Below are 144,179 nucleotides of genomic sequence, written 5' to 3' on the forward strand. Positions count from 1 at the left end.
AAAATAGGCTCACAGGGCATCAAGCCCCCAACTTATAGAGCAAATAGGCTCACAGGGCATCAAGCCCTCAACTTTAATGAGTATGCATGGACTTAGCAACCAACAACTTAGACAACTTAGACGACTTCAACAACTTAGAACAACAACTTACAACTTGGCGACTTTGACAACAACTTGCAACTTAACGATATTAACAATCAACAACAACAAGGACAACAACAATAACAACCTGCAACATTAACCACAACAACTTGAATGATATGAACGACTATATTTCTATATTATACAATATTCGCATAATATATGTATCTCAAATCATCCAAAAACAACATTCATATTAATTCAGACTCACTGAACAACAATATAATTATAAACCACTTTCATTCCTACCTGAAAGACTAACTTAGAACGTCACGTGCGACAAGGATCACAAGAACACTAAACAAGGTTGACTGCCACTGAGTAACTCGCGAGGCGAGCCACTCTACTCGCTATGCCGAGCTAAAGCTGATGGCTCTCGGGAGTTTTGACATTTTTCACTCAAAAATCTCATTTTTAACTTCCCTATGCCCAAATTTGATCAAAAACTTTCCTAATCATTTCTAAACATGTTAATGCACTCAAAACCATATAAAACTTTACCCCTAACATTAATTCACAAAATCATAATTTTCTCACTGGGTAATTCGCGAGGCGAAAGAGGTTACTCGCAATGGCGAGCGATGAAGATGATCACTCGCGAGGCGGGAAGGATTACTCGCTATGGCGAGCGATGACGATCTGCTCTACGGACAGAACACAATTTCAGCAAAAATTTACCTAATTCCATAATTCTAACCTTAAAACTGATTTTAATCATTGCTGTTGTGATGAATATGATCTACTTTGATGATTAATGTGAGAATATTTATATATTGTGAAAGATGTTGATATGAAGTTGTAATGGTTGTATTAGATGATTATTGTTGATGTTGACTTGCTGTAAATTATTGAATGGCGTTGCCTTGCTGATGTGATGTATTAATATCATTAAGATGCTAATGTTTATTTAAGTTGTTTAAGTTGTAAGATGTTGATCCAAATTATTGGAGTCATAAGAGATGTCTAAGTTGTTAAGATGTTGAGTCCATTGCATACTCATTTACGATGGGCGAGGGCTTGATGCTCTGTGAGCCTATTTACGCTCAATAAGTTCGGGGCTTGATGTCCTAGTTGGTACCACATGCATGATTAAGAAGTTGAAGTTGCCTAAGTTGAATTAAGTTATGGAAGTTGTATTGTCGTTGTCGTCGAGTTGTCATTGTTAATGAGTTATTGATAAAGAACTAAGTGAAGTGTTAATATTTATTAAATGTTGTTGTTTATGTTGTTGTGATATTATTATAAGATGATGAATACGTTGTTGTTTATGTTGTTGTGATAGTATTATAAGATGATGAATATGTTGTTGTTTATGTTGTTGTGATATTAATATAAATGATGAATATGTTTCTGTTTATGTTATTGTGATATTATTATAAGATCATGAATACGTTGTTGTTTATGTTGTTGTGATATTATTATAAGATGATGGATAATGCTGTCGTCTATATGATTATGAAGTGATGATTATGTAGTCTATGTTGTTGTGATGTGAATATTATATTGTGTCTAATGAGATGATGACTATTCTGTGTGTTAAAGATGTTATTTATGATGTGATGATCTATGTTGGTTAAGATTTGGTTGTTATGTACTATATGATAATGTTTATAATGTGATGATTATGAAGTTATTTATGTCGTTAAAATTAATTAATGAATTATATGTTTGATATTATTGTTTTGCGAAATCTCACCCCTTCTGCTTGAAAATGTTGCTCTTCGTATGAGTAACTTGCAGGTGATCGAGTTAGGTTGCTGTGTTTTGCTGTCGTGAGTGGCTATCCCTCACTGAGTCGTTTAGGTGCTCTGATAGGTAATAGGATGTGATCTTTTGTGGCTATTTTCTATTCCTTTACGTATTTGATTATGATTTTATGATTAAGTTGTTTAAATGAATAATTATGAGATATTTGATGAGGCCTGCGTGCCAAGACTTATTTATGATGTTGAATTAAATACGCTGCAATGTTTTGAAATTGAATTATATTGAAGGATAATTAGTTAATTATCTCATTTATGATTTTTAGAAGTGTAGCATTCCGTTTCTATGCTGATTACTCTGATAATATGTTTGAAAATTTTAAGTTAGGAAAACGGGGTGTTACACGAGCGAGAGCATCTATCTAGGTTCAATCTCATTCTAATCATCTAAGGATCAACTCAAAAGTCAAAATCACGAAATTTGGATAGCTCTATGGTCATGCTCGCTATGGCGAGTTCATTTGCTCGCTATGGCGAGCTGCGACGTGCAACTCGCGAGGCGGGTAAGTTGCTCGTGTGGCGAGCGATGAAGTTCATCACTCGCTATGGCGAGGATCATAGCTCGGGAGGCGAGCGATGAATGTCGCTACGGGCAGAAGTGCGATTTTTCACAAAAATCACTAACTCTCATGGTTTTAAGCCTAATCTTGATTCCAGAATTCATCATAATCATTATCTAAGGTCTAGGGACAATTTCTACATCATTCTAACAAGTTTTCACCGTTTAATCATCAATTCCATCAGTTTTAACCTACTTTTCGATTTCTCTAAAACTCATTCTACTTCATGTTAAACCTAACCATTGATTCACATACTTAACAGAATTGCAAAGTTAGTCTCACCCTTACCTTAACAATGAAAATTGCAGCTCTCTAAGTGCTTCTCCCTTCTCTTAGCTTTTACTCCCTTTTCTTCAAAATTGATCGTACGTTATGTTTTTTCTAAACTAGGTCTCTCCTATTTATAAAAATCCTTAACGTACTTATTTTTCTCTTATATCTCAAATCTTAATATTCTATTATAATATATATATATATATATATATATATATATATATATATATATATATATATATATATATATTATTTCTATAACGAATAACAAATATATCTCTATAATCATATATATTTCTACATTAAATAACATATATTTCTACAACAAATCAACATATAACTTTACAAAATATCACTCATAAAAAATAAATCATATAAATCACACAAATCATATAAGTATATTCTAAACTCATTTAAATAATCAAATAATTAAAGAGAGCGTTACACCACATAACCATTTAAATCACATAAATCATATAAATAGACTATAAACCCAATAAAATAATTAAATAATCAAATAGGGCGTTACAATTGACCCCCTAAAGTCCGGAACGAAAATAAAAGGTGGCTGAAACTGGGCAAGTTCGCTTAAGCGACAACCTTGTTCGCTTAAGTGAACAAGTTCCAGAAGCTACAACAAAAGTTCGCTTCCGGTTCGCTTAAGCGACCCAGTCACAGAACCTATTGTGATTGTTCGCTTAAGCGATCAGTCATAGTTCTGCAGAAAAAAAAATTACAGGTTTCAACCCTTTTTCACCCAAAATTCCAAATTTTGATCTCCCCCAATGCCCAAATATGTTTCCAAAGTAGGTTTACAGGTCAAAACAACAAAAAGGGTTCCCAAGCAGACATCAAACATGAAAACAATTGCCATTTGAACACAATTCACCAAATCAACCTATTTTTACAAAACCAACGACAATAATTTATTTCTCAACATCAAATCATGATTTATGAACACCCAAGCCATGAATCATCAACAACAATATCTCTTAGCAACAACAACATCAGTTAAACATGATTCTCATCATAATTCAACAACAACATAACACAATTCAACATTTAGAGCATAATTCACAATATATCCTGTTCACATACTATGAACATGCAATTTCACCAACAACAATTCAATTATCATCAATTTCATGTATTCAAACATATCATCATAATTGGAGCACGAATTTCAACAACTATGAACAAAAAATCACTTATTCAATTAAGCATTTAATCATGCAATTAATGAAAAGTTACAACTAATTGATTATGGTTGAAATCTAACCCCCTTACCTTAGTTAGTGAACATCCTAGCCCAAACTTCAATTTAGCTCTTGGAAATCTCCACCACCTCTTAGGTCTTCAAGTCTTCTCTCTTCTAACCCTTTTCCTCTTCTCTTGCATTTTCTCTCTCTCTCTCTCTCTCTCTCTCTCTCTCTCTCTCTCTCTCTCTCTCTCTCTCTCTCTCTCTCTCTCTCTCTCTCTCTCTCTCTCTCTCTCTCTCTCTCTCTCTCTCTCTCTCTCCAAAAATCTCATGAAATGAAAAAATGAATGCTATTTTATCTTAAGACAAGGTTTATATAGGCTATTCTCAAATGGGCTTAACCCTAATGCCTTAGTGGGCTTAACCCACCCAATCACAATTCTAAAATGTTTCTACACACTTAACGGTAAAATACTAACAACGGTCACTTATCGGCTCACAACTATTTATCACACTAGTAACTTAGTAAAATAATGGCTCTCACTTGAAACACTAAAAATACTCCTCACCAAAAATTACTAATTTATCCTTACTCACAAAATGACCAAAATACCCACTGAAAGGGATGCGATTGGCGACGATGGAAGTGGTGGTGGGCGGCGATGGGAGGAGAAGAGAAGCTTCAGATCACGTTATTGGGGAAGAGGTGAATGAAGGAAGATAAATTGCATTTTTTTTTTTAAAGAAGTACTTTATAAAATTTTAAAATATGTTAAGACATTTGTTACCTTACCCAACTTGTAGCTTTTGGGAAAGTGACGAGGTCAAGAGATGAACTGAGTTTTGTACACCTCTAATCAACTTATACTCTACGATCTTAAATATTTTTTTTGCATTGTCATTCCATAAATTTCGGATTGTTTTTCCAAATTGAGTCTTAATTTCTAAGCAAACCATCTAAAAAGATACCAAATAATTCAGAACGATTATTCAATAAAGTGATCAAAGTACATCTTGAAAAACCATCAATAAAAGTCAAATGTGGTTGTTTTAGATAGAGACCAAATACATTTTCCATTTTTAACTAAGTAGTGTAAAAATAGTGTTTTTATTTAAATTTTTTTTTAATTTTTTTATAGAAGTCAAATGTATTTGTTCTAAATATGAACCAAATACATTTTACTTTTTACTTAAATTTAAGATGATAAAACAATGTTTTTTTTTAGGGGTAGTTGTGTTTTTGATAAGCAACTTCAAATAACATTTGAGCTTTTTATTTTTTTCTCTAAATTTTAGCCTAATTATCTTTTAAATAAGTAAATAATCCTTATAAATATCTAAAATTTTGTTTAGTCATACAGAAATTACACCTTTTAGTCCTCGTAAGCATTTTCATTTAGCAATTTTAAGGACAAAAAATATTGATGAATTTTTTTTCAGGAATTAAAAATGTTGATGGAAAATTTTACAAAGGTTATAAATGCTGACAAATTTTTCTATGAAGACTAAAACATACAATTTTGTTTTGAGGGATTAAAAACAAAAAAAATCTAAAATTTTGTTTTGAGGGATTAAAAACAAAAAAATCTAAATATTTACATGGATCAATTACTTGATTAACCCTTATCTTAATTGAAATATTAAATTTTTAATTAAAAATAGTTTTTTCTACGTCATTTCATATTCATTAACTAATTTAAGCACTTATTTTATCAAAAGCTACAAATTCATTTCACTATCTTATATCAACTACTTTGTCTACCCTAACTATGAGACCACCTTCTACTTTTTTTTTTTTTTAATATAAAGACTATTTTCAAAATTCACATGCACTTATGTTTTTCTTGCAAAAATACCCTTATTTAACTTTTTGATAAATATATAAAACTAACATAAATTTTTGATAAATTTTTCACAATTTTATTTTATTTTTTGCAGGAATTTTTCACTACAATTATTTTTCTTAATACCTATTAACATTGTTGGAGGATCTCTCTCAAAAATTTGTCAAAGGAGCTTTTTTTTTTCCTAATAAAAAAAATTAAATGATAATAAAAATTTGAGTTTTTCTACTAGCACCCTAGTTAATCATGGTTGCACCTCAAAATAACAAGATTACCCTTTCATAAAATTTCATCTTAAACTTAGTTGAAGTAGGTCATATAAATTGAGTTTAAGTGTATATACTTAATCTCAGTTTAAGTAGGTTCATGTAAACTGAGTTTAAGTAGGTCATGTAAACTGAGTTCATGTAAACTAAATTTAAGTAAGTGTACCAACTTAAACTCAGTTTAAGTAGGTTCATGTAAACTAAGTTTAAGTAGGTCATGTAAACTTAGTTTAAGTGCACATCTAAAAGTTCAATCTTATTCAATGATTATACGTCATCTCAGTTTAAGTATGCACATGTAAACTCAGTTTAAGTAGGTTCATGTAAACTTAATTTAAGTAGGTTCATGTAAACTCAGTTTATGTAAGTTAGGTCATGTACACCCAATTTAAATTTAAGTAGGTCATGTAAACTTAGTTTAAGTAGGTTCATGTAAACTCAGTTTAAGTATGTTCATGTAAACTCAGTTTAAGTTTAAGTAGGTTCATGTTAACTCAGTTTAAGTAGGTTCATGTAAACTTAGTTTAAGTAGGTTCATGTAAACTCAATTTAAGTAGGTTAATGTAAACTCAGTTTAAGTTAACCTTGCCAATGTAAATTAAAACCGTAATCGTACAGTGCATCAGTGCAGTTGAAGGAAAAAAATTGAAACTAGCAAATAGAAGAAAAAATTCACTTACTTATATCCAATTGAGTATGGATGAAAAATATGTTGATTCACTCTTTAATTTTCATGGGGATTGATATTGAACATCAAATTGTTTGATCGATCGCTTTGTGGGGTGAAAGAGGGTGAAACTCACTGGCAATGAATAAAATTAGGGTTTTAAGAAAATTTATATAAAAGGACAATTTTGGTATTATCAAAAACTTTTAAGAAAATTTGGATGATTTACTCCAAATTTATATGTAAAAAAAAAAAAGAAAAAAACACATTTTCCTTTTATTTTATTTTTTTCAAAATGATTCCTAGGCAAATCTCATGCTTTGCCACGTGAAAAATTCACACTTCCCATCATCACAACAAACACATACTTTTGTTCCTGTTTTTTTTAACATTAAAAAATGGGGCAATTGTTGAATTCATACAAATATTCCATTTGAAACAAATTTTCAGTTACAACAACTATCTTCATCTTCTTCAATCATTCTGCTTCCAATGGAAAACCTTAGAAACAACAATTCAATGACGGAAGAAGAAGACGATCCCGGAAGTGCATTATCCTTCGACTCAACCGAATCAAGATGGGTTTTTCAAGAAGACGAGGATCCATCTGAGATCGAGGATTACGATGCTTCTGATATGCGCCATCAATCTATGTTTGATTCTGAAGATGAAGATAATGCTGAAATGAAGCTTATTCGTACTGGTCCTAGAATTGATTCGTTTGATGTTGAAGCTCTTGAGGTTCCTGGTGCTCATACTCATCACTATGAGGTGTGTGGTTTTTTTTTTTGGTAGTTTTTTTAATGCTTGGTTTTTGTATTAATGGATTGATTTTTAGTAATTATTAGTGATTAGGTATTTAATTAAATTGTTTCTCAAGTTGTATTTGTACTATATTATGTTTGATTCCGCCTTTTGAGGAGTCGAAATTGATTCGAGTAATGTAGAATTGTTTTTGAGAGAAGACGTATAGATTCTAGAGGAGTAGAATTGATTTTGGAAGGGGAGAAATTGATTCTAGAGGAGTAGAATTGATTTTGCTTGTAGAATTGATTCTAGTTGAAGCTAGTAGCTTTAGGGTTCTTGTTGTCCGTTTTGATTGGCTTATTTTTGAGTTTATGAAAAATAGCTTATGCAAATAAATAAGCTTTTATATTAATTCATAAGCTCTCACTAAAAAAAATTGTATATGCATAAGCTGTGTTTTCATAAACTACCTTGACAAGCTTATGAATAATACATAAAAACTTATTTATTTGCATAAACTGTTTTGCATAAGCTCAAAAATAAACCATTTTACATCCAACTCACTTTTACTCAAAATCAATTTATTCAATATCAATTCTCACAACCGTAGAACCAAACACACCTAAGGAGAGTAGATCAAATGAAAGATAACCAAAGGTAGAGGAAGATCTAGAAAAACTATAAGAGAAACTATTAAGAAAGATTTAGAGATTAACAAGTTGGACTGAAACCTGGTTTACGATAGAACATTATGGCGTAATTTGATCCATGTAGCCAACCTCACTTGGTGGGATAAGCCTTGGTTGTTGTTGTTGTTGGTGTATTTTGACATGTTTGATTGTTCTCTAGTAGAATTGATTTTGCCTCAAGAATTGATTTTAACTTGAAGCCAGAATCTTTTGGCTTCCAGAATTGATTTTTTGCCTTGAATTTATTTTTCAACTCACTTTTGCATCAATGATGTATCCACACATAAACCACTTTACATTCAAAATTAATTTGTGTCACCGCGTAGAACCAAACATACTTTTAGTGTATGTTTACTTCCACTTTTTGAGGAGTCAAAATTGATTCTAGTAGTGTAGAATTGATTTTGACATGTTTGGTTGTTCTCGAGCAGAATTGATTTTGTCTCAAGAATTGATTTTAACTTGAAGCTAAAAATCGTAGCTTTTGGCTTCTAGAATTGATTTTTATCTTTGAATTTATTTTTTAACTCATTTTTGCATGAATGAATGTATCCAAACATAAATTACTTCACATTCAACTCACTTATAGTCAAAATCAATTTTACATAATCAATTCATTCAAAATCATTCAGAACTAAACACACACTGTGCTGATCATAAGATTCGTTATGCAGCTGTGATGTGAATTCTGCTAGTGTGTATGGTTTTACAGTAGTGAGAGCCAAAAGTGAGTCCAAACATATTAAATTGATTCAACATGTTTGGGTGATGTCTATTGGAATTGATTTTTCCCTAGAATTGATTCTAACTTGAAGCTAAGATTTGTCGTTTTTAACTCAAAACGTGATTTTTACACTCAAATTTAATGTTTAACTCACTTTACGCGAATGTATGTAAACATAAACCACTTCACATTCAATTCACTTTTAACTGAAATAAAGTTACAAAATCAATTTTTGTCAGTTTTAGTATTTTTTTGTATCTATTTTCTTCATTGTGTTTTGTTGTTGCAGGATATGACCACGGGAAAGAAAATTGTGTTGGCTTTTCAAACTCTTGGTGTTGTCTTTGGTGATGTTGGAACAAGCCCATTATATACCTTCAGTGTTATGTTTAGAAAGGCACCTATTAATGACAATGAAGACATTCTTGGAGCATTATCACTTGTCTTGTACACTTTAATCTTGATTCCTTTCCTCAAATATGTTCTTGTCGTTCTCTGGGCCAATGATGACGGCGAAGGTATGGTGGTGAATTTAGTCTTTTAAAGATAAAATATTTCTTTCTCATTTCCTCTTATATACTCTATCTTTGGTTTTGTTTATAGTTGTTTTGAAACCATTGCAGGTGGTACATTTGCATTGTATTCCTTGATTTGTCGAAATGCTAAGGTGAATCTTCTTCCCAATCAGTTGCCGTCAGATGCCCGTATATCAGGCTTTAGGCTAAAGGTTCCGTCTGCTGAGCTTGAAAGGTCTTTAAAACTCAAGGAAAGGCTGGAGTCTTCATTCACTCTGAAGAAGATTCTGCTATTATTAGTTCTTGCTGGTACTTCTATGGTGATAGCTAATGGGGTTGTTACACCAGCAATGTCAGGTTACTTACTGCTCTAGTATCATGTATTGTGTAACTTCTACACAAATGCTTTTGTCATAGTATGTTTAGAATTCAGATTGATAGATATATCATGCTTGTAAATTCTGATGACATCTTGCTGCTTGTGTTCATGGCCAGCTGTTGTTTTCAATAAGCTCTTGTTTACTTCATATTGATTCTTACTTTACAAAATTTTCTTCTTGCAGTACTATCATCTGTTAATGGCTTGAAGGTTGGGGTAGATGCAATTCAACAAGGTATTGTGTTAACCTATTAACAAGCTCTTGTGCGTTAATACCTGCATTTGATATTACCCACAGACACATTATGATCATAGCATATCTTTTGTCTTTCTTTCTACTTAGAAATTAATAATTTTTGCTTCTCCATTAATAGCACTAGCTTTCGAGGTATTATTTTGGTGTGTAAAGTTGCCTGAACTATGCTTTGGTCCATTGGTGAGAAAATTCAGTTATGTGTTGATAGGGTGCTTATGCTTTGTATATTAATTCAACCTAAGTGTGTACAGGATGCCGTTCCTATAGTTTAGGCAAATCTGGTGGAAACTGGGAAAAATTGGTTAAATATTTCAATTTTAGAATTACTTATGTAGCTGGATTAATTTTTTCTACTTTTTCATTGATTATGCAGATGAAGTGGTGATGATTTCTGTTGCTTGCCTTGTCGTTTTGTTCAGTTTACAGAAGTATGGAACAAGTAAAGTTGGGCTTGCTGTAGGACCTGCATTGTTTATATGGTTCTGTTCTCTTGCGGGCAATGGTGTATACAATCTTGTCAAATATGACAGCAGCGTTTTTAGGGCTTTTAATCCTATTCACATCTATTATTTCTTTGCAAGGAATTCAACTAAAGCATGGTATTCTCTTGGGGGCTGTCTTCTGTGTGCAACTGGTAAACACATATGCAGAATCATTGATATGGTAGATGTGATAATATATATTCTCTCTTGTCGTGTATATTTTGATTCTATTGATGTCTCTGTTTTTCTCTATTTTTAAACCAATGTGCTGGTAGCAATTACAATGGCTAATTTTGATTTTTCCATTTACTATCTGAAGTTTAATGAAATGCCTACTGGCATCTATCATGATTTTGAGATTCAATGGAGTTTGGGACCTGAGTCTTTCTTTTCTTTGGTGCTTGAAAAAAGATTCAGGTTTAAGTGCTTAAGTATTGATAGTTAAGAGTACCACTGATCAACTTGGTAACATGTCTTGCATGAATGATCAAGGAATATAGGCTTCAAACCATATATTGTCTTTGAATTTAAAACACGCAAGAAATCACCAGACCATACAACAAAAAGTTTGAAAGCAAAAAAATGAAATGTAGTTTTTTAGCTGGTTTACTGTTTTTTTTTTTTTAACGACAAATGTTTGTTTTGTTAATATTTATGTTGGGATGGATGGGTGGCAGCTGGTTTACTATATAGGAGGGACTGCATTTTTCTGTTATAGCAGTCTGAGTATGCAGAGACTAGCTGCTACCCAAAAATGGGATGCATATGAGCACCTGAGTGATGCAATGTGTAGCCGCTATAGTGTTGCTTTTGTGTGCCATAGATGATTCATTATTCTGAATAAAATACCCTGTCATAGTGGTGACATGCATCTAGTATAGAAAAGCAGGAGTATTGATTTGTGGGTTGGTTAGTTTTTTATTTGATTACCTGCTTGGGTAAACAGCTTACCCTGTTATCATAATAAACGCTTAAGTATATGCTTGCATAAGCTATTTTTATAGCAAAAGATAAAATAGCGTTAAATTGTTTCTGTATGTGCTATAAGTTGTTTACATAAGCTATATTGGAGAACTTATGAAAATAAGTTGAAAAAAACACATGAACATTGTCATAAGCTGTTTTCATAAGTTCTCCCAAACGGTCTCACAAAACTTTGCTAGTAGATAAGCCCAAATAAACCACAATCCAGACAGGCCTGTGAAATTCATGGAAAAATTATACTATTGTTTGAGAAACATGTATTATTCCCATTAGAGTTGGCTGAATTAGTATGATTAGATAGTGTCGATAAAATGGTAGTTTTGATTCTAGCCAGTGGTCTTTCGTTGATAGGTCATTTGTAAGTACCACTGTAAGCTTTTGATGAGGGATATGGGCATCCAGACCTTGTAGCAAGAGACAAACTCCCCTTAAGGCTGTATTTTGGATTGTTTGAAATAAGATGAACTGTAATAAAATCTTATGGGACATATTGCATTCTATTTCATAGGCCACCTCTATCTTTCTCTGCTCTTCTTGGGGTATGTAATTGAAAAAAAATAATATTTATTAATCTTGTTGTCTACCCGTCTACTTTTTATACAATGGTATGAAAATTTAAACCCGTTTATCATAAAAATATATCTAGACAATGGTGTGAAAAATTATTTCATTCAACTCCACTCTAATCTATTCCATTCTACCCCATCATTAAATATCCTAACACAGTCTGATTTTTGTACGCCAAACAAAAAAGCTATTACATTATCCTCCCCATCACGTTGATGTTGAGATGCGGTAAATATGTATTTTTGATTTAACTGTTGCTGGCATGCACAAATCCCATCCACTATGAATTAACATTGTTATTGGATCATGTTACAGGCTCTGAAGCCATGTTTGCAGATCTTTGCTACTTCTCTGTTCGATCAGTTCAGGTAATGAATCATGTCTATGTTTTATCTATCATGGCTTCTGGTTGGAATTCTTTCACATCTTTTGTCATATCAACTTATATATTGATGAAACTGATGGTGGTTTGTTTGCAGATTACATTTTTATTTCTTGTTTTGCCGTGCCTATTATTGGGTTATTTGGGTCAAGCTGCATACCTTATGGAACACCATGCTGATGCTGGTGAAGCCTTTTTTTCTTCTGTTCCAAGTAGGTGTCAGTATGTTTGCATGCTTTACAATGGCTCGTCTCTGCACTTCCCATAAACTTCGGTGTAATACTATTCTTTATTTGCAGGTGGTGCATTCTGGCCAACTTTTCTCATCGCCAACATTGCTGCACTAATTGCAAGTCGGACTATGACAACAGCTACATTTTCTTGCATAAAACAGTCAACTGCTCTTGGTTGTTTCCCTCGACTTAAAATAATTCACACCTCTCGTAAATTTATGGGTCAAATCTATATCCCTGTCATAAACTGGTTCCTGTTGGCTGTTTCTCTGGTGTTCGTCTGCACTATATCCAGCATTGATGAGATTGGAAATGCATATGGTAATTCTTTTATTTCAAAATATTTATTTTATCTTGATAAATTTTTCAAATTTATCAGCCGCATGCATTAAATACTTGTCAAATTGTAAGTTTAGTGGGATCGACTATGTAGAATAGATTGCTCGAGAAGCTTATGGGGCTGCAATTAACTGGAAAGGCACTGAGCTTCACTCTTGATATTTCTCTTTGGAAATTCTTGAATATAGTCCAAGAATACTAATAGTGTCGGTGGATCCTTGTTTAAGAGGACCCAATTAGCTTTTGCTGGTTGACCTGAATTTACACCAGTATCATAAATTTACCTAGCTTAGATACCATAGAAATCTGCTGAATGTGTGAAAATGTTCATTTAGCAGTTTTTCAAACACTGGCTGTATGCTCAGAAAATATGATGTCAGTATAGGTATACATGGTTTCATCCAACAATTCTATTCCAAATGGACGAGATCAAGCATTGCCTCCTCCCCAAGATTTCATAATGGTTCGGGTGGAAGAGAGGTTTCCCAGTTCCAAGGTTAAGACCATGGTTTCAAATTGTGGTCGGTATCAGCAATTGTGGCTGCAGTATTGCTGTTGTATCCTCCGCAACGGCTTCGCACCGCAATTGCAGTGGGATCTCCAGTCACATGTACAACCACATCGTAACCGCATCACATAAAGTTCAATAACTAATATATTTTGGCCATGTTTTTCCGAATCATCTGACTAAAAATTAAATTTTAGAACCCCGAATCCCAATCTGCTTTAGATCTAATGAAAATCTTACCTTAACAATTTCTCAACTGTGTATTTCAAGGACTTCCCAACCAGTATTTACAGAGAAAATTGAGTCTCTGCTATGGTGGGTAAGTAGTGTAGTGGGTGAAAATTTAAAATTATTTCACGCCACAAAGTGTCGCAGCAACAACAATGACTGCGATCGCAACGACCGCAGCCACAATTCAAAACCATGGTTAGAACATGCGGCATGCTTCAACAAGTGTTAGGCTCTGATACCAATCAAAACCCAAGACCTTTTATTTGTATGCTACTCGATCCTACTGGTTTAACCAATTCTCATTGGCAAAACATTTCTTATTTATCCAGGGAAAAGCTTTAACCTCGCGGTTTGAGCTTGTAAAATGAATATGTCGATAATAATTGGATCATGCAAGCTTAGATAGGGGAAGACAGTTTTTTCTTTGGTTCTAACTAAAACACTGAATTTCTTCAATATTGTTGTAATATATTATATATGAAAATGTATTTGTTTTCAGCCTGTTCCTTTGTCATCTTTCAGGCATTGCTGAGCTGGGGGTGATGATGATGACCACCATTTTAGTTACTCTTGTTATGCTTCTTATATGGCAGATGCACATCATCATAGTGATGAGTTTCCTGGGAGTCTTCTTGGGTTTAGAGTTGGTTTTCTTTTCATCGGTTTTGTGGAGCATAACAGATGGAAGTTGGATTATATTGGTCTTTGCTGCAATTATGTTTTTTATAATGTTCATATGGAACTATGGAAGCAAGCTCAAGTATGAAACTGAAGTCAAACAAAAGTTGTCACCGGATTTAATGCGAGAATTGGGCTGCAATCTTGGGACAATACGAGCTCCTGGAATTGGTCTACTTTATAATGAGTTAGTCAAAGGAATTCCAGGAATTTTTGGGCATTTTCTAACGACACTTCCAGCAATACATTCCATGATAATATTCGTGAGTATCAAGTACGTTCCAGTTGCTATGGTGCCTCAAAGTGAAAGGTTTCTATTTCGGCGTGTTTGCCAAAGAAGCTATCATTTATTTCGTTGTATTGCCAGGTAATAAGTGCTATAAGTGCATATTACTTTTTAGAAACATGCTAATAGTGCTATAGCTTCAAATCTCCCTCTCTCCCCCCCTCTCTCTGGAATAGGTTAGGAAACAATTTGGGAAAATTTAACAAAGATATTAGTAGCTCTTTGGGGTAGTTTGTTAGTTCATGAGGATGCAATATTTTCATCTGAGACACCGTGTCTTGTAGTTTTGTGCTGACCCCACTTAGTGGGATAAGGCTTGGTTGTTGTTGTTGTTGTACCGTGTTTTGTAATTTTGTCTTTGTCATTAAAATGTTTCTTTATCTTACGTGTCTGATCTGAACATTTATATCTCACAGGTATGGTTACAAAGATGCTCGCAAAGAAAATCACCAGGCTTTTGAACAGCTTCTAATGGAGAGCTTAGAGAAGTTTATACGTCGCGAGGCACAGGAGAGATCACTGGAAAGTGATGGGGATGAGGATACTGAATTGGAGGACGAGTACGCTGGTTCTAGAGTTCTCATAGCTCCAAATGGAAGTGTTTACTCACTTGGTGTTCCCCTTCTGGCTGATTTTAATGAATCATTCATGCCCAGTTTTGAACCCAGCACATCAGAAGAGGCAGGCCCTCCGTCTCCCAAACCCCTTGTGCTCGATGCAGAGCAACTTCTGGAAAGAGAGTTATCTTTTATACGCAATGCTAAAGAATCTGGATTGGTTTATCTTCTTGGTCATGGAGATATAAGGGCAAGGAAAGACTCTTGGTTTATTAAGAAGCTAGTTATAAACTATTTTTATGCCTTCCTGAGAAAGAACTGCAGAAGGGGGGTCACAAATTTAAGCGTACCGCATTCACATCTAATGCAGGTTGGAATGACTTACATGGTTTGACTTTGACCATCAATTTTGCAATCCAATAATATCCCCGCATTGAACATCGTTCCAGCTCTACCTTTGGAAATTGTTTCAACTTTCCTTATGAGCATGAGCATGTGCCGCGGATATATGGAATTGAAATAGGCCAAGAACAGAAATAGACAGATACATGTAGAATTTGGACAAAAAAAAGATATATGTAAAATTATATTATCAAAAGAAAAAAGAACCTGCAAATGGCTATGCACACATTTCCTTATGAGTATGAATATGTTTAACAGAGTTTTGTACATGGGAAGACCTATCTAGACTAATTTTATTTTCATTTGCATTAATTGTTTGCCTGATCTCTTTTGAAGAGACCTTCTGTTGATTGAAGCTTAATTGAGATTATATTTTCTTTTTGAAATATTACATCGTGCCTTTCCCTTGGCATTATAACTATAAATTTATGATTGACAAAAACTTTTCTGACACTAGTTTACTCATTGGAATTGAGAAAGGACAGGAGGAATCAAAACTTTTGGTGGGATGGAAGTATTGGTAGATCTAGAAATGTATGTAACTTTTTTTGTTCACTAGAATGTATCCAACTTGAAACTATTATTAACTAATCAATGAAAGAAAAATACAATCAGGCACAAGACAAGAGGTGCATATCTCAACACTAATATAGGGTCCGTTTGTTTCAGATTTTTTCCCTTAAAAAAAAATCACTTTTTTCATTTTTAAGTGTTTGTTTAGGATTTTTAGAAAAATCATTTTATCAAAAAAATCTATTTTGACCCTAAAATGAAAAGCTATTAGGATTAGCTTTTCTCAAAATCTATTTTTTTCAACAAGGAGATAACACATGTGCATGTTATAACTCATTTAAAAATAAAAATAAAAAGGATTTTTATGGATAGTAGGCAAACACAAATAACTTCAGATTTTTTTTAAAATCTCTAAAAAAAATCTCTAAATTCTTTTGATATAAAATCCATTTTTTTTTTTAAAACTGAAACAAACGCATCCATACTCCACTACCCCTATTTCGAATACAACAAATTAAGGCATTTCTGGTAACTGATTCCATTAATCTCTATCCAAGCCAAACTATTATCAAGTCCTTAACTCCATTCTGCCAAGCATCAATCCTGTTGATAGATGATAACAAACACCACCACCAACTCATTGATTTGATGAGATATTGTGTAATGAGTACTGGTAAACTTTCAGGATATAAAATGCAGATTGAAAGTACATTTTATTTATTGAAGAATTCCGACACGAATTGAAAGTTTAGACAACAAAGGCTAGCTAGAAAATAGAAATCACTATTTGATAAAAAAAATCGATAAAAACATGACTCAATGATAACCAATAGGAGCTGGAGCCTCTTTCAGTTCTTTTCCTTGATGGTGAATATCCTACAAAAAGATGAACACAACATTCAGAGCAAATGAAGAGGAAAGAAATTAAAATCAAGAGTGTTTTAAACAAATTATAATGACTTAAAAAAGTTTTTCATCCTTTTTTTAGACTAAGATAATATATTTATAGAGACGAAAAACACATTTAACAAAATTAAAATTGACAGATTAAAAAATAAATAATTACGATTGACACTCACCGAAGCAAAGTGATTGACATCCCTATGATGAGCCTCATCAGCACGAATAACAGTGATAACATCCTTAAGAGTTGCATCCTTAGGAAGTCTCCAATAATCAATTGCAATAGCAGGAGCAGGTACATTTTCAACTTTACCACTCTCAATTGCATTCAAATGTTGTGTATATGAAATCACAGCTTCCTCCTCTAAATAACCAACAAACCTGTGTGCAGTTTTTGGTGAGAGTATGTAAAAAACAAAGAATGCATTGAAGAAAACTCCTTGTGCAGTAATAACCAAAAGCCTTTCATGCCAACTTGGTTTTACAAGCTCTACCATTGTCATCAAATGCATCCTCTCATTCTCTGCTTCTTCAAGTAATGCTTTGATCCAACCACCAGTGTGTTGAAATTTTCTTAGAGACTTCAAGTGTAAAAGCATCCCTCCCACCATTGGCGGGACGGCTGCAATTGTTTCCAGCATCATTGCATGGCATCCGTACCGTTCCTGCAGCAGTTATATTTCAGATTAATCAAACCCATCAATCAAAATTCTTCTATGTATCAAGTTACACTTCACTACAACACATCGAATTACTAGGGAATTAAATTTTCTTTTGTTGTCTCAACACTCTCGTTCCTAGCGGGAATAGGCTATGGTAATTTAGTGTTCGGTCCAAAAGTAAGTAAATTCTAGTAAAAAGTTGTTCTAGTCAGAATCGAAACAAGTGAATCAATAAGTTACCACTAAGAATAAATTTTGTTATGGATAGAAATATATGTTATGTAGCAGTAGATAAGCCCACAAACCTTGAAATACAAATCAGAGAGAACCCTTAGAAACTTGACAGATCTGAAAGCAAACTTGTCCCCAAATGTTTTTGGTACATGATGCTTGGTCACATCTATTGACACATCTGAGCTGTAACTTTCCCATGGCTGCACCAGACATCATACATAGAGAACATATAGTATGAGACATTATCGAAATACAATACTGTTAGATCAACATTGAATTTCATTGATCTAATGCTTAAATCAAAAGTTTTTATCGAATAGCTCAGCTCGACAAATTTGAATAAAATTACTTGATGCTCTATTGAATAAATTCAAATCAACATATAATATAAATAAGTCTATCTACAAATTTTAGGTTCATAAGATTTTTTTTGTGTATGATCATTAACATAAATAAATTCAACATTTATAATGAATTATTAAGCAGAATAACTCAGTTCAGATTTACTTATGCATACATTAATTTTGATACCTCCTCTATATAGTATATATTCTTACCATGAAACAGTTCCATGGCCACTCAGTTCCATCCTCCCTTTTAACCTTGGGCCTAGTGATTCCCCAGTAACTCGAAACGACGGTGTTGCTGTCATTACTGTTCTTATTCTCCTCTGAATGCTGATCCTTTTTCTCTGGCAGAGTTGACATCTTCTGCCAGTAGAAGCTTCCACGAGTGCCACCGCCATTCTGGTGTCTCGGCTGAACTATCACCGCAGTTGAGAAGCTGCAGTGATAGTTGCGACTACTGTGGAACAGAGCTCGTGCCGTTGACCTTAGTAAAGAGTTTTTCATGTAGAATGTTTTTGAATGAGTTCTTGGATGAAAATAGTAGCTCAGAAGTCAGAAGTGGAGATTTATAACAAGGAGTGGAGAATATATTAATAATTTAATATATAGTTTTTGTATTAAATTTTGTATTCGTCACAAAGGGAAGAAGAAAGGTAGTGGAAGGTCTCAACAATGTGGTTTTGTTGCTTTCCATGTTTAATTATTCGTTAAATTAGTGATTGATTAGTACTTACTACAAAGTTGGAATTGAAAATGTTAGCAGCCACTAGCTTTTTGGAATTTTCTCTTCCTTGATCCCATTCTTAATTATAAGATTCTTTAAAAGATTTATTTATCCTTAAATATAAGATGATCCATTAGATTCATTTTTTAAATATATCTCGTAGGACTACATCAAACTAAGTTAACTCCAAAATACTCACTACCCTTATTTTGAATACAATAAATTAATTTTACTAATAATTGATTCCATTAATCTCTCTCCAAAGCCAAACTAATATTGATTTTACTAATTCCATTCTGTGAAGCATCAAACGTGTAGATACATGATCATCACCAAGACCACCAAACAATTCCTTGATTGGGTGAGATATTGTGTATTGATAAACTTTCAGGTTACAAAATGCACACTGAAAATACATTTTATTTATTGAACAATTCAAGCACAAATTGAAAGTTTAGAGACAAAAAAGGCTAGAAAAAAGAAATTACTATATTTTGATAATTTTTTTTTGACAAAAACAGTGACTCAATGATAACCAACAGGAGCTGGAGCCTCTTTCAATTCTTTTCCTTGATGGTGAATATCCTACAAAAAGAAGAACACAACATTCAGAACAATTTATAATGGGTCAAATATATTTATGAATTCAATTGCATGCAGTCAACAATCCTTTGCATTCACGCAGTTGACACATACTTGACCATTGAGTCGAGAAAGGATATGACGATCCATAATTCAATGCCCATTTTAATATTTATAAAATTTAAAATATCGATCTTAAAATTTGAATGGTCTAATCTCAATCCAACATCCACAAAAGGACCGACTGTGTGAACGCGGAGATTACCTATCGTAGTTAATTCAAATTCTATATTTATAGAGGGATATGAAAACATATTTATCACAATTATAATGAAAATATGGCAGACTTACAGAAGCAAAGTGATTGACATCCCTATGATGAGCCTCATCAGCACGAATAACAGTGACAACATCCTTAAGAGTTGCATCATTTGGAAGTCTCCAATAATCAATAGCAATAGCAGGAGCAGGTACATTTTCAACTTTACCACTTTCAATTGCATTCAGATATTGTGTGTATGAAATCACAGCTTCCTCCTCTAAATAACCAACAAACCTATGTGCTATTTTTGGTGAGAGGATGTAAAACACAAAGAATCCATTAAAGAAAACACCTTGTGCAGTAATAACCAAAAGCCTCTCATGCCAACTTGGTTTCACAAGCTCAACCATTGTCATCAAATGCATCCTTTCATTCTCTGCTTCTTCAAGTAATGCTTTGATCCAACCACCGGCATGTTGAAATTTTCTTAGAGATTTTAAGTGTAAAAGCATCCCTCCCACCATTCCAGGGACCGCTGCTATTGTTTCTAGCATCATTGCATGGCAACCATATCGTTCCTGCAATAATTATAATTCAAATTAATCAATAATTTAATTTTGATACATTGTGTCGCTGTAAAAAAGTTTCGTAGAGGCTGAACTTGGAATAACCAAGTCTCTTCTTCTCATGTAAACCAATCCGATTTACTACAACACATTACATTGTTTTTTGGTCTTGACAATCCGATTTTTTCACGGAAAAAGTCCTTACCTGGTAGTAATCCAAAGTCGGACAACGGATTTTTTGGTCTTCATGAAGCACCCTAAGTAATTTTTATGTTTCATTTATATTTTATATATATAGTTGATGGATAGAATTATATTTTATGTAGCAGTAGATATTCCACATACCTTGAAATACAAATCAGAGAGCACTCTTAGAAACTTGACAGATCTGAAAGCAAACTTGTCCCCAAATGTTTTTGGTACATGATGCTTGGTCACATCTATTGACACATCTGAACTGTAACTTTCCCACGGCTGCGAAAAAAGATCGTATGAGAAATCATCCAAATACAACAGCATGCAAGATCAAGTAACTCATGCCCTAGAATTAACTTTAAGATATTGTTTGAAAGAATTTATGAAAACAGTCAGTGATTTTGTTCAAAAGTTGTTCAACTTATTTTTATAAGTTCTTCAAAATAGTTAATAAAAATATTTACTAGCTTATACAAAAATAATTTAACTTTATTTTACTTTTTGCTAAAGAAATAGCTTAGTAAGTTGCAAATATCTAAATCAATTTAGAGTTAATACCTCTTTCTATATATGTATTCTTACCATGAAGCAGTTCCATGGCCACTCAGTTCCATCTTCCTTAAGAACCTTAGGCCTACTGATACCCCAGTAACTCGAAACGACGGCGTTGTGGTTGGCATCTTTTTTGCTCTCCTCTGTCTGCTGATCCTTTTTCTCTGGCAAAGTTGACATCCTCTGCCAGTACAAGTTTCCACAAGCACCGCCGCCATGCTGGTGGTGTCTCGGCTGAACTATCACCGCAGTTGAGAAGCTGCGGTGGTAGTTCCCACCATTGCGGAACAAAGCTCGTGCAGTTGACCTTAATAAAATGTTTCTCATGTTGAATGTAAATGTTTTATGACTATTTCGATGAAAACGAATTGAAGACTTATATTTATACAAGCAACAAATTTAGGAGTGTGTATTAATAATTTAACATATAGTTTTCGTATTCAACTTTGTATTTGCCACAAGGACAAGGTAACTCCAAGAAGAAAGGTCGTGGAAGGTTTCATGTGGTTTTGTTACTTTAGATGTTAAATTATTGAATTGAATTTGCATCAGTGGTTGTTGATTAGTTGCCACAAAGTTGGAATTGAATATGTTCAGTCAGCGTTGCCACTAAGGCTTTTGTGGACTTTTCACCTCCTTTGATTATTATTGTAACTATTTTCTTTTTGACTAGATTATTACTGCTTCTATTATTTTTGTTCAATTCAATTCAATGGTTACTTTCTTTAGCGTGATGCAAATGTAACGCAATATCCCCAAGGAAGAAGGAACTAGAATCTTGGGAATAGTCTAAATGCTGTTTTTTCTTTTGACTTTAGAGGAAAATTCATCAAAGGACGGTTTCAAGAGAATTATTACAATTTACAATCAATTTGAAACCACATTATTTGTTATTGCATTACTTTTTTTTTGAACAAGCATTATTGCAGTACTTAAATATGTGTTTGTATTTTTTATTTTTTTGCAAATACGTTTTTGTAATGTTTCTTTTACTGAATTTGTACATGTATTTTTCTTTATTTTTGTCTTTATCTACTTGATATTAAGTTCATTATAGATATCTGTTTCTAAAATGCTGTTGAAGTTTGGAGTGGCGTTGTATTTTTTAAAGATGAGACGAAGAATCATGGTACCGTGAAAGCTATGAAACAAAGGTTCTCTATTTTCACGAAAGTAGCTCTTTTAGACGTGAATTTGTCTTTTTCATCGTCAACTCTTACTATCCTTGGTGGATAAATCAGTTTTGGCAAAGATATTGCAATCGTTTGGAGTTTTAACCTAACCATAGATTGATTTACACAAATTTGAGAATTAGTGAGATTAATGATCACTAAGATTATAAATATTTGTTTAAATTAATCATTATGAGAGCATCCTATTCTTTATTATAAACTCATTTGTTATAATTAGGTTAGTTTATCGGTCAAATTATAGATATAAGTCGACTAAGTTGATTCACTTATGATGTAAAAGATTCAAATCTCATTGTCAGAATGAAAACTTCTTTAATGAATAACTTGTAAGTATATTTTTGAGTCTTAAAATTTGTTGTGACCCTGATTAACCCAAATTCTAATCCACGAAACGAAATGACAATCACCATTAAAAATTTACACACATAAATAGAAGACCCTAACTTTGATCCAATCACTTACATCTACTCTAACAATTTCAACATTTTTGTTAGTTGAATTAATTTTTTTGGACCGTGTATATTTATTTAAAGGGTCTTGTTAATGAATGCTCTCGAAACCTTATATAAAGATTTAAAAAAAAAAAATTATTTTATTAAAATGTCAAAACATTTCGATTTCTAATGCATTGGTTAAAAAAAAAATGTATTTCGTAAAAAATTATCATTTCCCTTATCTTATTTGAATAAATGGGAAAGTATTTTTTTGAGTGTATCTCCAAAACTGGAAAAACACCTCCCCAGGCTTAAAAATCAAAACCCTTTCTGCCCAAAACCCAGTGGCAGAGCATATCAGAGCTGAGCAGTGTCACTCTACAAATCTATATCTAACATACTCAACTGCCACCGTCGATTCTCGAACCTTCCAATTCTTCCCACCCCCGTCACAAACGATGTCGGAATCAATTTGCAGATCCTTACGCGACGGCGCGTTAGAAGGAGAACTCTCTCCCACTCTCACTATCAAAGACACTCTCTCTTCACCTTTCGCATTCAACGTTTTCTCTCACATTCTTCTTCAACTTTCCTCACCAAAATCTCACTCCAACACTGCTATTCTCATCGTTGCACTTTCTCGGAGTCCCTCATTTTATGCTCATTTGTTGAAAAACAAGGGAATCGAACTTTCTTCTTCTAACAAATGGTAATTATGTTCAATTTTTAACTTCCTTCTTGTTTTATATTTCTGGTTTTTACTGTTTACTCTCTATTAAAATTTTCAATTTTCATTTTTAATGTGGAGATTGAAATGACATTTAGGCTCTGTTTGTTAAAAAGTATAGATAGTTGATAGTGGATGAACTTATAAGTGAATTGAATTTGTAGTAATTGATTAAGATAGTTCAAACAAGCTGTTGAACTAGCTGTTAAATTTATTATTTTTTTATTAACGTTAGAAAAGATGCTGCTAGAGAGATAGTTGAGGTATATAATAGAAAAGATGGTGGAAAATAGGCTTAGGTGGTTTAAGCCTATAGAGAGAAGACCTGTAGATTCGGTGGTAAGGACAGTAGATTGGATGAAGGATAGTCAGATCACAAGAGGTAGAGGAAGACCTAGAAAAACTGAGAAACTATTAGGAATGATTTAATGATTAATGAGTTGGATTGAAATATGATTTATGTAGAACATTTTGGTGTAAGTTGGTCCATGTAGCCGACCCCACTCAGTTGGATAGTAATAATTGGTTGTTGTTGTATTAACGTTACTTGAAGTAGCCTAGAAAAACACATTATAAGCTCACAAGAAACCGCTGTTAACAAAGAGGTCTATTTTGGTCCTATGAGCTTTTAAGCTATAAGCTCAAACGTTCATCTTGCCAAACAGAACCTTAGTTGTAAAACAGTTTTACACTGACTTCCAACACGAATCCATTATTTTGTTATGTCACCCCACTTTTCATATGGTTGGATGCTGATTGTGTGACGTGGAAAAATGGTGGCTTCTCATTGGATGTCAGTGTAAAATTGTTTTACCCTGGCAGAATACAACCGTTAAACTCTTTTAGAGTTTCATTTTTGAAAACATGTATAATGTCTTCTCTAATGTGTTATGTTGCAGGATTCATGTTTTGGATTGTTATACAGATCCTCTTGGTTGGAAGGATAAGACAAGGAAATCTGGAAATGTTACGATTCCTTCTGACCAAATTTCACTTGCTACTACTTCTTACAAATCTGTCAAGGATATGGATAAGTTGTTTTTGGCGATTACTGAATTGGGAAGAGGTATTTTTTGCTGTTAGGTTGTGAATTGTGATCTTTTTTCGCTTCAAGAAACATATTTATGTCGCCTATTGATTTTTTTTTTCTTTTCAATTCATATACTTGCAGGTTTAGTTGGAGAAAATAAAGTCCGCTTTTGTGTTGCCATAGACTCGGTAAATACCGTTGACTTAACATAGCTCTGAGTGAAGTTGAATTTACTGTGTTGGTCTATTCTAGTCAATGTTTATGGCTTTGTAATGTATACGGTGATTGGTTTTTTTACATGCATTTAGCTGAAAATTTTATGATTATGTAACTTGTAAGAAGGATTTTTTTTTCTTTCATTTATTTTCAAGCTAAATCAAATAACCTTGATACAATAATCTTTTTATGATATTCTCCATCAGTTTCTGAGATTTTTACCTTATCTATGACTAGTAGCTTGAGTCACAAACTTGAACAATAGATTCTCATCATAAGAAGAGTCTGTGTGTTTACATTGTAGGGGATTCATGCTGCTTTAGTTGTTAATTTATTTTGTATTTTATAAAGTTGCTAAAAAGGTGATTGAGACTTGAGCTCTTTGATATTGTTCTATCTTTACACTTTTGAGCCCACTTCTGATCTGGCAGGTAACCCGACCCAATTTGTTGTTACTTAGTTGAAAATGATTAGGTTGAGTTGGTTAGACAGTTAGGATGGCAGTAGAGGTATGGTATCTTGTCATTTTTGAGAGAATTGGGGCCTTTGGCTAGGAAGATTAAGACTCTCGAAGTTCTACAATATCTTTGTTATTGGACAGTTTATCTCTATTCATTTTCTAATAAAAACCAATTTGTGATAAGCTTCAAAGAAACTTGAAAGTATGGATGGAATATGTCAGTTTGCCTCATCTCTTAAACTCCCCAGAAATAAACGAGCCATTGAGGCATTATAAAGATATCATGTTACAACTTAATGATGGAATTGGAAACTTTTTTTTGTGTATATATATGTATCTGACTATCTAACTTTCTTGTGCCCATTGTCAAAAAAGAAAAAGAATTTTTGTGCCTGCAAGTTTCCAAAATTCCTTTTACACTAGAATTCCTGAGCAAGAAGTTTTACAATTACTTTCAATTCCATTAATATTCTAATCAAGACTGTTCGGTTTCTATGTTTTTCTTGTATTATTTGTTTGTGTATATATATAATCCTAATGGATTCTTTTTGGATATTATCAGCTAAGTGAACTGTTGAGACATGCATCTTTGCAGTCAGTCGCAGGCCTTCTAAGCAATCTGCGTAGCCATGGTATTTTCTCTTGTACTATTTTGAATACAGTTTTTTGTACAGTATGTCTAATTTGTTTTTATTTGATTGAGTAAATATTTTAGAGTACCAGAAGTCTAGAATGTGAGTTAGTTGATTATTTCAGTAGATAATATTTATGGCACGGGTTGGCTTGACACTAACATTATCTTCTCTTAAATCATTGCTGTTGTATGATTGCAGATCAAATTTCAAGTATATTTGGATTATTGCATTCTGACCTTCATGAGGAGAGGGCTGCAACTGCTCTTGAGTACATGTCCTCGATGGTGGCTAGTGTAGAATCAGATCATCATTCTTCCGAGAACTCCTTATCGGAGAAAAACTTTACCCAAGGAAAATTTAATGTCAGACTCAAACGCAGAAATGGACGAGTTAGAGTGACGGTGATCTCTTTATTCCTTATTGCGAACATATTTGGAATTGCTAATCTTCAAAACCAGTGAACTGATGTAAGATCGCTTTTATTCAGTGTGAAAAGTTTAAAGTTGAAGCAGGAGGAATCAGCTTTACTTCTGTTTCAGCAGAAGATGGAACGACCGTTGCAGGCTTACTGCCAAAGGTCAGTCATTACTCTTTAGTTTCCTGTGAAGTCATGTCTCTTTCACTAGAAGCAATGGCCCAACTCCTAATAGCCTTGTTATTATTAGATATTTATTATTAGTTTTCAGATAAAATATATCCATTAAAGAGATCTTATTTTTGTTGTGTCCCCCTTTATAAAAGAGAGCATATCATTCAATGGTATTTTTTCTAAGGAAATGAAAATTTAGATGCTAGGTGTGCCTATTTGATGCTTTGATTGAAATGCTGAGTGCTTCTAACATTAAATTTAGGATTTTAAATTGTGGGCCGATTTAGATCATTACAGCAGATGTAATCTGCCCTCATAATCAGATGTAGTTGCTTAGAGCACCACAACCTAGTTGATTGTACAGGACAGTTTTTATGATAAAATCTATCAATGTGTTATATATAATTTGCAATTGGTATAATCTGTTTTGAAGAAACATCTCATGTGCTGATGCCATGCCTGCACATGCTAAGCACTTAGTTTGTTCACCTTCTCGTATACACATGACGGTACTTTTACAGAATATACACGTATATGCATCGTAAACACAGTCACAAACAGTTGTAACAGAGACCAAACAAGATATGGTGTGTGATATGAAGCTGAAAACTTTGCATTGACCGCAAATAAATAATAGGTTGAAACTTTATGTTTTTAACAGGTACAATTCAATCTCCAACTGTCAGAGAAGGAGCAAGTTGATAGGGCAAAGGTTGTGCTTCCTTTTGAACACCAAGGTATGATATAGATTTGTAATTGAGCCATTTCTTACGGTGTTTAAATCATATATGTCCTCTTATGCCTAAGCTCTTCTCTTTTAGGAAATGGTGCACCGATTCAAATTTATGATGGTAGAAGATCCCTTGAAGAGAGCAGCAGTGACGGGGCACCTCTTTCAAAGGGTAAAAAGGAGGACTCAGACCTAGGTGAGATTATATATTTTCGTGATTCAGATGATGAGATGCCAGATTCCGATGAAGACCCAGATGATGATTTAGATATATGAATGTGCTTTAGTTAGTGTCTTATGTATTTCTAGGTGACTTAGATTAGGATTGTGATCAAACAAAATTATTTAAAAAAAAATCTGCCCGATATTGTTTAGCCAATGTTGTCAAAATTGCGCGTTAAAACGTAAAATTGCCCTATTTTGAGCGACTTGACTTGCAGTGAAATCGAAATACAATCCGATTTTGAGCAATTTGAGTGAAATCAGAATACATTCTGATTTTGAGAGATTTGAGTGAAATCGGAACACAATCCGATATTGAGGGATTTGACTCGCAGTGAAATTGGGTAAAATCGAGGTACAATTGAGTTAATTTATTTTGATTTTACTCGTTTTTATTACCCAATATTGAAGAAATTAACTTTTTTTGGGGTTTGTTTTAACTTTTAACTGTTGACAACTTTAGAAACTTATTAAACTCTTCTCTTTTGGGTAGTTTTTTGTGTGGATGTTTTTATGATTTGGATTGATAATTTATGCTGTTTGATACAAGTTACGAGCTTGACACTTCATTATGGAGATTTGGTATGTTTATGATTTATAATTAAGTTGAAATTTTGGATTATTGATGCATTTATAGTTTTTTTAGTAATGCATTTATAATATTATATAAGTATGTGTAATTTATATAATAATTTTAATATTATTTTAGTTTACAATTCGATTCCATCTAGGCAAAACGAGTTCATATAAAAACTCGAGTTGACAACCTTATGTTTAACTCAACTGAATAATTCATCACATTCGTCATATTGTACAGCCTACATAGAAACCTGAAATTGATTTTATGATTTCGACAACATATCTATTTAGTGCTCAGTTTTTACTATTATCTCTCTGTCACTACGCTCTTCGTTCCCTCGTTTCTAATCTATCTTAGCGTGGTTATTGACCAAATTCCTCTACGTTTTTGTCGCCGTAGAAGTTTATGTCATCGACTGGTCTTCAACCAAACCAAACCTACTCATAAGTCACAACCAGGCAGAGATGCCAAACCTACTCACAACCAGGCAGAGAACTGAAAACATATGTATAACAGACCATTGTGCCACCATATTGACATGTAACAAACTGCAAAAACTGAATACAAATCTACAAACGATTATACCAAAATTGGACAGGTAGCAAAATAAAAACCTCAATTATGTTTTAATTTTTTGCAGTAAAGAAAGCCTGAATTATGTTGATATAAGATTCTGTTGAGGTATTTATATGCCATACAGCAGACTACAAAATTACTCCAGTTACAAAATTGCTCACAGTTACAATCTAAACACCGTAAACAACACCATAGAGCTCATCTAAACCCTTCATATGATGAAGATTGTTCTTTTGACACCGAAAAATTGCTCACAGGCACCTAAAACACGTCGAACGAAAGTTAATTGCAGTTCAGGCACTTTTTAAATCAGTTAAACTGATTTAAAAAGTGTTCTCAAAATATTGGTTTTCGGCATTCATCATTTTCAACTTGATTTGTACATAGCATTCATGTTTTTGAAAAATCTGTATGGTAAGCAAATGGCATTTATGAATGTCTAGTCTAATGTGAGAGATTTGGCCCCCTAATTGTTCGGTCGGTCCTAATAACATAATAACTTCTGTATGGTTAGTACCGTATATATCTCTTACACATCCACAAATCCATAATCAAACACATCACTAGTTTAGAGTCAGACAAAAAGGAGTTCTTGATAATCCTCAACCTTAGTACTTGATCCAAACCAAACCATTCATTGTAGAGATGTCTTCTGCAGCAATAACAACAGTACTTGCTTTCCTTATCTTCACTTTCACATATTTTTTATCCAAACTATTCTTGCATCCAAAACAAAAAACCATCAATCATAAAAAGCCACCAGGTCCACCATCACTACCAATAATCGGAAACCTCCACATATTAGGCACCCTTCCACATAGAACACTTCAATCACTCTCCAAACAATATGGTCCAATCATGTCCTTACAACTAGGTCAAGTCCCAGCTATTGTCATTTCATCTTCAAAAGCCGCAGAGTCATTCGTCAAAACCCATGACATCGTTTTCGCAAACCGACCGGAACTTGTAGGAGCACAGATCATGTCTTATGGTTGCAAAGGGTTGGCGTTTTCTAAGTACGACTCTTATTGGCGTAGTGTGAGAAAACTTTGTACTTCAAAACTTCTTAGTGCTTCGAAAGTTGAGATGTTTGGTCCTATTAGGAAGGAGAAGTTGGATGTTTTGGTTAAATCTTTGGAGAAAGCTGCTCTGGAGGGTGAGGTTGTGAATGTTAGTGAGGCTGTAGAGAATGTTATAGAGGATATTGTGTATAAGATGGTGTTGGGTCGGAGTAAGTATGATCATATTGACCTAAAGAGGTTGGTTCAAGACGTAATGGCTTTGATTGGAGCTTTTAATATGGCTGATTATGTTCCTTGGTTAGGCACATTTGATCTTCAGGTAATATTTTTTTTAAGTATTCAAAGTATCTGCATTGTAAAATCAGTATGATTAACATATTTGCATATGACCAAAATCAAAATGAACTATATGTTATAAAGACTAAAACCGAAACACCAAAAAAGAAAATATTTAATGTTTTCAGTTTTAAAAACAAATAAAACATTTATGGTTCCATTAAGTTCACTGAAAATATTCAATTAGAAATTAACGTTATCAATTTGACTATTTGTTAGGGCTTAACACGAGCCTGCAAAAGAACCAACAAAGCACTTGATGAGGTGTTGGAGATGATAATATCAGAGCATGAACAAACCACTAATACAGACAAAACTCGTCATGAAGACTTTGTAGACATACTTCTCACTTTTAAGCACCAAAACATTGATCATGGGAGTGAACAAAATCATGTCATTGATCGAACTAACATCAAAGCTATTTTACTAGACATGGTTGTGGCATCATTTAGTACATCTGCTACCACAATTGAGTGGGCTTTATCCGAACTTTTAAGGCATCCAAGAGTGATGAAAAATCTTCAAGATGAAATACAAAATGAAGTAGGAAATAAGAGAATGGTTGAAGAAAAGGATTTGAAGAATTTTAATTACTTAGATATGGTGGTTGATGAAACTTTAAGACTTCATCCAGTTTCACCCTTCTTACTCCCTCGTGAATGTAGAGAGAACATAACAATTGATGGTTATTTTGTAAAGGAAAAGACACGAGTTATAGTAAATGCATTTACAATAGCGAGAGATCCTAATGTTTGGTCAGAAAATGCTGAAGAATTTTGTCCAGAGAGGTTTATTAATAAGAAATTGAATTATGAAGGACAAGAGTTTGAAAGTATACCATTTGGATTTGGTCGTAGGCGTTGCCCTGGAATTCAATTGGCTTTGAGGACTGTTAGGTTAAGCATAGCTCAATTGGTGCATTGCTTTAATTGGAAACTTCCATATAATATTAGTCCTTCTAATTTGAACATGGATGAGAAATTTGGACAATCTATACATAGAGCTCAACACTTACACGCAATACCAAGTTATCGTTTGGCAGGTGATGGCAAGCTTGAATAGTAGTTCCAAGAGGGACAATATTATGTTTGCATTCAACAAGGTTATTACTAGTAAAGATGCTTTATTTTTAATTAGTCTAATGGTGTTTGTATAAAATATGTTAATGAATACTTTTGATGGCTGATTCTGCACACATATGTGAGCTAACTTATGAACTACAGTGTATTTGGGCTAAACAACCTAATAGTTAAATGTTTATGAACTAAAAGCTTATTATAGGAAAGGAAGAGATATTGCATTAAAACTATCTTTACATAAATGCCAATTATCGTGGTATATGTGTATGAATTACTTGTAGCCTTGTAGGGGAATTTTCTCCCCCCATCACTATCCAAATTTAGAAGTGGCAAAACAGATTTATCCTTTGAATTGGTCCGTTTAACCCACCATTTTAAGCAAATTGAGTTGACGTTTTAAGTTCATTCTCTAATTTGTCCGTCCCATCTAGCCTGATGAAAAAGTGGGTTTTGAGCTGCAGGCTTATGAAAAATTGTTTCTTTATTTTTATTGTACTATAGTCAATAAGAAAGTGGCCAAATTTTTAAAGATTGTTTTTACCCTTAAAAATAGTCGGAGGATTTTTGTTTTATTCATACAAGAGAATTTAAGACAAGAAGCATATTTTATCTAATTATGCTCCTTTAGTTTATAGTTAAATATTTACATATTTTCTTAAATAACTAAGAAGTTTTTTTTTGAAGGATTAAATAACTAAGAAGTTAGAGATTTCACGTACTTAAAAAAAAAAAAAGTTTGAGATTTCATTCTTTGACAAAAATTCTAACTCAATTTAAGTTCGAAAGAACACCAAGTCACCAACTGTACATGATTTATTAAAAATAAAATAAAAAGAGGCGACATAATATTCCTATCGTAGATGCATAATTTTTTTTAGATGTAATGTAATTGAATAACTACTATTTCTCTAATGTTTCTTTGGAGGGAACTAAATCGTCAATATCTTTGGAGCGGAGTTATTTGCATCGAATGGAATGTGTACTTTTTTTTGCAGCACAATATTTGTTTTTGTCAAAACAACAATAATAAAAGAATATTTAAACCAAAAATACAATTATTTTTTTCTTATGTGTTTTCAATAATTGATACTATTAATGTAACTCTCTGTTAGGGATTAACACGAGCCTGCAAGAAAACAAGTAAATCACTTGATGAGGTGCTGGAAGTGATAATAACAGAGCATGAACAAACAACTAATGTAGACAAAACTCATCATGAAGACTTCGTAGACATACTACTCTCAATTAAGAACCAAACCATAGATCAAAAGAATGAACAGAAACATGTTATTGATCGACCAAACATTAAGGCATATTACTAGACACGGTTATGGCAGCAATTGAAACATCTGCTACCGCGATTGAATGGGCTTTTATCTGAACTTTTAAGGAATCCAAGAGTGATGAAAACCCTTCAAGATGATATACAAAATGAAGTAGGAAATAAAAGAATGGTCGAAGAGAAAGATTTAGAGAAGTTAAGTTACTTAGATATGGTGGTTCATGAAACTTTAAGACTTTACCCTGTTGCACCCTTGTTACTCCCTCGTGAATGTAGAGAGAGTATAACAATTGATGGATATTTTATAATGGAAAAGACACGAGTTATAGTAAATGCATGGGCTATAGAGAGAGATTCTAGTGTTTGGTCAGAAAATTATGAAGAATTTCATCCAGAAAGATTTATTGACATGAAAATGAATTATGAAGGACATAAGTTTAAATCTATACCATTTGGTTCTGGTCGTAGACGTTGTCCTGGAATTGAAATGGGTTTGATCACAATTAAAATGGTTATAGCTCAATTGGTACATTGCTTTAATTGGGAACTTCCATGTAATATTAGTCCTTCCAATTTGAATATGGAGGAGAAATTTAGATCACTCTATTCCAAGGGCTCAACACTTGCACGCAATACCGAGTTATCACTTGACATGTGACAACAAGCATGATTAGGTTCAAGAAGGAAAATGCTATGTTTAATTTGTATTCGTCAAAATATTATTAATTACTAAATACATTAACTTTTTTTAAAATTTAGATCGATTAATAACTTGTCTTTGCGTCTGATTTGCAGTAGGGAAGAGGGGTATGTTATTCATATTATGCATAGTTGTCCAATGACAGTTTTGGCTTGGAACCACTTTGTAGATAATAAATGGAAGCTTGTTTCTAATAGGAATTTGTTTTACAGAATTGAGATGAACTTTTATATTGGGTAAGCTTCGGAGTGTGCGGTTATGGTGCTTAAGGAACCATTTCCATAGTAAAATGGTTTTGACATAATTGGGTTGAGATTTATACAGGGTGCTGGAAACCATTAAGTACATCTAATAGTTTTTGAGTATAACTCACAAAAACCATTTCTAAATTTATGCAGGATCGTAAGGATTTCTTTATGCACCATAACCACGCCAGCTTTAAAGTCATTTGTTATTTATTGTTGAGGTGAAGAGATAATTTAGTGCAGTCCTCTTCATGCTCTACTTGGGATTTGAATAAACTATCAATTAATTCTTAATTATGACTCCATCTTCAACTTAGTCTTTTTTTTTTCTTTTTTTTTGAGAGAGTCTTCAACTTGTTCTTAAACTATATAAATTTAGTCTTTAACATATACTCATTTCTGTCCTTATTATAAAAAGAAAAACACTTGATCAAAAAAATAAAAATAAAAAGAAAAACAAAAAAAATATCAAAACCAATGCAATCATTATTTAATGTAACTTTTTTGATATTTTTACAAATATACTCTAATAAAAAATTATAAAACATTAAATACACTCATTAATATTAAAAATATAAACATTAAATAAAGGAGTATTAAAACTTTTTAAACAATAAATACACCTTAAAATTTGCCAAAAAAAACTACATTTTAAAAGTTGTGACGTTTTCTTATAAATATAACCATTTAAAAAAAAATTATAATAAGAATAAGAGGGAGTATAAAATATATGTCAGTTTAGTCTTTACTCGTAGAATTTTCATTTACTTTAAGTATTGTTATGAAATTAATCTAAAGTATGGCAAGATATTGTGCAACATCGAAGAGTAGAGAGAAAATGATACAGGGAGAACAAAAGAGTATATTGTATTGCTTTTCAAGTGTGTTTTCACACTAAAATACGAGTATTATTTATAGGATACAATCTGAGCAAGTGAATGATCAAAGTAATTAAGGACCAGTAACCATCCCTTCACTTATAGGACTTATAGGAATGTGGAAGATTAAGGATGGACATCCACTAAGTTAATTATTCATAACACTCCCCCTTGGATGTCTATCATGATATGCATCGTTAAAACCTCACTAAACAAAACCCCGTTGAAAAAAAATTCTAGCAAAAGTTCTTAAATTCACTTGATAGTGAAATATGAAACTCCCTGAAGGATTTCATATGAAAGATGTGTTACAATTTATATATATGGCTCACTTGATAGTGAAATATGAAACTCCCTATAAGATTTCATATTTCACTATGAAAAAGTTCTTGAATTCACTTCTGGTGAATATATCTGTAAAGAATATATGTCTTTTAAAAATAAATGGTAGACATTTACCCATTCCTTCTTTGAACTTTCAAGATATCATTGGTATATTATTACCTAAAGTAATATTAAAAACACTCTCTTTTGAACACTCTCTAATACTTAGATTTAAATCATTGTGGGTGGGACATCCCAACAAAGTGGTGGGATATCCCGTCATCCATCTCAACCATCCCTCATACCATGCAGTCATGGGCATCCAGTCATCCACTTATACAAAATGGTGGGACATCCAGTCATCCACAAACACACCACTCGTTTAGAGATGATACCGGTTCTTATAGCCCTCACTCCTCACTCTTGGTACTTGAATTGTAGACATGTCTTCAGCAACAATAATAACTACATTACTTTATTTCCTTCTCTTCACTTTCACATGCTTTTTATTCAAACACTTCTTACATCCAAAACAAAAAAACATAAACCATAAAAAGCCACCAGGTCCACCAACACTACCAATAATTGGAAACCTTCACCTATTAGGTAAACTTCCACATAGAACACTTCAATCACTCTCCAAAAAATATGGTCCAATCATGTCCTTACAACTTGGTCAAGTTCCAACAATTATAATTTCTTCTTCAAAAGCTGCAGAATCATTCCTCAAAACTCACGACATCAAATTTGCAAGCCGGCCAAAGATTCAAGGAACTGAACTCATAACATATTGATGTGATCCTAAAAATTATCTCTCTTGACAAGAATAATAAAGTCATTGTGGAATAAAAGAACCAAATTAATTTTGGGTTCAAAGTTTTATTTTCGTAGGTCATGATATGTCTGTCTTGTTTTGGCTATATCTGGAGCTCTGGATGTCCGTTTGAGGTGATCTTTAACTCGTTGGAAAGCTTACGAAATTCTCTACATTTCATCTATTTGATTCAAGATCAAATTCGGAATATTTAATGGTGTAAAATGAGTTGTAAGTTGAAAACGTGGTTAAAGTGTGTAAGCTGAAGAATTAAAGGTGTTTGTGGAATTGTAACGTCTAGAAATAATTAGCCTTCACAAATCAATGTGCAAATGAATATGTAACCTCCTCATGCATTGATTAGCCACCAGCTTAGAGAGTCATTTTGTAACATTTTATTTGCATTAATCAGCCACCAAAACATTATTGTAATTAGTGGTTGCATTTCCTTTCATTTTCTAAGAGTTTTAGAGTCAAAATCATCATGTAATAAGCTCATATAAATAGAGCACGAAAATGATATGAAAAAGAAGTTGAATATTATAGAATTTTACACATATGTGTATTGAGAGCTTTGTCTCTTGTGGTTCTGGATTGAACCAACCTTGATCTTATCAAGAAATCATATTTCTTGTGGCGATCCTCGCATCCATAGACTTATCACTTTCTTGGATTAGAAAGTGTGGCGTCCCTGTCTATCCATTACATTTCTTCATTTTTTAGTCTTTTCATCATTTCCACCAACAATATTCATAATTCACTTCCGACGGCTCCGTGACATTCATCATTTGGTAATCAGAGCTTAGGTTCAAATCAGGTGTTTTCTATCCTTTTAATTTATTTGATTTTTGTTGTTCTACATCAAAGTTTGAAAAAAAAAAATGTCTCAAGAAATCCAAGCTTCAATAGAATATTTTGATAAAGTATGGAGAGAGAAAATGCTTGAGGATATCAAGAGGAGATCAAGTCATTCTTCTCCTCTTAAAGAGTTACAAAGAAATAGGAGAGAGAAAATGATGGCAATAATTGATAGAGGAATGGCTGATATCTCTAAAATACTAGAGGAAAATCTCTTTCAAATCCAAAATCATTATATAGAGCCTAAAATAGATATTGAAGAAAAAGAGAGTCTCATTGTAAAGGAAACTCACGAAGAAGAATGTGAAAAGGAAAGAGAAGAGACAAAAGAAAGTGACGAAAAACAAGTAGAGGAAAAAGGAGAAGAAAAGGAGAATGAGAAGGAAAAGGAAGAGAAAAATGTTAGGAAGTTTTGGCCTACTATTACATTAGTACCTTCTTCTAAGTTGGTTTGTGTTTTTAAATGTTGGGATTCTTCTTCTAATATTATTCAATTGCCTAACATTTCTTTATGTCATGAAGGAAACAAAGAGAATGAAGAAACTTTTTCTCAACAAGTGGAAGAAAATTATGAGATTTGGAACGATGATCATGTCCATAAATCAAAAGTGGATGAAAAGAAAACTAATTCTTCCAATAAAAGTGAAGAGCTCTCTAAAGTTAAAGTTACATGTGATGGATTCCATAGATTTATTTTTGACCCAGGAGGTATTCAAGCTATAAATTCGAGGTCGAATTCTCTTGAAGAGGGAGAGTATGATGTGATCCTAAAAATTATCTCTCTTGACAAGAATAATAAAGTCATTGTGGAATAAAAGAACCAAATTAATTTTGGGTTCAAAGTTTTATTTTCGTAGGTCATGATATGTCTGTCTTGTTTTGGCTATATCTGGAGCTCTGGATGTCCGTTTGAGGTGATCTTTAACTCGTTGGAAAGCTTACGAAATTCTCTACATTTCATCTATTTGATTCAAGATCAAATTCGGAATATTTAATGGTGTAAAATGAGTTGTAAGTTGAAAACGTGGTTAAAGTGTGTAAGCTGAAGAATTAAAGGTGTTTGTGGAATTGTAACGTCTAGAAATAATTAGCCTTCACAAATCAATGTGCAAATGAATATGTAACCTCCTCATGCATTGATTAGCCACCAGCTTAGAGAGTCATTTTGTAACATTTTATTTGCATTAATCAGCCACCAAAACATTATTGTAATTAGTGGTTGCATTTCCTTTCATTTTCTAAGAGTTTTAGAGTCAAAATCATCATGTAATAAGCTCATATAAATAGAGCACGAAAATGATATGAAAAAGAAGTTGAATATTATAGAATTTTACACATATGTGTATTGAGAGCTTTGTCTCTTGTGGTTCTGGATTGAACCAACCTTGATCTTATCAAGAAATCATATTTCTTGTGGTGATCCTCGCATCCATAGACTTATCACTTTCTTGGATTAGAAAGTGTGGCGTCCCTGTCTATCCATTACATTTCTTCATTTTTTAGTCTTTTCATCATTTCCACCAACAATATTCATAATTCACTTCCGACGGCTCCGTGACATTCATCACATATGGTTCCAAAGGGTTGGCTTTTTCTAAGTATGGTCCTTATTGGCGTAGTGTGAGGAAACTTTGCACTTTAAAACTTCTTAGTGCTTCAAAAGTTGAGATGTTTGGTTCTATTAGGAAGGAAAAGTTGGATGTTTTGATTAAGTCATTGGAGAAAGCTGCTTTGGTGAGTGAGGTTGTGAATGTTAGTGAGGTTGTAGAGAATCTTATTGAGGATATTGTGTATAAGATGATATTGGGTCGGAGCAAGTATGATCAATTTGACTTAAAGAGGGTGGTTCAAGACGTATTGGCTTTGGTTGGAGCTTTTAATCTGGCTGATTATGTTCCTTGGCTAGGTGTATTTGATCTTCAGGTAATTTTTTCAAGTATAAAATCAAAAATAAAGGATTAAATATCGAATGTGCAATTTTAGTCATGATCTTTTTAATTGTACGACTTTGTTCTGTAAATATTGTTGTGAGATATTAGTCTCCACTTTTAATCCTAAGCATCATCAAACATCATGGTTGTTTGTAATTGAAAAGAGAATGGTAAATTGCATGACACTAGCCATCATGAATAATTATGATGTACGAATCAAGGGTACTTCTGGTTGGTGTTAGAGGGAGAGGGGGTCTTTAGAGGCCATGGTCTGGTCCCTCCTATATTTTTAATAATTTTTTTATTTATATACTATAATTAAACTATATTATAATATTTCATAAAATATATTAGGCTATAGTCCCCTCAATTGATTTAATTAAAACGTTCACCATATTATTAGATTTATTGACAACTAGTATTATTAGTTTGATATGTTATATTTTATTTTAAATTATCTCACATTGTCCTTTCCTCAACATATTTTAAATGGAATAAAACACAATGATATAGCGTTGCAAAATAAAAGGTGATTACAATTATTACCTTTTTTGATAGTAAATGGATGGATAAATAAATGTTAAAGACGAGTTAATGTTATGCTTATATGCATTTGTATATATTTTGACTATAAATTTAGATCTTTACGAATAATATTAATATTTTATTTAATTATAATAAATAAATTAATATATGTGTAGTGGTGTCAATGTCCTAAGTTATTTACATTAATAGTGTTGACGTGTCAGGTGTTCGAGTCAAAGTCCATGCTTCATAGATTAAGTGGTTTGAGTTATGTAGGTTTTGATTTTGTAACATCAAGAAACTTGATTTAAATTTGACTAAGAGTTGTAAAATGAATATTAGTGTCACCGTTATTGATAATAATTTTTTTAAATGATAAATAACATTTAAATCAAAAATAAAAATCATATTTTAATTTTGTGTGTTTTCAATTTTTGTATGCTCATATGGTTCTGTTAAATTAGGTGAAAATATTAAATTAGCAATTGACATTATTAATTTAACACTTTGTATAGGGATTAACACGAGCATGCAAGGAAACGGGTAAAGCAATTGATGAGGTGTTGGAAGTTATTTTAACAGAGCATGAACAAACCACTAATGTAGACAAAAATCGCCATGAAGACTTTGTTGACATACTTCTTACATTTATGCACCAAACCATTGATCTAGAAAATGAAGAAAATCATTTCATTGATCGAACTAACATCAAGGCAATTTTACTAGACTTGACTGTGGCAGCAATTGATACATCTGCTACCGTGATTGAATGGGCTTTATCCGAACTTCTAAGACATCCAAGGGTAATGAAAATCCTTCAAGATGAGATACAAAATGAAGTAGGAAATGAAAGAATGATTGAAGAGAAAGATTTAGAGAACTTAAGTTACTTAGAGATGGTGGTTCATGAAACTTTAAGACTTTACCCTGTTGCACCCTTATTACTCCCTCGTGAATGTAGAGAGAGTGTAACAATTGATGGATATTTTATAAAGGAAAAGACTCGAGTTATAGTAAATGCATGGGCTATAGGGAGAGATTCAAATGTTTGGTCAGAAAATGCCGAAGAATTTTACCCAGAGAGATTCATTGGCAAGAAAATGAATTATCAAGGACAAGAGTTTGAATCTCTACCATTTGGTTCTGGCCGCAGACGTTGTCCTGGAATTCAATCGGGTTTAGTGACCGTTAAGTTGGTTATTGCCCAATTGGTGCATTGTTTTGATTGGGAACTTCCATATAATATCAGTCCTTCCAATTTGAATATGGAGGAGAAATTTGGACTCACTATACCAAGAGCTCAACACTTGCATGTAATACCGACTTATCGTTTGGCATGTGATGACAGGGTTGAATAGGTTCAAGAAGGACAATATTATGCTTGTATGCAATAAGTTTATTACTATATTAAAGGACAATCTTAAAACCCTCTTTTATTCTACTAACCCTCTCTCATCATGTTTTTTGTAACTTGGTTTCGAATCCGTACGCGGGTTCGCTGGATTGCGCTCATGGTGAGAGTTAGTTTGTTAGGATTGATTAGGGTAGTTTCATTTTTCTGTTTTACACGATGTATTTCCGTTTGGGTTATTTCTGGGTCAGGTGCAATGTCCCCCCAGCTCTTTACCTTTTGTTCTTTTATGTTATTTTATTTCTATTTTTGCTATAAAAAAAAAAAAAAAGTATAGTAGGTCTAATGGTATTTTTCGATGATTCTAGGGTGAAGAGAACTAGACTTGCTTTTCTACATTTGAGCACATACTTTAAATAATTTGAAGGAGCATTTATACTTTAAAATAGACTACATAAACAAAATGGATGATTTTCATACTATTTGTTAAAATTAAAAATTATTTTTCAAAACTAGATATCATAAACTTTCCAGTAAATGGTCAGTTGCTTAATTCTGACACCGTTTTCTATATTAATATAATCGATGAAGTTTATGATAAAATGCAGAAAAATGTGAGAAAATGATCAATAATTAAAGTATGCATACCATATTATTTATATTTTCATACAGGTTGCAAAATGATTTCTGTTATCAAAATATGTTTTGAGCTATGAGTTCCTTAGAAGACTAGACAAAATAAGGAACCAAGTTGTGAGCCTCCCATTTATGGGGAGGACAAGTTCCATGTCCCAGCATACTAACTTATTTAACTTAATGTTTTAATTTACTTTAAGAAGATATTTAATTGCATTTGCACCCAAAACCAATGTCTTAGTGTTCAAGAGTTTTAGAGTTTGAAATTCATAGCACTATTTAGATGATGCGATGTGAAGGTACGAACTTAATAAATAAAGACAGTGAAATGTTTGTTGTAATTTAAACCTTCAACAGGTAAGGGGACCTACTCACATGCTAAGAATAATAGATATGTTTGGTTATATATACCGTTGGTGTACACATCTGATGCGGTGTATTCTATGATTCTTGTATACACAGGTCATTAGTTTATTACTATAAATATAATAATTTTTTGTTTTAATTTCTCTAAATTTGTTTTTTGATTGTTAGTTATGAAAAATATTTTAATCACCATTTTTTTTTTAAAGAAATATGATTATAACATTTCATTAATAATAAAAGATTCAATACAATCAGGTATGTTAAAATAAACAATGAGACTAGTTAGAAACGTGACTTCTCTTACAAGCACATGAGCAACCATATTTGTTTGTCGCCTAGCAAACTCCATAGAGTTGGTAAAAGAAGAGCTGAATAGAGATCGACAAGAAGAAATAATGCATGCAAATCCAGAAATGTCGTCTCGAGTAATCTTGGAATCAGTTTCAAAATCAACATTATTTATCAAATTGCATATCACTCAACCAGTGCATAGCACTATGTAACATGAATGCTTCACCAACATCAACCGAGTAAATACATGGAAAACTGGCAACTTTTGCCAAGACAAACGCACCTTCAAAATCCCGAACACAAATGTCAATTCTAGTTTGGTTAAGATTAGATGAGAACGCAACATTGATGTTACACTTATACCTACCTGACAAAGGACGTTCCCAGCAATTGGAACCCGCGGGTCCTGTACTGCTAATTGTATCCAAAGTTGCGGCCGAATGCTCCCCACCATGAGGTTGTTGCGCTTGCTGCTGAGTTGTGGGAGCAGCTATGCTAGAGGCATTTGCAAGATGCCAATCGTTGACAAGTTCTTTGCACGCTCAACAATCGTGGCACTTACCTATATGACATCATCCCAAACTTTTAGATTACCATGCTTCCAAAGGCTCCATAATGTTGCTGCCAACCGTTGGTTTTGTTCGGAATATAATGTATCCAATAACAAAATGATAGTTTCAGTTGTTAAAGTAGTAAATTGAATAGCATGTTGAATAGCTCCCCAAATATTTGTCATATGCCATACCTGGACATGATCAAAAGAACAATAAAAATAATTAAGTGAGCAAGATCCTCATGGTTTGAGTTACAACTAACACAATGTGTAGGACATTGGATTCCTTTATCAAGGAGACGAACACGAGTCGGTAAGTAGCCCCGGCACATACGCCGCACTAAATTTTTAACTTTAGGAGGAACCTTAACCTGCAAAATTCCTGACCAAGAACCTGGACAACGAGAATGAGAAGAAACAACGGGCTCGTCCAAACAAAGCGGATAATCACTACACACAGAATAACGACTATTCTTTTCCGCTTTCCAGATTAAACGATCATCTTGGAACTAGGCAATAAGTGGCGTGTTAAAAATCTTATCAGCTATATCAACACTAAGAACCTAGCGAACTACCTCTTCATTCCAGCTCTAGTCGTATAGATTAATCAAATTATTAATGGTAACATTCTAACCAAAACGAGCTCCTATAATACTTCCATCAATACACTCTCCGTCAGATAACCAAGGGTCATTCAAAATAGAAATAGAAGAGCCGAAATCAATACTCCACCAAGCACCTCCACAAACGATAAATCGGGTGCGCAGAATGTTGTGCCACACATAGCTAGGATTGTGGCCAAGTTGTGCCATGAGATAGGTATGGAAGGGAAAATATTGTGCTTTAAAAATACAAGCGACATGAGAGTCAGGTTCCATAAGAAATTCCTAACCTTGTTTACCCAACATAGCCAAGTTGAAAGCGGGGAGGTCCTTAAAACCCATTCCCCTATGAACCTTGTGTACTAACAACTTCTCCCAACTCATACAGCTAATATTGCGTTGTGTAGTTCTACCATGACGCCACCAGAAGGAATTCATCATCTCTTCGATACTGTTAATTAACGTAATTGGTGATAAAAAAATGCTCATAACATAAAAAGGAATGACCTGCAAGACAAATTTAATCATAACCTCACGCCCTGCCTTAATTAGTTAAGCATTTACTACTCTAGGAATTAATTTTCTGCCAAACTCGATCTTTGATATAAGCAAAAGTTGCATTTCGATCCCTATACCAATCATAGATGGTAAACCAAATATTTGCCGATTCCCAATATCGCCTGAACCCGAAGAATGTTAGTAAGAGTCAGTTTGAGAAGGTCAGGAACATTTCGACTACAATAAGTTTCAGACTTAGGCAAACTAATGGCATGGCCTGAAGTTAATTCACGTTTAATCACCAATTTTAGTCCTTACTTTTAAGTCAATTCATATGTATCATTCATGTTTTTTAATGAAAATTACCAAGAATGTTTACAATATTATAAGAATCTCTTCAAAAAAAACAATAATTTAGAAAGAAAAAAAAAAGAATTATATATGTATTTGTATGTACCAAAAACATAAAAAATAAAATCATGTTTGTTAAAAAATTCTAAATTTGTTTGGAAGATATTCTTATAATTGTTGATATAAAATCTAAATCCCCATTTTTAGTTTTAAAGATAACAAACTAATTAAATTAAACTTTATTAATTCTGATTTTAATTGTTATATAACTTGTGCTCTTGAGTATCTTTTTTAAGTTAAAGGTATAAAAGCATTGTACAATTATCAAGGAAAGCAACAAGTTATGATGGAGAGATTGATCTCAAGCATTGGTTTCAAATATGGATTTAATGTTCAAATAAGGCCAAGCACGTACAGGGAAATGGAATGTTACATTTGAGGAAGCAATAAATATTTCAAGCATAAACTATATCATGACAAGGAAATATTATTTGAAGCTTACTACAAATGAACATATGAACAAAAAGAACATATTTAATGTCATGTGCAAAAATAGTTGGCATGAGAATGACCACTATATTTTCGACAACACATCAAGAGTGTAAGACAAATACAAAACTATGAACCTTTGGATATTCACTTTATGGTCACCTCACAACATGACAAGAAAGCTGCCTAGTACAAGAAAAGCCTTTTCTTTGGGCTCAAGTCTTATGGTACAGCAACAAGTGAAAAGGAAATGAGCTGTACAAAGCTCATGTCTCACGTAGCAAGCAACAAAGTACAAAGGAAAGCTTCAGCAGATTTAGAGATCGATCTCAACTTTGAAAGGAACAGTTCCATCTCAAAGGCTCCCTTGAATCTTGTGCTGCAAGAAAGGAAGAATTTAACAAGGGTTTTTCTCCTATAAATAGAAGACTCCAGCAAGTGAGAAAAACAACTTTTGAGCAAAAGAAAAAAGACAACATTCTTTAAGAATTTCTTTGTTTACAAATCACTCAAGAATCATATCTTTGTTTTGAGCAAGCAGCTCTTTTGTGTATTAAATCTTTGAAGAAGTTTAATACTTTCAAATACTATTGTAAAAGAATCTGCAAGTGTGCAGAAAGGTTGTAAAAATTCTTGCTCGTAACGGCAAGTGACTTGACCAAGTGAAGGTTGAAAGAAAGTGTTGTATAGATCAGAAAGATCTAAAAAGAAAGAAGGAATTGAGATTAAGTCATAACTCAATTACCTAGTGGAAAATCTCACAAGTATTGTGGGGACTGGACTAACCCACGTTGGGTGAACCAGGATAACTCTTTTTGTGTGATCCTTCTTCCTTATCTATTTTTATTTGCACTAATCACACACCTTCACTATATCTATTTAAAATTCCATTTAAATCACTAACGTTTTTTTGTTGAGAATTTTTAATAGGTAATTTTTATTACATCACAATTCAAACCCCCTTTCTTGTGATAATTATTTATCTTCAATAATACTTTATGAATTTCTGAAAATTTAATTAAAAAATATGAAGACTACACAAGAGTTCACTTAAAAGTAGAGATCAGAAGTATTGATGAAAATTTTAAGAAGACTAAATATTGAAGAAATTTTTAGAGGAACTAAAACTAAAAATTAATATATTTATAAGGACTAAAAACATATTTAACCATATCTTTTATTCTCTATTCAAAATATACCGTATTAGATTGCTTTCTTTAAAGATTATCGATATAAAACATAATTAAAAATTAATAATTAAATATAAGTGGTTTCATAGCCAGTAGTAATATATTCATTTTGATGTCTTAAAAAAAATATTAATAATTAAATATAAATATAAAGAGAAAAGCATTTCTTTATGATGGGAAAGAAAAAAAAATGTATCATGTGTCAAAACTCAACTCATTTTATTTTTCAACAATATTCTTCTCATATAATTGTAATGTTTATACATTTTATTTTACCATCAATATTCTTTTTTTACCGCCATGAGAATTACACCGACCAAGGAAACATGTGGTCCCCGCCCATATCGCCAAAATAACGTTGTCCATTCTTTTTTTAATGAAATACATGTAGATTTGACTTTGTATGGAGAGGTGGAGTTGTGGGACGCCTCATCTATGTTAGCTTGCTCACTACTCTCCACCTCATCCACATTCAGTCAGTCACCCACTACCTCATATGATCAACTCTATAAATATGGGGATTTCCGGCCTCCATAATTCATTCACTCCTTCTTACCAAAAAAACACTAATAACCTAAGAGCTCCTCACTGTCATCACCATGGCCAGGAGGGTCTCTACTACTGTACACAGAACAAGTACATTTTTAATTTATTTTTAGGCAAATTCTATGGTACACCTAATATATTTGAGTGTATCAGTACACTCACTCTTTAAATTAATGGTTAAATGAGTTGTATTTTGAAGAAAAATATTATTTTCTATCATTTATATTTATAATAACTAAATCTTATTCGTCAGAAGTGTTAACGAAATAAAATTAATTTTTTTTTTGAATTTTTAGCACTCATAATTGAGAATATTGATTATATTTTACGATTATATGTAAAAAAAATTATTATGATTCCTATAAACAATGAACTGATGTTTTTTCTTATGAAATATAAATATTGATAAATAGTTATTTATTTCATAAAAAACGATCGTTAATTTATAAAATTATGAAGAAAGAGTACCGGTACACCTCATTTTATGAGTGTACCGTAAAAGTTCCCTTATTTTTATTGGAAAAAGGAAATTATTAATAATGGTGACATCAATGAACATATTACAATTGTCCCACGTTGGGTTTGGACCAATATTTCATTTGTGATTACAGTAAATCTCTTTCCACAGATGTTGGACATAATATCAAATGTAATAATCAAACATATACTCTCTCCGTCCCAAAATATAAGCAAAAATAGTTTAAACCAAATACATTAACTTTTGTTGTCTAATTTTTGTTTACATTTTGGGACGGGAAGAAATACTCGTTTATAATTAGAATATTTTATTTTATATAAAAAAATGATCATTCAAATTGATTGTGTACATCCGATACAAACATAAATTCAGCATTTCTAAAAATGAAAATAAATTTAAGAATAAACTCACATCATCCAAATTAATACCATAAAACAACAACAAAAATTATAAATAATGTGACAAAATTAAAGGAATTGGAATATTCATGTATTCAAATCTGCAATTGACGACTTAATCATTTGTTGAATCAGAAATTGTTTGAAGTTGATATGTTTATCTAAGTCAAATGAACACTACACCCAGATGAAAATTCAAACAAACACTACATCAAAACGAGAAATCAAACAACGTCGCACTGAGATGACGAAATCATAAAAGAAACTTAGGAAAAATATGTACTTTATAGAAATATCTTCAAGTTCGCGCATTGTACATCTTTGTTTTTTTCCTTCAAATCTGTTAGAATATTCCTAGGCGCCGCCAAACTCTTTGTCATGTCGATAACCTTTTCTTCTCCTCCGCTTTTAGTCTACCTGCAAGAAGGTGGCCGTCTAACTTTGGCGCCAACTCATGGTTGTGCATTCCACAAAGCATTGCAATCCACCAATCTTTTGTATCCTTATCAAAGAAACCTTGCAACCTAAGCGAACATTCCCATTTCCTTGAGCCCGTGTCTTCAAGGTTTGGTTTCTTCCTCGTCTTAGGTGGCTTGTATTCACCACTGCTTTCACATTGTGTCGTCAAATATGACCTTTTTAAACTAGATTTATCTATAAAAATAGTAAATCCGGCCCTTGCCACTTGTGGCCAACCTAACCAAGTAAATCTTCTCGGTCTTTCCATCTTTTATTTGTTGTAAAAAACGAGTCGGTGTCTACTTCAATACCACGATCATTGGTAGCCATTTGTCATGGTCTGACCTCTATAATATATTGTCTACAACAATCACTATATACATGTAATTTTTTTTTTTTTAAATTCATTAAATAATTATTATATCTAATTTATTTATAAATGAGATACATTAATTATTCAATAAAACTAAAAAATTATTTTTTACTTGTATATTTAACCGACTAAGAATGGAAGGTGGATCCAGTTTTTGAGGGATGAATCCATTCATCTGCAGTGTCTACCTTTACTTCTTCAATTTAATTTCTTTGTATAGTTAGTCTTAAAAAAGTTATGTAGCGAAATAGTTCAATCTATTTGAATTAATGGTTTAAAGGAATTAAGGAGTTAAAAATCTTGGTTCAAGTCTTATAAGAAAATAAATTAACATAGGCTTAAATGCTCTTTTGGTCCCTTAACTATTTAATTGGTATCGCTTTGGTCCATTAACTAAAAAAAAGATTGTTTGAGGATTTTAAATTTTTTTTAAGTCTCGTTTTGGTCCCTTCGGTTAGGTTTCCGTTAGTTTTAATAAAAAACGTTAAGTGTGGACACATGTCACCTTGTCATTGGTTCTGAGATTTTTTTTTTACAAAAAAAATAATAATTTTTTTTGTAAAAAAAAAAAAAAAAACTCAGAGCCAATGACAAGGTGACACTTGTCCAAGAGTTAACTTTTTTTAAAACCCTAACGGAAACCTAACAGAAGGGACCAAAACGAGACTAAAAAAAAACTTAAAGTCCTCAAACAATCTTTTTTTTAGTTAAGGGACCAAAGCGATACCAATTAAATAGTTAAGGGACCAAAAGAGCATTTAAGCCAATTAACATATTTGATATTTGTCATTTTCTTTGAAGGATTGATATTTGTCATTTAAAAATACTTTCTATTAAGGAGAAAAATACTTCAATTAACATAATCATATTTTATCATATCTTCTTGAGCTTAGCTCAGTTGATAGAAACAATGTATAATATATGCAAGGTTTGAGTCAAACCTCGACCACCACAAAAAATAAATCATATTTTACCATCACGTCATTTTATTATATTAGTTTACTGTAAATATATTTTAAAAGAATTCATGAAAATCCCCTAAAAAAAGAATTCATAAATCTTCTCCTACATAATATAATATATATATTGTAAAACATGATTCAACTTATATGTAAGTTTTTGTTAACGGAAAGCGATACCAATTAAACAAATCAAAATTATTTGTTTCCACCTTTATTTAACTAATAATTATTCTATCACTTGCACGGCTGCACCATCTTCAAATCCTCAATCAAGCAACACTAATAATTCTTTATAGTTCTCATCCTTAGAACTTAGATCCAAAGAATTCACTGTAAACATGTTTTCAACAACAATAATAATTCCTTTCATTCTCTTCACTTTCACATACCTTTTATTCAAATTCTACTTACGTGAAAAACAAAACACCATAAATCATAAAAAACCACCAGGTCCACCAACACTACCAATAATAGGAAACCTTCACATGTTAGGTAAACTTCCACATAGAACACTTCAATCACTGTCCAAAAAATATGGTTCAATCATGTCCTTACAACTTGGTCAAGTTCCAACAATTGTTATTTCATCTTCAAAAGCTGCAGAATCATTCCTCAAAACTCATGACATCAATTTTGCAAGTCGGCCAAAGACTCAAGCATCTCAGCTCATTTTTTATGGTTCCAAAGGGTTGGCTTTTTCTGAGTATGGTCCTTATTGGCGTAGTGTAAAGAAACTTTGCACTTTGAAACTTCTTAGTGCTTCAAAAGTTGAGATGTTTGGTCCTATTAGGAAGAAGGAGTTGGATGTTTTGGTTAAGTCATTAGAGAAAGTTGTTTTGGTAGGTGAGGTTGTGAATGTTAGTGAGATTGTAGAGAATCTTATTGAAGATATTGTGTATAAGATGATATTGGGTAGGGGTAAGTATGAGCAATTTGATTTAAAGAAGTTGGTTCAAGAAGGAATGGCTATGCTTGGAGCTTTTAATCTGGCTGATTATGTTTCTTGGTTAGGTCCTTTTGATCTTCAGGTATGTGTGTAAAAGTTGAAGAAATTAGTTACCTATTGACTTGATTTTATTTTAAGTCTCTTAAGTATCGTAGCTGTACATTTTTCATTGGTCACTTTATTATATTGCACAGTTTTGGGTCCTTCATGTTTTTTCCTCTTATGTATTAATTGAGGGGTCCTTCAATATTTTAGTATTACAAGGGAGAAAATAGGGAAGAAAAAAAAAGAGGATCATGTAATTGAACAACACAATAACACTAGGACACAATAACACTAGGGTTACCGTCTTTTTTTTCTTCTTTCAAATATATACGTATGTGAAGAAACTAGACATTGCAAGTTTAAATTTATGTTCTAAGGTGTTCCACAAATCCTGCGTTAACTTGTAACCTCGTACAACTCGTACAAATTTACGTTTTTATGTGTCAAAAATATGTTAAGAGCATGTTTGGCCCTGCTTATTTGCCACTTATCTTTTACTTCTAAAGAGAAGTGGGGCCAAACATAATTTTGATAAAGCTCTTAATAATAGAAGTGACTTTTTTGTAAAGAAGGAAATCCAACAAAAGTGACTTTGAAAATAAGATAAAAAAATGAGCTTTGAGAGTGACTTTTCGGAGGTTATACCTGCTTTTCCTCCTTCGATTCCCGCAAGCCACTATATTTTTTATTTTATTATTATTTCTGGCAAATCGGAGGTAAATTTGATTTTTGGTGAAATTGAATGTTTGACAAGTTTGACCAAGTTAACACATGTTAAATTCGGTAAATTAGATCGAGTTTATGAGTTTACTTTTTTTTTTGGCAAACACTTTTTATATTTTTTATTTTTTATTTTTGGTCCCACTATGTAAATCTTAGAAAATCAATGTCATGACGACCATGTCCCTTAATTAATTCTAAATTTGAGTAAAAATAATGGACTACATAAAGTGACAGAAAATGGAGGGATTTGAGGATTTGTGTGTTGACTTTCACTTTAGTCTCTAGATCCATGTTACACATCCTTGTCGGCATTTAACGGTCAATTTTAACGTCAAGCACTAAACTAACCAACGGAGGTAAACATCCGGGGACCATTTTGCATTTTATCATAAGTCAAGATTATTGTAACAGTGAGGTGCAAAGTCAGAGACTAAAATGATTATTTCTTCATTTTTTTATTGTTCCAGTAAGGTATGTAAAAATATCCAATTAGTAATTGTCATTCTTAATTTAACACTTTGCTAGGGATTTACACGAACCTGCAAGAAAACCGGTAAAGCACTTGATGAGGTATTGGAGATGATAATTACAGAGCATGAACAAAGCACTAATGTAGACAAAGTTCGTCATGAAGATTTCATTGATATACTTCTCTCAATTGTGCACCAAACGGTAGATCCAGAAAATGAACAAAGTGGTGTTATTGACAGAACTAACATCAAGGCAATTTTACTAGACATGATTGTGGCAGGAATTGATACAGCCACTACCACGATTGAGTGGGCTTTATCTGAACTTTTCAGACATCCAAGAGTGATGAAAAAGCTTCAAGATGAGATACAAAATGAAGTAGGAAATAAAAGAATGGTCGAAGAGAATGATTTGAAGAAGTTGAATTACTTAGATATGGTGGTTGATGAGACATTAAGACTTTACCCTGTTGGACCCTTATTACTTCCTCGTGAATGTAGAGAAAGCATAACAATTGATGGATATTTTATAAAGGAAAAGACACGAGTTATAGTAAATGCATGGGCTATAGGGAGAGATTCAAATATTTGGTTAGAAAACGCTGATGAGTTTTATCCAGAGAGATTTAGTGATAAGAAAATGAATTATCAAGGACAGCAATTTGAATCTATACCATTTGGTTCAGGTCGTAGACGTTGTCCTGGGATTCAATTGGGTTTGGTTACGGTTAGATTTGTTGTAGCTCAATTGGTGCATTGCTTTAATTGGGAACTTCCACATAATATTAGCCCTTCCAATTTGAATATGGAAGAGAAATTTGGAGTCACTATACCAAGGGCTCAACATTTGCACGCAATACCGAGTTATCGTTTGGAATGTGATGAGAAGCTTGAATAGGTCCATAAAGGACATTATTATGCTTGTATTCAACAAGTTTATTACTAGTAAAGATGTTATAAGTTGGTCTAATGGTGCTTGAATAGAATAAGTTAATGAGTATTGCTAGTTTTTATTATATGTTAATAGCCAACATATGAATAAATTAGGAGTGAAGAAATTAGAGAAATTATCAGTTAATTGCTTATTGAATAAGTGTTTATCATACAAGTGTTTATGTATATGATCAGTTATTCCAATAATTAAAGTGATAATCCGGTCCACTATTTTCAACTAACTTGTAACTGATTTTCTTAAATTTGTCATAGAGTGCTAATTCAACCTATGACATCAGGTTCACAATGGTATGAAGAATTAGTTCACTGGTTTATGCTTGCTTTGTAATTGTTTTTAGAAATTTGAATTAATAATAGTCTCAATTTTAATTTCATAATAATCATGAGTAGAGAATAATGCCCAGTACCTTATTGTAATGATACCAAAGTTTGGGTTTGGAATCTCTCCGGTGGTCACACGAGAGTCCAGTGAAATCTTGTCCATTAAAAATTAATGTATATGAGAATTTTAAATGTTGAAAATAAAAGAGAAGACAATTAATGGTGCAGATTGTATCACTGCAGAAAACTGGAGAGATTTTCACAGGAGGAAATCCATTTCCCCAAAATTTTATTTGGATTTGTTAGTTCAAGACAACTTTTAGGTTGTGAAAGTATAAATACAGATTTTCATGCAATTATAACATAAGGGATGCCTAAAATTCTAGAAATTAGAGGAACAAATAAATAATTTGATTAGAGGAAATATTGGAAGTAGTGTTTTCATAGTACTGAATAGTTTGATTCACCATAAAAAACTCCATCAATTTTAAAAATTTATCATTAGCTGAGTTAAGGTTTGTATCTCTGTTTCTTTGATTAACTTCATCTTATTTGTCGTTCTACAATCTCCATAGTAACATTCTAGTTTTGTTGTCATGTGTGATATGTTGTGTTAAAAAAGCTTTAGAATTTGAAGGTCTACCTCATTTCTAGAATTGATATTAGCATGTTTGTGCAAGCGGTTGATTTATCAATTCAGTGATAAAAACCCACGTTTGAAGAGAAGCTACCTTTTGAAGCTTCTTTAAATCACGTTAAAAATTACCTCGGGACGTGGAAAAGGTGTTTTGGCCGTGAATCCAAACACACCATATGTCCCATACCAATTTTAAATTCAGTAATAATAATAATAATGATAAAACAGAATTGAAACAAATACTTTGAGTAAAATACTTTGCACCATACCATTGATCATGAAGGCATGTGATATGCTTGTATTATTCATTTTATTGACCTCCATGTCCCAATGGAGACTCAAATGTTGGCTATGAACATATATAAAGAACAAGCAATATGCATTAAAACATCATTAATAGACCTGCCATACTTAGCATCTTTATTACTAGTAGAAACTTGTTGAACAAGAACATAGTATTATTCTTGTAACTATTCATGCTTAGCATCATCCAAACGATAACTCGGTATTGCCTGCAAATGCTGAGCTCTTGGTATAGAGAGTCCAAATTTCTCCTCCATATTCAAATTGGAAGGACTAATATTATGTGGAAGTTCCCAGTTAAAGCAATGCACAAATTGAGCTATAACCAACTTAACGATAATTAAACCCAATTGAATTCCAGGACAACGCCTACGACCAGAACCAAATGGTATAGATTCAAACTCATGTCCTTGATAATTCATTTTCTTGTCAATAAATCTCTCTGGGTAAAATTCATCAGCATTTTCTGACCAAACGTTACAATCTCTCCCAATAGCCCATGCATTTACTATAACTCGAGTCTTTTTCGTTATAAAATATCCATCAATTGTTATGCTCTCTCTACATTCACGAGGGATTAATAAGGGTCCAACAGGATAAAGTCTTAAGGTTTCATCAACAACCATATCTAAGTAATTAAACTTCTTCAGATCCTTCTCTTCAACCATTCTTTTATTTCCTACTTCATTTTGTATCTCATCTTGAAGAATTTTCATCACTCTTGAATGCCTTAGAAGTTCAGATAAAGCCCACTCAATCGTGGTAGCAGATGTATGAACTGATGCCGCTATCATGTCGAGCAAAATAGCCTTGATGTTAGTTCGATCAATGACGAGATTTTGTTCACCCTCGACATCAATGGTTTGGTGCATAATTGAAAGAAGTATGTCTACAAAGTCTTCATTACGAGTTTTGTCAGTATTAGTAGTCTGTTCGTGCTCTGTTATTATCATCTCCAAAACCTCATCGAGGGCTTTACTGGTTTTTTTGCAAGCTCGTGTTAATCCCTAACAAAAAATTAAACTTATAATTGATATCAGCTACTACATGAATATTTTCACTGAACTTAACAAAAGCATATGTAAATTGAGTATGAAATCGATAGCTGATTTATTTATTTACTATCTATTTATTTTGGTTACATGAGAAAGAATCTGAAGAAGTTTAATTAAAAGTGAAGGGCAATTGAAATAAAATCAGGTAACCCAATTTATTGCCATAGAGGAAAAATCACATGTTATTTCAATTTTTGAAAAACATTTTAGTGTTACTAATTTAAAAAAAAAAAAAAGTAAATCTTCTCCTCCCTTTTCTTCTTAAACCCTCCATTCAAACACAACGCACAATATTCAATCTTTTTCTTTCTTATATAGCGATATCAACACAAAGATACATCTTTATAAAAATTATAAAAAATCAACACAAAGATACTCTCAAGTCTTAACCACCAATTAAATATCAATAAACTATAAATATTTTTCTTTTTTCCATATCATCAAATAAAAGGCAACCCGGTGCACTAAAGCTCCCGCATACATAGGCCCCGGGAAGGGGTCCCACCATTTAGTGTAATGTACACAGCCTTACCCTGTTGTTTATATAAGAGGTTGTTTTCCGGACTTGAATCTATGACCTTTCAGTCACATGACAACAAATTTATCAGTTGCGCCAATGTTAACCTCTTTTCCATATAATCAAATAATCTCATAAAATTAATTAGAATTTTTAATATGAAATTGTCAAGACGTACCTGAAGGTCAAAAACGCCTAGCCAAGGTACATAATCAGCCAGATTAAAAGCTCCCATCAAAGCCATTGCTTCTAGAACTAACTTATTCATGTCAAATTGCTCATACTTACTCCGACCAAACATCATCTTATACACAATATCCTCAATAAGATTCTCTACAACCTCACTAACATTCACAACCTCACCCTCCAAGGCAGCTTTCTCCAAAGATATAACCAAAACATCCAACTTCTCCTTCCTAATAGGACCAAACATCTCAACTTTTGAAGCACTAAAAAGTTTCAAAGTGCAAAATTTCCTCACACTACGCCAATAAGGACCATACTCAGAAAAAGCCATCCCTTTGGAACCATAAGACATGAGATCTGATCCTTGAACCTTTGGTCGACTTGCAAAAACGATGTCATGAGTTTTGAGGAATGATTCTGCAGCTTTTGAAGATGAAATGATAATAGTTGGAACTTGACCAAGTTGTAAGGACATGATTGGACCATATTTTTTGGAGAGTGATTGAAGTGTTCTATGTGGAAGTTTGCCTAATATGTGAAGATTTCCAATTATTGGTAGTGTTGATGGACCTGGTGGTTTTTTATGGTTTAGGGTTTTTTGTTTTGGATGTAAGTAGAGTTTGAATAGAAAGTACATGAAAGTGAAGAGAAGAAAAGCAAACATTGTTGTTGTTAGTGCAAAAGACATGTCTACAATGAATGCTTTGGTTTGGCTGAAGTACGTAACAAGGTTGAAGACTATATAGAACTCCAAGTTAATCTCAGATTATCTTGAAACCGGTGGTGTACGTGTTTGGTTTGTATATCTAGCTAGTGAGATATTTATGGAGATATTTATGTATTTCTACCCTTGTCTTAGTCTTCTTCTCATAATAACGACGAGGGTATATTTGTCCATTTCCGTATCATTTTGCTAATTTGTGATTAAGTTGGTCAAAAGATAAAATTTTAAATGATTAAATAATGCAAATGTAAATTGTCAGGATTAGCAATTATATGAACTAATTTTTAAATGACACCTAATTGCAAATATGAAAAACATCATTCAAATATTTTTTTTTTTTTAAATGATCAACTATGCACGTACATTTTATGAACGTCGATTTGTTACAACCGACAATGTACATGCACACGTTGGATATGATTTACCATTATTTTAATATTCTTTTATCCATCTCGTTGTGCATGCTTGTCAATTTAAAAAGTAAAAGAAGGATGTTATCCTCCTCGTTTTCAAAGCACTGTGTAATTTGATTCACCGTGAAAACTCCATCGGTATAATAATTTACTAGCTGAGCAAGATAACTTACTAATAATGTGATCAAATAGTAACGTTTTTTAATAGAGGAATGATATTAGAACATCCATTTTTTAATAATTTTTTTGACAACTTTCTCAATCATACTTACGTTATTCTTTACTTTATCTTTCTACTATGGTTTTCGTTCACATACCTACTTTTTCTTTGTAAATTATAGTTGTTCCAAAAGTTGTCAACCAAACGGTTGTTCAAATAACATTCATCTTTTTAAGGGTTAATAAGTAAATGGTCCTTATAAATATTCATAATTTTGTTTTTAGTCCCTACAAAGTAAAATCACATTTTTTAGTCCCTATAAAATTTTCCATCAATATTTTTAGTCTCTATAAAATTTTTCATTAGCATTTTTCGTCTATATAAAAAAATTTCATCAGCATTTTTAGTCCTTAAAATGTCACATTGACTAAAAAGTGTGATTTTATTTTGTATAGACTAAAAACAAAACTGTGAATATTTATAGAGACTAAAAATTCTTTTTTTTTTTTAAAAAAAAAAAAGGGACTAAAAATTTAATTAACCCTCTTTTTAATATTTACATTTGCAATTTAAATCTTATCTCGAGTAATACAGCAGCATGAGTGATTTTGAAAGTGGTCTTATAGGAAAAATACCACATTTGTTTTTTAGATTTTGGTTATGGAAAGGTCAAATACTTCTAGCGATTTTTAAGTTGGTTGTTTATAATAAGTTAATTTTTTAAAGTTGATTCGATAGAAATGATCTATCTGAAATAAATTCGAAATTTAAAGGACCTATCTGAAACCTTAGAAACTTAAAAGACATATCTGAAACAAACTCGAAACTTAAATGACATATCTAAAACCTTAAAAACTTAAAGGACCTATCTGAAACAAACGTAAAACTTAGAAGATCCAGTGAGGTATTTGACTAGAATGTTACAACTTAAAAAAAAAAAAATTAACTTGTTACAATTTACAAACATGAAACAGGATAGACAATATATTTGGTCTACAGGAGAAAGATCAGGTTTTGGAAATTAATTTATGTACTAAAATGTTATTGTTTATGATTAAATTTTTTAAGATTTAGAAACTAAATTTGGTCTTAAAGTTCATATTGAAGAAAGAAATTATTGAGTCGCAAGAGTTCAGTTGTCAGATCTAGTATAGCACGGGAATCATAGAGAGAGAGAGAAAGTAGATCTATAATAGAGAAAGAGAACAAAAGACTTGATTGTTTTGTTATCCAAATCTAGAGTCAGAAAACAACACATGCAAAAAAGTTACACAAAACTCTCTCATATTCATGGTGGCATTTAGGGTGGGTAAGGGAAAGAGTTTCCTACCATAAAAAAGTTGATTTTGACCATTAGATCAAATAGGAACACTAATCATACTATGGTCTACCCACACTATATTTTTTCAATCTGTCTCCAACCTCACTCACCTCACCATTCTTCTCTCTCCTCCATACCCCCACTCACCCACCACCACCAGCCACCATGAAACTACAACCCAAAAATCTTCACGTGCTTACAATTAAGAAACATGCTTTTTATGGAACCAATTATCAAAATCAATCTTCATGAGTTGCAATCTAAAAAAAGTTAAAAATCAATCTTCATAGGCTTCAATCAAACCTGTAAGAATCGATAATTAATATATATGTAGTGACCCATTGAACTAAAATTAAGTAGCAAACAATAAATATTACAGTAATATTATAGCCCATATTTGGATTATCACATCATGGAATTTTTTACGAAGGGGGGATATAAATGGGGCGATTGAATGATTAAGAGAAACTGGAAAAGAGAGATTGAGCTAGGTGCGTCGGATCTGAAGCTTGCTTTGGACGAGAATGGAAGGAACCGGTGGTGATAGTGGCTGTAGGTGATGTTGCGGGTGGTGGAGAGCAAGGAGGAGAGAGAAAGGTGGGTGGGAAAAGATAGGGTGTAGACAGTCCATAATAAAATCAGTATTCCTTTTTAATTTAACGGTAAAATGTCAACTGACCTATGGTGGGAAAATCTTTCCCCTTCCCACCCTAAATGCCACCCATATTCATTATTTTGATTTTTTTTTTTTTTTGAATGATATTCATTATTTTGATATCAATACATAATACAAATAAAAATATAAACATACTTTAATACTTTTTGAATCAAATAATAGTTAATGTGCAGTATATTATACATGTACATTGTGGAAAACCATAGAGGAATAATAAGTATTTACATCTTTTATATGTTGTTCTCCAATCTTAATGGAGCAGTATTCTAGTTATTAAGTTGTCATGTGTGATATGTTGTGTTAAAAAAACTTTAGAACTTCAGGTCTACCTCATTTCTAAAGTGTGCCATACCAATTTTAAAATCAGTAATAATTAGGGGTGTTCAAAACCGAACCAACCCAATAGAAAAACCGCAAACCGAACCAACCCAAACTGAAACCGCAAAAAACCGCACTTGGTTCGGATGAGTTCGGATGATTTTTAGACTGAACCGCGCGGTTCGGTTCGGTTTGCGGTTTACATCTCAGCAACCGAACCAAACCAAACCAAACCGCAAAAATACTCAATGTTATTAAACTAAGTAAGTATTGTACTAGCCCAATACCAAAGTGAACCCAAGTCCAAGCCCAACACTATCCAGCTATTATTTTGGTTCTGTAATGTTATTTTAGATAAATAACTTTTATTGGTATTGTAATGCTATTTTGGAACTTCAAATTCTTTTTTTGAATAATTAAAATTGCTTGGTACTAGTTGGCAATATTAAGTTAATGTAATTTTTTTATTTATCTCGTGATTAACCGCATCAACTGAACCAATCCAAACCGCATTGGTTTGGTTTGGATGACTTTTTAAAAAACAACCGAACCAAACCAAACCGCATGCTTTTTTCTCTCGCGGTTTGGATTATTATTATGCTTGAAACCGAACCAAACCGCACCGCGAACAACCCTAGTAATAATAATAACAGAGAATTGAAACAAATACTGAGTAAAAGAAAGAGATAGGGTAGAGATGAAGGAGATTTGTACTATAGACTTGCACCATACCATTGATCATGAAGGTATGTGATTTTATTGACCTCCATGTCCCAATGAAGACTCAAATGTTGGCTATCAAACATATATAAAGAACAAGCAATATACATTAAAACATCATTAATAGACCTCCTAAGCATCTTTACCAATTATATACTTGATGAACACGAACATAGTAATTATTCTTGGAACTATTCAAGCTTAGCATCATCCAAACGATAACTTGGTATTGCGTGCAAATGCTGAGCTCTTGGTATAGTGAGTCCAAATTTCTCCTCCATATTCAAATTGGAAGGACTAATATTATGTGGAAGTTCCCAGTTAAAGCAATGCACGAATTGAGCTATAACCAACTTAACCGTAATCATACCCAATTGAATTCCAGGACAACGTCTACGACCAGAACCAAATGGTATAGATTCAAACTCTTGTCCGAGATAATTCATTTTTTTCTCAATAAATCTCTCTGGGTAAAATTCTTCAGCATTTTCTGACCAAACATCAGGATCTCTCCCAATTGCCCATGCATTTACTATAACTCGTGTCTTTTCTTTTATAGAATAATCATCAATTGTTATGTTCTCTCTACATTCACGAGGGATTAATAAAGGTGCAACAGGATAAAGTCTTAAGGTTTCATCAACCACCATATCTAGGTAATTAAAATTCTTCAAATCCTTTTCTTCAACCATTCTCTTATTTCCTACTTCATTTTGTATTTCATCTTGAAGAATTTTCATCACTCTTGGATGCCTTAAAAGTTCAGATAAAGCCCACTCTATCACGTTTGAAGATGTATCAATTGATGCCCCTATCATGTCGAGCAAAATAGCCTTGATGATCGTTCGATCAATGACGAGATCTTGTCCACCCTCAACATCAATGGTTTGGTGCATAATTGAAAGAACTGTGTCTACAAAATCTTTAGGATCGTCTGTATTAGTAGTTTGTTCATGCTCTGTTATTATCATCTCCAAAACTTCATCAAGAGCTTTACTGGTTTTTTTGCAAGCTTGTGTTAATCCCTATCAAAAAGTTAACTAATAATATCAGTTACTACATGAATATTTTCATTGAACTTAACAAACCCACGTTTATGATAACCTATTATGGGGTAATTTGATCTATATAGTTGATCTTACTCAGTCGGATAAGACTTGATTGTTGTTATTAACAAAACCGTAAAAACATAAGTAAATTGAGGATGAAATGGATAACTGAAATATTTAACCGAATGGAAAATATTTAAGAGTTAACTCATTTTTTTTGTAGAGTTAATTCAATTTTCCCTTGTGTATAGTAAAGGGATTATCTAACTTGTTTTCAAATTTCTCTTACTTCTAGTACCTAAAATATTTTGATATTGTGAAATTTGACCCAGTTTCCAATTTCATATATAAAAGTGAAGGGCAATTGAGATAAAATCAGGTAACCCTTTTAAAGCCATAGAGGGAAAAACACTAAAGGACCAATACCGAACTATTAAATATTGAGTGACCAAAATCACTCAATCACTCTATTTATGAGTTTTTTGTTTTGTTTTGAAGAACACTCTATTTATGAAACAGCACACTTCCGGATCTCAAGCCAATACCATCAGGCCAATCTAAGTGTGTTAAAAATAAACATATGTTTTTTTGAAGAAGTTAAATTAACCCACTTAAATTGGCATCAGAGAGAGTCGAACCTGAGACCTCGAGGAGGTGCATACTCCCGGATCCCAAGCCAAAATCATCAGACTAAAATAAATGTATGTTAATATTCAATATCTTTCTTTCTTATAAATACTACCTCCGTCCTTAATTATAGAACCATTTCGTGAAAAACACAGGAATTAAGAAAATTAATTGTTGAATTAATTTTGTTTACAATTTATATTGTTTTACATATTTATCCTTTATGAAAGAAATTAGCTGATGTTTTCGTAGAATATTTATTATATATTGTATAAAAATATGCAACATAAATAAGGATATATTGATAAAGAAATAATTAATCTACATTAAAATTTGAAAGGGTTCTTATAAAAAGCGACAGAAAAAACACAAAATGATCTTATATTTAACGAGATAGTAGTAATAAATAGTACAAATGTACCTGAAGGTCAAAAATGCCTAGCCAAGGAACATAATCAGCCAGATTAAAAGCTCCCATCAAAGTTAATCCATCTTTAATCATCTTCTTCAAGTCAAATTGCTCATACTTACCTCTACCCAATATCATCTTATACACAATATCCTCAATAAGATTCTCGACAATCTCACTAACATTCACAACCTCACCTACCAAAGAAGCTTTCTTCAAAGTGTTAACCAAAACACCCAACTCCTCTTTTCTAATAGGACCCGACTTCTCAACTTTTGAAGCACTAAGAAGTTTCAAAGTGCAAAATTTCCTCATACTGCGCCAATAAGGACCATACTCAGAAAAAGGCAACCCTTTAGAACCATAGGACATGAGCTCTGATCCTTGAATCTTCGGTCGGCTTGCGAAAACGATGTCATGGGTTTTGAGGAATGATTCTGCTCCTTTTGAAGATGAAATAACAATTGTTGGAACTTGACCAAGTTGTAAGGACATGATTGGACCATATCTTTTGGAGAGTGATTGAAGTGTTCTATGTGGAAGTTTACCTAACATGTGAAGGTTTCCTATTATTGGTAGTGTTGGTGGACCTGGTGGCTTTTTATGGTTAATGGTATTTTGTTTTGGATGTAAGAAGAGTTTGAATAAAAGGTATATGAAAGTGAAGAGAAGGAAATAGAGCATAGTTGTTGCTGCAAAAGACATGACCACAATGAATGATTTGGTTTGGCTGAAGTAACGAGGTTGAAGATATCAAGAACTCCAAGTTGGTGTACACGTTTTTCTGTGGACAGAGAAGCTACAACATATGTCACCATACCACCAAGGAGTGCTCCATTTATCTATTCCTTGTTGAAAAAGTATTGGTTGATCACAATTTTTGAATACAATATTTGGCACACATTGGAATGTTAGAGGTATCAATAACTTTGATACTTGGATTGCTTTAAAAATTTATATATGTCACAAATTCTAATTTTTATTGTGGATTTCCTAATTACAGATTTCTTTGATCTGTTCTTTGGACTGTTTTGTTGTTTCCACTGTTGCTTTTCTTTTCCGTTCATTTTGAGAGTTTTGGTCTTGTCCACCCTCCTTTTGTAATTATTTTTCCCCCTTTTTTAATAAAATCTTTTGAGTTTGGCGGCATACGATGGAGGTCTCTTGAGATGCCAACCTAGTTGGGATGTCGATGATGTCTCTTGATGCCTGTCCTCTCTCTTGCTTATAAAAAAAAACTCGAATGACGAAAAAAAAAACTAAGGTTAAATTGCATATTTAAGTCTAAATATTCATTATTTTTAGGGTCAAATAATGTTTACACGAGCGAATTTTGGTTTAAAAAAGAAAAGTTTGAGATTCCTCTTCCATTTTAAGATTTTTTGATTGTGTACAATGGATTACGTAGTTGAGTGTGTATTTATATTTCTTTAAAAAAAAAAAAACTTCCACATGAATATTGGTTACCAAGTCATTAATTTTAATCCTGCAGAAAAAAAGTCATTAATTTTAAAAACATAAAATTATTTAAAACCCCTTTTTCTAGAATGTTTAAAGAGAAACCCAGATCACTGTTGCTTTTCTTTTAATCTTCATACATAAATCTTCATCACAACATTAATAAAAACAATTTCCAAAATCTTCTTCTGTCCTGTGTATTTTTTTCTTCTTCGTCTTTGTTTGCCATGTTTATGCAAAAAGAAAAAAAAAAACAACAAACACAAATATGCTACATTGGTGATTTAATCTTCCTCCCTTTTCAATTTTGTTACTTCTGCTACACTCCTCTTCTTAGGAAACTCTAAAACACCAATTTTATCAAGCTTCTTCAATTAAAAATCAACTTCTACCTAGAACCCTAAAAAAACACGCGCGCGGATTGCCCCTTCTACCTCCTTCTCCTCCAAGCGTGTAATAAACCAGCCACCATGGGTTCTCTTACAAACACACGAGACAAATAATGTTGAGATAACAAAAGATTGATAAAAAAATGAGATAAAAACAAATAAAAGAATCAAGAATTGGTTCAATGAACCATTATTTCACATTAACTTGTAATAGAAGCAATTACATGTACTTATGGTATTTCAGTGATAGATCAGCATAAACTACTGTGATCTTCACCTCACTGTATCATAACTAACTTTCCTAAACATGAGCAAAGTAGTCATAACATGATTTCTAAGTCTAAAACTGTCTTAAGCTTCAATTGCTTTTGTCGCAAGTAATGGAGGACTATGGTGCACATCTTCATCTTTACTTAGAAAACTTGCTTCCATTTCTTTTGTGATATGCTTTAACAAATACTTCTTCCAAAAGGATAAAGACAATAAACCATGGTTGTGGGTTGTTTCTAAAAATGGGTGGGAGAGAAAATTTTAAGGGTATCGATATGTCAGTCATTTAAAAATATAGGATACGATAAAATTAACATACACATATAAAAATTAAAATAAAGTTGTAAACATCAATTAAAACTCGGTAGGAGAGAGAATTTGAAGGGTATGGTTATTGGTCGTTTGGTTGAATCTATTAATCATGGACACAATATGAGCATCCGATACGACACAAATCGATACTTCAGTCATTGAAAAATATAAGATATGATATATTTAATTAACATACAAATATAAAAATTAAAATAAAGTTATAAATATTAGTTAAAAAATTTAAACTAAATTCACAACACAAACTCAATCGAAGCGATGAATTTCAAACTAAACTCAGAACTCTATCCTCTATAGTTGTTTGTTTAGAATTGGTAAGTTTGGCATATTACATGCACTCTTAGTTAGCTGTGATTTCAATTTGCAACCGTAAAATAATTATGGAAAAAAGAAAGAAAACTTAGAAAATTCTAATAAATTAAATGGGTACATTATAAGGGAACTTCTACGGTACACATCACAAATTAAGGTTTACCGGTACTCTTGCTCTATAAATTTATAAATTAACGATCATTTTATGAAATAAAAAAAATATTTGTCCATATTTATATTTTAGAAAACATCATTTCGTAAGAAAAAACATCATTTCATTGTTTATAAGAATCATATTAAATTTTTAACATTTTCTCATAAAAAATCATCAATATTCTTTATTATGAGTAATAAAAATTCAATTTTTTTTTATTTCGTCGAAGTTTTTGTTCAATAAGATTTAATTATTATAATTATCAATGATAATAAAAAAATCAAAAAACAACTCATTTAATTATTGATTTAACGATTTGATGTAACGATACACTCATATTTTTGGATGTACCATAGAATTTGCCACATTATAATTGACATGCATCAATCATAATCATAGTAAAGATAGAATGTAATTAGGGGAAAACTAAAAACTGAACAATCATGAGATGTATCAGAGACGTGTTGGCAGCGTATCGCAACGTATATGTGACGTGTTAAAAAAAATTATTTTTTATTTTTAATTAAAAAATTTGGATACTTCTTCGATACGTATGGACGAGAGCATATCAGGTGAGATTTAACGGTAATTTTGAATGCTTCATAGGGCTGAATCAATTAGGGAGATTTCTAATTCCGGCATTGGCGAATTCACCCCTCTCGTGCAATTGAACTCACATGTCTGATTCTGGAACCGATTCTTCATTAAATGTTGTTTTGGAAAGTACCAAGGTCGTTATAATACACTAATTGGTTAGACCCCCTTTCCGAACTTTCCGTTTGCAAGAGCTTTAGTGGACTAAGCTACCATACTTGGCATTTTTACTAGCAATTAACTTGTTGAACACAACATAGTATTGTACTTAGAACTATTCATGTTTAGCATCATCCAAACGATAACTTGGTATTGCATGCAAATGTTGAGTTCTTGGTATAGTGAGTCCAAATTTTTCCTCCATATTCAAACTAGAAGAACTAATATTATGTGGAAGTTCCCAATTAAAGCAATGCACAAATTGAGCTATAACCAACTTAATCGTAATTAAACCCAATTGAATTCCAGGACAACGCCTACGACTAGAACCAAATGGTATAGATTCAAACTCTTGTCCGAGATAATTCAGTTTTTCTCAATAAATCTCTCTGGATAAAATTCTTCGGCATTTTCTGACCAAACATTAGGATCTCTCCCTATTGCCCATGCATTTACTATAAGTCGTGTCTTTTCCTTTATAAAATAACCATCAATTATTGTGCTCTCTCTAGACTCACGAGGGACTAGTAATGGTGCAACAGGGTAAAGTCTTAAGGTCTCATCAACCACCATATCTAAATAATTCAACTTCTTCATATCTTTCTCCTCAATCTTTCTTTTATTTCCTACTTCATTTTGTATCTCATCTTGAAGCTTTTTCATCACTCTTGGATGTCTTAAAAGTTCAGATAAAGCCCATTCAATCGAGGTAGCAGATGTATCGATTGCTGCCACTATCATGTCGAGCAAAATAGCCTTGATGTTAGTTCGATCAATGACGAGATTTTGTTCACCCTCGACATCAATGGTTTGGTGCATAATTGAAAGAAGTATGTCTACAAAATCTTTATGATGAGTTTTGTTTACATTAGCAGCTTGTTCATGTTCTGTTAATATCACCTCTAGCTGCTCATCAATTGCTTTACTAACTTTCTTGCAAGATTTTGTTAATCCCTAACAATGAGTTAAACATAAAATATCAATTACTAAATAAATATTTTCATTGTACTTAACAAAATCATTAGAGCAAGTTTTTTTAAAAGAGTATCAATGTTCTCCATTTTCCCCCTTCATAACTAGAACTCGAAGCCCTATGAATATAGTTGAAGCATCTTACTAACTAAACTGGGCTTGAAAAATTGATAACAATATATTTAAGGAAATTTAAAATATTTAAAACTTGATTCAATTTGGTTTCTAAATTATGGCAACCTCTCATTATTTTTTTGAAGAAACTAAAATTAATGAAATATATTAACACCACGAGGGTCTTCCTAGCACAAGATGTACAAATGAATAAAAACCCAGCAAGTTACAACAAAAGAACAAAACATATATACAAGACAAGAGCCAACACCAGAAAACAAGCCAAAAAGAACAGAAAATAGCCAATGCCTAAAACAGTAAACGGATTAAGCCACCAACCATGATAATTGAAGGGAAGAAAAGGAAACTTCACCTTCAACCACTTAAAAGTTAACGCAACCTTTCATTATTAAAGATTAAACACCACAAAATGAAAATTACATCACCAAAAAATTATCAAAAATAAATTATCATGACCTTAATATTTTTCCATTGTGCAAAGAAGGGGTCGTCTGATTTTTTTCAAAATTTCTCCTACGTAGTACCTCAAATATTGAGATTGTGAAATTTAGCCCCCAATTTCAAACCATCACTTGGTATTTAAGGTATTTGTAACTAAAATCATCAGAATACCTTAACTACAAGTGAAGGGCAGTTGAGTTTGAAAATTAGGTAATCATTTTATTTAGGCTTAAACGTACTATTTACTCCCTAAGTTTGCAAAAGTTGTAATTTTGACCCCCATTAAAAAAAATGGTAAAAGTGACCCCATGTTTATCTCTTTTTGCAAAACGTTAATTTTGATTTGATCAAGCCTACATGGCACACCACATGTGTTTTTTCCAATTAAAAATTAAATAAAAAAGCCAGATATAAATTAATGAAATTAAATATAAATCAAAAAGCAAAAAAAAAACATAAGAGCACGTGATGTTTTTTGAAGAAAAGAGCACGTGAATTAAAATTTTGGAAATTAAAAAAAAATGGGCTATTTTTTCTCTCAAAATCAAAATTTGAAAACTCCAAATCAATTTCCATACGGTACGGCTTCGTGTCTGATTTTGTGAATAAATTCTAATGGATCTTTGAATTCATCTTCACTTGGATAATAAATTGGTGCTGGAGGTATAGTTGGAGATGAAATTGGGTGATTTTGACCTAATACACTATTTTTCAACAGACCTACGGTTTTATTTTATCATCACTATTGATACTGTCCTAAAGAAATGAGAGTTAAAGTGTATGCATGTTTAGTTTTCCAATTAATAAATGAAGGATTCGTTTTTTTTTTTCTTTCTTTCTGGGTTGGATTAGAAGATATGAAGATTGCTATGAAGTATGGAGATGAAGATATGAAGACTCACGTTGCTTTCTGGGTTTAATTTTCCTTTCTTACCCGAGTTTGATGTTACAGAGGAAGAAGAGAAGAAAACCAAGCGCTTCTCTCCTTAATTCTTTCCTTTTATTTTTTTATTCTTTTTTATTATTTTAATTCTACATATACACTTGTGGTATTTACATTTATTTTAAATTCAAAAAGTAGACACGTAGCGATTTTTTAACTGATGTGGCGTGACACATAAATTTGACTAAGTCAAAATTGAGGTTTTGCAAAATGGGATAAACATGGGGGGTCACTTTTGCCATTTTTTTAATAGGGTGCCAAAATTACAACTTTTGCAAACTTAGAGGGTTAAAAGTGCGTTTAAGCCTTTTATTTATTGAACTAGAAGAAAAACACTAAAGGGTTTGTTTAGTTTGGAAGAGAAGTTGTGAAGAGAGAGAGAGAGAGAGATATGTGAGAAATGAAGTAGATTTGATGTGTTGTTTGGCATAAAAGGGAGAAAAGAGAGATAGAAGAGAGAGAAGTGTTGATTATTTATAAAAGTACAAAGATACCCCTACAATAAAAAAATCTATTAAATTATTTAATCTTTGTCAAAATTAAATTATTTAATCTTTTATTCAAATTTATTCTAATTAATTAAATTATTTATTTAAACTTTATATCAATTAAATTTTTTTTTTTTGTGGTAAATTAAACTAATTAGTTTAACTGAATTAAGTTAAACAGATTATAGTTTTTATGTAATTCAATCAATCAATTATTAAGTACATTTAAAAAGTTTGCTTACTCACTGTATATTAGGCAAGGGACACATTATCAATTTATCACTAATCACACCAATGCTTCCGTTTTGTCCGTGCCGTGTTGCAAACTTGCAACAATTTCACAAGGGCATTAGTGGAATAAAAAATAAAAAGTGGGTTTCTTCTTTGTTTCTTCACTACTTTGGAGAGACTAAAAGGAGAGGTGGGTTATCTACCAAAAAAAAAAAAGGAGATGTGGGTTCCACATGTTTTTATCTCTCTTTCTTTTTCTAACCAAACAGGAGAAGTTTTGAACTTCTCACCTTTTTCTCTGCCTGCTCTTTCTCTTTCCTATTTCACCTCAACCAAACACAGTGTAAAGGATAAATACAGTGCAATACCACGTTTGAGTGACCAAAATTATATACAATCACGATATTTATTTATGAGACTTTTTTTTTTGAGGAAATTTGTTTATGAGACTTAAAATAAAACTAAAGTCAATGATTAATCTTTTATTTCTTATACATAATACTCCCTCTTTTTTAGGTTTTGTTTGATAAAAATAGTAAATAGCTGAAAAGTTAACTTATAATTTATAGTTTATGGTTGATGTCTGATAGCTAATAGCTGATATCTGATGACTGATAACTTATAAGCTGATTGAAGTATTTGATAAAAGTAGCGCGGTTTAACTAGCTGATAAATGTAAAATGACTTCAAAGGATGTTGTTAATTCTTTATAAAAATGTTATCAATATTTAATATTTTTATCCCACAAACAAAATAATATCCGATTTGCAGAAATTAAAAAGAAAATTTAATAAAATCATTAGGGATAAAAAAAAAAAAAAAAAAAAAAAAAACAGAATTAAATTCTTAATATAATACATACACAAGCCAAAGTAAAATATAGTGGAAAAAAGTATATGTTTGTTATCGTTAGAATTAGAAGATTGCCAAAAGAAATAATCAAATTGGAACATAAGTCGCTGAAATAATTCAATCCAATGGTTTCCTTAAAAAATAAAAAAATAATAATCAATCCAATGAAATAAAAGATGATAAATTATACACTATAAATTCAAACGCTATAAGCTATATGAAAGATAAGTTATAAGCTAGTAAAATAAGCTATAAATTTATGGTAAAAAGATTGTTATCAAACATGACAATTTAAGAAAATTGACAAAAAGAGCATAATTTGTTTTAAATTATTTATAAATTATGTTCTTGACCTTGACAAAAAGAGCCTAAATTATAAATTTTTTTAGGGGAAATTGTTTCAAATTATTAGTCGTTAACCAATAGCATATTAATTATTCCATATTCTTAAATATTTATTACTTTATCTTTTTTAAATTTTTTAATTTATTTTTTCTATATCATTCATTAATAAAAGGTAATTTTATAAAATGACTCATAATTTCGTTTTCTCATACAAATCTAATTATATTTTTTTAATCTGACCATGTATTAAAAAGAGGCCTTAAATATGATTGGTTATAGTCCCTGTAAATTTTTTTTTTTATTTTAGTCCCTACAAATATAAAAAATTTGATTTTGGTCTTTGATATTTTGTTTTAGTCCTTGTAAAATTGATTCATATTGGAATTGGTCCTTGTAGTATGTAGAATATTTGATTTTAGTCCCTTAAAATGAGGACTAAAATGAATATTATAGGGACCAATTTCAATATGAAATGATTTTACAAGGATTAAAACAAAATACCAAGAACCAAAACCAAATATTTTATATTTGCAGGGATTAAAATCAAAAAAATATTTTTATATGGACTAAAACAAACGCCAAATATTTGGAGGGACCATTTTCATATTTAAGCTTAAAAAAGCTATATATAATTTGACAAACTTACCTGAAGGTCAAAAATTCCTAGCCAAGGAACATAATCAGCCAGATTAAAAGCTCCAATCAAAGCCAATCCTTCTTGAACCAACTTCTTCAAATCAAATTGCTCATACTTACCTCTACCCAATATCATCTTATACACAATATCTTCAATAACATTCTCTACAATCTCACTGACATTCACAACCTCACCTACCAAAGAAGCTTTTTTCAAAGTGTTAACCAAAATACCCAACTCCTCTGTTCTAATAGGACCCGACTTCTCAACTTTTGAAGCACTAAGAAGTTTCAAAGTGCAGAGTTTCTTTACACTACGCCAATAAGGGTCGTACTTAGAAAACGCCAACCCTTTGCAACCATAAGATATGATCTCTGCTCCTATAAGTTTCGGTCGGTTTGCGAAAACGATGTCATGGGTTTTGAGGAATGATTCTGCTGCTTTTGAAGATGAAATGACAATTGTTGGAACTTGTCCAAGTTGTAAAGACATAATTGGACCATATTTTTTGGAGAGTGATTGAAGTGTTCTATGTGGAAGTTTGCCTAATATGTGAAGATTTCCTATTATTGGTAGTGTTGGTGGACATGGTGGTTTTTTATGGATAATGGTTTTTTGTTTTGAATGCAAGAATAGTTTGAATAGAAAGTATGTGAAAGTGAAGAGAAGGAAAGCAAATATTGTTGTTGTTACTGCAAAAGACATGTCTACAATGAATGGTTTGGTTGTACGTAACAATGTTGAAGTTGAAGACTATATAGAACTCCAAGTTGATCTCTTATTATCTTGAAACTCGTGATGTACGTGTTTGTTTGTGAAATTGTTTTTTTGGCATGTGTTTGTGAAAAAAAGTATTGGCTATTAAGATATTTCCCCGAAAAAGAGAGTATTAACTTATAAGAATTTTACGACGGCCCCCTTTTCGCCAGGGCCATATACTACGGATAGCACTTGTGTACCATTATGTTATATAACATTAGCCAATTAAGGTGTGACATGTGGCACACACTTTAAAAAACATATATCAAATAAAACATTTATAAAGTAACATTGGTATGTGGCACACTCTTATTGGTCAATGTTATATAACATTGATACCTTAATGGTACACAAGTGGTGTCCCATATACTACCCCCTATCAAGATGATTGATTTTGGTTAAATGTTTATGACTATTGAAAAAGTGGTTTGTTTGTGTAACTTTCTTACATGCGATGCACATTTTTGACAATTACAAAAAAATTTATTTTATTAGAGGAATATTAACAAAAGATAATTAAGAGTAGATATTTTAAAAGTATTTTGTTAAGAAAAATCTAATAACATCTTGGGTTAATAGTGTTTTTCACCCCTGTAATATATGTCATTTTCAGTTTTCGCCCCTATCAAATTTTCAGTTTGATTTCACCCTCGTAAAATTTTTATTTTCCGAAAAACAACCTTAATAGGCCATTCAAAAACCAAAATTTCTTGAAAAAAAAAAATCTGAAAATGGCCTATTAGGGGTGTTTTTCGAAAAATAAAATTTTTACGAGGGTGCAAATCAAACCAAAAATTTTATAAGGACGAAAACAAAAAATGACATATATTACAGGGGTGAAAAACACTATTAACCCTAACATCTTTATCTTACTATTTATCTTTATATTAATAGAAACATATATGATAAAATGTCTTGTATGAATAGTATACATAGTAAACTAAGAGAGTAATATAGTAGTACTAGCTAGTAGAATAAGTATGTTATGTTTCTTTTAGAGTAGATTAAGTATGTTAGGTTACTATTTGTCTATATAAACTTAAATAATTTAAATTTTAGATCAATTTGATCTTATAACAATATTCACCTTTTGTTTTTGTTAGCAAATATATTTGTATGATTTCTTTTTGAATTACATCAAAATACTTTAGAATTGTTATGTTTTTGAGAAATTAGAATTACATGATTATAAATGAAAACATTACAAAATATCCCCAAAACCATAGGTAATAGCTCTAAAACTCCTCTATTTCGGATCAAAACTAAATAAAAATTACTGAAAAATATGCTAAGAATAACGTAAGATGGTCTGTCATCAGTAGTTATAACAGAACTTCTAAGTCTAAAACTGTATTAAGCTTCAATTGCTTGTGTCATAAGTAACTGAGGACTATGTATGGTGCTCATCTCATTCATTACTTAGTAAACTAGCTTCCAAAAGGTCAAAGACAAAAACCATGGTCGTGGGTTGTTTCTGAAAATGGGTGGAAGAGAGAATTTGAAGGCAGTGATTGTTGGTCGTTTGGCTGAATCTATTAATCACGGGGCACGATACGAGTAGCAGATACAACACATATTGATATGTCAGTCATTGAAAAATATAGGATACGATACATTTAACATACACATGTAAAAACTAAAACAAAGTTGTAAACATTAATTACAAATTTTAAACTAAAATCACAACACAAACTCAATAGAAGTGGCGAATTTTCAACTAAACTTAGAACTCTATCCTTTATAGTGGATTGTTCAAAATTGAAAGATGATATGTCATCAGTAGTTATAATAAAACTTCCAAGTCTAAAACTATATTAAGCTTCAATTGCTTGTGTCACAAATAACTGAGGAGTATGGTGCTCATCTTATTCATTACTTAGTAAACTAGCTTCCAAAAGGTCAAAGAAAAATACTATGGTTGTGGGTCGTTTCTAAAAATGGGTGGGAGAGAGAATTTTAAGGTTGTGGTTGTTGGTCGTTTGGCTAATCTATTAATCACAGACACAATACGAGTATCAGGTACAACACGTATCGATACGTCAGTCATTGAAAATATAGGATTCAATACATTTAATATATACATATAAAAATTAAAATAAAGTAGTAAACGTTAGTTACAAATTTTAAACTGAAATCACAACACAAGCTTAATAGAAGTGGCGAACTTCCAACTAAACTCATAACTCATAACTCTATCCTTTATAGTGGTTTGTTCATAATTTGTAAGTGTGGCATATTATATGCACTATTAGTTAGTTTTGATTTTGATGACAGGTCATCTTACGTTATTTTTAGCATGTTTTTCAGTCATTTTTAGTAGATTTTAGCAGCAAAAAAGGTGGAGTATTAGAACGATTGCATATGATTTCGGGACTTTTGTAATGTTTTCTATATTTTAGTATGTAATTCTAGTTTTCCCGAAACATAACAATTTTAGGGGTTTTTTGAAGTACTTCACGAAGAAATCATGCAAATCGACAAATCAAGACCATCTGAAGATTTGTGAAGACTTTGGGAAGACCAAAAATGAAGATTCAAGAGACCTCATGAGACTTTACAGTGGGAGGAATTATGTTCCTAAGTTCCGAGGCAAGTTATTTGAAGACGAAGACCTAAAAAGACGGGAAATCGGAGAACCTGTGCCCATGAGGCAGCACCATGCGCCTAAAGCATGGTTTATGCGCCTAGATCATGGCTTTGGGTGCACTCTCATGTGCCCCAAGATAGAATTTTAAAGGTATGGTTGTTAGTTGTTTGGTTGAATCTATTATTCATGGACATAATACGAGTATCAGATACCACACGTATAAATACGGACATCAATCATTGAAAAATATAGAATACGATGCATTTAACATACACATAAAAATTAAAATAAAGCTCGGAACTCTATCCTCTATAGTGATTTGTTCACAATTGGTAAGTATGACATATTATATGCACTCTTAGTTAGCTGTGATTTCAATTTGCAACCGTAAGAGAATTATGGGAAAAAGAAAGAAAACTTAAAAAATTCTAATAAATTAACTGGGTATATATTATAATTTACATTCATCTAATTAAGGAGGGGAAAATTGAACAATCATGAGATGTATCAAAGGCATATTAGAAACGTGTTGACGACAACGTGTCGGTGACGAATCCAAATTTTTATTTTTTAGTTTAAATTAAAAAATTTGGACACTCTTTAAATATGTATCGACAATGTATCAGAACATATCAGGTGTGATTCAACGGCCATATTTGCATGCTTCATAGGGCAGAATCAAAAAGGGAGATTTATAATACCTGACACCGACGAATTTACCCCTGATACTGACGAGTTTCTCATTGAATGTTGTTTTGGAATGTACAAGGTTGTTACCAAATTTAACAGTTCTTGAATTGGATTCTAGGTTTTTATTGTATTAATCTCATATCTAGAATTTTTTGAGTTTGTCAAATGTAGATTTGATGTGGTGTTGTAATTTGGTTAATGTAGATTTTCGTTTATTTTGGGGTTAATGGTGCTTTACCCAGTGGCGGATCTTGAGTAAATTTATTGGGGGTGCCAAACCACCATGAAATATATGTAAACCAGTTTCAAAAAGTAGATAAAAATAATCACTTGCTGTAATGGTTTAAATTGTTTGAAAGCACCAAGTGGGATGCAGGTTTGAATCCCTGCTAGTGGTTTTTTTTGAATAAAAAATGTAAATACGAGAGAAAAATGTCAAAAAAGATGGCGTGAGTGTCGAACTCACTCGCGACCGTTGGTGGGACTATAAGACTAGCTTACTGCTGCGACAATTCAAAACTTACTAAAATAATATGTCTAATATGGTATATATTGAAAACCCAGGGGATGCCATGGCACCCAAGGGTCTCTACTAAGATCTGCCACTGGCTTTACCTGTAATATAGATCATTTTTTGTTTTCCTCCCTGTAAAATATTTTTTTTGATTTACCCGCTGTAATTTTATTTTTTTGGAATACCCCCTAATAGGTCATAAAAAAACGACTTTATTTATTTATTTTTTGTAGAATTTTTTCGTTTTTTTCATGAGTTTATTGATGATTTTTTTTTTTTAATTCAAAGTTTGTTGATGGATGTGATAAAGAATTTTAAAAATAAATAGTTTTTTTTGAATTATTTATGAAAAAATGTTGATTAAGATATTTTTCAAATGCCACGTAACATGATTGAAAGGTCACAAGCTCAAATTTTGAAAACGGTTTTTATGTAAAAATATGATAAAACTGCTACAATACACTAGTTGGTGAGACCGGCCTGCCCTTTTTATAATAGAAAAATTCCGATTTTAGGTGTCCCATAAGCTAATTTGTATTTTGTTTTTATCAATTATAAGCTAATTTATATAGTCATTTGTTAGTATGCTCTAAAAACAAAGAATCTTCAAATGATATGGGAGAATCTCAAACCTTTTTTTATGGATAAACCAAAACTCATCCAGAAAACACTATTTTGTGTTTCAAATATTTATATTTAATTCATTTCATGTGAAAAAAGAATATTTTCTTAAGACTTTTTTGTACTGCTCTAAATATACCTGAAAATCATTGATAATAACTTCTTAAAAAAAAAAAAAATCATTTTTTAAGAACTTTTTGTATTGTTCTAAATATACCTGAAAATCATTGATACTAACTTCTTCAACAAAAAATAAATCATTGATACTAACATCGTTGATTTGTACTATTGATTTGCACCAAATAATTTTTTTTAAGAAAGAAAATACAGTGTTGTTCATTAGCTATAATGTACGAAATACATGACGATGCGTTATTGTAAATGTGGGAGCTAACATGACCTAGGGCTACCTGAGCTAACTCGTGAACGACCTCATTAGCTTGTCTTCTATTGAACTCGACATGAGAGTTCTGATACCTATGATGGAACAAGTTTTTACAGTCAGATATAATACAACCAAATTCACTATTATCTTCTATTACTGACCTAAACTGATCAACGACATTCTTAGAATCTAAAGCAAAACCAACATTATCATATTGAAAGTTTGATATCCAATTTAAAGTCGTAGACATCCCAAAAGCCTCTCCTATATCAACTTGACAAAGGGGAGAGAAGCAATCAATTTTTGCAATCACAAATTACATGCAAAATCTCGCAAACATATGCATATACAAACCATATTCGTTGACTAGAAAAAAGAGGCATCAATGTTACAATTCACGGACCTAACATTTTGTTTATCATTACTAGAATTTGTTTATCACAAGCTCCACATGCCCGTTTTTATCATTACTAGAATTTGCCGCAATTCGGGACCTAATATTTTTGGCTGCTCTCCATTCATCAAGAAGATGTGTAGCACGTTCAACAACCTGCATATTTGTTTCATTTTGTTGCTACCATAGTTTGAGACTCCGCCGTTTTCACAAGCTCCACATTCTCGTGGCTAACGAGTGCATCTTTGCTTCCTTTAGAGAGCCTCCATTTATACCAATTCACTTCATGGATGTTTGACATGTGAAAAATAAAAAACCAATGGCTGAGATTAAAAGGCTTCGAAAAAAATACTTGTTTATTGGAAAATAAACACACGCCTCTGCTCTTCCTCCTATGATACAACACACTCCTTCATCTCCTAAAAACGCCGCCCCACCATCACCCTTTCGTCAGCGCCGGCGTTGCCACCAGGGTACCGTCGTCCCACCCTACCGCTCCACATAAGCAAAAACATCTTCCTTCCTCTACACCTTCTCTCATTGTTCCTGAGACTCCGTTCTTTCCGTTGTTCAATTCTAAAATTGCAATCGTTAAATGCACTTTCGCTCCTACAAATGCATCAGGTCATTCATTACTCATCTTAATTTTGTTTATTGTTTCTTTTTTTTGAAACCCTAGAAATATTCATTCTTAGTTATTTAGTCAGTTAATGTTGTTAATTTTGATATTATGTATATGAAATTGGAATATTAAACTGCAATAGCAATGTTTGTTTGTTTGTTGTTGTTGTTTAAGAATTAGTCAAATGATATGTTTGGAATCAGATGATAAACCTTAAAATTCTGAATGGGAAATTGGAATGAGAATGAGGATGCAGTAAGGGGGTTATTGTCTTCACACAGACCAAATACTGGAAATTCGACACGAACTTATGACTCGATTGATGCAAAGGGTCGGCGACGGACGACGGCTGGATGGTGGTTGATGACGATATGAGAGAAAGGGAGAAGAGCAGCGGTTGTGTGTAGATGAAGAGGGAGGAGCGTGAATACAATGGAACAATGTTTTACTTGTTTTTTGTATTATTTTCAATTTCAGCCAGTAGATATTTTTGTGCCACATGTTTTGTAGACATAATCTTAAATGAACTAAATAAAGTATAGCTAAATGGAGCAAAGATTCACTTGTGGCAAACAGCTCACTCTGAGCTGGAGAAAATTGATGCAAAAAATGAAAAATCATAGCATTCATATTATAATCTTGTCAGAGAGTACTATTAATTTTGTCCCAAAGATTAACATGATGCCATACTTGGATAGCACCAAGACATTTCAATAAGACATGGATACCATCGTCAAAATTATTCCCACAAGGAACACAATCAATAGGACAACGCACCCCTTGACTACTAAGATGGGCTCTTGTTGGAAAAGTATCCTCTAAAAACTCGCCATAAAAAATTGTTTACCTTAGGAGGAACCTTTAACTTTCACATGGAACTCCATTGCTCCAGAGTAAATGAGAGTTATCTGCAATTTCTGTAACTCAAAGGCAGTAGGCACTATGAACAGAATATTTACCATTCTTTTCCACTTTCCTAATCAATTTATCTTCAGTGACAAGAGGTTGGAGTGGTGTGTTCACAGTGAGTCATGCTGTAATCGGATCAAGAGATTATAAATTAAAGGAGTGTTCCATACCTTTCTGAATGGGTGAATAATATCTTTCACCGTAAAATGGGCTAGGGAGGCATACATAGGGTTGTTAGTAGATAATGCAATTCCCTCATTATGCCACCTTGCACCCTAATTCACAACAATCTTAACACGAAAAATACAACGTCGCACATATCTGGGATTGTGACCAATTCGAGAACTCAAATAATCACAATTAGAAAAATATCTCTCCTTAAAAAGATGGGAAATAAGACTCGATGTATCAGTGTGGAACTTCCAACCTCGTTTCCCCAACATAGACACATTAAAAGATGTGAGATCCTTGAAACCCATACCTCCATAATTTTTATGAATTGATAATCTCTCCCAAGACAACCAATGCATCCCTCTTCTCATTAATCATCCATGGCCCCACCAAAAAGAATTTATAATTTTTTTTCCATGGATTCGACTAACTTATTTGGAAAAAGAAAGATACTCATAATATAAGATGGAATATTTTGAAGCACTGACTTGATCATTACCTCTCTACCCACTTTGGATAGATACTTTCTTCTCCATGGATTGATTTTATGCCAAATACGGTCTTTGATAAAACTAAAAGTTGCTTCTTTACTTCGACGAACCATCGATGGCAAGCCAAGATATTTCCCTGTTCCCATAACAGCTCTAACTCCTAAGATGAGGGTTATGGAATCCTTCAACGGATTTGATACACTGCTACAATAATAAACCTCAAACTTTGGGAGACTAATAGCTTAACAGGAGGCTACCTCGTAAGTCTAAAGAATACTTTTCATGGTTAGAGCTTATCGCTCTTTAGCCCTGAAAAATAAGAAACAATCATCGACAAATAAAAGGTGAGAAATAACAAGTGCATTTATGTAAATAGAAATGTCGTGGATATCCCATCTTCGTTCAACACACAAAATAAAAAGATAAGGTGATAAAGGTTCTCCTTGAAGTAAACCTCTTCCGGGAATAATAGGTCTTCCAAATCATTGTTCACAATAACAGAATAGTCAACAGCTTCGATACACACCACAATAACCAGTCAATACGATCATAGGCATTACTAGTATCAAGCTTGAGAGATTTTTTTTTCATATCTAACACGCTTACTAACTTTCATATGGTGCACAACTTCGATAGCTATCATGTCATTGTCAATGATGGAGCGCCCCATAACAAAAGTTGGTTGATTGTCATAGATGCACTTATGGAGGATACTCTTATGTCTATTAGCTAGGACTTTGACAACCAATTTATATTGAACATTACACAAAGTTATAGGCTGCCAATCAGTACCTTTGGAAATCAAAGCTATATTTGTGGAATTAAGTGAAGGTAGAAAGTGATTGTGATTAAGCCACGAGCAACATTCATTAAAGATCTTCAAGATCTCAGGTTCGATTCTCTCCAATGCCAATTTAGTGGGCTAATTTAGCTTCTTAAAGAAAACATTCATTAAAGATATCAAGACTACCGATAGACCAAAAATGATGGAAAAAATACAGGATTAAAACCATATGGACCTGGACATTTATCCGGAAGCATAGAAAACATTGCATCCTTAAATTCCTGGACCTGAAACGAAGCTGTGAGAAAATCATTGTCTTTTGCAGAAATAACAGGCTCCATAGCATTAACTCAATCATCTTCTTCCGTAAACTTGTCAACCGAACCGGGTCTGCAGATGCCCCTGATAAGTGCTAGAAAGTTGTAATTTAAGTGATATATTTTAGGCACTTTTGTTACTTGTTTTGCAAGTTATTAAGGGAAAAGCCGAGAAATAAGTGATTATTGCCCTTTTACGCTTTATCTATCTTACTTCACCCATTTGTGCAGGATTCGAACTCAAGACATCAAGCAAAGAGAAGAAAATCGAGAAAAGTACAAAAAGGCAGAAAAAGGAGATCACTCGCCTCCAACTCGCCATGGCAAGCAGAAAAGGCGAGCAATTCCAGAATGCAACAAAGATCACACGCCACCAACTCGCAATGGCGAGTAGAAGGCGAGCTTACTCGCCGTGGCGAATGGAAGGACTCGCGAGGCGAGTAAGGGCGGTTTAGCCTCTAAATGCTGACGTGGCACAAACCCAATGGGGAAGAAACTTCAACTCGCCTTGGCGAATGAAGCAGCTCGCGAGGCGAGTGAAGGCAGACTCAGAATTCTATAAATAGCCCACTCAACCATTTCAGAAAAAGATAGTTTTTTATATAGTTTTTAGATAGTTTTTCTCTTAGTTTTTCACTTGTAATATTCTTAGAGAGAGAGAGAGATAGGGCTTGTGCTTTATAGAGTGAGAGTGATAGAGAGTGGATTCTTCATCCTTTGTTGAGACATCACAAGTTGTAATGAATCTTGCTTCTTCAATTCATTCTTGCAAGGCTTCCATGACAATGAGTAGCTAAATCTCCTTTGTTGGGATTAGAGGTACTTGATCATAGTTTAACATGTAATCGTTTGATCTATAAATATATGGTTCTAGCATTTGAATTGATATTGAGGTTATTCTTGCACTTTAATCTTTATCTTTGATTTAATTGTGATTGAGAAATACTTTTGAATCTAGGTTTAGAATAACCATCTATCAAAACATAGTTTCTAGACATGGAATCGATGTTTTGATAATCACCTTGAGTATCCAAACCTAAAGCTTTCTTATCATTTAATAGATTGAGAAATCATCGATTGAACGATAAGATCGACTCTTGAATCATTCAATAGTTTGAGACATCGACCATTGAATGATACAATTGATTTCACAATATTGTTTGGACACGAATGGTGTTGTCGAGGGATACGTGATAATATCAAAGAAAAGCTAGAATCCATGTATGATCATTAGGTTACGTGCGACGCTCGATCAAGGAACTCTAATCCTAACAAGTTTTACGCCCTATTAATCTCAATTGTATCATTTGCAATTCAGTTACTAAAACAAACAATCAACTATCGTTTAACTTGAAATGATATTTGGTGTCGAACGGTCCGCGATATCGCACTAGTCCCTGAGGAGACGATATAAATACTTACAATTGTTTGATGCAAAATGTTATCATGGTTTTTGGGTACCAAGTCATTAATTGGACTTGTACCTTTCGACCGTTGATATCTCTCTTTTTTCTTGGGAAGGGAAAAATTGAGAAAAAACCCTTAGATTCTAAGTTCGGGGGTCGGTTTTACTACGGGAAGGTGTTAGGCACCCGGAGTAACTATAGTCCTCTATAGGAGCCGTTTTCCTAAGTCGATTTTTACGCTTTATTTTTACCTACTTTTGAAAATGGGAGGTTTATTTAGTTAAGAGTGGGGGTGAGAAGAAGTAGAATTTTGATTTTATTTCGGCTTGGATGAGTTTTGACTCATTGCCTACGTACCCTTTTAAGGGATCAAAACCGTTCGTAGTTCTTGCTAAAAAGACTTGTTTTTGTTTTAATTGTTTGATTTTAAGTTTTGAAAATGGTTTTGAAGAAGGAGATTGGGAGGCTTCATGAGCATTAGATTTAGCAAAAAGTGAGGTTTGATTAGTGATTAAAAAAGAAAGTCTAAATGATTAAGATGAATTGAATTTTTCTCAAGAAAAAAAGAAAGGAAAAGAAATGAAGTGTTGACTTCATGTTTATTATGAAAATTTTTGAAGTGAAGTTCAATTGTTTTTTTTTGGAAAAAAGATGGATTTTCTCTAAGTGTTTAAAACCTAAACGCTTATTTAACCATACAATCCTATGCATACATCTAAGGTGAGTGTGTGCGTGTCGGTGCGTCATAGTGTCCATAGTCCATATTACAAAAATTGCCTAAATACATTCTATGGCCCCTTTGCCAAGCTACAAACCAATGATGACAAATTACATCACTAAATGAATTAAAACTTGCAAAAATAAATGCTAGGCTAAAGAGGGTGGAGGGAATGCTAAATGGGATGCATGAAACATGGGAATAAACTTGTTAGTCAAAAGAAAAAACATAATAAGCACTAAGAAATAAAATCATGCAAGATGACACAAAAAGTTAACAAAATGACATTAAACCCTAAAAACTTAGGTATGAAACCTAAAGCATCCTTGGCCTCTAATTCTCATGCTTTAACAAATTTTGAAAGAGTTTTCTTTATCTCAAGTTATAGCATGAAATTATTGGAAACATGCAAGCATGGTTTCATGCCATATTTTCTAGAATAAACTTGGCATTTTATATCTTTCAAAATATGCATATATTGCTCATAAAATCAAGCACTCATGAACCAAATCAAAACAGCAAAACAACACGAAATTATAGGCACAAATCTCTCATATTAACACATCAAAAAGCTTTTATCACATATTCGCACATCAAGGACAAATGTATGAAGAAGAATCCATAACAAATAATTCAAAGAGAATTAAAATGCTATGAATTAACCATACCAAAATTTCATAGATCCTTAATGTGCAAAAATGTCATAAAAACACTAAGAAAATATCAGGAAACATGCATGAATTTTTCTAGGAATTTTATCACAATTTTAATCAAGACATAGGTACAGGTAGCAAAAATAGAGGTGTGAAAAGCACAGGAATAGCAAAACGTAAAGATCCAAAGGAAACAAAGGCCCAACCCAAAACCCTAAGGAACCGGATTCACAGGAGCCACAGGATTGATCCAGGGTCCTGAAACCCTAGATCAAACGGCCTGGAATCAACAGGATTGGACCGGTCTTGAACCGGTCTGGTTCACTAGCTTATTTAAAAGGCATGGCACCGGTTTTCTTCATTTTTCACTCCCCTTTCTCTCTCTAGCTCTTCTCTCTTCTCTCACCTCTCACCTCTCTCTAAACCTCGCCGCCGGCGAGGATGAAGCTACGGCGGAGACCTTGAAGGTCCGCCGGAAACTTCATCTTCTCCGGCGAGTTCATGCAGTTTCCGGTGACCTAAATTTCCAGATTTCAAAGATTCTTACTTCGTTTGACTCGTCCTTTAACCCTAAACACGAATCCGGCATTTGTTTTTTCAAAAACGGCTTGGAACGACGTAGATCTTGAAAAAGCTTTTACGGTTTTGAAATGATTTTTGATTTTTTTGAATGAGATCATTTAGATCTTTAAAGATCTACATCGTTTCGTCGTTTGATTACTTTTTGACGCCTGTTTTCGCTTTCAAAACGTTGATCCTTACGGATCTGGATTTTGATGTTTACGGTTATAGTTTTCTTTGAATTCTGGAACCTTTGGATCTGTTTTGCTTGCGTGATTTTTAGGTTTAACAGTGATATTGCTTTTGAAAAAGAGTATGAGTTTTACCTAAGGTTTTGGTTGAAACCTTTAATGGAGAAATTCTTTGGAAAACTTCAATCTCTGATGCTACGTGATTTGGCTTTGAATCCGGAAATAAACCGGTGTTCCTGCTGGTTTCTTGCTTTATCGCCTTCTTCGCCGGTTTAAACCTTCATCATCTTTCTTTCTTCTTCGTCTTCCTCACTGTATCTTCGTGATCGGTGCTGGAGTTTGCCTTTGGCGAATTCGCACTTCGAATTGCGAAGATATTGATTCAATGATGATGATTCTTCAAAGAATCACTGAGAATCCATGAAAAATAGCTTGAATTTGTGTAGTTTCTGTTTCTGGAAAACGGTTAGGTTTTTTGTTCTTGGTGTTCTTGATGAATCTGAGGAATTTTTTCTGTTTTGATTCAGTTGCTGAGAAAGAGAAAATTTGGAATGTGTTTATGAGTTGGCGTGTGTTCTCTGGCTCTGAGTGGCACTGTGCACCTTTTATAGCTTGACATGTGTGTATCTGAACAAATGAGAAAGTGACACCTGGACCTGAAAAAAAAAGATGGCACGGCCTTGGGCAAAAAATGAAATTGGACCTTTCTGCAAAATTGAAAAAATAAGGGACTAAACTGCAATTGACAAAAAGGACTGAAATGTAAAAAAAGAAAATTCTGGACTGAAATGCAATTTTGGGACCTCACTTGAGGAGCCAAAATGCAATTAAAAAATAAAATTGAATAAAAAACGTAATTTGACCCAACGTAAAGCGAAACAAAAAAATAAAATTGACAAAACGGACTAAAACGAACCAATGGCCTAAATGAGGTACTTCAAAGTAACCTCCCCATGCCAAAATTTTATGTGAAATGACCAAAATGCCCCTAGGGCTAAAAACGACCTAAACAGATTCAAATTGACCTGACACTGACTCAGACGCAAGTTTGAAATGAATTTTAACAAAGTTTACTGATGAAATGTTTAAAAGTAATCTGAAAAGACTCAGAGACAGTCACAAGGATGAAAATGGGTCCCACTGCAGGAAATGACCAAAATACCCTTCTGTATGACTTTTTGCAAATTTTGGAATAAACTGTAGAAAAAGCAATGTAATGATCCAGAGACACTTTTGAATGACTTACAAGACAAGTAAAGACATTTTGAAAGGTTTTATGCAAGAAAAACATAGGTAAAATTGTGATTGAAAATACTGCGAGGCAGAGACAAATTGAACTGTGCAGTTGAAATTTGATAATTGACAAAGTTTGAAATGAAATTGGGCCCAGTATTTTTAGGTCCAAAAACAGGGTATAACAGCTGCCCCTATTTAAGTTTCTTTGTCTGGAGAGTCAAGAGACGGAGTCTTTGGCTTGACAGGACGAAGGTACTTAAATATTAGCATTTGCACTGTATTTGGACGTAAAAATACGCCTACCCATTTTCAAATAATATGCATGCCATGCATCACTTGGATTATGAATGCAAGACTTCATGGGGATTGGAATTAACAAAATATGTCGTATCCATTGCGGGATTGGTAGACATTGACAAAGATAGTGAATAGCAGAGTAACGGGAAACTAGAAACAAGTTGGACAGGTACAAGCTGTTCTTGGATTCGAACTAGCCACTTGACCGGGGATGAAACAAACAGACAACTGCGAGTTGTTCTTATGGATTCGAACTGGTCACTTCACAGGGGATAGAGGTTACTGGACCAACATGAGTTGTTCTTATGGATTCGAACTGGTGACTCACTTGGGGATATTGGAAAGTGCGAGTTGTTCTTATGGATTCGAACTGGTAACCCGACTGGAAGAAAGAGAAAACTGACAATTACAAGTTGTTCTTACGGATTCGAACTGGTGACTCGACTGAAAGCAAGGCAAATAGACAGGTGCGAGCTTGTTCTTGGATGCGAACTGGTTACTCCACCGGGCAGAAACAGATAGACAGGTACAAGCTGCTCTTGGATTGAGCTAGCCACTTGACCAAACGGAAACATATTGATAGGTACAAGCTGCTCTTGGATTGAGCTGGGCACTCGACCGATAACATAAGCAAATTGATAGGTACAAGCTGTTCTTGGACTTGAACTAGTCACTTGACCAAATAGAAACATATTCACTGGGGATTGGTTTGTTGACAAAATATAGATTGAGGTTGACTTGACATCGATTTGAATTGAAAGGCAGAAATTGACCGGTATTATTGGCTCACAAGGTTTTGACAGAGAACCTGACATGAGTATTGAATTGAGACTGATGTTGACATTGGAAATGCAATATGCATGGATGATATAACAATTTCATTAAATGCATGGGTACGTAATATGCATGATTATGCATGTATGAATGCTTGTAATGCATGACTGTTGGCATTTTGTAGGCACGACTTCACGGGGAATACAAGACATCAGAGTATTGGGCACGTAGTGGCTCGTGCTATATTACACATTCTTGGAAATCCTCTTTGGGGATGACGTCGTTGGGAGACGTATCGGAACCATGGCTGAGGGCAGGTAGCTATGCATCTTGCTGGGGATAGAATCTTGGAAGACCCGACTGGGGAAAACGCCGTTGTGCTGGGCATTTCAGCGCTGGGTATGTTGTAGACATTGCATCTGTGGTCAATGCTTTTGCATGTTATATTCTCATTTTCATTCATCATTTTTTGCATCCCATTTTTGCCTGGATCGCCCTTTCGGGTTTTCGGTCCACCGGGGAAATAAATTCTTTTCAATGCCCCATTTTTGCCTGAACTGCCCTTTCGGGTTGTCAATCCAGCGGGGTGCTCATTTTTGCCTAAGCCGCCCTTTCGGGTTTTCAACTTAGCGAGCTCATTTATTTTCATGCATTTTCATTCTGTTTTTTTCATTCTTGCCATTGACCACAGATTATCTTGGAGGAGAATCTGCTGGTAACATATATTGAAATAGACACCAACATACTCTCGCTCATGCATGTTTCATTTGAATGTACCCTGTTGCTCAGGTTTGCTTTTCAAAATAAACAAAAAGTTTTCAGTTTTCAAAAATGTTTGTTTCAAGCATTGCCATTATCAAAATAGAAAGAAAATGTTTTGTATATAGCTTTGAAAGTAGAAGAAAATAGAATTTTAAACAAAAGCACAGGCTCAATTTGATGTATAAGAGTGGTGGTCAGCCGAAGGCGTGACTCCACGGATTTACAAAGCTTGGAAAATGGTAATTTTATTGGTTGGTGATACATTGAACACAGTAATCATGACATTTCCTAGAAACTTTGAATTCGCAAGCATAGGAGCTTTTGATGAAGATGGTCATTAACAGCTGCAGATGCCCCAAGGGGACGGTGGTTAGCCAGATATAGTTACTTGCCTTTTGCTTCAATCTCATTTTTGCATGAACCGCCCTTCCGGGTTTTCGATTCATCGAGACGCTCATTTTTGCCTGAGTTGCGAACAATCTCAGCGAGCTTTTTCATATTTGTTTTTTGTCCCTTATTTTTGCCTGGACCGCCCTTTCGGGTTTTCGATCCACCGGGAAGCGCATTTTTGCCTAGGCCGCCCTTTCGGGTTTTCGACCTACCACGCTGTTCTTTTCATATTTCTAGGCAAAGTATTTCTTGACTATATCGGCATTCACTGGATTTGGAAGTTCTATACCATCCATGTGTGTAAGGATTAAAGCACCACCGGAGAAGGCCTTCTTGACAACATAAGGACCTTCATAGTTAGGCGTCCACTTGCCCCTTGGGTCGGGTTGCTGGCTTATCCTCCTTTTCAATACAAGTTCCCCTACCTTGAATTCTCGAGGATGGACTTTCTTGTCAAAGGCAGTCTTCATTCTTGCTTGATATGACTGTCCACGAGCCATGGCATCCATACGTTTTTCCTCAATCAAATTCAACTGATCATACCGGCTTTGGCACCATTCAGCCTCGGATAACTTTGCTTCCATGATCACACGGAGAGATGGGATCTCCACTTCCAAAGGAAGAACTGCTTCCATACCATATACAAGAGAGAAAGGAGTTGCCCCGGTTGAACTGCGCACGGTAGTGCGGTAGCCATGCAGAGCATAGGGTAACATCTCATGCCAGTCCTTGTAAGTAGTTACCATCTTCTGGACGATTCTCTTGATATTCTTGTTGGCGGCCTCAACTGCACCATTCATCTGAGGTCTATAAGGAGAAGAGTTATGATGCTCAATTTTGAATTCTTCACAAAGAGCTTGCACCACATTGTTGTTCAGGTTGGTACCGTTGTCGGTAATAATTTTGCTGGGAACACCATATCGACATATGATGTTGTTCTTGATAAACTTAGCTACCACTTGCTTAGTCACATTGGTATAAGATGCCGCTTCAACCCATTTGGTAAAGTAGTCAATTGCCACTAAGATGAAACGATGGCCATTTGAAGCTTTCGGTTCAATTCTTCCAATCATGTCGATGCCCCACATTGAGAACGGCCATGGGGATGACATAACATTGAGGGCGTGCGGAGGCACATGAATCTTATCAGCATAGATTTGACATTTGTGGCACTTTCTGGCGTGCTGGTAGCAATCATGCTCCATGGCCATCCAGTAGTAACCTGCTCGTAACAACTTCCTTGACATAGTATGCCCTGTAGCATGGGTCCCGAAGGTACCGTCATGTACATCATGCATTAACTGCTCTGCTTCATGTTCATCAACACATCTTAATAATACCATGTCATAGTTCCTCTTGTACAGAATATCTCCATCTAACAGGAATCTACTGGCCAATCTTCTCAAGGTCTTCTTGTCTTGTTTGGAAGCACCCGGCGGATACTCACGGCTCAGCAAGAACTGTTTGATGTCGTAGTACCAGGGTCTATAGTCAACCACATTCTCACCAGCCTGATCGATCACATCCCCAATAGCAAACACATGCGAAGGTCTTTCAAGGCGTTGCACTTTGATTAATGGCACATCATTCCAATGGTTTACTTGAAACATGGAGGATAGAGTAGCAAGAGCATCAGCCATTTGGTTCTCATCACGAGGAATATGGTGCAGCTCAACCTTTGTAAAATATGTCAGCAAACGTCTCGCATAATCACGATAAGGAATCAAATTAGCATGGTGGGTCTCCCATTCACCCTTTATCTGATTGATGATGAGCGCAGAATCTCCATAGATGTCGAGGTGTTTGATTCTCATGTCAATTGCTTCCTCGATCCCAAAGATACATGCTTCATACTCCGCCATATTGTTGGTACATTCGAACAAGATTCTGGCGGTAAAAGGAATGTGATGCCCCTGCGGGGATACAATGACTGCCCCAATTCCCTTGCCATAAGCATTGACAGCACCGTCAAAGACTAAACCCCACTTGCTATCGGGATCTGGACCTTCATTAATCAACGGTTCTTCGCAGTCTTTGGATTTCAAATACATGATCTCTTCATCAGGGAAGTCGAATTCAATTGGTTGGTAATCGTCAAGAGGTTGATAAGCAAGGTGATCGGCAAGAATGCTGCCTTTGATTGCCTTTTGAGTTTTGAACACAATATCATATTCTGACAAAAGCATCTGCCAGCGTGCAATCTTTCCAGTAACAGCAGCCTTCTCAAAGATATACTTTATCGGATCCATTCTGGATATCAACCAAGTTGTATGATTCACCAAATAATGACGCAGGCGTTTGGTAGCCCAAGCTAAAGCACAACAAGTCTTCTCAAGCATTGTATACCGAGTTTCACAATCGGTGAACTTCTTGCTTAGATAGTAGATAGCATGCTCTTTCTTTCCAGTTTCATCTTGTTGACCAAGCACGCATCCCATGGATTCATCAAACACTGCCAAATACATAATCAAAGGCCTTCCTTCCACGGGTGGGACAAGGATAGGTGGTTCCAGCAGGTAATTCTTGATGCTATCAAAAGCTTCTTGGCATTCATCATTCCATACAATAGGCTGGTTCTTTCTAAGCAGCTTAAAGATCGGCCCGCAGGTTGCGGTCATATGAGATATGAATCGGGAGATGTAATTCAAACGTCCCAAGAAACCTCTGACTTGCTTCTCTGTCTGTGGAGCTGGCATTTCTCGGATGGCCCGGACTTTATCAGGATCGACTTCAATGCCCTTTTGGCTGACAATGAAGCCTAATAACTTTCCGGACCTGACACCGAATGTACATTTGTTGGGATTCAATCGCAGCTTGTATTTTCTCAACCTTTCAAACATCTTTGTTAAATATTCAACATGCTGCTCCTCATCTGCTGACTTCACAATCATGTCATCCACATATACCTCAACTTCCTTGTGAATCATGTCATGAAACAGAGTGGTCATTCCCCTTTGGTAGGTAGCACCAGCATTGATTAGGCCGAACGGCATCACCTTGTAGCAGAAAGTACCCCATGGAGTGATAAAAGATGTCTTTTCCCTATCTTCAGGAGACATCTTGATTTGATTATAACCGGAAAAACCGTCCATGAAGGAAAACACCTTAGATTGAGCAGTATTATCAACAAGCACATCAATATGAGGTAATGGAAAGTTGTCTTTTGGACTGGCCTTGTTCAGGTCTCTGAAGTCAACACACATCCGGACTTTACCATCCTTCTTTGGCACGGGCACAATATTGGCAACCCATTCGGGATACTCAACTGTCATGAGGAAACCCGCATCAATCTGCTTTTGAACTTCATTCTTGATCTTGAGAGCCATATCAGGATGAGTCCTTCTCAATTTCTGCCTGACGGGAGGACATTCAGGCTTGGTAGGGATCCGATGCTCCACGATCATAGGGTCTAGACCTGGCATATCTTCATAGGACCATGCAAAAATATCTGGATATTCCCGGAGGAGTTGGATGATCTTCTGTTTAACCCCTTCCTCTAGAGTGGCACCAATCTTGATTTCTCGCTTGTTTTCCTCGGTACCTATGTTGATAAGCTCGATCTCTTCTTGGTGAGGCTGAATGGCTTTCTCTTCTTGCTCAAGTAACCGAGTAATCTCATATGGTACGTCATCACCTTCCTCATCTTCGGCTTCATACACAGGGAATTCAAAACTTGGAGGAACCGTAGGATTACTGTGTTCAACGGGTTTATTATGGTTCAACCTGCATATAATGATTGGATGATTTTAGAAAGAGTTTTTTTTTTTTTTTTTTTCATGCAGATTTTTGAAATTAATAAGAAAATACAGACGTTTTGGTTTTTTTTTCTGGCATTACCATTGTTTCCAAGGGAAAAAGCACTAAAAAAAAAAATAGTCGTGGAAGAAACGACAAAATTTTATTAATCAACGGCAATGCCGAAACAAACATGCCCTTACAGAAAATATCACTCTCGCTTTGGGCAGAGCGAGAGGATTGTTATTTTGAAAACAAAGCATTAAAGCAACAAGACACATTACTCAGAAACATGCATGATTGAAGGAATGTCAATGGCATCCCAATTTGTCGTAATGCCTCCTGGTGTAACAAATGCAGGTCTGAGACCAGATCCAGTGGCTTCTTCAGAGATAGCATTAACAAACCCTGCACTGTGGAAGACTCCCGAGGAAACCCTTGATGACGGGGAGAACCCGAGACCTTCTTTACGCTTGTTCTCACAGAGCTGTATCACCTTGCCCCAGCCGGCAGTCTGACCTTCTTGGATGGCTCTCTGAGCATCCTTTAATGAAGCCATAGCAGCCCCAGCTTCCTTAGACTCTGCACCTTCAATGGTCAAACCTTGGAAAGCAGTCCCTTCAGCAGACCCTGCTTCAATACAAGAAAAAGAAGACAATTGGCTGACTAAGTATGCTTCTTCACCATGGATTGTAACGAGTTTTCCATTCTTCACAAATTTCAACTTCTGATGTAAGGTGGAAGTAACCGCACCTGCATCGTGTATCCACGGTCTTCCCAGCAGGCAACTGTAGGATGCATTAATGTCCATCACTTGGAAAGTAACCAAGAAATTCTCAGGGCCAATGGTTATCGGCAAGTCTATCTCTCCCAGCACATTCTTTCGAGATCCATCAAAAGCTTTGACCAAGAAAGTACTTCTCCTCAACGGGGTCCCACGGTAGCTCAACTGATCTAGGGTTGTCTTAGGCATTACATTGAGAGAGGAACCAGTATCCACCAACACATTTGATATCATGTCTGATTTACAGTTCACCGAGATGTGCAAAGCCAGATTGTGACTCTTTCCCACTTCCGGCAGCTCTTCTTCACTAAACCAGAGATTGTTACAAGCAGTAATATTTCCCACTATGCCACCGAAACGATCTACCGTAACTTCGTGGTCAACATAAGCCTGCTCCAGCACTTTTAACAAGGTATTCCTGTGAGCCTCGGAGCTCAAGAGTAACGACAATACAGATATCTTTGAAGGAGTCTGCAGCAACTGATCAACGATCTTGTAGTCGCTCCTCTTTATTATCCTCAGAATCTCATCTAAATTTGAATCCTCTATAGATTTGCCTGGCTGGTTCACATCTGTAGCAATGGGTGAAACAACGGTTGGAGTTGCTTCTTCAACTGGTGGAATGGTCGGTGTAGCTACTTTCTTCTGAAATAACGGCGGACGGACCTTCCCGCTTCTTAGTGCTGCAGAAGTCCCTTCGGCAATATTGCTTACTGTGGCAAAGGAGGCTAGAGGCACCTCTACTCCATTTTCTATCATAGTAGCATTGTACTTGTATGGCACTGCCTTGTCCGAAACATAAGGAATTGGTCCTGGCAACCTTATCACCAAAGGCTCAGCATTCTTCTTCAAAGTTACACTCTTGACAGGTGGATCGTGAAAAACTGGCACAATCACGCAAACATCACTGACAGTCAGAAGATTATCATTCATCAAGCTTTGAATGTCGTCTTGAACAGCATGGCAACCCAAAGGATCACGGAGACATCCCAGACACTTGGCATGATCATGATTGAACAGAGAAGCTTTGCACAGCTTGATGTGTAGAGGTACCAGAGGAGTTGCGACGTTGCGGACATCAAGTCTCGGAGCTTCTTCACACACTTCGATCATATTCACAGCGGCATGATTTGGTAGCGGATTGTCGAGGACATGTGGGACATTATTCTCAAAAGTCAGCTTCCCTTGATCGATGAGCTTCTTCACGATATACTTCAAAGCATAACACCCCTCGACGTCATGACCCAAGGCACCTTGATGAAAGTCACATTTGAGATCAGACCTGAACCTTGGAGGCAACGGATCAGGTGGGGGCTTACCCTGTCTAGTTGTACAATGACCTCTCTGGAGTAGAGTTGGAAGAAGTTCTGCATACAACATTGGTATAGGAGGGAAGGTTGGCCTGGCTTGCTGATTTTGTTGTTGTTGTTGAACCGGCATCTGTTGTTTCATCTGTTGGGCAATTGCATTGACGGGCACTTGAGGCTGGCCCGGCGGCAAAGGGTACTGATGATAAAACGGTGGGAAGAACGGATGCTGAGAATACGGCATATATGGGTATGACGGAGGCATTTGAGCTGCATTGATAGGAGCAACAGTAGCCATTGATTGCCCGGCTCCAGCTGACACCATCCCCACTTCCGTTTCTTTCTTTTTGTGGTGTCCATTACCATATCTCTTCGACGCATTCACAGAGGATTCAGCTTTCTCAAACACGATGATTCCATCCCTTACGGCTTCCTCAAGACGGGTTCCCATGGTGACCATCTCCGAAAAGTTGTTCGGGGCAGCGATGATCATCCTCTCAACATAATCTTTCTTCAACGTTTTTAAGAACGTCTGGGTCATTTCTTCCTCATCTAAAGCAGGAGTGATACGGGCAGCCGCCCCTCTCCACCTTTGCGCATATTCACGGAAACTTTCCTCCTTCTTCTGAGATAGGGACCTGAGAAACTCCCTATTTGGCCTCAGTCGAGTGTTAAACCCATAATGGCTCTTGAAAGCGGTGGCTAACTCATCAAAGGTATGGATGTCATTCTTACTCAAACTAGTATACCACTCTGCGGCATCCTCCATCAGACTATCCTGAAAACAGTGGATCATAAGGGAATCATTGTCTTTGTAATTGCCCATCTTCCGGACGTATTTGATGATGTGATTTTGAGGACAAGTTAGCCCGTTGTACCGGTCGAAGTCCGGAATCTTGAACTTTTTAGGAACATCCACTTTTGACACTAAGCAAAGGTCTTGAGTTTTGACAGAGTCTGCACTCCCTCGATTGGCCTGGATCTCGTGACGGAGTTCTTTAGCAAGTTCCTCCATCATCTCTTCCATAGTCTTGGTTACGGGGATGCTTCTGTGCTGTGTGTTGACGTTAATACCTTGAGGCAGAGTGTGTACCAGAGGCTCAGTGACAGCTGCTGTTGTTTGTGGCAAAGTAGCAATGATGGAGGCGGCATTTGTTGCAGGGATCAGAACATTGTTAGCAGTGCCCGAGGTGCTTGCTGTAGCAACGGGAGTGAAGAACGGTGGAAGCCCATACGGAAACCCCACTGGCATAGTAAAGCGGTTGTCTGCAGAAGTGGTAGGGAGCACGCTTGTAGTTACTGGTGCAGCTGTGGTTGTAGGGATAGCTGTAGCTGATTGCTCTTGAGCAGCTAGTAGAGCAGTCATGACGTCATTAGCTTTAGCCAATTCCTCCTTTAGAGAGGCCAACTCGGTGCGAAGCTGAGCGTTCTCTTCTTCCATAGCCCTTTTCTTTCTTCTGTATTCTCTGGTTCGATCAATTCTATCTGGTTCGTAAACTCTCTGAGCACGAGCCACTTTTCACACTGTGGCAGAGGAACCAGGAGATAGTGAGCACTTGGAAGCCTTTGTGACCAATGCATGATGCATATGATGCATGATGTGCAAATGCGAATGCAAAAGACTTATTTTTTTTCATCGAAGGAATTTTGAACAAATTAGAAATCTTTGCAAATAATCAAAACTACATAGTATTTTTTTTTAACAGGAAGACTTTGAAATTTCAACAAGATAAACACATGGAGTCCTCAAGCATAGGAAGTAGTCGGAGGATCATCGGACTCGGAATCTGAATCACAGTATCTGGCAAAGAAGTCTCGTCGTCCTCGGGCTCTCTTGGAATCCCTCATAAGCAGCTCGTCTTTCTCTTCTAGTTCCCTCCGGGCCTTAGCTAGCTCTTTCTTCAACATCAGATTCTCATGAGTCTTCTGCTCATCTCTACCATCCAAAGTCATGATTAGATTCTCGGCTTGATTGTACCGAGCCTTCCACACTTGCTTCTCACGACTCTCCATAGCTAGATGCTCCTGATACATATCCTGAGTCGCGGGGAGCAAAGGTAGAGGCATAGATGGGGTAGATGAAGACACATATCTCATAGCTGGATAAGGCATACCAATCTCCTCAGCTCGATCTATCACCCACTGGGTATAGGCCTCATGAGCGACACCGGATCTCACACCTAGATGCTTCACACTCTTCCTTCGAACCTTGGACCAAGCATCCACGAAAGCTTTCCTTTGTCCGGTAGGAGCATTCGTGTAGAAGAAGAACTCTGGAGATGTGGCAAGATTGATGGGCTTCGACTTCATAGGGAAACCAAACTGTCTCATAGCAAGCTCGGGATTGTAGTTGATTCCTCCACGAGTACCAAGAAGAGGTACATTGAGAAAGTCTCCACAACCCATAATGATTTCCTTCACTTGAGCGGCAGGAGTGAGCCAGACGACCTCATCAGGAGTGAGAGCCATAATCCGCTGAGAGTAGGACCAATTTTCCGAGTTATCATGGAAGGAACTCGGAAGGTGCGAAATAAACCACCTATACAAAAGAGATGTGCAGCAAAGAATATACCCACGGCCCTTGAGAGTCCTGTCATGAATGGCGTGGTAGGTGTCCGCTAGCAAAGTAGGAACCGGGTTCTTAGAATGAAAGATCTCGATAGCATTCATGTCCACGAAGTTGTCAAGGTTCGGGAAGAGAATGAGCCCGTAGATAAGCAAAGCAAGAATAGCCTCGAGTGTGTCCTGGCGAGTGGTACCGAGATTAGCCTGATCAAGAAGATACTTCGAAGTGAAACCCCGGATGTGAGACTTGGTAATAAGATGGTTGGAGACGTCGGAAGTCTTGAGGTAGAGATCCTTAGCAACAACCAGAGGAGTAAGAGGAGTCCCGGGACCGGCGAAAGGCGTCTTCTCGGCTATAGGTAACCCCACTAGATTGGAGTAAGCCTCGAGAGTAGGAACCAACTGGAAGTCCGGGAAAGTGAAGCAGCGGAAGCTCGGATCATAAAATTGCACCAGAGTGTGCATTAGCTTCTCGTCCACATCGGTTCGGAGCAAAGTAAGCAATCCCCCATACCGGAGTCGGAACCCTGTTTGACTCTTGACCTTGAGCGCCAACTCTCTCAAACTAACCAAATCCACTTCCTTGAACTTGTAGCACTTAGTCTTCTTCATACCTGTGATTATTTACAAAAATTCTCATTTGTTTAAACCCTTCGATGAATGCATGAAAAATATTTATGCATGAATGCATGTATGCATGATTGTGTTGTTTAGTTACAATGTGGGTTGAGATTCAAAGTAACAAGGCCACGGATGGACACGGCGTCCGGTGAACTAAGGCTTTGGATAGTAGTAACCAAGGTTCTAACACAGTTCCCAAACTGCAACCTCTCTCACATATATCATGGTAGTACAGGACGACACCCGTTCCATGATTATTTGTGAGAAGGTCTAGTTTGAGTGTAGTATCGCGTGACGACTAAAGTTTTGAGACAACACTCAATTTAGCCACCGCACTACGTCCTAAAAAGGCTAGGATGGGTTTGGTAACTACGGTTCATAGCTTCGTCGAACAATTGAAAGTGAAGTGCCTAAGCATGACAACACACGCCGACAATATCACCTTCAAAATGCCTCAGCTATGTGAGATTGATCGCATAATCCAATACACGAGGCAACCCCCGGATCGAATTGTCGATTATATCTCTACCTAAACATAAGTTCACTCAGCCCGGGTATAGGACTTTTGATATTCTCACCCCACACGTCAAATGAAAGTAAACAAATATTCACATATGTAAGCAATAAAATAAAACATAAATATAAACTAAGGAAAACTAGGCGCGACCCGCTTAAAAAAGTCCCCAGTGAAGTCGCCATTTCTGTTATCATGGTTTTTGGGTACCAAGTCATTAATTGGACTTGTACCTTTCGACCGTTGATATCTCTCTTTTTTCTTGGGAAGGGAAAAATTGAGAAAAAACCCTTAGATTCTAAGTTCGGGGGTCGGTTTTACTACGGGAAGGTGTTAGGCACCCGGAGTAACTATAGTCCTCTATAGGAGCCGTTTTCCTAAGTCGATTTTTACGCTTTATTTTTACCTACTTTTGAAAATGGGAGGTTTATTTAGTTAAGAGTGGGGGTGAGAAGAAGTAGAATTTTGATTTTATTTCGGCTTGGATGAGTTTTGACTCATTGCCTACGTACCCTTTTAAGGGATCAAAACCGTTCGTAGTTCTTGCTAAAAAGACTTGTTTTTGTTTTAATTGTTTGATTTTAAGTTTTGAAAATGGTTTTGAAGAAGGAGATTGGGAGGCTTCATGAGCATTAGATTTAGCAAAAAGTGAGGTTTGATTAGTGATTAAAAAAGAAAGTCTAAATGATTAAGATGAATTGAATTTTTCTCAAGAAAAAAAAGAAAGGAAAAGAAATGAAGTGTTGACTTCATGTTTATTATGAAAATTTTTGAAGTGAAGTTCAATTGTTTTTTTTTTGGAAAAAAGATGGATTTTCTCTAGGTGTTTAAAACCTAAACGCTTATTTAACCATACAATCCTATGCATACATCTAAGGTGAGTGTGTGCGTGTCGGTGCGTCATAGTGTCCATAGTCCATATTACAAAAATTGCCTAAATACATTCTATGGCCCCTTTGCCAAGCTACAAACCAATGATGACAAATTACATCACTAAATGAATTAAAACTTGCAAAAATAAATGCTAGGCTAAAGAGGGTGGAGGGAATGCTAAATGGGATGCATGAAACATGGGAATAAACTTGTTAGTCAAAAGAAAAAACATAATAAGCACTAAGAAATAAAATCATGCAAGATGACACAAAAAGTTAACAAAATGACATTAAACCCTAAAAACTTAGGTATGAAACCTAAAGCATCCTTGGCCTCTAATTCTCATGCTTTAACAAATTTTGAAAGAGTTTTCTTTATCTCAAGTTATAGCATGAAATTATTGGAAACATGCAAGCATGGTTTCATGCCATATTTTCTAGAATAAACTTGGCATTTTATATCTTTCAAAATATGCATATATTGCTCATAAAATCAAGCACTCATGAACCAAATCAAAACAGCAAAACAACACGAAATTATAGGCACAAATCTCTCATATTAACACATCAAAAAGCTTTTATCACATATTCGCACATCAAGGACAAATGTATGAAGAAGAATCCATAACAAATAATTCAAAGAGAATTAAAATGCTATGAATTAACCATACCAAAATTTCATAGATCCTTAATGTGCAAAAATGTCATAAAAACACTAAGAAAATATCAGGAAACATGCATGAATTTTTCTAGGAATTTTATCACAATTTTAATCAAGACATAGGTACAGGTAGCAAAAATAGAGGTGTGAAAAGCACAGGAATAGCAAAACGTAAAGATCCAAAGGAAACAAAGGCCCAACCCAAAACCCTAAGGAACCGGATTCACAGGAGCCACAGGATTGATCCAGGGTCCTGAAACCCTAGATCAAACGGCCTGGAATCAACAGGATTGGACCGGTCTTGAACCGGTCTGGTTCACTAGCTTATTTAAAAGGCATGGCACCGGTTTTCTTCATTTTTCACTCCCCTTTCTCTCTCTAGCTCTTCTCTCTTCTCTCACCTCTCACCTCTCTCTAAACCTCGCCGCCGGCGAGGATGAAGCTACGGCGGAGACCTTGAAGGTCCGCCGGAAACTTCATCTTCTCCGGCGAGTTCATGCAGTTTCCGGTGACCTAAATTTCCAGATTTCAAAGATTCTTACTTCGTTTGACTCGTCCTTTAACCCTAAACACGAATCCGGCATTTGTTTTTTCAAAAACGGCTTGGAACGACGTAGATCTTGAAAAAGCTTTTACGGTTTTGAAATGATTTTTGATTTTTTTGAATGAGATCATTTAGATCTTTAAAGATCTACATCGTTTCGTCGTTTGATTACTTTTTGACGCCTGTTTTCGCTTTCAAAACGTTGATCCTTACGGATCTGGATTTTGATGTTTACGGTTATAGTTTTCTTTGAATTCTGGAACCTTTGGATCTGTTTTGCTTGCGTGATTTTTAGGTTTAACAGTGATATTGCTTTTGAAAAAGAGTATGAGTTTTACCTAAGGTTTTGGTTGAAACCTTTAATGGAGAAATTCTTTGGAAAACTTCAATCTCTGATGCTACGTGATTTGGCTTTGAATCCGGAAATAAACCGGTGTTCCTGCTGGTTTCTTGCTTTATCGCCTTCTTCGCCGGTTTAAACCTTCATCATCTTTCTTTCTTCTTCGTCTTCCTCACTGTATCTTCGTGATCGGTGCTGGAGTTTGCCTTTGGCGAATTCGCACTTCGAATTGCGAAGATATTGATTCAATGATGATGATTCTTCAAAGAATCACTGAGAATCCATGAAAAATAGCTTGAATTTGTGTAGTTTCTGTTTCTGGAAAACGGTTAGGTTTTTTGTTCTTGGTGTTCTTGATGAATCTGAGGAATTTTTTCTGTTTTGATTCAGTTGCTGAGAAAGAGAAAATTTGGAATGTGTTTATGAGTTGGCGTGTGTTCTCTGGCTCTGAGTGGCACTGTGCACCTTTTATAGCTTGACATGTGTGTATCTGAACAAATGAGAAAGTGACACCTGGACCTGAAAAAAAAGATGGCACGGCCTTGGGCAAAAAATGAAATTGGACCTTTCTGCAAAATTGAAAAAATAAGGGACTAAACTGCAATTGACAAAAAGGACTGAAATGTAAAAAAAGAAAATTCTGGACTGAAATGCAATTTTGGGACCTCACTTGAGGGACCAAAATGCAATTAAAAAATAAAATTGAATAAAAAACGTAATTTGACCCAACGTAAAGCGAAACAAAAAAATAAAATTGACAAAACGGACTAAAACGAACCAATGGCCTAAATGAGGTACTTCAAAGTAACCTCCCCATGCCAAAATTTTATGTGAAATGACCAAAATGCCCCTAGGGCTAAAAACGACCTAAACAGATTCAAATTGACCTGACACTGACTCAGACGCAAGTTTGAAATGAATTTTAACAAAGTTTACTGATGAAATGTTTAAAAGTAATCTGAAAAGACTCAGAGACAGTCACAAGGATGAAAATGGGTCCCACTGCAGGAAATGACCAAAATACCCTTCTGTATGACTTTTTGCAAATTTTGGAATAAACTGTAGAAAAAGCAATGTAATGATCCAGAGACACTTTTGAATGACTTACAAGACAAGTAAAGACATTTTGAAAGGTTTTATGCAAGAAAAACATAGGTAAAATTGTGATTGAAAATACTGCGAGGCAGAGACAAATTGAACTGTGCAGTTGAAATTTGATAATTGACAAAGTTTGAAATGAAATTGGGCCCAGTATTTTTAGGTCCAAAAACAGGGTATAACACAAAAATACTACATCAAAATGGCGCCGCTGCCGGGGACTGGCGTTTAGATATCGTAGACATCGCGACTATTTTATCATTTTAAGCATTAGTAAATACTCTGTAAATATATTTTCTTTTGTATAGTTATTGGTACTAACCCCTCTTTGCATACAAAGAAAAATTTCTTGTTAGTTATATCCGTTTCAGATTCTCTACATAAATGCAATCATGGCTGATCATGGTTATAACAACTTCTACACTCCATTGGAGTATGAATCATATCAACAGTATCAACAACATCCCTATGAAGATGAACGAATATCAAAGATGGAAAATACTTTGAATATCTTCATGCAGCAATCCATGATAAACATGCAGGATACCAATCAGAGATTGAAGAATCTATCCTTGCAGATGGAAATAATGCAAGAACAAATCATGGATATTCAAGCCAACATTCAATCCACTCACAGAAAACAAGAAAATAATTCAAATACATTTGTGGAAGTCGGAAAGATTGTTGAAGAAGGTGTTGATGATACCGAGGAAGACATAATACTAGAAGAATGTAGCACAATGAAAATGGTGGAAGAATTAGAGCCACTACATCCAGAAGAATTTCCTCAAGAACGGCCATATACTGAAGAGGTCGAAACTGTTGAAAATGAAGAAGTGATGGAGGTGACAGAGAAAGAGGATCGGATACTAATCAAGGAAGAATCAATGGAAGGAAAGGGGAAGAAAGTGAACAAGTTGGAGATTGATCGGATCATAGATGAGATTTGTGCCTTGTTCAATAAACCAAAGTTAGGGAGGATATGGACTCCACATCAATTATACTTCAAATTCATGGAATTCCTCCCAACACGCAGGATTACAAAAGATGATGTGTTGTCCGTTTCATTTTGGCCACCCTAACGAAAAAGGCGTCGAGCTAACGACGTTAAACAAGCGCTTGTTGGGAGGCAACCCAACTTTGTAAGTTATTTATTTTTATAATGCATACTAGGTGTAGGAGTCATGTGCATACCAAAACCATTCACAAATCAGAAGCCAAAAGAAAGCAAAGTCTGAACTGTCATTACTCGCGAGGCGAGTACAACTAGTCGCCATGGCGAGTAAAACTGTCCTTTGACTGCGTTGACCACCAAATTGCTCGCCATGGCGAATACATATGCTCGCGAGGCGAATGGCAGCAGTTCTGACAGTTTCAGTTTTCAAAGCCACTAACTCCCTCATTAATCTCTCTTAACCACCCTTTACCAACTTTAATTCATCATTTTCGGTTTTGCATTTCTCTCTCATCAACCACACAAATTTTTTCTTCCTTCTCTCAAACCCTAACACCTCAACACTACCCTTTTTCCAATTTATCAAGTCAATCCAAGTCAAGCTTATTGCATACTCATTTCTGCACTTAGATTACTTCTGATTCAGGTTTGTATTCACTTTGTTGCCATTCATTTCAAATTTGCATGCAAAAAAAAAAAAAAAAAAAAAAAAAAAAAAAAAACCCTAGGGTAGTAGATAGTGTAATGTTCTTCAAACTGATACCTACATGACTCAGATGAAACATAATCATGCCCAAATTCGTGGTTGTTCTGATTCCAATCCACATTTTTGTTAACCCTTTTGTAAAAATTAAAAATAAAATTAAAATTAGGGTTTTTGTGGTATAATTCGACATTCAACTCAAAAGCATGATTTAGTTCATCTCTTTGTCATTATCAGGGTCGGAATTACTATATTTAGGGTTAAGAATGTTGAAACTGAAAGAAATTTTGAAAAAGGGTCGATTTTTGTCATTTTCTGGGCAACTCGCCATGGCGAGCTTCATCATTCGCCAAGGCGAGTGAGCAATCTGAAACCCAGAAAATTTCAACTACTCGCCATGGCGAGTGCACCTGCTCGCGAGGCGAGTGGTAACAGAACATGCAATATTTTTTGTTCCATACTGATATTTAATTGTCTGTTTGGTGTTTGTGGAATTCCTGGTTGTGTTTGCAGGTATGGCTCCAAAGAAACCCGTTAACACTGGTAAACGCAAGAAAGGAGAAACATCCGCAACCCGACCCCCACCTAGAAACCAAGCCTTTGAGAGGGAGAGATTTAGGTCTCGCTACCATCAAGATAGATATATTGAACTGCTTGACCAATCCATGTGGTGTGAGAGGGTCTTTAACCTTAATCCCGAGGGACCCTATAAAGAAATTGCCAAACTTTTACTCGATCAAGGATGGGAACGACTCCTTCAACCCATAACAGATATTAATGCCGAGTTAGTGCGTGAGTTTTATGCCAATGCCCTACCTGAAAATCCACACACTGACCCATTTACATTCGAAACTTTTGTGAGGGGTCGAACTATCCGGTTTGACCGTGAGGCAATAAATACATACCTTGGCAACCCCTTTGAGTTAGCCTACCCAGACGACCTTGATGACTTTCATGAGAAGCAAAACCTTGGCCACTTTATCCTCCCGGGCCCCCATGAAGAAATCAAACGATTTCTCTTGTTGGGAGACTATAACTATGACATCAGTGATGCAGGGAGAGAGTATCGGGCCCAATACAAATTCATGACCAATGAGGCCAAAATTATCCAAAAATTCATTCTTTATAATGTCAGGCCCAATAGTCATCTGTCTGATTGTGTTGTCGAGGTGTGTCCTTTAATCTACTACATCCTCAAGGGGATCAAGGTAGATATTGCCCGGACCATTGCTTGGGAACTCCGAATGGTCACCCTGCAAGGAAGAGGTGAAAGAGAAGCTCGTCTCTTTTTTCCCGGTTTAATCATGGGACTCATTAAAGATACCGGCATGCGCCTACCAACCAGTGTCCATGAGAAGATCCGGAACCCGATCAATGATGCTTTCATCACCCGATACATTATGGGTGAAACAAAGAAGGATAAAAGCAAACAAGCATCATCTTCTGGGGCACCTCCACCACGACCTCAACCATCATCTGAACCACAACCCCACTTTCCACCACATCTAGACCCACACACTGCTGCTTTTGACTTTTCAAGCTTCGCTCAATGGCAATACCAGTGCCATACCCATACATGGAACATGCTGGACGCAACCAACCGTGCTAATACATATCTTCAGCAGTCTCAGTATGTGATGCAGCAGCAGGCTGGGTACCCACCGGAGGTGATGTCACAATTCATGACACCAGAGGCCTATCAGGCTCATGTTTCTTGGCCTGAGGGCAGGCCAGATCCTTACGGAGGGGGTGGATCATCGTTCGGGACGCTTTCTGACGATATATTGATGGGAGATTCTGACAGAGACGATCCAGACAGAGTCCCAAGTGCAACTGGTGGTTCAGATGATCATGACATGCAGGGTTGAAAGAGGAAAAGAATGACTTTGAAAGCTCACCGTTTATTGAGTGACATTTTTATAAAGCTTTCAGTCTATTCTTTCTTTCTCTTTCATTTCTTCTGACAATATTTGCTTCTGTTCATATTTTAAATTTAGCACAATGACTCACTTTGTTTAGTTAGCATTTTGTTTAATTATTTTGGTATTTTCGTATTCATATTCGTATTGTTCAAAGTTGTATTGTGTTGTTTTATATTAGCACTTTTGGTTTATATCAAGTACTTTGTTTTGAAAATTGTGGAAGTTTCTTTAGTTTATCACTCTTGCTTATTGAAAAGAAAATGCTCAAAGCTTCAAATTTCAAAGCGCTTGAAAGAGCCAAAACTTGAGCAAAATTCTCAGATGATTGATAATAACAGATGGTTTGTGATAAAGCGCAAAGCCAAGGTACAAGTTTCCAGTTTTTCTAGGTTTTTACTTGAATAGGAAACGAGTACTTTGCACAAATTTCAATTCATTTAGTTCTCCTCGATAATGTGTTTGTTTGTGAACCACTTAGTACTAGCTAAAAAGTGAGGAAACCTCAAATATTTGTACTATATGCAAGGAGACCGGCATTCATTGTTTTAACTCGGTCATTTTATGTTAAATCTAATATTTGTTTTAAATTGTGTAAAGACATGGAAAGGATCAAGGCATATTTTGTTTAATGAGAGAAACATACTTGACCACAAATAGCCTACCTTGTGAGAAGAGCGAGTATTTGTTAACCCACTTGAGCCAAATGAAGCAAGGTCCTCAATTATGAACTGTCAATTCATAAGCACAATGCTTGATGAATTCGCCCTATATTTTTCAAAATCCAGTTCATTTTTGTTGCACTATCGGACCTTGATATGTTTTAATTGTTGAACCCTAAACCTTCATTGTTATTTGTCCCTTTTTGCCATAGATTAAGGGAACATTCAAATAGGGTATGTTTTCATTCAAGTTGGGGAGAAAAGGTAGATGTTCATCATTTGTCAAGTGAATTGGTGTAATCAGAAATTTTGATCAAGACAACATTGTTTGTATATGAAAAAAGAAAGAAAAAGAAAAATGTGTACATGATAAAAACAAGAAAAGAAGAAAAAGAAAAAGAAAGAAAAATCCAAAAATAGAATAAGTTGTCAAGATCAAGGAGTATCATGTTTTAACACCAAGGGTTTGTTAGGGAATTCTAGTAAATTTGTCTTTTGAATGTGAATAGAAGGAATGTTCCCTTATGCTTGACCATTTGAATTCAATTGACCCACAAATGTCCTTTCTTTTGTAGCCAAGCCAAATTACAACCCTAAAAGACCTTTTGATCCATGTTTTTATGCTTTTTGAAATGATAATTGGATGGACATATAACTTGATTTGGATGTTAACTTGATTGCCGGATGTGTGTTCATAACCCTCACTCATTTGATTTCAATTGCATATCTACTTACAAAGAAGTGTGTTAGGTGTGGTTCGTGAATAAATGTTTTATTGACTTGAACTATTTGACATGAACTTTGTGCATAGAACTCATTTCATATTTGTGGTAGAATTCCAGATTAGTTGGAAACTCAGACTTGCCCGCGCATTCTCTTTGAATCATTCATCTAAAAATGTTTTCAAACCTTTTGTACTTGTGTCTTGTCATATTAACTTGTTTGATTTTCAAGATTTTGTTTGAGGACAAACAAAGAGTTAAGTTGGGGAGAGTTTGATAAGTGCTAGAAAGTTGTAATTTAAGTGATATATTTTAGGCACTTTTGTTACTTGTTTTGCAAGTTATTAAGGGAAAAGCCGAGAAATAAGTGATTATTGCCCTTTTACGCTTTATCTATCTTACTTCACCCATTTGTGCAGGATTCGAACTCAAGACATCAAGCAAAGAGAAGAAAATCGAGAAAAGTACAAAAAGGCAGAAAAAGGAGATCACTCGCCTCCAACTCGCCATGGCAAGCAGAAAAGGCGAGCAATTCCAGAATGCAACAAAGATCACACGCCACCAACTCGCAATGGCGAGTAGAAGGCGAGCTTACTCGCCGTGGCGAATGGAAGGACTCGCGAGGCGAGTAAGGGCGGTTTAGCCTCTAAATGCTGACGTGGCACAAACCCAATGGGGAAGAAACTTCAACTCGCCTTGGCGAATGAAGCAGCTCGCGAGGCGAGTGAAGGCAGACTCAGAATTCTATAAATAGCCCACTCAACCATTTCAGAAAAAGATAGTTTTTTATATAGTTTTTAGATAGTTTTTCTCTTAGTTTTTCACTTGTAATATTCTTAGAGAGAGAGAGATAGGGCTTGTGCTTTATAGAGTGAGAGTGATAGAGAGTGGATTCTTCATCCTTTGTTGAGACATCACAAGTTGTAATGAATCTTGCTTCTTCAATTCATTCTTGCAAGGCTTCCATGACAATGAGTAGCTAAATCTCCTTTGTTGGGATTAGAGGTGTTATACCCTGTTTTTGGACCTAAAAATACTGGGCCCAATTTCATTTCAAACTTTGTCAATTATCAAATTTCAACTGCACAGTTCAATTTGTCTCTGCCTCGCAGTATTTTCAATCACAATTTTACCTATGTTTTTCTTGCATAAAACCTTTCAAAATGTCTTTACTTGTCTTGTAAGTCATTCAAAAGTGTCTCTGGATCATTACATTGCTTTTTCTACAGTTTATTCCAAAATTTGCAAAAAGTCATACAGAAGGGTATTTTGGTCATTTCCTGCAGTGGGACCCATTTTCATCCTTGTGACTGTCTCTGAGTCTTTTCAGATTACTTTTAAACATTTCATCAGTAAACTTTGTTAAAATTCATTTCAAACTTGCGTCTGAGTCAGTGTCAGGTCAATTTGAATCTGTTTAGGTCGTTTTTAGCCCTAGGGGCATTTTGGTCATTTCACATAAAATTTTGGCATGGGGAGGTTACTTTGAAGTACCTCATTTAGGCCATTGGTTCGTTTTAGTCCGTTTTGTCAATTTTATTTTTTTGTTTCGCTTTACGTTGGGTCAAATTACGTTTTTTATTCAATTTTATTTTTTAATTGCATTTTGGTCCCTCAAGTGAGGTCCCAAAATTGCATTTCAGTCCAGAATTTTCTTTTTTTACATTTCAGTCCTTTTTGTCAATTGCAGTTTAGTCCCTTATTTTTTCAATTTTGCAGAAAGGTCCAATTTCATTTTTTGCCCAAGGCCGTGCCATCTTTTTTTTTCAGGTCCAGGTGTCACTTTCTCATTTGTTCAGATACACACATGTCAAGCTATAAAAGGTGCACAGTGCCACTCAGAGCCAGAAAAACACACGCCAACTCATAAACACATTCCAAATTTTCTCTTTCTCAGCAACTGAATCAAAACAGAAAAAATTCCTCAGATTCATCAAGAACACCAAGAACAAAAAACCTAACCGTTTTCCAGAAACAGAAACTACACAAATTCAAGCTATTTTTCATGGATTCTCAGTGATTCTTTGAAGAATCATCATCATTGAATCAATATCTTCGCAATTCGAAGTGCGAATTCGCCAAAGGCAAACTCCAGCACCGATCACGAAGATACAGTGAGGAAGACGAAGAAGAAAGAAAGATGATGAAGGTTTAAACCGGCGAAGAAGGCGATAAAGCAAGAAACCAGCAGGAACACCGGTTTATTTCCGGATTCAAAGCCAAATCACGTAGCATCAGAGATTGAAGTTTTCCAAAGAATTTCTCCATTAAAGGTTTCAACCAAAACCTTAGGTAAAACTCATACTCTTTTTCAAAAGCAATATCACTGTTAAACCTAAAAATCACGCAAGCAAAACAGATCCAAAGGTTCCAGAATTCAAAGAAAACTATAACCGTAAACATCAAAATCCAGATCCGTAAGGATCAACGTTTTGAAAGCGAAAACAGGCGTCAAAAAGTAATCAAACGACGAAACGATGTAGATCTTTAAAGATCTAAATGATCTCATTCAAAAAAATCAAAAATCATTTCAAAACCGTAAAAGCTTTTTCAAGATCTACGTCGTTCAAAGCCGTTTTTGAAAAAACAAATGCCGGATTCGTGTTTAGGGTTAAAGGACGAGTCAAACGAAGTAAGAATCTTTGAAATCTGGAAATTTAGGTCACCGGAAACTGCATGAACTCGCCGGAGAAGATGAAGTTTCCGGCGGACCTTCAAGGTCTCCGCCGTAGCTTCATCCTCGCCGGCGGCGAGGTTTAGAGAGAGGTGAGAGGTGAGAGAAGAGAGAAGAGCTAGAGAGAGAAAGGGGAGTGAAAAATGAAGAAAACCGGTGCCATGCCTTTTAAATAAGCTAGTGAACCAGACCGGTCCAAGACCGGTCCAATCCTGTTGATTCCAGGCCGTTTGATCTAGGGTTTCAGGACCCTGGATCAATCCTGTGGCTCCTGTGAATCCGGTTCCTTAGGGTTTTGGGTTGGGCCTTTGTTTCCTTTGGATCTTTACGTTTTGCTATTCCTGTGCTTTTCACACCTCTATTTTTGCTACCTGTACCTATGTCTTGATTAAAATTGTGATAAAATTCCTAGAAAAATTCATGCATGTTTCCTGATATTTTCTTAGTGTTTTTATGACATTTTTGCACATTAAGGATCTATGAAATTTTGGTATGGTTAATTCATAGCATTTTAATTCTCTTTGAATTATTTGTTATGGATTCTTCTTCATACATTTGTCCTTGATGTGCGAATATGTGATAAAAGCTTTTTGATGTGTTAATATGAGAAATTTGTGCCTATAATTTCGTGTTGTTTTGCTGTTTTGATTTGGTTCATGAGTGCTTGATTTTATGAGCAATATATGCATATTTTGAAAGATATAAAATGCCAAGTTTATTCTAGAAAATATGGCATGAAACCATGCTTGCATGTTTCCAATAATTTCATGCTATAACTTGAGATAAAGAAAACTCTTTCAAAATTTGTTAAAGCATGAGAATTAGAGGCCAAGGATGCTTTAGGTTTCATACCTAAGTTTTTAGGGTTTAATGTCATTTTGTTAACTTTTTGTGTCATCTTGCATGATTTTATTTCTTAGTGCTTATTATGTTTTTTCTTTTGACTAACAAGTTTATTCCCATGTTTCATGCATCCCATTTAGCATTCCCTCCACCCTCTTTAGCCTAGCATTTATTTTTGCAAGTTTTAATTCATTTAGTGATGTAATTTGTCATCATTGGTTTGTAGCTTGGCAAAGGGGCCATAGAATGTATTTAGGCAATTTTTGTAATATGGACTATGGACACTATGACGCACCGACACGCACACACTCACCTTAGATGTATGCATAGGATTGTATGGTTAAATAAGCGTTTAGGTTTTAAACACCTAGAGAAAATCCATCTTTTTTCCAAAAAAAAAACAATTGAACTTCACTTCAAAAATTTTCATAATAAACATGAAGTCAACACTTCATTTCTTTTCCTTTCTTTTTTTTCTTGAGAAAAATTCAATTCATCTTAATCATTTAGACTTTCTTTTTTAATCACTAATCAAACCTCACTTTTTGCTAAATCTAATGCTCATGAAGCCTCCCAATCTCCTTCTTCAAAACCATTTTCAAAACTTAAAATCAAACAATTAAAACAAAAACAAGTCTTTTTAGCAAGAACTACGAACGGTTTTGATCCCTTAAAAGGGTACGTAGGCAATGAGTCAAAACTCATCCAAGCCGAAATAAAATCAAAATTCTACTTCTTCTCACCCCCACTCTTAACTAAATAAACCTCCCATTTTCAAAAGTAGGTAAAAATAAAGCGTAAAAATCGACTTAGGAAAACGGCTCCTATAGAGGACTATAGTTACTCCGGGTGCCTAACACCTTCCCGTAGTAAAACCGACCCCCGAACTTAGAATCTAAGGGTTTTTTCTCAATTTTTCCCTTCCCAAGAAAAAAGAGAGATATCAACGGTCGAAAGGTACAAGTCCAATTAATGACTTGGTACCCAAAAACCATGATAACAGAAATGGCGACTTCACTGGGGACTTTTTTAAGCGGGTCGCGCCTAGTTTTCCTTAGTTTATATTTATGTTTTATTTTATTGCTTACATATGTGAATATTTGTTTACTTTCATTTGACGTGTGGGGTGAGAATATCAAAAGTCCTATACCCGGGCTGAGTGAACTTATGTTTAGGTAGAGATATAATCGACAATTCGATCCGGGGGTTGCCTCGTGTATTGGATTATGCGATCAATCTCACATAGCTGAGGCATTTTGAAGGTGATATTGTCGGCGTGTGTTGTCATGCTTAGGCACTTCACTTTCAATTGTTCGACGAAGCTATGAACCGTAGTTACCAAACCCATCCTAGCCTTTTTAGGACGTAGTGCGGTGGCTAAATTGAGTGTTGTCTCAAAACTTTAGTCGTCACGCGATACTACACTCAAACTAGACCTTCTCACAAATAATCATGGAACGGGTGTCGTCCTGTACTACCATGATATATGTGAGAGAGGTTGCAGTTTGGGAACTGTGTTAGAACCTTGGTTACTACTATCCAAAGCCTTAGTTCACCGGACGCCGTGTCCATCCGTGGCCTTGTTACTTTGAATCTCAACCCACATTGTAACTAAACAACACAATCATGCATACATGCATTCATGCATAAATATTTTTCATGCATTCATCGAAGGGTTTAAACAAATGAGAATTTTTGTAAATAATCACAGGTATGAAGAAGACTAAGTGCTACAAGTTCAAGGAAGTGGATTTGGTTAGTTTGAGAGAGTTGGCGCTCAAGGTCAAGAGTCAAACAGGGTTCCGACTCCGGTATGGGGGATTGCTTACTTTGCTCCGAACCGATGTGGACGAGAAGCTAATGCACACTCTGGTGCAATTTTATGATCCGAGCTTCCGCTGCTTCACTTTCCCGGACTTCCAGTTGGTTCCTACTCTCGAGGCTTACTCCAATCTAGTGGGGTTACCTATAGCCGAGAAGACGCCTTTCGCCGGTCCCGGGACTCCTCTTACTCCTCTGGTTGTTGCTAAGGATCTCTACCTCAAGACTTCCGACGTCTCCAACCATCTTATTACCAAGTCTCACATCCGGGGTTTCACTTCGAAGTATCTTCTTGATCAGGCTAATCTCGGTACCACTCGCCAGGACACACTCGAGGCTATTCTTGCTTTGCTTATCTACGGGCTCATTCTCTTCCCGAACCTTGACAACTTCGTGGACATGAATGCTATCGAGATCTTTCATTCTAAGAACCCGGTTCCTACTTTGCTAGCGGACACCTACCACGCCATTCATGACAGGACTCTCAAGGGCCGTGGGTATATTCTTTGCTGCACATCTCTTTTGTATAGGTGGTTTATTTCGCACCTTCCGAGTTCCTTCCATGATAACTCGGAAAATTGGTCCTACTCTCAGCGGATTATGGCTCTCACTCCTGATGAGGTCGTCTGGCTCACTCCTGCCGCTCAAGTGAAGGAAATCATTATGGGTTGTGGAGACTTTCTCAATGTACCTCTTCTTGGTACTCGTGGAGGAATCAACTACAATCCCGAGCTTGCTATGAGACAGTTTGGTTTCCCTATGAAGTCGAAGCCCATCAATCTTGCCACATCTCCAGAGTTCTTCTTCTACACGAATGCTCCTACCGGACAAAGGAAAGCTTTCGTGGATGCTTGGTCCAAGGTTCGAAGGAAGAGTGTGAAGCATCTAGGTGTGAGATCCGGTGTCGCTCATGAGGCCTATACCCAGTGGGTGATAGATCGAGCTGAGGAGATTGGTATGCCTTATCCAGCTATGAGATATGTGTCTTCATCTACCCCATCTATGCCTCTACCTTTGCTCCCCGCGACTCAGGATATGTATCAGGAGCATCTAGCTATGGAGAGTCGTGAGAAGCAAGTGTGGAAGGCTCGGTACAATCAAGCCGAGAATCTAATCATGACTTTGGATGGTAGAGATGAGCAGAAGACTCATGAGAATCTGATGTTGAAGAAAGAGCTAGCTAAGGCCCGGAGGGAACTAGAAGAGAAAGACGAGCTGCTTATGAGGGATTCCAAGAGAGCCCGAGGACGACGAGACTTCTTTGCCAGATACTGTGATTCAGATTCCGAGTCCGATGATCCTCCGACTACTTCCTATGCTTGAGGACTCCATGTGTTTATCTTGTTGAAATTTCAAAGTCTTCCTGTTAAAAAAAAATACTATGTAGTTTTGATTATTTGCAAAGATTTCTAATTGGTTCAAAATTCCTTCGATGAAAAAAAATAAGTCTTTTGCATTCGCATTTGCACATCATGCATCATATGCATCATGCATTGGTCACAAAGGCTTCCAAGTGCTCACTATCTCCTGGTTCCTCTGCCACAGTGTGAAAAGTGGCTCGTGCTCAGAGAGTTTACGAACCAGATAGAATTGATCGAACCAGAGAATACAGAAGAAAGAAAAGGGCTATGGAAGAAGAGAACGCTCAGCTTCGCACCGAGTTGGCCTCTCTAAAGGAGGAATTGGCTAAAGCTAATGACGTCATGACTGCTCTACTAGCTGCTCAAGAGCAATCAGCTACAGCTATCCCTACAACCACAGCTGCACCAGTAACTACAAGCGTGCTCCCTACCACTTCTGCAGACAACCGCTTTACTATGCCAGTGGGGTTTCCGTATGGGCTTCCACCGTTCTTCACTCCCGTTGCTACAGCAAGCACCTCGGGCACTGCTAACAATGTTCTGATCCCTGCAACAAATGCCGCCTCCATCATTGCTACTTTGCCACAAACAACAGCAGCTGTCACTGAGCCTCTGGTACACACTCTGCCTCAAGGTATTAACGTCAACACACAGCACAGAAGCATCCCCGTAACCAAGACTATGGAAGAGATGATGGAGGAACTTGCTAAAGAACTCCGTCACGAGATCCAGGCCAATCGAGGGAGTGCAAACTCTGTCAAAACTCAAGACCTTTGCTTAGTGTCAAAAGTGGATGTTCCTAAAAAGTTCAAGATTCCGGACTTCGACCGGTACAACGGGCTAACTTGTCCTCAAAATCACATCATCAAATACGTCCGGAAGATGGGCAATTACAAAGACAATGATTCCCTTATGATCCACTGTTTTCAGGATAGTCTGATGGAGGATGCCGCAGAGTGGTATACTAGTTTGAGTAAGAATGACATCCATACCTTTGATGAGTTAGCCACCGCTTTCAAGAGCCATTATGGGTTTAACACTCGACTGAGGCCAAATAGGGAGTTTCTCAGGTCCCTATCTCAGAAGAAGGAGGAAAGTTTCCGTGAATATGCGCAAAGGTGGAGAGGGGCGGCTGCCCGTATCACTCCTGCTTTAGATGAGGAAGAAATGACCCAGACGTTCTTAAAAACGTTGAAGAAAGATTATGTTGAGAGGATGATCATCGCTGCCCCGAACAACTTTTCGGAGATGGTCACCATGGGAACCCGTCTTGAGGAAGCCGTAAGGGATGGAATCATCGTGTTTGAGAAAGCTGAATCCTCTGTGAATGCGTCGAAGAGATATGGTAATGGACACCACAAAAAGAAAGAAACGGAAGTGGGGATGGTGTCAGCTGGAGCCGGGCAATCAATGGCTACTGTTGCTCCTATCAATGCAGCTCAAATGCCTCCGTCATACCCATATATGCCGTATTCTCAGCATCCGTTCTTCCCACCGTTTTATCATCAGTACCCTTTGCCGCCGGGCCAGCCTCAAGTGCCCGTCAATGCAATTGCCCAACAGATGAAACAACAGATGCCGGTTCAACAACAACAACAAAATCAGCAAGCCAGGCCAACCTTCCCTCCTATACCAATGTTGTATGCAGAACTTCTTCCAACTCTACTCCAGAGAGGTCATTGTACAACTAGACAGGGTAAGCCCCCACCTGATCCGTTGCCTCCAAGGTTCAGGTCTGATCTCAAATGTGACTTTCATCAAGGTGCCTTGGGTCATGACGTCGAGGGGTGTTATGCTTTGAAGTATATCGTGAAGAAGCTCATCGATCAAGGGAAGCTGACTTTTGAGAATAATGTCCCACATGTCCTCGACAATCCGCTACCAAATCATGCCGCTGTGAATATGATCGAAGTGTGTGAAGAAGCTCCGAGACTTGATGTCCGCAACGTCGCAACTCCTCTGGTACCTCTACACATCAAGCTGTGCAAAGCTTCTCTGTTCAATCATGATCATGCCAAGTGTCTGGGATGTCTCCGTGATCCTTTGGGTTGCCACGCTGTTCAAGACGACATTCAAAGCTTGATGAATGATAATCTTCTGACTGTCAGTGATGTTTGCGTGATTGTGCCAGTTTTTCACGATCCACCTGTCAAGAGTGTAACTTTGAAGAAGAATGCTGAGCCTTTGGTGATAAGGTTGCCAGGACCAATTCCTTATGTTTCGGACAAGGCAGTGCCATACAAGTACAATGCTACTATGATAGAAAATGGAGTAGAGGTGCCTCTAGCCTCCTTTGCCACAGTAAGCAATATTGCCGAAGGGACTTCTGCAGCACTAAGAAGCGGGAAGGTCCGTCCGCCGTTATTTCAGAAGAAAGTAGCTACACCGACCATTCCACCAGTTGAAGAAGCAACTCCAACCGTTGTTTCACCCATTGCTACAGATGTGAACCAGCCAGGCAAATCTATAGAGGATTCAAATTTAGATGAGATTCTGAGGATAATAAAGAGGAGCGACTACAAGATCGTTGATCAGTTGCTGCAGACTCCTTCAAAGATATCTGTATTGTCGTTACTCTTGAGCTCCGAGGCTCACAGGAATACCTTGTTAAAAGTGCTGGAGCAGGCTTATGTTGACCACGAAGTTACGGTAGATCGTTTCGGTGGCATAGTGGGAAATATTACTGCTTGTAACAATCTCTGGTTTAGTGAAGAAGAGCTGCCGGAAGTGGGAAAGAGTCACAATCTGGCTTTGCACATCTCGGTGAAATGTAAATCAGACATGATATCAAATGTGTTGGTGGATACTGGTTCCTCTCTCAATGTAATGCCTAAGACAACCCTAGATCAGTTGAGCTACCGTGGGACCCCGTTGAGGAGAAGTACTTTCTTGGTCAAAGCTTTTGATGGATCTCGAAAGAATGTGCTGGGAGAGATAGACTTGCCGATAACCATTGGCCCTGAGAATTTCTTGGTTACTTTCCAAGTGATGGACATTAATGCATCCTACAGTTGCCTGCTGGGAAGACCGTGGATACACGATGCAGGTGCGGTTACTTCCACCTTACATCAGAAGTTGAAATTTGTGAAGAATGGAAAACTCGTTACAATCCATGGTGAAGAAGCATACTTAGTCAGCCAATTGTCTTCTTTTTCTTGTATTGAAGCAGGGTCTGCTGAAGGGACTGCTTTCCAAGGTTTGACCATTGAAGGTGCAGAGTCTAAGGAAGCTGGGGCTGCTATGGCTTCATTAAAGGATGCTCAGAGAGCCATCCAAGAAGGTCAGACTGCCGGCTGGGGCAAGGTGATACAGCTCTGTGAGAACAAGCGTAAAGAAGGTCTCGGGTTCTCCCCGTCATCAAGGGTTTCCTCGGGAGTCTTCCACAGTGCAGGGTTTGTTAATGCTATCTCTGAAGAAGCCACTGGATCTGGTCTCAGACCTGCATTTGTTACACCAGGAGGCATTACGACAAATTGGGATGCCATTGACATTCCTTCAATCATGCATGTTTCTGAGTAATGTGTCTTGTTGCTTTAATGCTTTGTTTTCAAAATAACAATCCTCTCGCTCTGCCCAAAGCGAGAGTGATATTTTCTGTAAGGGCATGTTTGTTTCGGCATTGCCGTTGATTAATAAAATTTTGTCGTTTCTTCCACGACTATTTTTTTTTAGTGCTTTTTCCCTTGGAAACAATGGTAATGCCAGAAAAAAAAACCAAAACGTCTGTATTTTCTTATTAATTTCAAAAATCTGCATGAAAAAAAAAAAAAAAAAAACTCTTTCTAAAATCATCCAATCATTATATGCAGGTTGAACCATAATAAACCCGTTGAACACAGTAATCCTACGGTTCCTCCAAGTTTTGAATTCCCTGTGTATGAAGCCGAAGATGAGGAAGGTGATGACGTACCATATGAGATTACTCGGTTACTTGAGCAAGAAGAGAAAGCCATTCAGCCTCACCAAGAAGAGATCGAGCTTATCAACATAGGTACCGAGGAAAACAAGCGAGAAATCAAGATTGGTGCCACTCTAGAGGAAGGGGTTAAACAGAAGATCATCCAACTCCTCCGGGAATATCCAGATATTTTTGCATGGTCCTATGAAGATATGCCAGGTCTAGACCCTATGATCGTGGAGCATCGGATCCCTACCAAGCCTGAATGTCCTCCCGTCAGGCAGAAATTGAGAAGGACTCATCCTGATATGGCTCTCAAGATCAAGAATGAAGTTCAAAAGCAGATTGATGCGGGTTTCCTCATGACAGTTGAGTATCCCGAATGGGTTGCCAATATTGTGCCCGTGCCAAAGAAGGATGGTAAAGTCCGGATGTGTGTTGACTTCAGAGACCTGAACAAGGCCAGTCCAAAAGACAACTTTCCATTACCTCATATTGATGTGCTTGTTGATAATACTGCTCAATCTAAGGTGTTTTCCTTCATGGACGGTTTTTCCGGTTATAATCAAATCAAGATGTCTCCTGAAGATAGGGAAAAGACATCTTTTATCACTCCATGGGGTACTTTCTGCTACAAGGTGATGCCGTTCGGCCTAATCAATGCTGGTGCTACCTACCAAAGGGGAATGACCACTCTGTTTCATGACATGATTCACAAGGAAGTTGAGGTATATGTGGATGACATGATTGTGAAGTCAGCAGATGAGGAGCAGCATGTTGAATATTTAACAAAGATGTTTGAAAGGTTGAGAAAATACAAGCTGCGATTGAATCCCAACAAATGTACATTCGGTGTCAGGTCCGGAAAGTTATTAGGCTTCATTGTCAGCCAAAAGGGCATTGAAGTCGATCCTGATAAAGTCCGGGCCATCCGAGAAATGCCAGCTCCACAGACAGAGAAGCAAGTCAGAGGTTTCTTGGGACGTTTGAATTACATCTCCCGATTCATATCTCATATGACCGCAACCTGCGGGCCGATCTTTAAGCTGCTTAGAAAGAACCAGCCTATTGTATGGAATGATGAATGCCAAGAAGCTTTTGATAGCATCAAGAATTACCTGCTGGAACCACCTATCCTTGTCCCACCCGTGGAAGGAAGGCCTTTGATTATGTATTTGGCAGTGTTTGATGAATCCATGGGATGCGTGCTTGGTCAACAAGATGAAACTGGAAAGAAAGAGCATGCTATCTACTATCTAAGCAAGAAGTTCACCGATTGTGAAACTCGGTATACAATGCTTGAGAAGACTTGTTGTGCTTTAGCTTGGGCTACCAAACGCCTGCGTCATTATTTGGTGAATCATACAACTTGGTTGATATCCAGAATGGATCCGATAAAGTATATCTTTGAGAAGGCTGCTGTTACTGGAAAGATTGCACGCTGGCAGATGCTTTTGTCAGAATATGATATTGTGTTCAAAACTCAAAAGGCAATCAAAGGCAGCATTCTTGCCGATCACCTTGCTTATCAACCTCTTGACGATTACCAACCAATTGAATTCGACTTCCCTGATGAAGAGATCATGTATTTGAAATCCAAAGACTGCGAAGAACCGTTGATTAATGAAGGTCCAGATCCCGATAGCAAGTGGGGTTTAGTCTTTGACGGTGCTGTCAATGCTTATGGCAAGGGAATTGGGGCAGTCATTGTATCCCCGCAGGGGCATCACATTCCTTTTACCACCAGAATCTTGTTCGAATGTACCAACAATATGGCGGAGTATGAAGCATGTATCTTTGGGATCGAGGAAGCAATTGACATGAGAATCAAACACCTCGACATCTATGGAGATTCTGCGCTCATCATCAATCAGATAAAGGGTGAATGGGAGACCCACCATGCTAATTTGATTCCTTATCGTGATTATGCGAGACGTTTGCTGACATATTTTACAAAGGTTGAGCTGCACCATATTCCTCGTGATGAGAACCAAATGGCTGATGCTCTTGCTACTCTATCCTCCATGTTTCGAGTAAACCATTGGAATGATGTGCCATTAATCAAAGTGCAACGCCTTGAAAGACCTTCGCATGTGTTTGCTATTGGGGATGTGATCGATCAGGCTGGTGAGAATGTGGTTGACTATAGACCCTGGTACTACGACATCAAACAGTTCTTGCTGAGCCGTGAGTATCCGCCGGGTGCTTCCAAACAAGACAAGAAGACCTTGAGAAGATTGGCCAGTAGATTCCTGTTAGATGGAGATATTCTGTACAAGAGGAACTATGACATGGTATTATTAAGATGTGTTGATGAACATGAAGCAGAGCAGTTAATGCATGATGTACATGACGGTACCTTCGGGACCCATGCTACAGGGCATACTATGTCAAGGAAGTTGTTACGAGCAGGTTACTACTGGATGGCCATGGAGCATGATTGCTACCAGCACGCCAGAAAGTGCCACAAATGTCAAATCTATGCTGATAAGATTCATGTGCCTCCGCACGCCCTCAATGTTATGTCATCCCCATGGCCGTTCTCAATGTGGGGCATCGACATGATTGGAAGAATTGAACCGAAAGCTTCAAATGGCCATCGTTTCATCTTAGTGGCAATTGACTACTTTACCAAATGGGTTGAAGCGGCATCTTATACCAATGTGACTAAGCAAGTGGTAGCTAAGTTTATCAAGAACAACATCATCTGTCGATATGGTGTTCCCAGCAAAATTATTACCGACAACGGTACCAACCTGAACAACAATGTGGTGCAAGCTCTTTGTGAAGAATTCAAAATTGAGCATCATAACTCTTCTCCTTATAGACCTCAGATGAATGGTGCAGTTGAGGCCGCCAACAAGAATATCAAGAGAATCGTCCAGAAGATGGTAACTACTTACAAGGACTGGCATGAGATGTTACCCTATGCTCTGCATGGCTACCGCACTACCGTGCGCAGTTCAACCGGGGCAACTCCTTTCTCTCTTGTATATGGTATGGAAGCAGTTCTTCCTTTGGAAGTGGAGATCCCATCTCTCCGTGTGATCATGGAAGCAAAGTTATCCGAGGCTGAATGGTGCCAAAGCCGGTATGATCAGTTGAATTTGATTGAGGAAAAACGTATGGATGCCATGGCTCGTGGACAGTCATATCAAGCAAGAATGAAGACTGCCTTTGACAAGAAAGTCCATCCTCGAGAATTCAAGGTAGGGGAACTTGTATTGAAAAGGAGGATAAGCCAGCAACCCGACCCAAGGGGCAAGTGGACGCCTAACTATGAAGGTCCTTATGTTGTCAAGAAGGCCTTCTCCGGTGGTGCTTTAATCCTTACACACATGGATGGTATAGAACTTCCAAATCCAGTGAATGCCGATATAGTCAAGAAATACTTTGCCTAGAAATATGAAAAGAACAGCGTGGTAGGTCGAAAACCCGAAAGGGCGGCCTAGGCAAAAATGCGCTTCCCGGTGGATCGAAAACCCGAAAGGGCGGTCCAGGCAAAAATAAGGGACAAAAAACAAATATGAAAAAGCTCGCTGAGATTGTTCGCAACTCAGGCAAAAATGAGCGTCTCGATGAATCGAAAACCCGGAAGGGCGGTTCATGCAAAAATGAGATTGAAGCAAAAGGCAAGTAACTATATCTGGCTAACCACCGTCCCCTTGGGGCATCTGCAGCTGTTAATGACCATCTTCATCAAAAGCTCCTATGCTTGCGAATTCAAAGTTTCTAGGAAATGTCATGATTACTGTGTTCAATGTATCACCAACCAATAAAATTACCATTTTCCAAGCTTTGTAAATCCGTGGAGTCACGCCTTCGGCTGACCACCACTCTTATACATCAAATTGAGCCTGTGCTTTTGTTTAAAATTCTATTTTCTTCTACTTTCAAAGCTATATACAAAACATTTTCTTTCTATTTTGATAATGGCAATGCTTGAAACAAACATTTTTGAAAACTGAAAACTTTTTGTTTATTTTGAAAAGCAAACCTGAGCAACAGGGTACATTCAAATGAAACATGCATGAGCGAGAGTATGTTGGTGTCTATTTCAATATATGTTACCAGCAGATTCTCCTCCAAGATAATCTGTGGTCAATGGCAAGAATGAAAAAAACAGAATGAAAATGCATGAAAATAAATGAGCTCGCTAAGTTGAAAACCCGAAAGGGCGGCTTAGGCAAAAATGAGCACCCCGCTGGATTGACAACCCGAAAGGGCAGTTCAGGCAAAAATGGGGCATTGAAAAGAATTTATTTCCCCGGTGGACCGAAAACCCGAAAGGGCGATCCAGGCAAAAATGGGATGCAAAAAATGATGAATGAAAATGAGAATATAACATGCAAAAGCATTGACCACAGATGCAATGTCTACAACATACCCAGCGCTGAAATGCCCAGCACAACGGCGTTTTCCCCAGTCGGGTCTTCCAAGATTCTATCCCCAGCAAGATGCATAGCTACCTGCCCTCAGCCATGGTTCCGATACGTCTCCCAACGACGTCATCCCCAAAGAGGATTTCCAAGAATGTGTAATATAGCACGAGCCACTACGTGCCCAATACTCTGATGTCTTGTCTTCCCCGTGAAGTCGTGCCTACAAAATGCCAACAGTCATGCATTACAAGCATTCATACATGCATAATCATGCATATTACGTACCCATGCATTTAATGAAATTGTTATATCATCCATGCATATTGCATTTCCAATGTCAACATCAGTCTCAATTCAATACTCATGTCAGGTTCTCTGTCAAAACCTTGTGAGCCAATAATACCGGTCAATTTCTGCCTTTCAATTCAAATCGATGTCAAGTCAACCTCAATCTATATTTTGTCAACAAACCAATCCCCAGTGAATATGTTTCTATTTGGTCAAGTGACTAGTTCAAGTCCAAGAACAGCTTGTACCTATCAATTTGCTTATGTTATCGGTCGAGTGCCCAGCTCAATCCAAGAGCAGCTTGTACCTATCAATATGTTTCCGTTTGGTCAAGTGGCTAGCTCAATCCAAGAGCAGCTTGTACCTGTCTATCTGTTTCTGCCCGGTGGAGTAACCAGTTCGCATCCAAGAACAAGCTCGCACCTGTCTATTTGCCTTGCTTTCAGTCGAGTCACCAGTTCGAATCCGTAAGAACAACTTGTAATTGTCAGTTTTCTCTTTCTTCCAGTCGGGTTACCAGTTCGAATCCATAAGAACAACTCGCACTTTCCAATATCCCCAAGTGAGTCACCAGTTCGAATCCATAAGAACAACTCATGTTGGTCCAGTAACCTCTATCCCCTGTGAAGTGACCAGTTCGAATCCATAAGAACAACTCGCAGTTGTCTGTTTGTTTCATCCCCGGTCAAGTGGCTAGTTCGAATCCAAGAACAGCTTGTACCTGTCCAACTTGTTTCTAGTTTCCCGTTACTCTGCTATTCACTATCTTTGTCAATGTCTACCAATCCCGCAATGGATACGACATATTTTGTTAATTCCAATCCCCATGAAGTCTTGCATTCATAATCCAAGTGATGCATGGCATGCATATTATTTGAAAATGGGTAGGCGTATTTTTACGTCCAAATACAGTGCAAATGCTAATATTTAAGTACCTTCGTCCTGTCAAGCCAAAGACTCCATCTCTTGACTCTCCAGACAAAGAAACTTAAATAGGGGCAGCTGTTATACCCTGTTTTTGGACCTAAAAATACTGGGCCCAATTTCATTTCAAACTTTGTCAATTATCAAATTTCAACTGCACAGTTCAATTTGTCTCTGCCTCGCAGTATTTTCAATCACAATTTTACCTATGTTTTTCTTGCATAAAACCTTTCAAAATGTCTTTACTTGTCTTGTAAGTCATTCAAAAGTGTCTCTGGATCATTACATTGCTTTTTCTACAGTTTATTCCAAAATTTGCAAAAAGTCATACAGAAGGGTATTTTGGTCATTTCCTGCAGTGGGACCCATTTTCATCCTTGTGACTGTCTCTGAGTCTTTTCAGATTACTTTTAAACATTTCATCAGTAAACTTTGTTAAAATTCATTTCAAACTTGCGTCTGAGTCAGTGTCAGGTCAATTTGAATCTGTTTAGGTCGTTTTTAGCCCTAGGGGCATTTTGGTCATTTCACATAAAATTTTGGCATGGGGAGGTTACTTTGAAGTACCTCATTTAGGCCATTGGTTCGTTTTAGTCCGTTTTGTCAATTTTATTTTTTTGTTTCGCTTTACGTTGGGTCAAATTACGTTTTTTATTCAATTTTATTTTTTAATTGCATTTTGGTCCCTCAAGTGAGGTCCCAAAATTGCATTTCAGTCCAGAATTTTCTTTTTTTACATTTCAGTCCTTTTTGTCAATTGCAGTTTAGTCCCTTATTTTTTCAATTTTGCAGAAAGGTCCAATTTCATTTTTTGCCCAAGGCCGTGCCATCTTTTTTTTTCAGGTCCAGGTGTCACTTTCTCATTTGTTCAGATACACACATGTCAAGCTATAAAAGGTGCACAGTGCCACTCAGAGCCAGAAAAACACACGCCAACTCATAAACACATTCCAAATTTTCTCTTTCTCAGCAACTGAATCAAAACAGAAAAAATTCCTCAGATTCATCAAGAACACCAAGAACAAAAAACCTAACCGTTTTCCAGAAACAGAAACTACACAAATTCAAGCTATTTTTCATGGATTCTCAGTGATTCTTTGAAGAATCATCATCATTGAATCAATATCTTCGCAATTCGAAGTGCGAATTCGCCAAAGGCAAACTCCAGCACCGATCACGAAGATACAGTGAGGAAGACGAAGAAGAAAGAAAGATGATGAAGGTTTAAACCGGCGAAGAAGGCGATAAAGCAAGAAACCAGCAGGAACACCGGTTTATTTCCGGATTCAAAGCCAAATCACGTAGCATCAGAGATTGAAGTTTTCCAAAGAATTTCTCCATTAAAGGTTTCAACCAAAACCTTAGGTAAAACTCATACTCTTTTTCAAAAGCAATATCACTGTTAAACCTAAAAATCACGCAAGCAAAACAGATCCAAAGGTTCCAGAATTCAAAGAAAACTATAACCGTAAACATCAAAATCCAGATCCGTAAGGATCAACGTTTTGAAAGCGAAAACAGGCGTCAAAAAGTAATCAAACGACGAAACGATGTAGATCTTTAAAGATCTAAATGATCTCATTCAAAAAAATCAAAAATCATTTCAAAACCGTAAAAGCTTTTTCAAGATCTACGTCGTTCAAAGCCGTTTTTGAAAAAACAAATGCCGGATTCGTGTTTAGGGTTAAAGGACGAGTCAAACGAAGTAAGAATCTTTGAAATCTGGAAATTTAGGTCACCGAAAACTGCATGAACTCGCCGGAGAAGATGAAGTTTCCGGCGGACCTTCAAGGTCTCCGCCGTAGCTTCATCCTCGCCGGCGGCGAGGTTTAGAGAGAGGTGAGAGGTGAGAGAAGAGAGAAGAGCTAGAGAGAGAAAGGGGAGTGAAAAATGAAGAAAACCGGTGCCATGCCTTTTAAATAAGCTAGTGAACCAGACCGGTCCAAGACCGGTCCAATCCTGTTGATTCCAGGCCGTTTGATCTAGGGTTTCAGGACCCTGGATCAATCTTGTGGCTCCTGTGAATCCGGTTCCTTAGGGTTTTGGGTTGGGCCTTTGTTTCCTTTGGATCTTTACGTTTTGCTATTCCTGTGCTTTTCACACCTCTATTTTTGCTACCTGTACCTATGTCTTGATTAAAATTGTGATAAAATTCCTAGAAAAATTCATGCATGTTTCCTGATATTTTCTTAGTGTTTTTATGACATTTTTGCACATTAAGGATCTATGAAATTTTGGTATGGTTAATTCATAGCATTTTAATTCTCTTTGAATTATTTGTTATGGATTCTTCTTCATACATTTGTCCTTGATGTGCGAATATGTGATAAAAGCTTTTTGATGTGTTAATATGAGAAATTTGTGCCTATAATTTCGTGTTGTTTTGCTGTTTTGATTTGGTTCATGAGTGCTTGATTTTATGAGCAATATATGCATATTTTGAAAGATATAAAATGCCAAGTTTATTCTAGAAAATATGGCATGAAACCATGCTTGCATGTTTCCAATAATTTCATGCTATAACTTGAGATAAAGAAAACTCTTTCAAAATTTGTTAAAGCATGAGAATTAGAGGCCAAGGATGCTTTAGGTTTCATACCTAAGTTTTTAGGGTTTAATGTCATTTTGTTAACTTTTTGTGTCATCTTGCATGATTTTATTTCTTAGTGCTTATTATGTTTTTTCTTTTGACTAACAAGTTTATTCCCATGTTTCATGCATCCCATTTAGCATTCCCTCCACCCTCTTTAGCCTAGCATTTATTTTTGCAAGTTTTAATTCATTTAGTGATGTAATTTGTCATCATTGGTTTGTAGCTTGGCAAAGGGGCCATAGAATGTATTTAGGCAATTTTTGTAATATGGACTATGGACACTATGACGCACCGACACGCACACACTCACCTTAGATGTATGCATAGGATTGTATGGTTAAATAAGCGTTTAGGTTTTAAACACCTAGAGAAAATCCATCTTTTTTCCAAAAAAAAAACAATTGAACTTCACTTCAAAAATTTTCATAATAAACATGAAGTCAACACTTCATTTCTTTTCCTTTCTTTTTTTTCTTGAGAAAAATTCAATTCATCTTAATCATTTAGACTTTCTTTTTTAATCACTAATCAAACCTCACTTTTTGCTAAATCTAATGCTCATGAAGCCTCCCAATCTCCTTCTTCAAAACCATTTTCAAAACTTAAAATCAAACAATTAAAACAAAAACAAGTCTTTTTAGCAAGAACTACGAACGGTTTTGATCCCTTAAAAGGGTACGTAGGCAATGAGTCAAAACTCATCCAAGCCGAAATAAAATCAAAATTCTACTTCTTCTCACCCCCACTCTTAACTAAATAAACCTCCCATTTTCAAAAGTAGGTAAAAATAAAGCGTAAAAATCGACTTAGGAAAACGGCTCCTATAGAGGACTATAGTTACTCCGGGTGCCTAACACCTTCCCGTAGTAAAACCGACCCCCGAACTTAGAATCTAAGGGTTTTTTCTCAATTTTTCCCTTCCCAAGAAAAAAGAGAGATATCAACGGTCGAAAGGTACAAGTCCAATTAATGACTTGGTACCCAAAAACCATGATAACAAGAGGTACTTGATCATAGTTTAACATGTAATCGTTTGATCTATAAATATATGGTTCTAGCATTTGAATTGATATTGAGGTTATTCTTGCACTTTAATCTTTATCTTTGATTTAATTGTGATTGAGAAATACTTTTGAATCTAGGTTTAGAATAACCATCTATCAAAACATAGTTTCTAGACATGGAATCGATGTTTTGATAATCACCTTGAGTATCCAAACCTAAAGCTTTCTTATCATTTAATAGATTGAGAAATCATCGATTGAACGATAAGATCGACTCTTGAATCATTCAATAGTTTGAGACATCGACCATTGAATGATACAATTGATTTCACAATATTGTTTGGACACGAATGGTGTTGTCGAGGGATACGTGATAATATCAAAGAAAAGCTAGAATCCATGTATGATCATTAGGTTACGTGCGACGCTCGATCAAGGAACTCTAATCCTAACAAGTTTTACGCCCTATTAATCTCAATTGTATCATTTGCAATTCAGTTACTAAAACAAACAATCAACTATCGTTTAACTTGAAATGATATTTGGTGTCGAACGGTCCGCGATATCGCACTAGTCCCTGAGGAGACGATATAAATACTTACAATTGTTTGATGCAAAAATACTACATCAGCCCCTTGGTTCCAACAACGAGTTAGATCACGACGACAAGCATCCATCTCCTCTTTTAGACCATTGTGATTCACTTTGTTCCATGTGCTAAGCTCTTATGCACAATGATCTAGTTTTTCAACAATCAACAAACCTGCACTAGAAACCCAGCTATCAGAAACAACATCATGAATACATGGTTCAACACACCAAGCATTCTCAAATTTAAAATTTCTTTTAGGTATCCAGACACGAGCATTCGGTATCCCTATTTAATAAAATTGGATAATGATCAGAAGTTGAAGCCACTAAATTCTCTTGCTTGGCATTAGGATACAACTAGAACCACTCTTCATTTGCAAGAGCACGGTCCGATCTTTCTTTAACTGCTCTAGGAGTACCTGAACTCTTAAACTAGGTAAAAGAATACCCCCTCCTTTAACATATCAATTAAACCTGCATAAAAAACAACCTATCTTAAATCGTTAATCAACCACCTAGCACGCTTAAAGCCCCCTCACTTTTCATAGATATCCAAAATATCATTAAAATCACCAAGGATACACCATTGAAGCGAAGTACCACAAGATAAATTTCTCAAAAAATCCCAAGAATTGCGTCTTCGACTCCCTTATAGGAATCCATAAAAACTTGTAAATGCCATCTCCCTTGACTAGGATCACGGACTTCAACATTAATATAATTTTCAGAATAATTTATCACTCTACAGTTAAAAGAGTGTCTCCAAAGTAGTGCTAAGACACCACTTCGACCATTACTAATAACAGTTAAACATTTATCAAAATCAAGCAAATAACGGAATTCTTCAGTTTTATTGGCATGGATTAAAGTCTCACTGAGAAAAAGAGCATCCGACTTATAATAGGTACTAGGTATTTTAGGTTAAGAACTACACTCAGGTTCTCTAGGCCTCGGCAATTCCATCCTATAAGACTCATTCCCCTCAACAATATTCAACAAAGACATGACAGTATCATCATTAACGGTATCTGTAGCGAAAACTCTCTCCTTTTTCTTCAAGTACAATTTGATACAAACCTTCCAACATATCAAACTCATGACACATCAATTTCATCAAACACAGGTTATTCATAGTATTCACCACCAAATGCAATCCCCAAAACCACTAATTGTATCAAGAAAGAACCGACAACAATTTGATCTCTAATAAAATGTGTAATTAAAAGGATTATACCTTGTATGAAAATATAGATGATGGAAATTGCAACAAGACAAAGCACATGATCGAGAAGGCAAAGGAATCAGCGTCATCTTTATCTCTGGAAAAGGAGTAATATCGAAGGAAATAGAACAACGCAACAACAAACACGTTCAGGGGAGACTATTTCTCATCGAACGACGGCAAAATCCTTCACAAAGGGAGCGGCGGCGCTAACCCTAGAAGCGACGGCAATTTCTGTTATTATTCTTAATGTCAAAAAATAATTTGGTTCAAATCATTGATCATGAAGGCCTGTGATGGGCGTGTATTATTCATTTCAATGACCTCCATGTTCAATGGAGACTCAAATGTCGGCTGTTAACATATATAAATAAGTAATATACATTAACTTATTTTACACGAACATCATTACTAGACGTACAATACTTGGCATTTTTACTAGCAATAAACTTGTTACACAACATAATATTGTTCTTGAAACTATTCAAGCTTAGCATCATTCAAACGATAACTCGGTATTGCGTGCAAATGCTGAGCTCTTGGTATAGTGAGTCCAAATTTCTCCTCCATATTCAAATTGGAGGGACTAATATTATGTGGAAGTTCCCAGTTAAAACAATGGATAAATTGAGCTATAACCAATTTAACAGTAATTAAACCCAATTGAATTCCAGGACAACGCCTACGACCAGAACCAAATGGTATAGATTCAAACTCTTGTCCAAGATAATTCATTTTTTTCTCTACAAATCTCTCTGGGTAAAATTCTTTAGCATTTTCTGACCAAACATTAGGATCTCTCCCTATTGCCCATGCATTTACTATAAGTCGTGTCTTTTCCTTTATAAAATAACCATCAATTGTTGTGCTCTCTCTAGATTCACGAGGGACTAGTAACGGTGCTACGGGGTAAAGTCTTAAGGTCTCATCAACCACCATATCTAAATAATTCAACTTCTTTAGATCCTTCTCGTTAACCATTCTTTTATTTCCTACTTCATTTTGTATCTCATCTTGAAGCTTTTTCATCACTCTTGGATGTCTTAAAAGTTCAGATAAAGCCCATTCAATCGAGGTAGCAGATGTATCAATTGCTGCCACTATCATGTCGAGCAAAATAGCCTTGATGTTAGTTCGATCAATGACGAGATTTTGTTCACCCTCAATATCAATGGTTTGGTGCATAATTGAAAGAAGTATGTCTACAAAATCTTTTTGAGTTTTGTTTACATTAGCAGCTTGTTCATGTTCTGTTAATATCACCTCTAGCACCTCATCAAGTGCTTTACTGACTTTCTTGCAAGATTTTGTTAATCCCTAACAATGAGTTAAAACATAAAATATCAATTACTAAATGAATATTTTCATTGTACTTAACAAAACCATTAGAGCATCCTTAAAAAAAATAAAAAATAAAACCATTAGAGCATGTTTTCTTAAAAGAGGATCAATGCTATCCATTTTTCTCCTTCATGACTAGAACTCATAGCCCTATGAATATAGTTGAAGCATCTTACCAACTAAACTGCACTTAGAAAATCGATAACAATATATTTAAGGGAATGTAAAATATTTAAAACTTTATTTAATTTAGTTTCTAAATTATCGCAATCTTTCATTGTTAAAGATTAAACACCACCAAAAAATTATCAAAAATTAAATTAAATTATCACGACCTTAATATTTTTCCATTGTGCAAAGAACCGGTCGTCTGATTTTTTTCAAAAATTCTCCTACTTTTATCACCTCAAATATTGAGATTGTGAAATTTAGCCCCCAATTTCAAACAATCACGTGGTATTTGAGGTATTTATAAGTAAAATCATTGGAATACTATATAACTACAAGTGAAGGGTAGTTGAGTTTGAAATTAGGTAACCATTTTATTTATTGAACGACAAATATCGTGCAATTACATATTGAGTGAAGAAAATTATATACAATCACGATATTTATTTATGAGACTTAAAATTAAACTTATGTCAATAATTAATCTTTTATTTCCTATACATAATACTCCCTCGCTCCTAAATTATAAGTTGTTTTTGAGGGAAATTGTTTCAAATTATAATAAGTAAGTTTTACAGTAGCATATTTTTTCTATCATATTCTTAAATATTTCTTACCTTTCTATTTTATTAATGAAAGGTAATTTTATCAAATGACTCATAATTTCGTTTTCTAATACAAAATTAACAAGGTAGAATTTAACAAACATACCTGAAGATCAAAAATTCCTAGCCAAGGAACATAATCAGCCAGATTAAAAGCTCCAATCAAAGCCAATCCTTCTTGAACCAAACTCTTCAAGTCAAATTGCTCATACTTACTCCGACCAAACATCAACTTATACACAATATCTTCTATTAGATTCTCTACAACCTCACTAACATTCACAACCTCACCAACCAAAGCAGCTTTCTTCAAAGTGTTAACCAAAATACTCAACTCCTCTTTTCTAATAGGACCAGACATCTCAACTTTTGAAGCACTAAGAAGTTTCAAAGTGCAAAATTTCCTCACACTACGCCAATAAGGACCATACTCACAAAAAGCCATCCCTTTGGAACCATAAGACATGAGCTCAGATCCTTGAATCTTTGGTCGGCTTGCGAAAACGATGTCGTGGGTTTTGAGGAATGATTCTGCTGCTTTTGAAGATGAAATGACAATAGCTGGGACTTGACCAAGTTGTAAGGACATGATTGGACCATATTTTTTGGAGAGTGACTGAAGTGTTCTATGTGGAAGGGTGCCTAATATGTGAAGGTTCCCTATTATTGGTAGTGTTGGTGGACCTGGTGGTTTTTCATGGATAATGGTTTTTTGTTTTGAATGTAAGAAGAGTTTGAATAGAAAGTACATGAAAGTGAAGAGAAGAAAAGCAAATATTATTGTTGTTACTGCAAAAGACATGTCTACAAATGAATGGTTGGGTTGTACGTAATAAGGTTGAAGATAAAGACTATATAGAACTCCAAGTTGATCTCATATTATCTTGAAACTGGTGGTATACGTTTGTTTGTGGAATTGTTTTCTTGACATGTATTTGTGGAATTGTTCGTTGTGAGATATTTCTTCCCCGAAAATAAAAGAATAAAGATAGCTTCTGTAACCATATTTTTTCAATTGCGGCCACTATTTTTTCAAAAAAATATAATGACGCAACTAAAATACGCGTGACCACTATTTTTCCATTTAATTAACCAAATAAATTCGGTGAAAATAATGGTCACACAACTGAAAAATATAGTCACACATACCATATATTTAGTTGACTTTAAATTTTTAAGAATGGTAGAGCAATCTATCATTGCTCAAAATAAAAGTATTGACTATTGAGTTATTTATGACGGGCCCCTTTTCTGCAGCGCCATATACCCAATCAGGATGATTGATTTTGGTTAAATATTTATGACTATTGAAAAACTGGTGGTGTGCATGTTTGTTTGTGTAACTTTCTTAAGGGAAAAAGGAACGTGCTCAGTGCCGTAGTGTTCTCAAAACATTTATTAATCAACCTACTCCCTCAATCATTGCTTCTTTTTTTTTTCCATACATTTATTAACAAAATATATATTTCCTCCGGTCACATTTATAAGTAAAAAAAACTACTCTTTAGATATATTGAATAGTTAATGTATCTAACCTATAAATGTGGCCGGATACATTAATTATTCAATGTATCTAAAATGTGATTTTTTGCTTATAAATGTAACCGGAATGAGTAATTTTTTAGATTAACAAAAAATAATTAAAGTAAATATTTTGTAAGTATTTTGTCAAGAAAAATCTAATAACATCTTTATCTTATATATTAATAGAAAAATATAATCAAATATCTTGTATGAATAGTATACATAGTAGACCAAGGGAGTAATATAGTAGTAGCATTAGTCAAATTTGAGTTTGAGTTGGACTGTCAAAATTACCTATTCTTGACGTGAAGATAAAAGAAGTGTAGATTGGCTCGCTAATTTCAACATTTTGATGGATTTTCTAGATTTTCATATTATGGAGAATCCCCCTAGTGAGTTTCAGAGTCTTTTGTTTGATGATATTTTCAAAGCTTGCATACCTAGGAACGTCCGTTTAATTTCTTAATGTAGATTTCAAGTCTTTTGTTTGTTTAATGTAGATTTTCGTTGAATTTGTTTGATGGGATTTTTTTATGCATTTTTTTCATGAGTTCAGTGATGATTTTTTTAATTCAAACTTTGGAAATGGATGTGATAAAGGGTAAGAGAGAGAATTATAATATATATATATATATACATTTGAATTATTTATGAAACAAATTGACTAAGATAATTTTCAAATGCCACATAACATAATTGAAAGGCCATTTGTTCAAGTTCTAGAAACAATGTTTTATGTAAAAAATAGGATAGAATTGCGTACGATACGCCAAATGTCGAGACCTCTTCTTGACTTTGCGTATGCGGAAGCTTTAGTGCACCAGACTGCACTTTTTATAATAAAAAAAATCCTGACTCGGTGCCCCACATAAGCTAATTTGTATACTAAGCTCTAAAATCAAATAATATTCAAATGGCAACGAAGAATCTCAAACTTTTTTTCGAGGAATAACTAAAACTCGCCCAAATGACAGGAAAAACACTAGGACAGATCATGTTAGTTTTAATTCAAGTTAGATGGTTTTAACTCAAGTTAGTTGATCTTTAGAAAGAAAAAAAAAAAACTCAAGTTAGTTGAGATTAAATCATGGTTAGAATGTTTGTTGGAAGACTTGGCTATTAGTTAGCAAAATCAGTTCAGTTTGTTTTGATTGCTTACTAAGCAAGCTATGTAAATAAGCTCTTTATAAGCATGTTGTAAATATTTTTTCACAACTTAATGAGAATACAATTTTACAACAATCAATTACTCTTCTTCTTTCTCTCAGTTCTCTCAATTTCTCAACCCTAATTTTCATAGAAACTCTTGCTTGCATTGCAAGAAACTTAAGTTACATTATCAAATTGGCATCTAGAGCCACTAGTTCTAATCTAAGGGAAAAAGAATACTTCAATCACGCAAAGATTTAGGAGCATAAATGGTGTAACTGAAACCACGAATGGTAATAATAGTTTCAATACTCATCTTCCAAATCTTAAAGGTGGAAATTGGGAAAGATAGAGTCGTGTGATGAAGATTGTGCAAAATGGTTTTGATGAATTGGGTTGGAATGCAACTGAAGTACAAAGAATTGCACATAAGGAGTTAAAGAAGAAGGATTGCAAAGCAGTGTTCTTCATTCAACAAGGTGTTGATGGAGGAAATTTTGATAAAATTTCTACGGCTACAAGATCAAAGGAAGTTTGGATATTCTAGAGAAATATCATGAAGGAGATGAGAAGGTGAAGGAGATAAAGCTTCGGTCTTTAAGAAGGAAATTTAAGTTGATGCAAATGGAAGAGGAGCAAAAGATTCTTGATTACATCTTTAAGTTGATTAATGTTGTACAAATGAAGGCATGCAGTGAAACAATCTCTGATTAACAAATTATTGAGACGATCATAAGAACACTATCTCCAAGATTTTATTTTATAGTGGTGGCCGTAAAAAAATCAAAGGATGTGAAAACTTTGAAAATTGAAGAAATGCAGAGTTCATTGGAGGCACGTGAATTAATAATGTCTGAAAGAAGTAGTGAAAGATCAATTCAACAAGCTTTACAAGTTCAAACTGTGAAGAAGGATGAATATGATAAAAAGAATTTCAAGAAAGGCAAAAGTAACTCTAAGGGCGAAACTGGTCAAATTCTAAAGAGAAGAACAAAGCCAGTGATAAAACTGAATCTTCAAAAGGAGGAGGTTCTGGTAATTATCAAGGCAAGAAGAAAGGCTTTGATAAGAAGAAGATATGTTGTTATAATTGTGAAAAGTTTGGTCATTATGCTTCTGAATGTTGGACCGGTAAACGGAAGCAAGTAAAGAATGAAGAGGAACAAGCCAAACTTTCACAAGAAGATTTAGATTATGATGCAGTCTTGTTAATGGTGAAAACAACCAATAATGAAAGTCGTAAGTCAGATAGATGGTTTTTAGATAATGGTTGTTCTAATCATATGACTGCAAATAAGAATTGGTTGAAAGAAATCAACACGGGAAGAAACAGCAAGGTGAAGCTTGCATATCATAGAACACTAGTTGGAAAAGGCATGGGAAAGATTGTTATTGAAAGAAAGAATGGAAAATTAATAGTAATTTAAGATGTGATTTATATTATGGGGATGTAATGCAACTTGTTGAGTGTAGGTCAATTGGTGCAAAAGGGCTATTCAGTAACAATGAAGGATAACTCTTTGAAATTGTTTGATAAAAATCAAAGGTTAGTTCTGAAAACTCCCCTTGCAAAGAATAGGACATTTCAAACTGATATGAAAACTACTGATCTGATACTATAAAAAATGAAGATAGTTAGTTATGGGACTACAGATTTGGTCATTTAAATTTTAGAAGTCTTAATCAGTTAGTTGACGAAGAATTGATTTTAGGAGTACCAAAGTTGAATATACCAGAGAAAATATGTGATATTTTTTTTGATAAACAAGCAACCTAGAAATGCATTCAGTGCAAATACAACTCATAGATTAACAGAGGTGTTGAATGTAGTATATTCTGATGCATGTAGTCCATTAGAAGTTCCTTTAATGGGAGCAGGAAGATTTGGCTATTTCTGATTAAAGCAAAGAGTGAAGTTTTTGGTATAATCAAGAAGGAGAAGTGCTCTAGTTGTTCCTGCAATATTGATGAAGAACGAGTTCAACAAGAAGTTGAGATTCAGCAGGAGCCTCCCATAACAGTTAATCAAAACATCAGAGTCTCACAAAGGAAAAGGTTTGTATCTTCTAGACTGATCCACTTTAACCTTTAAAACGTGGCCGACAGAATAATTATCTTTGGAGTAATTAGTTCTGGTGTGTGTCATTTACTCATATTTGTTTTATGCATCCACTTTAATTCAATGTATTGAGAACATCTTGAACAAGTCTTATCTATTATACCAATGTATGAACCACTAAAATTATTTATAATATATAAACACAAATTTAAGTTGAAATAAACATTCAAGTTGAAACAACGGAGTTCGACTAAAAATTAGCATGAATACTTAAATCATTACATATTTAACAACTATTATAAATTATGAAACTTTTTTTTTCGTACATTACAATTGTTAACGGAAAGAATTTCCAGTTGACAGAACAATATACGGGAGATTTGAAACTCATGTAAATTCGAAAGTCTATAAGTCTTCGCTAACATGCCAAGTATAAGTATCACAAAACTCACGTATGTCACTTTTGAAATTGCGGAAAACTATAATCGTTAAAAGATAGATCTATAATTATTTAAATTTTTAGGTTGGCCACTACACCACTTTACGAAAATTTGAATCAACCGTAACCAAAAATTGACACAAAATTGTATAAAATATCGTAAAATAGACCTATAATCGTTAATTTTTTTATTTTTCCGGATGCCCCATATGGCTCCACTTGAAAGAACACCATTCTTGTGTAAAAAATAATAAAAATAAATTTATAATAGTAACCGTACTTGTGTTTTTGACAACTGTTTTTTTTTTCCTAAACATAAATTCTTTTTTTTTTTAAATAAATTTTTTTATACACTTTCATTCATTATAAAAAGTGATAAATTGTTATTTCTCAACTATATTTTATTTCTGCATGCCAGTTTATTGTTATGAGTTTTTTTTTTAAAAGACTTTATTGCACTACAAGAAAATTGCCATATATCTATGGAGGTTTATAGTGACGGACTAAAATCCGTAGGTATATAAGTTTTACCTACGGAAGTGGCCATAGGTCTATCTTAAAAAAAATAAAAATAAAAAATAAATAGTAATACAAGAGAGTGCGCCTAATGAAAACTATAGACCGGGAAAGATCCCGCTTTTTCCAATTTTTTCCACCTCTAAATTGAAAATATATAAAAAAAACTCTAATAAAAACAAAAAAAAAACCCAACTCTTCACGTTCAAGAACACAATTTCATTTTTCACCCGTTTCAGAATCCAAATCAAAATCTCACTCTTCCAAATCCTGAAATGGCCAAATCAAAACCTCACCTTTTTTTCCCTGATTGAAACCTCAGCCTCTCTTGTTCTTCCCCGTTCCCAAATTGCAACACTTTTCACACCCAAATCGAAATCCTTGAAGATCAACTGAAAGAATCTGAAGTCAAATCCCTCTGTCTCAAAGCAAACGAGATCCTGTAAGCCATCAATTTTCACGTTTCTTCTGTTTTTACTTTCTGTAAGTCATCAAAGGACAAAATTCTGTTATTAGGTTTTCACTATTTTTACTTGATTTTTTGATTTATTTTTACTATAATATTTGTTGATTTTTTGATTTGTTTTGATTATGTTTTTAGTATGATAGTAACAATTATCTTTCAAGGGAAGTTAGTAGGTTTATTTTTTGATTTGTGTTGATTTTTTTATTTGTTTCTTTTTACATAGTAGCAACAATTATTTTAATGAAAAGTTATTTTATTTTTAGGATATCTTTCAAGGAGATTTAGTAGGTTTGGGGAGTGTCGTTCGAAGATACAATTAATAGAGTGGACGGTTGTTGTTATTAGTCAATTATTTGAATATAATTTTTATATCTTCTAAATAAAAATGAGAATAATTGATATATATATATATATATATATAATCGAGTCAGTTCATGAACTAAACGAGTCGAACTATATATAGTTCATGTTCGACTCATATAATTAACAAACTTAATTTTCATCTCAAATTCGATTCATTTGAAAATTCTATGTTTTAAACTCATATTGTGAATCTTCAACGTTGTAAAATGAAAATCGAACGATTACAAATTACTCTTGGGGTAAGAATAATAGAAGATAACTAGCAAAGTTAAAAAAAAATGTTTAGGTTGTTATTTGTGTCCTACTAGAGTACTAGTATTTCTTGAACTCTAGAAATTAACTAATTTTTCAATTGTATTAATACCATATTTTGTTTTATACATGAGTTAATTAGCTGACTACCTCATTTATTTCTTTTCAATATTTATTTTCTTTGTTTGAAGTTTAATAGTTTGTTGTTCTCTACGAAAGCAAAAACTATTTTTATATTTTATTTTTTATTCTTGAATTGTAATGTCATCTTGTGTATTTCAAGTCCAAAATGAGTTGATTTTGCATGGTTGACCTGATTTGGTATTCTCTCATTGCTTTAGTCCGATCTTTTAATTTACCACACAAATATTGTTTATCCTCTAAATTACCACACCCTTCCCATACAAGATTGAGAGGTAGTCATAATCACTCCTCTCACATATAAATTGTCAATCGTTGGAAGGCGGTTGAGAAGAAGACGCCACATAAAAAGATTGATTTGCAGAGGAACATCTTTATGTCAGAATACACGGGAATAGTAAGTTGTCGCTGAATTGAAGCACTAAGTAGAAGAAATAGCACTGCCTCTTCTCTGCTAACATTCATATCAACAACATGAGATGGTGTGGTAAAGGAGCCATGAAAAATCAATCGGATCCTTGAAGTGCATAGATATTAAGATGTGCTCTTCAGCCCAAGAAAAAGGCACACCACGATGGAACATGATAAAATGGACAAAGGAGAGGAATGCAATATAGGCACATACAAAGCTTCCCTAAGAACATATTTCAAATCATTATTAGATATATGAATAATTTTTAAAAGATATTTTAGTTTACATTCAATACCAAATTATTTTTTAAATCAATATGAATTATATAATTGGTTTGAATGATAATGTATAATAAATCATGCAATTACAAAATTAAATACACATCCACATTTTTTTTAATGATTTTATCAACAACATAAATTGATCCTACCATACATTATAAAAAAAATCTTTTTTTATATTTGAGAGGCATACACTACAAATATAAAAAATTCCTTGCTATCTTCTTCCATATTGAAAGGAACACATCAATTAGGCAAATAATTGTCGAATTATTAACAGAAAATAACTTCAAATTCAGCTTTGCAAGCCATCTACTTGGAAAAGCATCGAAATCCATCCAAGATTCAACAATGAGAGATAATTCAAACCTATATTTGACAATAAGCCTTTTGAGAGCTAATTTTGATAGGGAACTTGCTATACCTGTAATATTCTAGAATTGGAAAAGCCAACCTTTAATCTGGTGTTGTATTGCTTTCTTAATTTCTCAGTTTTGTTTTGTTTGCACCAGCATCTGAATTCGCATTTCAATACGGTTTATAGCATTGACGAGTAAGTTCATTCATATTCCTCAAATATTCATGATCACCATTGTCACATTCGCATTTTAATACGGTTTTTAGCATCAATACTATGTTCCGAGTTAGTTGTTCCACAAGCATAAGACATGTCATTAACATTGCCAGAATTATTCAAAGTGTTGTTATAAACCATTTCAGCTCTTTTTTTTTTTCCTTTTCTATATGTATCCTTTAGGTTCACAGCTCCAATATTATTATCTGTGTATATTGTCTTTAGATTACACAAAGATTTTCTTCTAATCCTATTTAGGTTTTATTCTATTAAGGGTCCGTTTGCTACAGCTTTTTATAAAAAAAAAAAAAATCACTTTTTTTAATCTTGCATCTTTTTATTCAGATTTTCAAAAAAAATTAAAATCTGAAAATAATCTAAAAACAGCTTCAAATGAGTAGCTGTTATGAGCAGCTTTTTTTTTATAGATTATTTTTAGAGGAGAGAGAAATTTGTTACGAGATTTTAACAAAAAAAAAAGATATGTTTAAAACAAACTAAAATTCCAATCATATCCTTGTTTTGCTATATATACGCAAAGACTAGTCTTCCTTTTTTCACAGCCTATTCGTTATTCTTCTCTCTATTCTCTAAACAAGTGAAGGTTAGCAATTTTATTATCTTTTTGATTCATTCATAATTGAACCTGTATATTTTTTTTTCATGTTTCTCTTCCCATTATCATATATTTTGTGTTGTTTTTGTCTATTTTGGATGTTTTTTATGTTTGTATATATCATTGTTGCTTCTATTTTGCGGTGCTGTTGATGTTGGGTTTTGAGGGTAATTGTTTGGGTGCCCTGCCATGGCGTGGGGCTCGTATATATATCATAAATTGGAACCACTATATAGTTATTATTATCAAGGAAAATGCTATTTTTTTACGAAAACCAATGGCAAGAAATCGACAAACGCTTTTGTATTGTGCTATTTCACCCACTGCTTGTCTCCTACTCTTGTAGTATTCTGTCAAATGCTAATTAAACTGATGAATATTTGTTAAATTTTTATAAAAATATAATATGATACTTTGTATTCGGCAATATGAGTGTATGTATACAAGCAGATTAAATTATGAACAAATGCTAGTGATAAATTTATCATTCTTGTGTTTCTTGTGCAAAATATATGTGGAGTAATAATTTGGTAAATCAACAATTTTATGGCATGCTTAACTATTCATATTTTGTTTACATATATAACATTGTTTGATCCCTATTGTTAGATCACTTTAGTTAGGTATTGATTCAGGTTAAATTATGAACAAATGCTATTATCAATATGTAGTAGCTAAATATCATATATATAGTATCATAGGATATGGAAGAACAATCCATCTTTTTCAACTAATCATTTTGCTCGTGTTTTAACAACGTAAATGCATTTTTAATTAACATACTTGTTTTCATACATAAAAAAGTATTTTTTTTTTTTTGGACAAACATGTTATATTTGAAAGAATTTTTTTTTGTGTCCTTTATGGTAATTTTATAATAAAAAATCACTTTTAGAAAGTTGTATCCAAATAAACTAAAAATCACTTTTTTTTTAAAAAGTGATATTTGACATGGTAAACAAACATAAAATAGATTCTGATTTTTTAAAGAATCTCTAAAAATTATCTCTAAATTATTTTATTTTAAAATCACTTTTATTTTAATCCGTAACAAACGGACCCTAATTCTCTTAAACTTCACCATATCCATGGTGGAATCAGAGAAAATGCAGAAGCTCAACGAAAAAGAAAGAGAGAAAATTAGATCAAATTCTAGATTCATTGAATTGATCTGAAATTGGTTACAACAAAGCTATATATAGCTGTATATGATCCTAACTAACTCTAAAAAACTATTAGCTAGCTAGGATTAGAATCATATGATGCTAGTACACAGTAAAGATCTATGGAATGGCAGAGTAATATGCTGCGCAAGCTATCTAATATTACAAGTAATCACACAATTTAAAAAAGAAGAAAAAGAGAAGGAGAGTGCACAAACAAATATTGGCGCCAGATAAATTGTGCATAACCAGGATAATTAGGGAACCTTGCTAAATATATTGGTACTCTCTGGTGGTTTGATTTTAATAATTTGGAGAATCAACTAAGTTCGATGATGAGGCCGAGGGAGGCATGGTGGAAAAGAAGAATTATACAATTGCATTGTAGAGATGAAAACGTAGCTTGGCAAAACATGAAAACAATGAGCTCTATCTGAACGTTAATGCAAAACAATTTCACGCCGATAGTGTATATTCACTAATATTGCCCATTTTCACATCAGATGTGTTCGACTCAGGCACAACCACCCTTCATTTGTGCAACGTCTGCAAGAAGTAAATCAATCACTTTGCTCTAGCTAGAATCATTAAAATAATAAGCATTTCAGAGTTTGAGAGATTAAGAATTCTATTGACTTTGTTTTATGTCGAATCCTAGTTCTTATCACGAATTATTATAAACAAACTTCCCAGACACAGGGATATTTATGACAAGTTCACTTACTGAACAGATAAGAAACAAGAATTTGAAATAAAACAAGGATGAGTTCTTAAATATATTCAGTGGAAGCTAATTTGTGAAGGTAATCAAATATTATATATCCTCAAGCTGAAGTCCCTTCTAAGGATCATTCATGTGTGCTGATGATAATGAACTCAAATTTGTTGAGACTTCATCTGTTGCTTTTTTTCGCACGACTGTTGCACCGGACTATTCATTAACTTCTCAAGTCCTTTGTGGTTGTGTGTATTGCTTAGTGGATGGTTACATCAACGGTATATACTTCTCTACCCCCTTCCATTTAGTAGATATTGTAAAACCAAGGACAACCTCCTGAGGCTTAGGAGAAGCTATATATAACTCTTTTCAACATCTGTTATTAGTTGGAATTAAGTTCGGCTCATGTGTTGGATCACCATTATTCACTGCCTTCTTTGGAGATTGATTTTTCAGGCCAAAATACATTCAGTCCCTTGCCTGTATGTATAAACAAAATACACTCAATTCCTTTATAAAATCTTACCATACATCTACAATATACTATTTTTTCTTTGCTATAAGGATGGAATTTTAAATGTTTGGTGAAAAACTGATATGTGAAGGTAATTAGCATTATAAAGTCCTGAAAATCAACTCCAACCACAAGAAGGTGGAAAGAGTATTACTTTGTTGAAGCATCCAATAAAAAGAAAGCCGACTAAAGTTTTGATATGTATGTTAAAATAAATTAGTTTGACGAGGCAGAAAATTCATGTTAAAGTATTCACTAAGATATGAACTATGCCTTACCTTGAAATTAACCATAACCAGCACAAAGCTATCAGTTAGAGGAAATTGAAATCTTCAGCAGCAAACTTCATTCCTAATATTGCTTAACAACGTCGCCAATTCTGGCTATTGGTGTTTCCCCTGATCGAACATGAAATTCCGACTCTTTCATAAATATATTATACATGAAAGGGCTATTTCATAAATGAAGGACCATCACCTGCATATTTTCATGGATACATGTATTTAAATTGAAATCAAGTAATATATGTTAAAATTAATACTATAGGAATGAAGATCTATACCATATCAATACCAGCATCAATGGAAGTGGAAACGCGATAACGATAATCTGACGTATAAGGTTGACAATTTTAATCGATTTTGTCTCAGACAAAAGACAAAATCACAAGGTTCACATAAATCAAGTCTCTTAAAAAATGTCTTCGTTCCAATAAATAAATTTTGGGTAACCACGAATATTCAAAAACTTAAGTGAAGTGAGGTGTCAAATACCTTATGGCAGGGATCTCAATTCCTCACATTCAAGAATATCCATAGTTCGAAGCGAAATAAGTGTCACCTGTTCAGTTTCATAGGAGATGCTCTCTGTAAGTGATATGACTAATGCTAATATACTAAAATATAAAGAGTTAAAAGATAAAAAATTCACTTTGTTATCAAATTAAACGGTTGATTTCTCATTCATATCATCCAAAATCATCACCTCTTATAGTTTCTGTGGTTTAGCTGAAGCATCCTCTTGCTTTCAGGAAAAACAGTGGACACAACACAACTTGATCAATAACATTGTTCGACACAAACATGGCTGCGATTTAGCAGCATTCCACAACATATCTGACACAAACATAATGAAATAACATGAGTGACTCGACTAGAATCATGAAATAGCTAAATACACACCTTCCTAATGAAGAGCTGTATACACACCTGGCTAATAGCTTGAACCAAGAATTTTGATTTGTTGCATTAACAAGCTCAGCGTCAATTCTAAAGATATGGCCCAATTCTCACAATAATTTTACTCGTAGACATATTCCATACAAAAACAGAGAAAGCAAGTGATTCCTGCATATAGAAATTTAAATTAGAAAGTAATTTGGGGATAAGAAGATGCAGGGAAGAGATAAAACTAGCATACATCTTCTTCCAGATAATTGTCTTGAGAAATGCTTAGAAATCAAATATGCATGAATCAACAGAGTTTAGTGCATGCATCAACAGCCATCAATATTCTTTAAAAATTAGCAAATAACATACCAAGACAATTTTAGTACTATGAAATTCTGAACAAAATTCTGACTCAAAGCCATAGAAAGATAAATTCTCAACTAAATTTGTCCTAAAGGATCACCTAAAATCTGTACCAACAAATTATACTTATTATGTATGCAGGTCCACTCGTCATGAACTAAGTTTGTAATTAAAAAGTGTGGCTAGCAATCATTGATGTAGTTAACGTATTACAAATATTGCGTCATCAATGCTCTAATCACAGTGCCGTAAAAATAAATCAAAATGTTCAAAGAATTATAAAAGGGACATATACCTCTGGAAAACATTGAAAATCTCCTGTCAGGGAGAGAACTCTATCAGGAACCATTGCTGCTATTTTACAAGCTATCATAGATCATGTTTCAATAGGCAAACAATATTAAAAATAAACTCAACCTAATCAAATCTTAGGAAAAACCATCTGAATTTTAACTAAATCAAAACTCAATAACACAAAATAATAACCGGTTGAGCGCCCAAAAACACGAGCCTTTTTCCAACCTAAATGACCCAACAAAGTAATTGTATCTTTTGCCATGATCTTTGTAAATTATTCAAATTAATGTAGCACCAACACTTCATATTGATGACATGTCTGATGTTTAGATACTGATATAACACCAAACCATATAATTTACATTCAAAAACTTTCATTTCTTCAAAATATTATCAAACAATATATCATTCAAATAAACAATCTAAAGCAAATAAATACAAAAGACCAATAAAAACCTTGATGATCAGACTTTCTATTGTGTACAGAGCTCCGACCCACGCCCCAATGATCAAAAGCGAAAACCTCTACCACCACCGGACTCATTGTCACATCCTCCACTCCGAACGATGTCATCTTCATCATTAGGAACCTATTAATCCATTTATTTGTCGACCCCACCCTTGTGTGTCAAAGGAAATCCTAACCATTCAATTCAATCTCCACAAAATCAGCAAAATTTAAAAAAATTTCAAAAAATAAAAGTAAAATTGAATAAAAATAAAGTGAATTGAGGCAGATAAGGGGAAATAGAGATCTTACCAGTTAAGTGAATTGAATTTTGCGATGGTGATCGAGGCCAGATAAGGGTAAACAACATACGAGTAATCAGACTTGCTAATCCCATGGAAAATCATGAATATCTCTTTTTGGAATATGAGCTATCTTAGGTAGAATATCTTTCATGTACTCTGGATCTCTTCCTGCAGAATGGGTTCCAAAGATGTCGACAATGAGAATAAAAATAAAGATTTTTGAGCAGTTGAAATCCAAACATAAGAAGGGGAAATTGAGATCCTACCAGTAAAATTGATTTTTGCGATGGTTAATGAGGCAGATAAGGGTAAACGTCTCTGCTTCTTAAAACTGTATTTTTGGAATATGAGATATCTTGTCCCAATCCTCCCCTGTTCGCTTCTTGCATCGTTCCTTTAATGTTCGGCAACCAATGATAGTCAGAAGCTCAAGAGAAGTGAGGTGTCGAATACCCTCCGGCAAACATCGCAATCCTTCACAGCTATAAATATGTAGAGTTCGAAGGGATTGAAGACCTTCCCAATTTTGCTCTGGTAAGGACTCCAACTCATTACAATAACAGATACACAGAAGCGTCAAAGCTGGGTTAAAGGTTTCATTTGGTAACTCCTTCAGTTTTGGGAAATTATATATTCTCAGAGATTGAAGAGAAGTAAGGTTTTTGAACATCCCCTCTGGGAAGGATGTTATTCCTTCACCCCCATTTACGAAAAGCTGAGTAAGACCACGGAAGGTAGAGATTGACCTCAGTAACTCATTGTTACATTCCGATACAGTGAGGGATTTAAGAGATGGAAGACATGGCAGTCCAAGTTTACGGCATTCAGAGATATCCAACTTAGAAAGACAAGGAAACATCTCCCCTCTTTCCACTTTCAATAAACCCTCTATGTTTGGTAACTGATATAATACGAGTTCCTCCAGAGATGGGAAAACCCTCACCTCCATACCATCCTCAGATTCATCATCATCCAAGTATTTCAGATTATCCATATAAGATAATTCCAGGTTTTTTAAAGATGGTAGTATACCAAGTAACTGAAGCCGCACAACTTTCTTACAACGCTTAAGTTTAAGAGAAACTAAATTACTAAGAATAATTATCCAACTTGGCAAGGATAATCCCTCATAGAAACTTATTTTCAAGCAGTTGAGATTTGAGTGAGGTTGAAGAACTTCAAGTACTTGCTCAACACTAACAACAGGGTTCTTTGGAATTCCTTGTTTGTCTTTCCATGACAAGTATAATTCATGAAGGTCTTTTTTACCCATCAAATTAGCCGCTTCAGCTTCAAATAACCTGCCAACATTGTTTAATCCTTGGATATGCAGTTTTCCACCGAGGTTTAGATCACGTAACTCTGTCAAGCTATTCCCTTTCTCTAAACTAACAATGTACACACTTAATGTTCTTAGACAAGTTAATTTTCCAATGTTAGGAAACATGAGAGACAAAGACCGACATACTTCAATGACTATATGTCTAAGATTTTGTAAGCAAGCCAAGCGTTTTGGGAGACAACTCAGTTTACGACAGTCTTTTATTTTCAAGATTTCCAGTTTTTGTAAGTTGTAAATTGAGTCAGGCAACTTTTTTATATCAAGAGAACGAAGTTCCAAATACCTTAAATGAATTAAACTACCTAGTAATGGCTCTCGGATAAAGGTTATGCATAAAACCCGAAGAGAAAGGTTTGTTGGGAAGTAATCATGTTTTTCTTTTGAAAAAGTACTACAAAACTCAAACCATGTTCGCAAGGATTCAACTATTTTGAAAGCATCCTTGTCGAAGGATAACGAGTCTTTATTGTCAAAACTAATGTGGTGTGTGCTTTTTGACAAACTAGTCAAGTTTGCATTCTCCAAATACATACATTCTTGCCCCATTACTGATTGAGCAAGATCATGGACAAGGTCATGCATCTTGAATGAAATGTCGCCAGAAAATTCATCCATTTTTCTATCTTGAAAGAATGATTTTTGGTACAATTCATCCCACACCATGATGCCAACATCTTCAACCTCCGTAGTACCCCTAGATGAAATCAATCCATTAGCCATCCAAAGCCAAATCAATTCTTCCTTTAGGATTTCTGCATCTTTGGGAAATATAGCACAAAAAGAGAAACATTGTTTTAGGGCTGCCGGTAAATAAAAGTAACTCAACCTCAAAGCAGGCAAAATGGAATTTTCATCTGATAAATCCCAAAGTTCACTGTCTTTAATTTTAAGCCATTCCTTTTCATCTTTCCTTGAGTTCATTAAACTTCCCAATGATTTTGCTGCAAGAGGCAATCCATTGCATTTCTTTACTATCTCCTTTCCTATTGCCACGAGATCAGCACGCTCTTCTTTGTGATGTCCAAATGCATATTGTTCGAACAACAACCAACATTCACTATCAGAGAGAGAAGACAAACGATGATGAGTTTGGTATGTTCCTGTGATCGTTGCAACAACTTCATCACGGGTGGACACTAAAATGGAACTACCTTTGGATCCACAAGACAACACAGGTTTCAATTTGTTCCATTTCTCTCGTGTTAACCCTGATTCCAATTGTTGATTTTGATTCCACACATCATCCAAAACCAGCAAATATCTTTTCCCTTGCAACAATCCTTGCACCTCTCTTTCCATTACAGCATAATCAAAGTCAGGACACTTCTGTAATGTGATAGATTCTATAATAGAACACAAAATCCTCTTTACCGAGAAAGTCTCAGAAACACAAACCCAAATTTTTTTTTCAAAATTGCCACTCACCCTAACATCATTGTAGACCAATTGAACAAGAGTTGTTTTTCCAACACCACCTAAACCAACTATGGGATAGACGGAAAGGAAGTCAGAGTCCCTTGCTTGGGTGAGAAGAAACTCAACAATCTTTTCTTTATCAACTTCTCGTCCAAACACTTTTGGTTCAGCAATAATGGAGCCGGTTTGGCGCCCTTCAGCTACTTGATCTGGGATTTCCCTAAGAGTGCCACCCATCTGTAGAGAAAACTTGTTCTTACTTTCAGCAATATCATCTAA

General features: G+C 35.0%; 12 protein-coding genes, 2 long non-coding RNA genes and 1 pseudogene across 17 annotated transcripts in view; 8 read left to right on the top strand and 7 right to left on the bottom strand.

Annotated features, from left to right (window-relative positions):
* Positions 1–7,075: 7,075 nt before the first annotated feature.
* Positions 7,076–15,983, top strand: LOC11409924 (potassium transporter 7). Its single transcript, XM_003615615.4, has 10 exons — positions 7,076–7,483; positions 9,162–9,390; positions 9,496–9,744; positions 9,951–10,001; positions 10,396–10,656; positions 12,371–12,423; positions 12,535–12,649; positions 12,737–12,991; positions 14,271–14,793; positions 15,129–15,983. Exons 1-10 carry the CDS (start codon positions 7,205–7,207, stop codon positions 15,661–15,663), a joined length of 2,550 nt encoding a protein of 849 aa, XP_003615663.2. The 5' UTR covers positions 7,076–7,204; the 3' UTR covers positions 15,664–15,983.
* An 890-nt stretch (positions 15,984–16,873) lies between these two features.
* LOC11410953 (alternative oxidase 3, mitochondrial) lies at positions 16,874–19,192 on the bottom strand. Its single transcript, XM_003615616.4, has 4 exons — positions 18,541–19,192; positions 18,055–18,183; positions 17,264–17,752; positions 16,874–17,060 (listed from the first exon to the last, which is right to left on the bottom strand). Exons 1-4 carry the CDS (start codon positions 18,832–18,834, stop codon positions 17,001–17,003), a joined length of 972 nt encoding a protein of 323 aa, XP_003615664.2. The 5' UTR covers positions 18,835–19,192; the 3' UTR covers positions 16,874–17,000.
* Positions 19,193–19,308: 116 nt separating this feature from the next.
* LOC11416562 (alternative oxidase 3, mitochondrial) lies at positions 19,309–21,659 on the bottom strand. The gene is made up of 4 exons (XM_003615628.4): positions 21,242–21,659; positions 20,810–20,938; positions 19,988–20,476; positions 19,309–19,639 (listed from the first exon to the last, which is right to left on the bottom strand). The coding sequence occupies exons 1-4, from the start codon at positions 21,536–21,538 to the stop codon at positions 19,580–19,582; spliced, it is 975 nt and encodes a 324-aa protein (XP_003615676.1). The 5' UTR covers positions 21,539–21,659; the 3' UTR covers positions 19,309–19,579.
* Positions 21,660–23,104: 1,445 nt separating this feature from the next.
* LOC11415575 (elongator complex protein 5) lies at positions 23,105–27,696 on the top strand. Its single transcript, XM_003615627.4, has 8 exons — positions 23,105–23,547; positions 24,465–24,631; positions 24,737–24,783; positions 25,834–25,903; positions 26,105–26,307; positions 26,394–26,483; positions 27,157–27,232; positions 27,317–27,696. Exons 1-8 carry the CDS (start codon positions 23,297–23,299, stop codon positions 27,499–27,501), a joined length of 1,089 nt encoding a protein of 362 aa, XP_003615675.1. The 5' UTR covers positions 23,105–23,296; the 3' UTR covers positions 27,502–27,696.
* A 442-nt stretch (positions 27,697–28,138) lies between these two features.
* Positions 28,139–31,261, top strand: LOC11416561 (cytochrome P450 CYP736A12). Its single transcript, XM_003615626.4, has 2 exons — positions 28,139–29,944; positions 30,181–31,261. Exons 1-2 carry the CDS (start codon positions 29,249–29,251, stop codon positions 31,021–31,023), a joined length of 1,539 nt encoding a protein of 512 aa, XP_003615674.2. The 5' UTR covers positions 28,139–29,248; the 3' UTR covers positions 31,024–31,261.
* Positions 31,262–34,826: 3,565 nt separating this feature from the next.
* On the top strand, positions 34,827–40,299 carry LOC11407080 (cytochrome P450 CYP736A12). The gene is made up of 3 exons (XM_024783502.2): positions 34,827–35,256; positions 37,710–38,064; positions 39,113–40,299. Exons 1-3 carry the CDS (start codon positions 34,913–34,915, stop codon positions 39,953–39,955), a joined length of 1,542 nt encoding a protein of 513 aa, XP_024639270.1. The 5' UTR covers positions 34,827–34,912; the 3' UTR covers positions 39,956–40,299.
* An 8,074-nt stretch (positions 40,300–48,373) lies between these two features.
* On the top strand, positions 48,374–51,499 carry LOC11407079 (cytochrome P450 CYP736A12). The gene is made up of 2 exons (XM_003615622.4): positions 48,374–49,168; positions 50,380–51,499. Exons 1-2 carry the CDS (start codon positions 48,479–48,481, stop codon positions 51,220–51,222), a joined length of 1,533 nt encoding a protein of 510 aa, XP_003615670.1. The 5' UTR covers positions 48,374–48,478; the 3' UTR covers positions 51,223–51,499.
* A 1,008-nt stretch (positions 51,500–52,507) lies between these two features.
* LOC11405509 (cytochrome P450 CYP736A12) lies at positions 52,508–55,096 on the bottom strand. Its single transcript, XM_003615618.3, has 2 exons — positions 54,290–55,096; positions 52,508–53,546 (listed from the first exon to the last, which is right to left on the bottom strand). Exons 1-2 carry the CDS (start codon positions 54,983–54,985, stop codon positions 52,707–52,709), a joined length of 1,536 nt encoding a protein of 511 aa, XP_003615666.1. The 5' UTR covers positions 54,986–55,096; the 3' UTR covers positions 52,508–52,706.
* Positions 55,097–58,643: 3,547 nt separating this feature from the next.
* Positions 58,644–61,572, bottom strand: LOC11406321 (cytochrome P450 CYP736A12). The gene is made up of 2 exons (XM_003615619.4): positions 60,727–61,572; positions 58,644–59,654 (listed from the first exon to the last, which is right to left on the bottom strand). The coding sequence occupies exons 1-2, from the start codon at positions 61,417–61,419 to the stop codon at positions 58,821–58,823; spliced, it is 1,527 nt and encodes a 508-aa protein (XP_003615667.2). The 5' UTR covers positions 61,420–61,572; the 3' UTR covers positions 58,644–58,820.
* Positions 61,573–64,010: 2,438 nt separating this feature from the next.
* Positions 64,011–70,253, bottom strand: LOC25495061 (cytochrome P450 CYP736A12-like; annotated as a pseudogene).
* Positions 70,254–75,527: 5,274 nt separating this feature from the next.
* LOC112422224 (uncharacterized) lies at positions 75,528–76,552 on the top strand. The gene is made up of 2 exons (XR_003012558.2): positions 75,528–75,998; positions 76,171–76,552. It is a non-coding gene; the product is annotated as an uncharacterized lncRNA (long non-coding RNA).
* A 22,672-nt stretch (positions 76,553–99,224) lies between these two features.
* LOC112421914 (uncharacterized) lies at positions 99,225–99,802 on the top strand. Its single transcript, XM_024784037.2, has one exon. The coding sequence runs from the start codon at positions 99,225–99,227 to the stop codon at positions 99,777–99,779; it is 555 nt and encodes a 184-aa protein (XP_024639805.1). The 3' UTR covers positions 99,780–99,802.
* A 4,797-nt stretch (positions 99,803–104,599) lies between these two features.
* Positions 104,600–123,512, top strand: LOC112421750 (uncharacterized). The gene is made up of 2 exons (XR_003011970.1): positions 104,600–104,663; positions 123,446–123,512. It is a non-coding gene; the product is annotated as an uncharacterized lncRNA (long non-coding RNA).
* Positions 123,513–125,536: 2,024 nt separating this feature from the next.
* LOC11409441 (cytochrome P450 CYP736A12) lies at positions 125,537–128,351 on the bottom strand. The gene is made up of 2 exons (XM_003615630.3): positions 127,480–128,351; positions 125,537–126,576 (listed from the first exon to the last, which is right to left on the bottom strand). Exons 1-2 carry the CDS (start codon positions 128,173–128,175, stop codon positions 125,740–125,742), a joined length of 1,533 nt encoding a protein of 510 aa, XP_003615678.1. The 5' UTR covers positions 128,176–128,351; the 3' UTR covers positions 125,537–125,739.
* A 9,524-nt stretch (positions 128,352–137,875) lies between these two features.
* Positions 137,876–144,179, bottom strand: part of LOC11407883 (putative disease resistance protein RGA1) — a 6,801-nt gene continuing 497 nt past the window's right edge. The window contains exons 1-9 of one of the 4 annotated variants that reach the window (XM_039834563.1): positions 141,409–144,179; positions 141,150–141,310; positions 140,846–141,029; positions 139,769–139,906; positions 139,545–139,675; positions 139,334–139,400; positions 139,123–139,169; positions 138,839–139,037; positions 137,876–138,526 (exon numbers count right to left, since the gene is read on the bottom strand). The exon at positions 141,409–144,179 is cut by the window's right edge and continues 497 nt beyond it. In XM_039834563.1, coding sequence (XP_039690497.1) covers positions 141,468–144,179 — 2,712 coding nt within the window. In that variant the 3' untranslated portion in view covers positions 137,876–138,526; positions 138,839–139,037; positions 139,123–139,169; ... (4 more) ...; positions 141,150–141,310; positions 141,409–141,467. The remainder of the gene's footprint in view (positions 138,527–138,838; positions 139,038–139,122; positions 139,170–139,333; positions 139,401–139,544; positions 139,676–139,768; positions 139,907–140,845; positions 141,030–141,149; positions 141,311–141,408) is intronic. The other 3 variants (XM_039834562.1, XM_039834564.1, XM_039834565.1) reach the window with 3 other exon arrangements.

Source organism: Medicago truncatula, chromosome 5 (genome assembly GCF_003473485.1).
Source record: "Medicago truncatula cultivar Jemalong A17 chromosome 5, MtrunA17r5.0-ANR, whole genome shotgun sequence".
Taxonomy (NCBI): Eukaryota; Viridiplantae; Streptophyta; class Magnoliopsida; order Fabales; family Fabaceae; genus Medicago; species Medicago truncatula.

Excerpts from the sequence above, each read along its gene's own strand:
- LOC11409924 (XM_003615615.4), top strand. The coding sequence starts at position 7,205 with ATGGAAAACCTTAGAAACAACAATTCAATGACGGAAGAAGAAGACGAT. Across the intron at positions 9,391-9,495 it reads GGCCAATGATGACGGCGAAG|GTGGTACATTTGCATTGTAT; the intron begins GTATGGTGGTGA and ends AAACCATTGCAG. Across the intron at positions 14,794-15,128 it reads TTATTTCGTTGTATTGCCAG|GTATGGTTACAAAGATGCTC; the intron begins GTAATAAGTGCT and ends TATATCTCACAG.
- LOC11410953 (XM_003615616.4), bottom strand. The coding sequence starts at position 18,834 with ATGAAAAACTCTTTACTAAGGTCAACGGCACGAGCTCTGTTCCACAGT. Across the intron at positions 18,184-18,540 it reads GGCCATGGAACTGTTTCATG|CCATGGGAAAGTTACAGCTC; the intron begins GTAAGAATATAT and ends TGTCTGGTGCAG. Across the intron at positions 17,061-17,263 it reads ATGTCAATCACTTTGCTTCG|GATATTCACCATCAAGGAAA; the intron begins GTGAGTGTCAAT and ends ATCTTTTTGTAG.
- LOC11416562 (XM_003615628.4), bottom strand. The coding sequence starts at position 21,538 with ATGAGAAACATTTTATTAAGGTCAACTGCACGAGCTTTGTTCCGCAAT. Across the intron at positions 20,939-21,241 it reads GGCCATGGAACTGCTTCATG|CCGTGGGAAAGTTACAGTTC; the intron begins GTAAGAATACAT and ends CTTTTTTCGCAG. Across the intron at positions 20,477-20,809 it reads TCTCTGATTTGTATTTCAAG|GAACGATATGGTTGCCATGC; the intron begins GTATGTGGAATA and ends TAATTATTGCAG.
- LOC11415575 (XM_003615627.4), top strand. The coding sequence starts at position 23,297 with ATGTCGGAATCAATTTGCAGATCCTTACGCGACGGCGCGTTAGAAGGA. Across the intron at positions 24,784-25,833 it reads TTTGTGTTGCCATAGACTCG|CTAAGTGAACTGTTGAGACA; the intron begins GTAAATACCGTT and ends GGATATTATCAG. Across the intron at positions 27,233-27,316 it reads GCTTCCTTTTGAACACCAAG|GAAATGGTGCACCGATTCAA; the intron begins GTATGATATAGA and ends CTTCTCTTTTAG.
- LOC11416561 (XM_003615626.4), top strand. The coding sequence starts at position 29,249 with ATGTCTTCTGCAGCAATAACAACAGTACTTGCTTTCCTTATCTTCACT. Across the intron at positions 29,945-30,180 it reads TAGGCACATTTGATCTTCAG|GGCTTAACACGAGCCTGCAA; the intron begins GTAATATTTTTT and ends ACTATTTGTTAG.
- LOC11407080 (XM_024783502.2), top strand. The coding sequence starts at position 34,913 with ATGTCTTCAGCAACAATAATAACTACATTACTTTATTTCCTTCTCTTC. Across the intron at positions 35,257-37,709 it reads CAAGGAACTGAACTCATAAC|ATATGGTTCCAAAGGGTTGG; the intron begins ATATTGATGTGA and ends GACATTCATCAC. Across the intron at positions 38,065-39,112 it reads TAGGTGTATTTGATCTTCAG|GGATTAACACGAGCATGCAA; the intron begins GTAATTTTTTCA and ends CACTTTGTATAG.
- LOC11407079 (XM_003615622.4), top strand. The coding sequence starts at position 48,479 with ATGTTTTCAACAACAATAATAATTCCTTTCATTCTCTTCACTTTCACA. Across the intron at positions 49,169-50,379 it reads TAGGTCCTTTTGATCTTCAG|GGATTTACACGAACCTGCAA; the intron begins GTATGTGTGTAA and ends ACACTTTGCTAG.
- LOC11405509 (XM_003615618.3), bottom strand. The coding sequence starts at position 54,985 with ATGTCTTTTGCACTAACAACAACAATGTTTGCTTTTCTTCTCTTCACT. Across the intron at positions 53,547-54,289 it reads TAGGCGTTTTTGACCTTCAG|GGATTAACACGAGCTTGCAA; the intron begins GTACGTCTTGAC and ends ATTTTTTGTTAG.
- LOC11406321 (XM_003615619.4), bottom strand. The coding sequence starts at position 61,419 with ATGTCTTTTGCAGCAACAACTATGCTCTATTTCCTTCTCTTCACTTTC. Across the intron at positions 59,655-60,726 it reads TAGGCATTTTTGACCTTCAG|GGATTAACACAAGCTTGCAA; the intron begins GTACATTTGTAC and ends ACTTTTTGATAG.
- LOC112421914 (XM_024784037.2), top strand. The coding sequence starts at position 99,225 with ATGATAAACATGCAGGATACCAATCAGAGATTGAAGAATCTATCCTTG.
- LOC11409441 (XM_003615630.3), bottom strand. The coding sequence starts at position 128,175 with ATGTCTTTTGCAGTAACAACAATAATATTTGCTTTTCTTCTCTTCACT. Across the intron at positions 126,577-127,479 it reads TAGGAATTTTTGATCTTCAG|GGATTAACAAAATCTTGCAA; the intron begins GTATGTTTGTTA and ends ACTCATTGTTAG.